This window comes from Rhinatrema bivittatum, chromosome 5 (assembly GCF_901001135.1).
Source record: "Rhinatrema bivittatum chromosome 5, aRhiBiv1.1, whole genome shotgun sequence".
Classification (NCBI taxonomy): domain Eukaryota; kingdom Metazoa; phylum Chordata; class Amphibia; order Gymnophiona; family Rhinatrematidae; genus Rhinatrema; species Rhinatrema bivittatum.
Window position 1 is genome coordinate 65,202,664 of NC_042619.1, and position 144,179 is coordinate 65,346,842.

Sequence of the window (144,179 nt, forward strand, 5' to 3'; positions counted from 1 at the left end):
CGCATTATGGCATTAACACATGCATTAACACAATATCTCATGCATTAACACCATACACATTTTGATGAATGACCCTATACGTTTTGTGATCTCCCTTCTTTACTCCTTATCATTCTAGGTAGAACAGCTTATAAATGTCTAACACTTGTGCACCTCTACTTCTTTACCAAATTTATCCCTAGCCCTGTCTCTCCCACTGGTTACTGTATCTTTCCCAAGCATGTTTAATATCAGAAAATAATTTGGTTCCCATCTCTTCCACTGCTAGGCTGCTCCAGGCAACTTGTCACCTTCTCTGCTAAAAAAGTATTTCCTCATCTTTTCTCTGCTTCCATCATCCAATTTTAAATCATGACCCTTTACCCTTGAAATTATTTTCCAATGGAATATTATATTTTATTTTACTTTTGTGAAACTGAATACTTTAATGCTTTTCTATGGTAACCCTTTGGCTCTAAACAATGTGGTAGATACCTACTTCTCTCCTTCGATATTCCCTGAATTGACATGCTCCAGCTCTAAAACTTGCCATCCTGTAAGTCCCTAAAGGATTCTTTTAGGGGAAGGGCAACTCATCTAAAATGAGGAAAACTGATGAGCCAGAGAAATCCATATATCTTCTGTGCTGATGCATAGCTTCAGGGAACCTGTTCAGTAAAATAAACCAAAAATGATCCATTGAAATTACAACTGCACCCCGAGGGACATGAAGTATCTAGAATGATTCTACTGGTTTTAATGAATGAATGTGCTTTGGAAGAGAGAAGACTTCTCAGGGTTGATAATAGCTCTCTAATTGCAATCTGATAATCTGTGAATCATTTGAATATTCCAGGAGAAGTTTACTTTGGTGTAATAACTGCAAGTGGTTAGCTGTTCCCTTAGGAGGTAATTTTCAAAACCATTTACACACTTAAAATTGAGCTTTACATGTGTAAAAGCACTTTACTCAAGTAAGTGAGCTTTTGAAAACTGCTACAATATATACCATTATTTGCCGTGTAAGTGCACTTCACATGCATAAATGGCTTTTGAAAATAGCTATGATAGTAATTACATTTGGACATGTAAATCCTTTTGAAAATTCACCAATTAATGTCTTCGCCTGTGAAACTTTACTGAATCTGGATGCCTTCAAAGGCTTGTCATCTCTGAAGATTAACTATAACAACCTACTAGGACTGTTTTCCGAAGAAATTTTCTCTGTTTTGAAATTTGCATTATATTTACCTATTGGAAGGTAGATTGTGAATGAGAAAATATATTCTTCAAGAGTTGTCTTCTCTTCTGGCTGTGCATAGACTCAGCTATTGTTTTGAAATGCCCTTCTGTGTCCATTTTGGATTAATGAAGATTGGGGCAAGCTGTGTAACTTTTAAACCCTGAGACATTTATTTTTCAAACATTTGCTACCTAAAGTCTAATCTAACCAGTGGTATCTCTAGACAGAAGTAGATTTTTGGGGAGGGGGAGAACAACAAGGAGGCAAGCTAAGTATGAAAGGAGGCAAGCCAAAGTTTATTTTCACATATCAAGTTAACCCCCCATAGCGGTAACATACTGATATCAGAAGGCCTGTATACAGAAAGGCACAATAATGTGGCATGGCTCCTTGACTGGAAACTGTTTAAACCCTGTATCACTGTACCAGAAAAACACTGGGATCACAACCCTTACAGAATTACAAAGAACAAAGAAGTTGTGATAACCTGGGGCATTCTCAGTTCAACTAAAAAAAAACAAAACAAAAACTCAATGCAAGAGAAACAGATACATTATAGTAGTAAAGGAGAAAAAAACAAGAATGGCATTGCTAATAGAAAAGCTAGTACCAAGCAACTTTTCTGTACAATATATGAAGAAAGAAAAAATATCCTTAAGTACCAAGAGAAGCAATCAGAGACCAAGAAAATGGGCAGAAACATATATAAACCATTACAATTTTATTGGGTGGCACTAACCATGATATGTTGCTTGTACATATTACATTCTGTGAGCTCCAGATGGAAGTTCTCTTTGGCACAATACAAATTTTAAGAAGAGCATGAGTAGTCAATTGAGAGATTGAGATTGTTTGTTTTTATATGTTTATTTGAATGATATAGCCACAAATACAATAACATATCCCATTTCTGATCATTATACAAGAAAGTAAAGAAAATGAGTGCAATTTTTATGTATATTAACATATTGGCATAAGCAGTAACCAATACACAAAGCAAACATTCTTACCAACATTCACACAACAACTGTTTGTTATGCCAGAACAACCCTCAAAGAAGTATTATGACAAGGAATTTTTATATTGTGTAGGCACAACATCATAGATGTTGTTATTTAGGAGAGTTGTGGGTGGATCCTTGGACCAGTGGCAGATGACCACGCCCCCGGGGGAAGATCCCGAGAGGGACCACCAGTCAGGCTCAGAGTTAGGAGACAGACACACACTAGTTCTTTTATTAGACAGTATATTGAACCACCAGAGGTGGCAGTAGTGAGCTGGAATGCCCGGCTGGGCTGTAGTCCCTCAGATACTGGAGGTTGAGCTGTAGAGAAACTGAAATATAGTGAGTAGGCAGGGTATACAGAGTTCATGTACCGAACCTGATGTCTCATAGAAGCCCAGGAGCTGGAATGTATATGCCCTCGAGGAGCGAGTACCTGGTTGCAGGGAAAGCTCTGAGAGAGCGATGGTAACTCACTGATTTGGTTGGCAGTGATGACTTCCAGGCAGAAGAGAATATGGAGCAAGTCTGGGAACGAGGGCCCTCGAGGAGCGAGTATCGGTTCCAGACTGTCACCTGAAAAACAAAGGAGAGAGTGAGACCCCTGAGGAGCAGGTACCCCTGGTAAGTCCGAGGAAGCAGAGTAGCTTAGGTAGAGTAACCCATTGCTAACTAGATCTGTTAGCAAATTCTAAGACCTTATATATCCATCACGGGTGACGTCATCTCAGGGGGATGCCCCTGAGGTTCACGCCATCACCAGTACTTCAGTCAGGGCCGCGCTGCAAGCGCGCCCCTAGGCCTCCAGGAAACATGGCAGGTTGCAGCGTCTAGCCAGTCCAGGGACGCTGGAGGACTTCGGCAGAAGGACGCTGTGGCAGCCAATCTTCCCGCGGGTGAAGAAGGAGGCGCCAAAGAGGTAAGGAGGGTGGAGAGAGGGCGTCGGGAACTGACGGACACAACAATAGAATATTGCCCATGCTCATTGGTAGTCTTTATTAGGATGTTTGTGAAACATTTTTGCATCTATGCTTTTCTAGTAGCATCAAATCTAACATTTGAGTTGTTTATTGCCATGGGGTGGGATGTTTGACACTGAGAAATTGGCAAAATAATATATGTGAACTTTATTCACACATAAGAACTAGCAGTAATATAACTCACAACAAACACGTCTCTAAAAATTATAGGCAATGGAATCAGCAATATAGCAACAAATCATTTAGATTATATCTTAGCCTAGAAAATAACTGAGTAAATGAAACAATACCATACGAAACAACATATATACAAGACCATATAAGAGAATGAGCTAAAAGAATATTTACAGTAGGCACTTCCCTGAATGATGACTCCCCCATTTCATCCTCAGCATCGTCTACTAAGAAGGGTCTTGGTGGGGGAGATGGCAGTGCACCGAGCACTGTTTGTCATTATGGATGGTCTTGGGTCAATTGTCCACCAAGTGCAAAGAGCTTCTTCTGGACCTCCCTCTTATATACATCTAATTATAGAACTAGTACTGGGCTGGCATCCAGGATGGGATGACAACCAGGTCTGGGCTTTAGTTCCTTGATCTTGCCATCACTCTATATGGGGTCCACAAGTTGTATGTTAGATTTTCTCAACTCTTATACAAAGATACTTTCTCATTCCTGAACTGTCTAAACTTGCTGTAGTTACTTCCTCTTTTAGATACCGCAAAATCTTTGTCACTGCAATATCTTCTTACTATCTCTTCTAGATAAAAGGAAAATATTCCAGTATCCTTTTATTGTAAGGGAAATATTTATCTCTTGTTAAACACTTGAAAGAAATTATTTAAAGTATAAAGTATGATTACAGAATGGTTTTGATCTTTTAACTACAGATATTATAAGCCAGTATATTTTAAGCTACAGAAAGTCTCTTCCTGCCTATCTAGGCATGTGTTCATCTGTAGATGAGAAGTTTCTCTTTTTGCAGCCTTAGCTGTTCTGGACAGAAGGCTAGTTCTGGGTGTACGGCCAAGGCTGATCTACTTCCCTAATCTAGATGGTCTATTTCTTTAATCTTGAAGAAGCAAAGGTATCTTCCTGAGACTAAATTTATTATCTTACAGAAGCAGATGCAATACTGTAAGCTTAGCTATCACTTGACTATCTGGTTCTAATGCCAAAGTGTCTCCTAAGAGTTCTGAGGTGGTAACAAAGATAGTGACAGACTTGTCTTTTCTGTCAGGCGAAAGTGCCCTCTAATATTCTTAAATCATTAATGCAATTTCATATGGCCAAAAATCCTATATAAATTCTAATGAAAGTGTTTCTTTCAGCAACTTGCAGTTTCTCACTAAATAAAACAATTACCAAAAATTTTGGGCCGGATTTTAAAAGGGTTATGTGTACCGGGCCTATTTTAAAAAGCTCAGCGATGCGTATAAAGCCCCGGAACACGTGTAAGTCCCAGGGCTTGCAAAAAGGGGCGGGGAGGGGGCAGTGCATGGGCAGGGTGGGGTGGACTGGGGCAGGGTAGGGGTGGGGTCAGGCTCCCGGCACAGGGCCATATTTGCCACTGTGCCGGAGATCACGCGCTGGCAGTCGGCTAGCGCGCGCAACTTACTTCAGTCCCAGGGCTGAAATAAGTTTTAAAACAAGACCAAAAAAAAACGTGGGGGGAAAGGATGGGGGAGGTAGGGGAAGAGAATGGAAGGTGGGGTGGGGGGGGTAGGGAATGGGGGAAGGCAGTGTGGCTCGGCGCGCACAAGGTGCACAATTGTGCACCCCCTTGCGCATGCCGACCCCCGATTTTATAAGTTGCGTGTGCAAGTTATAAAATTGGGCGTACATGTGCACACTCCTTTTAAAATCCAGCCCTTTATTGTGTTTAAGCAAGCAGTATATAAGTGTGTGGTCCTTGACAGTGATTCATTATTAATCATTTTACAGAGAGGCAACCTAAGCTTTTGTATCCTTTTTTCCCTAAATCCTAACCCCATAAGGTAGATTTTCTTTAACCCAAAATTTTTATATTCCAAATTTTGCTGGTAAAAGAGAAATTTGAGCAAACTTCAGTAAACTTTACAAAATTCTGAGGACCACTCTATGGAACCCAAAAGCAAGATTTTGCCAAGAAAGGGTGGTTTAATAGAAATCACCATTTCCACAAGTGACAGTATATCATCCCAATAGTCATACAATTTAAAATTAATACATAGCAGAAAATTATGAGTTAATGTTCCTTTCATAATATGATATTTAGTACATACATTGGAATCCATGAGTCCCATTTGAAAAATGCTAGCTATATCATAATAATTTCTATGTATAATTTTAAATTTGGAGTCAATGGAGATATCCATTACAGCACGCATCCTTACTAACTCCAGAAAACATGACCATATCACTCCAACTCTTATCGAGCTCCACTGGCTACCAATACAATCCCGAATCCTGTTTAAGGTTCTCTCCATCATACACAAAAGCATTAACAATGAAGATACCCACTGGATCAACCCTCCTCTGCTTCCTCGTACCTCTGCTAGACCAATTCGCTCTGCCCTCCAAGGAACACTCCGGACCCCCTCCATCAAATCCACTAAACTTACCTCCACAATGAACAGAGCCTTTTCCCTGGCCTGCCCGACCCTATGGAACTCCATGCCCCCAGACTTACGCACAGAAACCTCTACACCCAAATTAAAAAAAAAAACTAAAAACTTGGCTGTTCCTACAGGCATACCCATCACTCGTTAACCCCCGTCCGGATGACTCCCTCAGCTGTGTATAGTACTTTTCCTTGAAGAACCTTGTACAATCCGCTGCTACTTCCCCACTGTGCAAATACTTCGATTTGATGCTTATTCCACCCTACTCTCCCCCCTCCTGTTAACACCCCTTTTTGAAACCTATTTTTACCACCCTAATGTTTTTCTTCCTACATCCCGTAACTTTCCATTGTCTACCCTGCTCTCTACTCAGTTTATTGACTATATGCCACTGTACCTTGGAAATTGTAAATTCCCATCGAACCTGTAAATTATTACTCTTTTTCTGTATTAGTTGTAAGTTCTTGTATACATAGTTATTGTTCCCTGTAAAGGCATTGCCGGAAAGTTTTAAGTTACTTGTAAACCGATACGATGTGCAAACGGTTGTCGGTATATAAAAAAATTCTAAATAAATAAATAAATATTATAAAGGTTACTAAACAGAATCTCAAAATAGGAAAAGGAGAGAGAGAGAGAAATTCTTTATTAGGCTCTCTTATTAGTCAACTATTTATATCACTGTAGGAGGGTCAACTAGTAACTCGAGGTGAGATTTTGGTGGTGGTCTAGGGTTTGGAGGATGGTTTTACATGCACATTCAGAGGTATGAACAGCACAGTACACATCAGTGAACATTTGATATGATTTGTTATGAGGAAAGGTACACAAAGATGAGATTTCTATAATGTACTTTTGCCCTAGCTTTTTGCACGCTTTACCTAAGTGCTATCAAGCTAGGGTAGAGTACATTGTAGAAATCTCATCTTTGTGTACCTTTCCTCATTCCAAATCACATCAAATGTTCACTGGTGTGTACTATGCTGTTCGTACCTCTGTATGTGCATGTAAAACCAGATCCCAAACCCTAGACCACCACCAAAACCTCACCTCAAGTTACTAGTCGACCCTCCTACAGTGGTATAAATTGATGACAAATATGTATGCTACCAAGTGGTTCTTTCTTTCTTTCTCTCTCTCTTTTCTCGGGATTTGCAATATTTATCACAAATCCCATTTTGGACATAGCTTAATGCCAGGAAAACATGTGTAATTATTTCTGGTGATAACATGCATTATACTATCGCATGCAATGTTAAACACCCCATATTTTCATAAACCCTGCCCAAACTCCTCCCTTTTGACTAAATTTTCAAAATGTGCATACACATTGTGAGATACGAAAGAAAATGCATGCCATAATGCATTTTGATGAATGACCCTGTTAATTATTAAATTTGCTAAGGAATCAGATTAAAATAAATTAGAGCACTTCCCCCAAACATAATGCCTAATCTCTAGATAAGCATAAGAATGGGGACTAAAATTAAACAGGACTCATAGATTAGGAGGACAATGAGGAGTAGGTGAATGGGTTGAGGGTATGAATAGGAACGTGTTAGGTGGGTTATGGGATGTGACAAGATGCAAAATGTTTTGGGGGCAGTGAAGAACCTGGAGGAGCTGGGAATGGGTTGGGAGGCAGTGGAAAGGGATAGGGGACTATGGAGAGGGTGGGAGAAAGAGGAAAGGGACAGGTCTTTAACTCAGGAAGGGTGGGGAGAGCCATCAGTGATAGCTACAGCCACCACTTAGCTGGATAAATACCGATTTATCCGTCTATCTGGCAGTGGGAAGCAGCTGCCAAATAAGTCAGTACTTATCTGCTGCGGATGACACAACTTTGCAGCAGGCAGAGTAGGAGGGGGAGTAGAGAGGGGGTGGCGGGAGTCATGCTTAGTTGGGAAGTCACTGACATGACCATCAGAGTGCAGAATAGATAGAAATCAAATTGCCTCACACGATGAATCAGGATGAGCAGAAATGTGCCATCAGTGGTTCTAGGGTGTGACCACACATGGAGCAAAAAATGAAGAGGGTGGAAGGGTAACATTTTCAGAAATCGAAGGTCATCATAAATGATGAAAAGTCACAGAGCTGCAACCCACTGTGATCAAGTACACCGATTATGCAAGCCTTGCTCCACAATTATGCGAGCCTTTACTTAATAGCCACCTCAACTGTATAAAAACATACCAGTGGCAGACTGGGTGTTATGTATGGTGTGTCTACCATGTACATTATAGACTTTTATGTCTTCTGTAAACAAGCTTATTTTTCCTCTCAAGTTCCCTTTCTGATGTTGCTAATAAAGAAAATGAAAATAATGAGCAGAGCCCTGTGTCTATTATTTGCCATCAATTTAAGGAACCTTTAAGCTGAAAGGCACCTAAGTTTTGGCTGAATTTCCCTAAATTCAGGCCTGCAATTCATTTGCTTAGATTTAGGTGCAAAAGGGGGTTTATTTATTAACCTGTGATTCATGGTAATGCACATTAATGAACATTATGGCCCCTAGGGATGTGAATCGTTTTAGGACGATTAAAATTATCGTCCGATAATTTTAATATCGTCTTAAACCGTTATGGAACACAATACAATACAGATTCTAACGATTTATCGTTATAAATCGTTAGAATCGTGAGCCGGCACACTAAAACCCCCTAAAACCCACCCCCGACCCTTTAAATTAAATCCCCCACCCTCCCGAACCCCCCCCAAATAACTTAAATAACCTGCGGGTCCAGCGGCGGTCCGGAACGGCAGCGGTCCGGAACGGGCTCCTGCTCCTGCATCTTGTCGTCTTCGGCCGGCGCCATTTTCCAAAATGGCGCCGAAAAATGGCGGCGGCCATAGACGAAAAAGATTGGACGGCAGGAGGTCCTTCCGGACCCCCGCTGGACTTTTGGCAAGTCTCGTGGGGGTCAGGAGGCCCCCCACAAGCTGGCCAAAAGTTCCTGGAGGTCCAGCGGGGGTCAGGGAGCGATTTCCCGCCGCGAATCGTTTTCGTACGGAAAATGGCGCCGGCAGGAGATCGACTGCAGGAGGTCGTTCAGCGAGGGTTCCGGCGCCTCGCTGAACGACCTCCTGCAGTCGATCTCCTGCCGGCGCCATTTTCCGTACGAAAACGATTCGCGGCGGGAAATCGCTCCCTGACCCCCGCTGGACCTCCAGGAACTTTTGGCCAGCTTGTGGGGGGCCTCCTGACCCCCACGAGACTTGCCAAAAGTCCAGCGGGGGTCCGGAAGGACCTCCTGCCGTCCAATCTTTTTCGTCTATGGCCGCCGCCATTTTTCGGCGCCATTTTGGAAAATGGCGCCGGCCGAAGACGACAAGATGCAGGAGCAGGAGCCCGTTCCGGACCGCTGCCGTTCCGGACCGCCGCTGGACCCGCAGGTTATTTAAGTTATTTGGGGGGGGGGGGTCGGGAGGGTGGGGGATTTAATTTAAAGGGTCGGGGTGGGTTTTAGGGGGTTTTAATGTGCCGGTTTTTTCGATTTTTCGATTTTTTCGATTTTTTAACGATTTTTCACGATTTTTCACGATATTTTACCCCCCCAAACGGCAACAATACGATTCCCTCCCCCTCCCAGCCGAAATCGATCGTTAAGACGATCGAGGACACGATTCACATCCCTAATGGCCCCTATTATTTGTAATGGGACTATTTATTAATAATGCATATTAATGCATATTACCATGTGTCACAGGTTGATCGATAGGCCCCTAAGGGCCTGAGTCACTAAGGAATTTCTCCCATTCTGTGTCCATGGGAAAAAAGCATTGATGAATCGGGCCCTAAGTTAGGTGCCTAGCACTAAATATCAATACTAAATACCTAATTTTTGTTTACTTGCCTATTCTTAACTCCACCCCCATGACTGCCCACTTTTTAGACCCTTAAAATTAGGTAAAAAAGGTGAACCTAGTAGTAAAGAAAATAAATTATTAATAAATGATAAATATGAAAATCTATGATAGTGTAAAATCTTTAATATACAAGTTAAATAAAACAATGTGATCCACAATAGAAATATATCATTAAAATACATAGCCCATATATCATTAAAATACACAACCCAACATGGTCATGTTTTGGCAAAAATGCCTGCATGAACGGTAAATTAAATTACATTGAAACCAGAAATGTCATATGGAGTCTAGAAAGCTGGTACTCCTCAAAAGACATAAAACCAGAGAGTGTGGATGATAGTTCATGAACAGCTAGTCTAATTCAACTGTAAATAATCAGAAATCAATATACAAAGGGCTGTGGTCCCAAGCAAGCAGGATCAATCAGGCACCAACGCTAGCCTGCGGGTCTTATCTATATTAAAAGCATGATGCTTCTATGGTAATATAATGGAGAGCAGTCCCAGGAGGAGAACTCTGTACAAAGGGTCTGTAGCATTGAACCACCAGATTTACAGTTGAATTATACTAGCTATTCATGTACTATCATCCACATGCTGTTGAATTCAATAAAAATTATGAACAAAAATTCTCAATAGCTTATTTAATAAACCAGTGTGATACTTATTATGAGAAATACAAACAGCAAAATTATAAATAGGTAAATCTGCCTTAACCTAAGACTAAGATGCTAAAAAAGAAAACACTGTTATAAGATGCAAAGTGTAACTATTTCAGTGATTAGCAAGGTAAGAGGCTATGGAGGCCCCCATTGTTGTACTTGTGTTCTGTAGATAGAATTTTCCCTGAAAACCAAAATAGTTGTGACCTTATGCTAATTGTGCCAACTCTCTCACTAATTGGTTAAGACTCTATTAATTGAATATAAGAATTGTATACAAACTGGCAAGATTGATGCACCAGTGGTAACTCATTCCATTGAACATCATCTGTTTGAAGAGATCCGTTGGACTGTCATTGATCACATCAAACTAGATTGGTGTAGGGAGATCGTGAATGTCTATGGCACTTCAGAGAACAGTGGATTTTTTGCTTGAACAGCTTACATCCAAATGGTTTGAATACTGAACTTGACTGGAGTATTTTTCTTTAAAGAAAAAAGTGGTTGAGTGCATGTAAAGTGTAACTTCTGTAGTCCTGTGCAATTAATTTGTGATGATAGTTCATTAAATAATATAATAAGAAAAGTGGTGAATTAACCAATGTGATTAGGAGGCTGAAGGAAAGCAGGCAGTTGATTGGCTGACATGATTTTAAACTTCTTGCTGTTCTATGTTTCAATTCGCCTCGGAGAGCAAGACAAGTAGAGTTCAAATGAAATGGGGACAGTGAGAGCAAAGCACCCCCGAAGCATAATGTCATGTCGGTCTTCTATGGGAATTCTAAGGGAAGTGAATACTTTTCTTAAATAAAATGGCTTGCAATCTGATTTTATGTGTAAAATGATTGAAAATACTTAAAAAATGATTTTGAATTTACTTTTAGACCTATGATTAGACTGTAGAGCATGTAGCTGGTAACACAGAAATACCCTTATGCTCTTGGTATGAAGGTCCTTTAACAAATATGTGTTTGGTTTGCACTGCCAGTAAAAGAGAGCTGTATGACATTTCCAGTGAAGACTTTTTGATTATTGCATAGATTGTGCATTCCAGACTGACTTTCTAATTGAGGAATGAATATTCTGACCACAGTACTTTATTCATGAATACACTGAAAGACTGATTGTGATGCAAAGTTGGAAAAAGACTGCACAGATAGAATAATGTGTGTAAGACTATTTGCCCAGAAGCTTGACCAGAAGCACCCTAAAAACGAATAACTCTGAAGATAGTAGAAACTAATACCTAGTGTCTTCCAACATCCCCTCACAAACCAAAGCCAGGCATACTCAACAGAGTGGAAAAGAAAAGGTTAAAAGGCTAGAGAAAAGCACACAGACAGTATAACCACATTCATGTGCCTCAGATCTGAACTGAAGGAAACAAGGTTTCAGAAAGAAGTCATCTATGTCAGTCATTCCCACACCTACAACTGGACATGCTTGGAAGTTAGAAGGACCATCTGGTTAAATAGTATGCAATGAAAACCATAAGCCGCTTGGCTTCCCGAGCACCAGGAATGAAAATCATTCAGTGAAATTAATAAAAGGGCCACTAAACCTCTTTGTATTGGTAAACTATATCTTAGCTCCCATATTCCAGTTTTTCATATATAAGAACCTCCCTCCTAACCATTGTACAGCCCCCCCCCCCCACCCCCCGGATGGTCTGCCTTTGTCCATGACCAAGACATAATGTTTCTTGCCAATACCGATAAAGGAACGATCAATTTGTCATTTCAGGACCCTGCCTCCCCCCCCCAAGTCAGAAGCCCAGGCAAGAAAACTGTATTTAAGAGGAAATGAAGGGCAGCTTTTAAAGGGATTACTTGGGAGTAAATAATAATAGTTAAATTCTTGAGGTGAAATCTAGCCCCCTTTTCCCCGAATGGTTATATCCAGCTGCAAAGTTTCTCAACAGGGCTAGATTTATCCATATTAAAAGGGGGCACTCCTGGGGCCAAGGGGAGATCAGAGAGGGAAGATACAAGCAGGAATTTTATTTTTAAATCCCAGCATGCACTTTCCTGTGCAAAATCTGTCTGCAAAGCCTGCAGGTACTTTTGGGTCTATGGACCTTATCATAGATAACTTTTGAAGAAATACTACCTGGGTAGGTAGGATTCCTTTGAAAATTAGCTTAATGATCTGCAGTACTTATTTACTTCTCACCTACCCAACTTACTGAAAATTGCTCCCACTATTCTTAATGGAGTGAATTTAGGACATGACACCAAAGTCAGACCGATAAATTCACCCTGGAGTACTGCTTAAACCACATGAGAGACAACTTCATCCGTATAATATTCCCAGAAATAATTTAGGGTGGGTTTTTTTTTAAATCTGTATTTTACAGTACCGAATCCTAAAGTAGCAAGCTGTCAGATTTCCAAGTTCAACTACCCTGGTTTAGTTTAGTTTGATTTAGATTATTAGGTTCTACTATATAAAACCAGATTAGAAACAATGCGGCACAATTCGATCAGATCTGGGTCCCTTGCTGATCTTGTACAGACCTTCTCAGATTATTGTCTACTGGAGAAAAATGTATGCTACCAGCTAAAGTTATGCTCACATTCCACCAAGGTCCACTTGTGTCTGTACCAAGCATGCTTGAATTCTGTCATTGTTTGGACTTCTACCTCCTCCACCGGAAGCCTCTTCCAAGTGATTACCATGCTTTTACTGAAAAAGTATTTTTTTTCACATTCCCTTTCAGCCTCCTTCCTTTTGGCTTCATAAGGTGACCCTTTGTCTCTGAGTTCCTCATTCTATGGAAAATGTTACATATCTTAATATTTGTATCTCCACTTTCCCTCCTTTCTTCCGGAGGGTACATCTTTAGCTCCTAATGTTTCTCTACATGTGGTTTGTAGTGTAGATCATGCACCATTGTGGTGCTTCCCCTTTGCATTTTCTCCATCTTACCAATGCCTTTTTGTAGATGTTGTTTCCAGAAGTGGACATAGTATTCAAAGGTGGGGGTCTCACCAGAGATCTGTACAGAAGTAGTATTTTTTCTCTTTCTACTAGTGATGCTCCCAAGAAAACTCTTAGGGGTAGATGTTAAAAGCAGTGCGCACGGCGTACATGTGTGCGAACTACCCGGCATGCACACATATACGCCCGATTTTATAACATGTACTCACAGGCACGTGCATGTTATAAAATCCGGGGTCGGCACGCACAACAGGGTGCACAATTGTGCACCTTGTGCGCGTTAAGCCCGCTCTGAGCCGCGCTGCCTTCCCCCGTTCCCTTCCCCCCAATCCACCTTCCCTTCCCCTATCTCCCCTGCCCTTCCCCCTACCTTTTTTGATGTTTTATTTTTATTTCAAAACCCGGCACGCAATCCCCGGCACAGCAGTAACTATGGCCGCTGTGCCGGGAGCCTGGCCCCGCCCCTGCCCCACCCACACCCCACCCCCGGACCGCCCCTTTTTGCAAGCCCTGGGACTTACACACGTCCCAGGGATTTACGCACGTTGCCGGGCCTTTTTAAAATAGGCCCAGCGCGCGTAACCTTTTGAAAATCCAGCCCTAAGTGAGCAGAGTGAACCTGCAAAGTTTTTTTTATAGTCAGAGTCACCCATGAGTGTTCTTCAGCCATCCCTATCTTCTTTGGAAGTCACCAGATAGAATATGCAGCTTTTTAGTTGATGGAACTACAAAAGAAAATAGATTATATTCCACCCCCAGTTAACCCCAGACCTTTAAAACCCCTCAGGCATGGTTCGTTTTTTATTTTTTAAACTTATACCTCACCCCTAGCAGAGGTAAACTTACACAGCACTGCACCTGCTTGCATGCCCAGCTGCAAAATTATGTACGTGCACATCTCTTAGCCATGCCCATGCCCTGTCCCGAAATGCCCATGCCTCACCACTTTTTGAATTGGAGTGAGATGCGCGGGAGATATACACACATCTGGGTGGCTTTAGAAACAAGGCGGGCATGTGCTAGCCCCACTTGTGCGTGCATCTCCCGACTGTGGCACGCACCGAGCTTTTAAAATTCACCTTAAAACTAAGGTGAGGGCTTAGTGCTGTCTGTGGGCATCATTCACAACATTGTGACTCATAGCAGAAAAACGCTGCTCAAACCTTAAACAATTGACATATTATACTAAATAGTAAAACAAAATGATACAATTTTACCGCTCAGCACTGAGAATTTTAGAAACGCTACACCGGGGCATTCTAAATGCAGTCTAACTCTTTAGATCTTAAACCCCTTTGAACATTCTATGGAATCCTCTGCTTATAGGTGACATATTTATCAGTTGTTAGTTTCCAAAGGGCTGCTCGAAGAAGACAAATGAAGAAACAGCTGATTTGCGTTTCCTTGGCTTTGTCCATTACTTTCCTTTCTCAGTTTTCTGGGCGGGTCTTCGTGTTTATCTGCTGAAAGCAATGTCGCTTCAGCATCCAATCCAGGAACCGGATTTTACGACATGAACTACATCTTCTTTTTCAGTGTCATATTTGAAGGCTTTGGGACCGGAAAAGAAGTAAATGAAACCTGAAACAGAAAATAAAATATGGCTACAATTATTCAAACTTGCTTTAGCTTCATGCCTGGCACATCTGGCTTCTAATGTGACCGGAGAGAGCTGAAGCAGCCCATATAACGCTATTGCTGAAGATTGTTTGCTCTCTCATTGCAGATGTTGTAAAGTATCGGAAGATGTACTGATTGCATCTTTTTAAAGTATATTGGAGACAGGGAAATCCCTAGAGTACCTGAATGTAATCCCCTTTGAAGTGTCTGAAAAGCGGAATAGGAATCAAACAATAAATAAATAAATATATGAAACGCTTTGCTATAGAGCAAGCCTTCAGTAAGGAACAGGTGCGTTAGGCCTGCAAGGGTGTTGGGAAGAAAACAGTTCAAGGAGGGAATCTGGAGGAATTACAGATTATAAAGTTTACGAGCCGATACAGTAAAAATCGCGGGAGAGCGGCGGGCGCACAGGCCACTCTCCTGTGCGCGTGATTCAGTAAATTAATTTATTTAAATTAGGGCCCACAGTAAAAAGAGGCGAGTTTGACAGCCGACGCTCAATTTTGCCGGTGTCGGTTCTCAAACCCGCTGACAGCCACGGGTTCAGAAACCGGACGCCGGCAAAATTGAGCATCCGATTTTCAACCCATGAGCCGTGGGCCCATTTTAATTTTTTTTTTTTAATTTTTAACTATTTTGTAACTTTTGCGACCTCCGACTTAATATTGCCATGATATTAAGTCGGAGGCTGTACAGAAAAGCAGTTCTTACTGCTTTTCTGTACACTTTCCTGGTGCCAAGAGAAATTAACGCCTACCTTTGCGTAGGCGCTAATTTCTGAAAGTAAAATGTGCGGCTTGGCTGCACATTTTATTTTTTGAATCGTGCGGGCATAACTAATAGCGCCCGCAACATGCATTTGCATGTTGCGGGCGCTATTAGTTTCAGGGGGTTGGACGTGCATTTTTGGTGCACTATTACCCCTTACTGAATAAGGGATAAAGCTAGCACATCGAAAATGCGCATCCAAATGCCGGCTAACAGTGCGCTCTGCTGGAGCGCACTGTACTGTATCGGCCTGTTAATTAGCTAATTCAAGATGATTTAAAAGGGTTTTATCAGATACATTTCATGTGTACGTGATAGTTTCAATGAATGATTAATCAACTCACATTCTATTCTATTTTTAGTTTTATATACACCACCCTTTTCCAAGGACCCAAAGTGGCTTATAATTATAATAAAATACAATTACATCAACAAAATGTACCAATTATAGCAAAATAAAAATAATTTTCATCAGCATAACAATAAATGACATCATCATAACAGCAAAAATACAATATTTCCAATTTCAAAGTAACCCCCAGATCTCCTCAGACTTATCATTCCCCATAATAATACTTATTTCCTCCCTCCCAGTCTTTATTCCAATATCGAATGCCCTAAAGTCTCAAATGATCTCAAATGGCTCTTGAAGGGGCTCCATACCGTGGCGTAAATTCCATCCAAGCAGCCCCTGCAATATGTGAGTGGAGGAGTTGAGAAAGAGAAGGGTCTCAGTGGCCCACCATCCCAGAACAGCTGATTAGGGATGGCAGACAACTTCATGTGGCGGTACAGCAGCAGGAGGAAAAATCAGCAAATGTGCTGTCTCAAAAGTCCCGCACTGAGTTTTACTCCTCTTGCTGTTGCCACCACTACTGCAACCTGATGATCTGTGCTGATGCCATATCTGGGACTGGCCAAATGAGGGAAGCCAAAGTGAAGGAAGGGCTGGAGATGGGGGGGGGGGGGGGGGAGAAAGGGGCCATGGGAGATGGGCAGGAGGGACAGAAGCCAGGAAGGGGCCATACGTAAGGAAAGTAGGAGGAAGAGGACCAAGGAAGGAGTCACAGATGGGAGTGGAAGGGGTAGGGCCAGGGGCTTCACTAGGCATTGGCACACAAATGTTCTGACCTTGCACTAGCCTGCTAACTCCTGCTTCTGCTCTTAAAGATACAAGGACTCTTGGACTGGCTCCAAATGTCTCAGAAAAACTCCAGACATATGCAAGTACCTCCCTACCCACTCTTACACATCTGGAGGGCTGGAGAGCCTATGAATTTGAACTTAGACCACTGCTTGAAACTTTAATACTTGCTCAGAAGCAAATGTTTTCTCAAACTCATAAGCAGTAGAGATTCATTTTAGTGGCCTCTCTTACATATAAATGTAGCAAGTTATTGACACTAATCAAACTGACTTTTAAATACAACATCAGCCCTTAAAATTAGTTTGTACCACATTACCACTATTCAAAAGGCATTTGTTGCCATTGCATTGATTACAGAAAAAAAATAGAAGGGAAAAATTAAATTTAACCATTTTATTACAATAATTTTAGACACAACAAAATGTACAGTTACATAACAATGCCCTACGGTACATAGTAAAAGTTAAAACTTCCAAACACATTCATTCTCATAATCACAAATAAACCACAACACATACACACATTAGAAAATCACATTCAAAACCCAAAATACACATGCATACATCTTTATAATCTATAATTCCTTCAGGTTCCCTCCTTGAACTGTTTTCTTCCCAACACCCTTGCAGGCCTTACTCACCTGTACCCCACTGAAGGCTTGCTCTAGAGCAAAGCATTTCACATATTTATGTATTTCTTTATTATTTGATTTCTATTCAACATTTCAGACACTTCAAAGTGGAGTATCTGAAAGGGGGTCTCTCTGTTTTTGAAAGAAAAGGAAGAGGGTATCGGCCCCTACAGAACTTTCCTTTTTGGAAGATCGGACTAAGAGGGAGGGAAGAAGGGGGCATCAGCCCCTAGGGCAATTTTCTTTTTTAGAAGATCAGTCGGAAGGGAGTGAGGAGTGGGGAATTGGCCTGGGATGCTCTTTCTATTTTTTTTAAATCAAGTAGGGAGGAGAATGGGATCAGCACTCATTGGGGTGCTAAGTAACTGTATAGGGGGTAATTCTGAGATGGGATAAGGGAGGGAGGAAGGGATCCTTGGGTTGTTTTTATTTTTTAGCTGGTTAGTAACTGATTTTGGGCACTAACCAGCTCAGTTTAGCTGGAAAACCCAGCTGCCTTAAATCTAGCTGCTCAAATTCTGACCAGCTAAATTTAGGGAAATATTTAGCTAAAAACCTTGTTGGTTAGATTCAGCTGAATAATTGTTAAAGATAACTGACAAAATTTTGTTTGATATCTTAACCGATATCTACCTCTAAAAGATCAGGCAGACAAACCAGTAATGGAGTGGATGATGGAAGGGTTGGTGCATGGGTCCAGGGTAGGTTGGGGCAATTGAAGAAGAAGGGTAGAGAGAGAGGGTACTGGATGGGGGAGGGGGCAGGGGAAGGCAAATAGAAGAAGGAGGGCAATGATAATTAGTGTTCATTGTACCACTACTTTTTGACTCACCATCCTCCACTGCCAAATATGAAATGTTCTGTGTGAGGCAGTGACCCTAATGTTCCCCTATTTACCAGTGCAGGACCAGGCTAGACGCCTGGTCCACCTTAAATCCACTAAGGATAATTTGTTCTGGGGAGGGATCCTGTGGGGCAGGTGGGGCTAGAAGGCATAACCAGAGACTTGGGAATAAGAGCTGGGATTCAGGTGGCAATAACCAGACCAGGCCCCGGTCTCCAGGAGGAAGGAAGCTCCTGTAATGTAATACTGTCAAAAACACTGAGCTGAGATGAAATTGAACTGTGAGCAATAAAGTACACTGTTTTGAAGAGAAGACAGTCTACTGTTGTGTGATTGTGAATTTATAAAAAAGATAAGTGTTTTAAGAAAGACTGGAGTCAGACTAGTTTGTGCCTCCATACCTGTGGGAATCACCGTTCGTTCCCACATATGGTGTCCTGCATGGAATTCTTTTTTCTAAAACTTTGCATAGAAAAAAAAACCAGCCTCCAGGAAAGTGTCTGTTTGGAGTACAGAAAGAGTGAGAAGCCCCATGAAGGGGGCAGTGAAGAACCCTGAGAGTGGAGATGGCAAAACAGACTGCCCAGGAAGAGGCAATACCGAGAAGGTGGAAGTCAGCGCTATAGGAGGTCCCAAGGAAGACTCTGTAGGGTGCTCAAATACTACTGGGAGTCCAGAGACAACTCCTATGAGAAGCCCAGAGAGAGAGAGAGAGGGCATGGAAAGGCAAGTGAAAGATGATATTGTAGCACTGAGGAGAATCCAGTGAGTGAGGCTGCGGAGGAGCCAGCAACTGGCATTGGCAAGTGGCCAGAGTGTACAGAGGAGGAAACTATGGAGAGCCCAGAGGAAAGCACTGTGGAGGAGCAAAGAAGGGGCTTTACATCAGAGATTCCAGAAAGCAAGTGCAACTGATTATAGAAGAACCAGCACTGGTGGTTCTCCAGTTGGTCCATAAAGCTCCATCAGGGTGAAATTTGAACCCTGAGCCAGCAAATGACTTAGTTAAAGGACTAGTTATATATACTTTGAAAGCGGCACACTGGGTGGTGGTTATGACATTGTTAAGGGTAACCCTAAGAGATGGGGACTGAGCATGTACTAGGTCCTTGTTCCCAAGCGTAGCTGGTGGGAAGCCAGAGAAAGGCGAATGGGATGTCTTGGACTCTCCTGGATGGGATCCATGAGAGAATAAGGAAGCTTGGCCTGACAGGTCCAAGCTGAGGGGAGGAATATGTGAGGCAGTGCCACTAGCACTCCCCTATTTACCTCAGAGGGCTCAGAGGGCATAACCAGAGACTGAGGAATAAGATCTGGGATCCAGGTGTGGATAACCAGACCAGGCCCAGGTCTCCAGGAGGAAGGCAACTTCTATCCGTAAAACTGTTCAAACATTGAGCTGAGATGAAACTGAACTGTAATAAAGTACATTGTTGTGAAGAGAAGACAGTTTACTGTTGTGTGATTTTGAAGTTAAAATAAAGATAAGTGTTTTAAGAAAGGCTGGAGTGAGACTAGTTTATGTAGGAATCACCGCTCGTTTCCACATTCTGATACCTAAGAAACATTCTTTAATTTTTTATTTTTTTAATTAAAAAATATTATTGACTCAAATTCATCTGTGATATGTACTGCCAATAAAGAAAATACAGTAGACACTAGAAAAATACACATCAATCAATCAATTTCAGCTTCTTCTGGAAAATCCATCCTCTGTTTGTGGGACATACAATACTTGCTGACCTATAATTCTTTCAATTTTATCACAAGATTATTTGTATTGATTACTTAATATTTTCTGAAAGACAATAAAATGGTTTTCTAACCTTTGCTGTCTTTGGTTGAATTTTTTATTCTATTTCTCCATATTTTTTCTGTTTTAATTCTCTCTCTTGTTATTTTGTCTCTCTGGTATCTGTTCTCCATTGTTTTTATTTTTCATTTCAGGTCTGGCTCTTGTTACTTTGCCTCTTTCCTTCAGTGAATTATTCATTCCTTTTACTTTATCTTTTCTCCTGCCTTTATTCCCTCTTCTTGTTCTGTGACTCTTCTTTTTCTTCACTGTCTTCCCCACCATGTCTTCTCGTTCAACTCTCACCCCTTTGCCTTGCACTCTTTCTCTCTCTTTTCTCTTCTTCCTCCTGTGTCTTTCCCATCTCAGCTCTACAACAACTCTGATAGCCTATCAGGTCTTCACATTTAAGAATCTATCATGTGGACAAATAAACATTCCTTGACTTCCTTCATGTCTACACCTCTAACTGGACCCTGGGCTTGGTAGCATCAGCTCTGCACTGTTCTCAAGTTTTAGGGCATGAGGTTAAGTTCTCTCTGAAAAAGGAATACAGAGAATTTTCATGGACTGCTTTCCTGCTCTTTCTTCTGGGACCTTCTGAGTTAGTCACTGATATTGGGGTGGGGGAGAGAATGGTGTTTGCAGTAAGAACTCCCCCACCCCCTAGGTAACTCCCTTTCTTCATAACTCATATTCTCTAGCAGATAATAAAATAGTTTCCAACCAATGGTGTTTCTGGCTTGATTTTCTGGCTCAGCCTCTCTCTTTTCATTCTCTGCACTTGCCTCTCTATTTTTTGTTTTCTTTTTCTCTCTAGTATTCTCTCTCCTTTTCTATTCTGTTTTCATTTCTATCTCTTTCTTCCTTGTCTCTTTCCTTCAGCTGCAGATATTTTAATACTTTCTCTTCCTTTTTCTATCCTCTTCTCCTGTTTTTCCCCTTTTCCTCTTCTTATTCATCCTATCTTATCTCCTTTCACCATTTCACCTCCTTGTTCTCCCATGCTCGCTCTTCCATTTCTCTTACCCTTCCTCCTACATTATCTTCCTGGATCCCCCCAAACCAATCCAGGATCCTCTCCTCCTGCCATTCTTGTTTCTGTTTTTCCATTTTATCTTCCTCCTTCCATCCCCCTACCCTCTTGTTCTCATCTCTCTCCTTACCTTTGCTCATCCCTTTTCTCTTCTCATTTTTAATCTTACTCCCCTCCCCCCCACCAACTCTTGATTGCCCTTCTCTCACACACATACACTCTTGCTCCCTCCTTCTCTTGCTCCATCCTCTCACTGCCCTCACACAGTCAGTCACTCTCTCTTCTTCTTTACCCACTTGGCCAGCGTAGTTACTGTCAGGACTGAAGCAGCATGAGGGACAAGCATCGGAAGCCTTTTCTGAGTATAGCCCATGTTTCCCCCTCTTTCATTGCTAATTGGGTCCTTAGCTAGCCAGAGTCAAGCAGTCGGGAGAGGCAGAGATGTAGCCACAGGCTGAGAGGCTTCTCCCTACTGGCTTCCTGCCTGCCTTCTCTGTACCCTAGTGCTCGCCATTTCTTTACCTTGTGCTGAAAAAGGCAGTCAGGGGGAGCAGAGAGGGTGTTTAAGACCCAGAGATGAATCTCTAATCCCTGAGTCTCCAGGTCAAATCTGGAGAGTTCACAGGTGTGGGTATAGTAATGAAACTGAGGGGGTAATACCAGGTCAGGCCCGGCCTGTATGAAACTAGTATCAGACATTCTTGAGCACAGACAAACATAGTCTTAGTATTTCAGTGACAGGGATTAGTAAAGATTTCCAAGAGTGCCATGGTATTAGGAAACCCAAACAAGTTCTTGCCAGAGTATTGTACTGCCAAACCAAGGTAGTAAATCCAGACTGGATTTTTTATATTTGAGGCTTCTTAGAAAGTGTTTCAAAAGACTGAGTTACGAATACCTGTAGCAAGGTCACTGTTGCAAAACATGTATCTAAAATATGTTTATCAAGTAATGTATCTAGAAGAAATATTAAAGAAATGGTGAGTTTTGTTCAGCGATTTGCTCTTATGCATTTTACGAGGGGGTTGCATTTTGTTTCTAAAATATTTACTGTATTTATAAAGATAGCTCTTAAAATCTTTCTGGCTTCTTTCATATCAAATAGTTTTGTCTACAGGTTGAAATACGATACTTGGCTGAAAAACATAATGGAATTATTTTCTGAATCATGAAGGAAAGGTTAAAGTTAATCAGCACTACTGAATAACCAGCATTGGATTCAAGCTCAGACTTGATTCTCGGGTTATTGTGGCAACGTGGACTAAGCAAATGAAGAAACAAAGCTGGTGTTCATTGAGTGGAGCAAAAACATGCAAACATTTATGTGCTTAATAAGATAAAAGGTATGCTTCTTGGATCGTGACAGTTTTCCTGTTGCAATACTGCTGGATTATTTTAAATTCTTTGGTTTCCAAATGTGAATAATGTGTCTTATTAAAACACTGTCATGCATGCTGTGTATATCAACGGATAGCAATGGAAAAAAATGATCTTAAGAACATGGCATCTAGTTAATTAGTTAAAATACATAGGGGCAGATTTAAAAATACGCATGCACGGTTCCTGGCATGCGCACATGGACGCGGCTATTTTATATCATGCGCGTGTCGGCACACACATGTTATGAAATAGGATTCCTGTGCGCACATGCACACTGGACTTTAATATCCATGCACACATGTGTGGGTGGATGGCCTCTTCCGCACGCGGTTTTTTAATTTACGAGCAGCGACATGATTTCCGTTTTTCCAGTTCCCTCCCAGTCCGCTCCAATAAAGAAGCACACTGGGAGGGAATTTCCCTGTGTTGCATCCATCAGTCCTCGATGGCTTCGCCCCGTTTGCCTCACCTTATTCACGGCTCCTCCCGCTTTCCTGGGAAAGATGGCTACCACAGCATCATCAAGCCGACCTCTCTGGCGTCCCCAGAATGACTATGGTGCAGCCTCCCGCCATTGCTCCTCCCAGGTACCTACTAGGGTGCGCGCGCGCAACCCACATCTTTGTACCACCCTTGGCATGAACCTCGAGGGTGTTCCCTCATGCTGATGTCACACCATCAGGGTATATTACCTTCACTCATTTGCTAGCTCCCCGAATTAGCAAGGACTCAAATCCATTCCTGTCTACGCTACTCTGCTGCTTCCGTTCTGCCGCAGTAAGCTCTCCCTATCTGCCCTTCGGGATATATGCTAACCTGGGTACCCGCTCCTCAGGGGCCCTCTGCTTTATTTCAGGTGCCTTACAGGAAACAGGTACTCATTCCTTGAGGGCCTGCTCTCCCTGCCTTGGTGCCTGTACCTTCTACAACATACCTGGTGGAATCACATACCAACAGCTAACACCTAGTGAGTACTCTAACTCTCAGTCTATCTCATCCACAGTATCTCCTCGCTGGGAGACCTGCTGCAGAACCTCCTGACATCATCAAGGAGAGAAGGGCTCCCTCTGCCGAGGTCCCTGAGACTACAACTACAGACTGCCTCACTACAGCCACCTCTGGTGGAGATCTTCAACCTGTCTAAATAAAGATCTTTCCTGTGTTTTGTGCATATGAGTCTAGCCTAGTGCTGTGGCTCCTCACGGGGCTCCTCCCCGTGGGCATGGTCCTCTCCACAGCACCCAAGGATCCACAAAACACACGTTATCATAACAGATTGCTAACTCCATGGATCTGGCTCAACTCACTGTGTTGCAGGCCATTCCAGGCCTGGCTCAGCGGATCACCGAACAGCAGACTGCATTGGAAGGACCAACCGCTGCATTTAATCTACTGCACACACAGTTGAACTCACCTTCCACCTCAGGTAAAGAAGCTAAACCATCTGAGGTGACGGTCAAGACTACTGTGCCTTTAGCAGCTCCCACCCGCTTCTCGGGTGAAGTATGGAGATGCAGAGACTTCATTAGCCAGTGCTGCATGCACTTTGCATTAGGGATGTGCAGACAAAAAGTTTGCGTTGATAAGTTGATAAGTTGAAGTTGAGGGTCGATTTCGTTCAATATGGACATATGGAGAATTCCATAAGTTGAGGGTCTGTCCATACGTTCACCGGTTCCCTAAATAAAAATTTAAACCCCTCACCCTCCTTAATACCCCCCCAAGACTTACCAAAACTCCCTGGTGGTCCAGCGGGGAGTCAGGAAGCCATCGCTGTATTCCTTTGCGAGGAGCACGTGACGTCGGCGTCACGTCGGAGTGACGCGGACGTCACGTGTTTCTCTGCGCCTCCACTCCCGGACCCCCGTTGGACCCAACCGGAACTTTTGGCCAGCTTGGGGGGGCCTCCTGACCCCCCCAAGCTGGCCAAAAGTTCCGGTTGGGTCCAACGGGGCCTCCTGACCCCCCCAAGCTGGCCAAAAGTTCCGGTTGGGTCCAACGGGGGTCCCGGAGCGGAGGCGCGGAGAAACACGTGACGTCGGCGTCACTCCGACGTGACGCCGATGTCACGTGCTCCTCGCAAAGGAATACAGGAATGACTTCCTGACTCCCCTCTGGACCACCAGGGAGTTTTGGTAAGTCTTGGGGGGGTCAGGAGGGTGGGGGGTTTAAGTGTTTATTTAGGTTCAACGTATTCAACGTAGCTATGTTGAATAAGTTGAAAATCGCGATGCGTTGCGCATCATCACTTTTTTTAAGTTAAAAAAAAAAAAGTTGCGTTTTACATATGCGTTCAAAACGAATGCACACCCCTACTTTGCATTACAACCTGGCCACTTTCCCACGGCCTATGCCAAGACTACCTACATTCTGTCGTATCTAGATGGACGAGCATTGTCTTGGGCCTCTTCGCTGTGGGAGCGTGAGGATCCAATCCTTCATGACCTTGAAGGATTTCTCGAACTGTTTAAGTCAGTTTTCAATGATTCTGCCCGGTATACCATTGCAGGATCCTCTTTGGTTCACCTGAAGCAAGGGAACAAACCACTAGCTGACTTCACTATCGAATTCAAGACACTGGCGTCTGAATTATCCTGGGACCCGAGTTGCCTGAAGACCCTCTTCTTTGAAGGACTGAACTCTCATCTGAAAGATGAACTCGCCGCTCGTGACATGCCTGAGACCTTGGCTGAACTAGTGAAATTGGCAACAAGGATTGATCGCCGACTTCGCGACAAGGTTCAAGAGACCAAGACTCCCAGGAGACCCTTTCTGAGCGAAGTTCGAGTTAAATCCACACCCAGGCCTGCTCCTCCGGTCCCATCAGCCGGCAAAGAAGAACCTATGCAGTTAGGCTGCAGCCATCTGACTTCAAAAGAGAGAAGAATGCGGAAGAAATTAGGGCTGTGTATGTACTGTGGACAAGCCGGTCATGCTGTCCAAAATTGCCCTATATGTCCAGGAAACTGGCAGACCTAAGTCCTGTGGGAGGACTCTTCTTAGGTCTCACCACTCCTTCTCCTCCACTCTCTCTTCCTGTATCCTTGATCTGCGGACCTTTACATTACCAGACTCTTGCCCTAGTGGACTCTGGGGCAGGAGGTAATTTCATTCTACAATAATTAGTGGAGCACCTACGGATCCCCACTTCCACTGTGAAGCCTCTACTACTTCTTTCGTCCATCCATGGAGATCCCTTACCAGGTGAAGTAACACTATGCACCGAACCAGTATGTCTATGGACCGGTGCCCTCCATTCTGAGACCATCTCCTTCTTTGTTTTAGAGAAGGCATACACTCTATAGTACTGGGATTACCTTGGCTGCAGCAGCATATGCCTCATTTCAATTGGGCTACACTGGAACTGTCTAGATGGGGTCCAGACTGCCATGATAAATGCCTGATGGAGGTAACTCCGTTACCCTGTATGCCTACTACCCCAGTGATGCCGGGGTAGCTGCCTCAATATGCATCTTTCAAAATGTCTTTTCAAAAGAAGCTGCAGATGTGCTTCTGCCTCATAGACCTTATGACTGTGCTATTAATCTACAGCCTAATACGGAGCCACCCAAGGGTAGAGTGTACTCTCTGTCCGTGGCAGAAAATAAAGCCATGTCCAAATATATCCAGGAAAATCTCCAAAAAGGTTTTATAAGACCATTCAAGTCCCCTGCTGGCGCAGGCTTTTTCTTTGTGGGCAAAAAGGACGGTACATTACGTCCATGTATAGACTACAGGGGCTTCAATGAAATAACAATAAAGGATCGTTACCCCCTGCCTCTGATTTCAGAGCTATTCGACAGACTACAAGGAGCTCAAATCTTTTCCAAACTGGATCTGAAAGGAGCCTACAATTTACTTCGCATTTGAGATGGTGATCAGTGGAAGACAGCCTTCAACACTCGGGACGGTCACTTTGAGTATCTAGTGATGCCCTTCGGCCTGTGCAATGCCCCGGCTGTCTTTCAAAATTTAATGAACGACATTTTCCAGGACCTCCTCTATAAGTGTGTTGTTGTTTTCTTGGACGACATACTGATATTCTTGCAAGACATGACCATTCATCAGGAGGATGTTAAGAGAGTACTACAGAGACTCCGGGAGAACCATCTCTATGCCAAGCTATCCAAATGTGAATTTCACAAGGAGTCAGTGCCTTTCTTAGGCTACATCGTTTCCAATCAAGACTTCCAAATGGACCCACAGAAGCTGGAGAGTATCAAGAAATGGGTGCAACCCACCGGGTTAAAAGCTCTCAGATGCTTCTTAGGTTTCACTAACTACTACAGGACCTTCATCAAGAATTACTCTTCACTTACAGTACCGCTTACATCTATGACAAAGATAAGTGCCAATGTTGCTAATTGGTCTCCAGAGGCTATAGCTGCATTCCAGAAACTAAAAGATGCCTTTTCCAACAAGCCGTGTCTTCAACACCCAGACCCCTCCAAGCCTTTCATCATGAAGGTCGATGCCTCAGACGTTGGCGTATTAAGCCAGGCTGGTGATTCAAAAGGAGGGAACAACACTATTTGGGTAACCGAAGATCGGTTCTCGAAGATGGCTCATTTTGTGGCTCTCCCAGGTTTACCCACTACCATGGAGCTCGCCAAGCTATTCATTACGCACATCTTCCGCCTGCATGGCTTGCCTAAGCACATAGTCTCTGATCAAGGAGCCCAATTCACGACTAACTTCTGGAAGGCACTATGGAAGAAGTTAGATATTGCCCTCGACTTCACATCCACATACCATCCACAATCCAACAGACAAACAGAGAGGATGAACAGGACTCTCAAACAGTTCATTCATGCCTACGTGAACACTCACCAGAATGATTGGAGTGAACTGTTGCCCTGGGCAGAATTTGCCATTAATTCTCATCCAGCAACATCCTCTGGATCAACACCATTCGAAGTGGTCTATGGACGACTACCACTGCCACCACTGCCACTTCCATTATCAGTGTCGTCCCCGGCAGTTCAATCTACTGCCAAAGATATCCAACAACTTTGGACTCAGACAAAAGAGATGCTTACTAAAGCAGGACTTCGAGCAAAGAAAGGATACGATGCTCATCACTGCAAGGCTTCAGACTTCAAGCCTGGTGATAAAGTCTAGCTTTCCACGAAGCACTTAAGACTTAAACTGCCTTCAGCTCGATTCGCTCCTCGCTTCGTTGGACCATTTCCCATTCTCCAATGACTGGGCAATCTCACTTACAGTCTGAAGCTACCGTCTACTTTAAAGATCCACAATACATTCTGCGTCGCACTATTGAAGCCATTGATCCTTAGTGAGTTCTCCAACAAGGTACCAGAAGTATACACCTATTGATGCAGAAGAAGACATCGAATATAAAGTAGATGCAGTTCTTGAAGTGAGAAGATGAGGCAGAGTATGGGAATACCTCCTGTCATGGGAAGGGTATGGCCCTGAAGAAAACTCTTGGATACCAATGTCTAATATCCTGCATAAAGAGATGCTACAGGACTTTCATCACTTGCATCCTCAAAAACCAAGACCTGGTAGGAAACAGCGTGGACACCCTTTGAAGGGGGGTACTGTTACGTCTGTCGGTCCTCGACGGCTTCGCCCCGTTTGCCTCACCTTATTCACGGCTCCTCCCGCTTACCTGGGAAAGATGGCTACCACAGTGTTGTCAAGCCGACCTCTCTGGAATCCCCAGAATGGCTATGGTGCAGCCTCCCACCATTTCTCCTCCCAGGTACCTATTAGGGTGCGCGCTCGCAACCAATGTCTTTGTACCACCCTTGGCACGAACCTCGAGGGCATTCCATCATGCTGACATCACGCCATCTGAGTATATTACCCTCATTCATTTGCTAGCTCCCTGAGTTAGCAAGGACTTGAATCCGTTCCTGTCTACTCTGCTGTTTCCGTGCTGCTGCAGGAAGCTCTCTCTATCTGCCCTTCTGGGTATATGCTAACCTGGGTACCTGCTTCTCAGGGGCCCTCTGCTTTATTTCAGTTGCCTTACAGGGAACAGGTACTTGCTCCTCGAGGGCCTGCTCTCCCTGCCTTGGTGCCTGTACCTTCTACAACATACCTGGTGGAATCACATACCACAGCTAACACCTAGTGAGTACTCTAACTCTCAGTCTATCTCATCCACAGTATCTCCTCACTGGGAGACCTGCTGCAGAACCTCCTGACATCATCAAAGAGAGAAGGGCTCCCTCTGCCGAGGTCCCTGAGACTACAACTACAGACTGCCTCACTACTGCCACCTCTGGTAGAGATCTTCAAGCTGTCTAAATAAAGATCTTTCCTGTGTTTTGTGTGTGAACGAGTCTAGCCCAGTGCTGTGGCTCCTCATGGGGCTCCTCCCTGTGGGCACGATCATCTCCACAGCACCCAAGGATCCACAAAACACACGTTATCATAACACCCTAACCCTAAGCCTATCCTTTCTCCCTCTTCTCTCCTCCCTGACCCCTAAACTATCCCTACCTTTCCCCAATTGTTTTATTTTTCTACTTACTGCTCCTCTGGAGCAGAAGTATCGCTGGCTGGTGCGCTTCCCTGGGGCAGCGTCTAATAGCACTGTCCCAGCCCACTCCTTTCAGAGGGCCTGGTACTTTGGTGCGCATCAGGGGTTACATGCATGGCCGGGCCCTTTAGAACATGTGCGCGGCGCGCGAAACACCCGACTTTTACGCGTGCAGGGCTTTTAAAATTGTCCCGATAGTGTTTAGTTTATAAACATTTTGATTGACTGCAGTAATGAAATGTAATTATCTAGAGCAATGCCTGCTACCAACAACCAGAAATCTGCATGACAGACTCTTTTACTGGTAATCCCCAAATAACTACAAACAATTATTGTTTTATTTACAATAGTAATATTTCTCTCTGCGCCTCATGGAGTTAGCGATATTGTGAAGGGACATTCATTCTGAGATGGGTAATGTCGAAACTGCCAGTAGAATTGCAAGCTCATTTTCTGAAAGAAACTCCCCGGTAATGAAGCAGGTGAAGCGAGTCGCAGAAAGCGTGCACAATAATTTGAAAATGCAATCACTGCCTAACCCAACCTTTCTGACTTTTACCCACATAAAAAGTTTGGATTATTGTCCCCACCATATCTATTTATATAAGGACTCAATTCACTCAGCTTTGAGACTTAGGAAAAATTATGGCTGAAAAATATTCAGAAAGAGGACAAATTTCGAATCTATTTGTAGGAATAAATGGCTATTTGCATGGATTAATCAGCTGTCTGAGAAATGAGCTCACTCAGTCCAACTAAAAGTATGTGCAGGTTTCCATAACATGCACACTTGTAGCCACTTATGGCACTTATGGCAGCATGCTTTAAGTAGGATCAGAGAAGGATACACCTAGATTACATTTTCAAAACTGTATGCATTATTTTTCATAGAAATTTTAACTGCAGAAAAAGGTAATGCAAAAGTTTGCACTCTTCAGGTTTTTCACTCTTGTCAATTTTCAAAGGGAAAGTATGTACTTTCCCTTTAAAAATCAGGTACAAGGTCTGTGAATACAAAGGGTCCATGGACTTTGCACATTGACAGATGGTCTGAAAATTGTCCCTAAATGTGGAAAATAAAAATAACTACATCTTTTGTTAAAAAAATACACATTCCAGACACCTTGTATATCTTGTAAAAACACAAAAAACACCAACATTCGGAGTTTTAGACCTGGCCTTCCTGTATACACAGCCAGCGTCATTAGAATATGCATGAAACTCATCCCTTTTTGAATATGAAAAGTTGCTCCCCTGATGTCACCCCCATCTGCATTTGGACAAAGCAGCACACTAACGGGTATATTTTAAAAGGGCCACACGCAACAGATGTGCTATTTTATAAAGTATACATATAGGTTACAAAATAATTGAGTGAGAGTGTATGTGAGAGAGAGAGAGAGAGAACCTCTTTATGAGGCTAAAGAAGTTAGGGCTGTTCAGTTTGGAGAAAAGACAACTGAGGGGAGATACGATAGAAGTCTCAAAATCATGAAAGGACTTGAACAAGTTAATGTAAATCAGTTATTTACTCTCTCAGATAATAGAAGGACCAGGGGGCACTCCATAAAGTTAGCAAGTAGTTCATTTAACACAAATTGAAGAAAATTCTTTTTCACTCAGCGTATAGTTAAGCTCTGGAATTCATTGCCAGAGGATGTGGTAACAGCAATTAGTGTAACTGGGTTTAAAAAAAGTTTGGATAAGTTCCTAGAGGATAAATCAATCCATAGACTACTATGACGGTAATTAATAAGTGAAAGTAGCTTATGATCTATCTAATGTTTGGGTACTTGCCAAGTACTTGTGACTTGGATTGGCCACTGTTGGAAATAGGATCCTGAGCTTGATGGACCCTTGGTCTGACCCAGTATGGCATGTTCTTATGTTCTTTTGCACCAATGAAAGGGGGCACTATGATTCAGGGTGAGTTCTCAGAAGATGGGTTGGGGTTAGGGGGGGTGTTGTTACAGATACATTCAGGGGTATCCATTGTAAAATTGACATCATTAAAGAATTTTAGACCTTATAAGTGATGAAAATGCTAAAAAGTGGAGTTGATTTGTACACTGCAGTGTCTGCTGGTTGCATTGTATAAATCAACTCCTTTTCATCACTTATAAGGTCTAAAATTATTTAATGATGTCAATTTTACAATGGATACCTCTGAATGTGTCTGTAACAACACCCCCCTAACACCAACCCACCTCCCAAAAACTCACCCCAATAAAAGTGCCCCCTTACAACAGTCCATATATAGAGAATCAGACTGAGCCTCATAAAGAAGTTCTCTCTCTCTCTCTCTCTCTCTCCCTCCCTCCCTCCCACCCACCCACCCAATGCTCAATAGACTCTGACACCTGCTGAGGAAAATTAGAGGTTACACAGATCATTGCTGGCCTTGCCTCTGAAACACCTACACCCTGCTCCTTTTTCTGTATATACACCCTTCCCCAGCTATTTAAAATTCACATAGCTCCCATGCAACCCACTTACAGGCATACGTGGCCATTTTTGCACATGCAAAGCTTTTAAAATCTATTTCTAAGCCTTCTTCTACTGCAACATCAACGCAGATTAAGGGCAGGGATCCAGTTGCCTCATTTAAAGTGCTCCATAGCACCGTATATATGTCTTCCTGTTCAATGCCTCAAAACCACCTCATCATGCTGGCCCCGGGAGAAATAGCCTCAGTAACACCAGAAAGAGAACCTTCTCAGGGTCTGCCCTGACCCTTTAGAATTCTCTACTGCCTTGCATCAGATTCCCTCCAGATCTTCTATTCCACAGAAAACTACCGAATTCCTGGATCTTTGCTATAGCCTTCAATCTGCACTTGTAATATAAGCCCTAAGTCCAGGGCTTCCCAAACCTTTAGCTAGTGTGACCCCATTTTAGCACTTGAAAACTCACATGACCCCAGAGGATGCCTAAAACAAATTAGCCGAGGTGAGGTCCCCTTCTGAAAACTCTACTCTCACCCTCCCTGCATTCTCGCCCATTCCCTCTTTCAACCTTCACCCTCTCTTAGCCTCTTCCCCTCCAACTGACCTCCTCTCTCAACCTCATCACCTCTTACATCCCCCAGCTTTTCTCACCCCCTTATCCCATCCTTTCTTTCTCTGCCCATCCAGTCTTTTTCACACCATCCAATTGAGCCTCTCTCACCACCTCCAAGCCCTTCTTAGAACCCCAAATGACCCTTTGTCTTTCTATCCCTCACACCCATCCCCCATTCCAGCTTCACTCTCATCTTCATCCCCTCTCTCACCACCTCCCCTCTAATCCTTCTCTCACAGACCTCTACTTGATCCCCTCTCAAACCCAGCTTCTCTCTTACATACCCCAGTCAATCTTCTGTCATTTCCCTTCTCTCACCCTCCATAGCAAATACCTGTCCTCCTGTTTCAATCCTCAAACCCCTCCTGCATCTGATCCTTCCCTTCATATAGCCCTTCCTCCAAATATCCCCCTTGGTCAGGGTCAGCAGCAACATTTTCCTTTGAGCCCATAGCAAAAGCTGGCTGACAACTGGTAGGAAGAGAGGACAGGCTGGTACCAGGGGCAACATTTAGGTAGATTCAGTGGTGGATGAGGAGAAAGAAGTAATGCCAATCTCCTCTGGCTCATGCACACTTAGCCCTCCCCTCCACTCATGGTTGGTCCCTAACCTAATAGTGATTTGCAAGCAGTAACAGAATTAATAATGGAAGTCAGCATGGGCCTGTGAGTTAGTGCAAGCTCAAAGGTTCTGCTGCGGCCCTGGTCTTTTTTCACTCATGGCTTTTTGTTATCACAGAAAGTCCTGCAAGGGTAGTGCCAATACAGGGCCTGTGAGTGTGTGCTGGCTCACAGGTCCCACATTGACTTCCACTACTAATGCTGGTGCCTGAAGAGTCCTGCCATTTGAGGCACTTGTGACCCCAGCTGAAGGTTTTGTGAACCCATTTGGGTTCCTGAATCACAGTTTGGGAAACTCTGCCCTAGTCAGAACCCCTACAACCAGAAGCCTGCCATACTCTGATCCTCTCTCTCTCTCTCGTTCTCTCTCTCCCTCTCTCTCTATATATATATACTACTCCAAGCATACAAAAAACAAATCTCTACCTCAAATGGTACTACCACCTCCCTATACTTCACTCCTTGTCTGCACAGGTTTTGGGCATAGCTCTCTTGAACATACAGTCATTTGCCAAACTTCCCATATTGTGCTGCTTATTGTAGCATTGTCTTTTATAGTATTTATTTACTGTACCCTCAAACTATTTAGTTTCCCTATACAATAGACCTTAACCCACTGCAACATTATGCACCAGTGCACCATTTATATACTATAATTGAGTATTATATTATGTGCTATATAATTATATGGTATAGTGTAATTGACTCTTGATTTCCTATATGCTGCATTCACAACAAACCCAACCTATTGTAACACACTTTGAACTCTCTTGTTGGACAAGCATGATATACATATACATGCTTGTTCTTCTTGATCTTTCTGCTGCGTTTGACACGGTAAAACACACTACACTTATAGACCAACTAGCCAATATAGGGATCAAAGGCACAGCTCTCAGATGGTTTCAGTCCTTCTTAAGCAACAGATTCTACAAAGTCAGGATAAACAACAAAGAATCGCATCCCGTCCTTACAGATCAAGGAGTCCCGCAAGGATCCTCACTTTCACCCACCCTCTTCAACATCTACCTCCTCCCTCTCTGCCAACTACTCTCAAACCTCAAGCTTACCCATTACCTCTATGCAGACGACATACAAATCCTTCTCCCGATTACAGAATCCCTTCAAAAAACCATCACATACTGGAACGAATGCCTACAGCCTATTAAAAACTTACTCTCAAGCCTCAACTTAGTATTGAATGCCAATAAAACTGAAATGCTCATTATCTCCCAGGATCCCCTTACAATCTCATCTAGCCTCTCTCCACCAAACTCAAATAACTTGTTCTCACCTGACGTCAGAGACCTTGGAGCCTGGCTAGACAACCATCTAAACCTAAAAAAGTTCGTAAACACTACCACAAAGGACTGCTTTTACAGACTGCAAGTACTCAAAAAACTTAAACCCCTCCTTTACTTCTCTGACTTCAGGCTAGTACTGCAATCCATCATATTATCTAAGCTCGACTATTGCAACTCCCTTCTGCTAGGTCTACCCATCAACACCATCAAACCATTACAGATGGTACAGAATTCCGCTGCTAGAATCCTCACAAGCTCTAACAAAAAAGATCATATCACCCCAATCCTTCGGAACCTACATTGGCTTCCTATCAAACACAGGATACTCTATAAGGTACTCACAATCGTCCACAAAGCGACATACAAACTGGCTCCTATCATGCTAAACTCTCAACTTCAACCGCATACATCTTCCAGACCAATTAGAAGCGCATACAAAGGAACACTGCATGCCCCACAAGTAAAATCATCGTTGAGCAAACGAGCACTATCTTCAGCAGGCCCCCACCAGTGGAACGCGCTCCCCCCAGATCTAAGACTAGAACCCAGTCATCAAGAGTTCAAAAAAAGACTGAAGACATGGCTTTTCCAACAAGCCTTCCCAGACTCTCAATGCTACTTAGACGGGAGGACCTCCTAAATATGAGGTATCCCCAAATTACGGACACCTCACCAAGTCCTACTATCAGGACTCTGCAACTGTACAACAATCTTTGAGTCCAAAAGTTCATCATATTTTTATTGTATTTATATTGTAGCTTTAATATGTCATTATTTCTACGTTAAATAGTTAAACTGTATATAAAATATTTATTTATTACTATGTTAAATTGACATCCGGTTATATTGTTCCATCTGTTCTATGGTTCCATGTAAAGCCCCTTTCTCTTTTGGGCAGTTCATCGTTTTATGTAAACCGGAGTGATTTGTAGTTCTCACTAGAACTTCGATATATAAAAATTAAAAATAAATAAATAAATAAATACATAAATGATGATGACAGCAGCCCTACTCCAGAGGAATAAGAAAATTAGACAAATGCATTTGAAATCTTGGTAGCATAAATGAATAAGGTTCATGTGTGAGTGTTTGAGGTTGATCAAATGAAATTGAAAGAACAGGTAAAGATGTAAAGGTAAAGATAATAATGTTTAGATTAGGATAACAGAGATGTTATGAGGAGATTCTTGATGTTCAGATATGCCAAAAAACAGCTTTTGAAAGGCAAGTGCTGTGATCATCTGTGGGGAATGCAGCTCTTGCATGGAAAACTTGAGCTTATGTTTAAAATCAGTGTGAGGATGCAAATTGTTTTGGGAAGGTTAGTGTTACATGACAGAGGATTGTTGCAAATTGCTTTCCTAGTTTTCTCAAGCATAAAACTGTTTAACATTTCTCAAAACTGCTCCCATAAAAAGAAATGGAAACTGCAAGCCTGCATCAGCACCAGCCTTTAGCAGGAGCAAATCTATTGTTCTGGGATGAATAAAAGGTGTGCATGAATTTGGTGTATATGGGCATTTGTGCGGGTAGAGAGGCGGGTATACCAATGGAGTATCTATGCTGTTTCTCTTGCATTTACTTTTAGGCAATGACAAGCATCTTTTTTGTTTGTCAAATCTCTCCATATCTCGTGAAATTCTCCTTTTAAGCTAAATACTGTTCAGTAAAACCCAAACGTTTCCTGCTTTCCTGCGTCCAGAGATCAGAATGAATTTGGATGAAATGAGTCTTAACTGCCCAGAAGACGCCAGCTTCCTAGGCAGTCCTGGGTGATATCATTTATGTCAAGCCAAATCTTGATATGGGGAAGAAACCAGAACACCTGCCCCAAATAAGGACATCAAACAGCAAAAAATAGGAACGATAACTTTTAAACAGGCGCACGGGCAAACATGTGCATGCATTCATCATCCCGTGCCCAGGGACGCGGTCATTTTCTGACATATGCATGTATATGCATGCATGTAACAAAATAACCTGAATGCACGCACTTTTGTGTGCAATTTTAAGTGGAATCACACCTATGTGCACAAATGCCGCTTCTACCGCGTAAGTGAGGGGGATTATAAAACCCTCGCACGCCGATGCCATTACCAGTTCTAATAGCCTCCCTTCTTCCCTGTTAGCCCCGACCCATAAAACCCGCCGATCTAGCCATTCATCTTTATTTTCTGTCTTATATATTCTCCATAGCAGAAGAAAAGTTAGGCGGGAGGGGACCCAGCGCACTTGTATACGTATTTAGAAGCTAATTTGAAATGGAAATCCAGAAACGTCCATGCTCCGCCCTGACCACGCGTGTATTTGCCAGCCCACGTATGCAAACTACTATATAATTATCACCTGAATTAACATTTTATTTTATTTCTTTATTTAAATATTATTATTCCCCTTCCCATTCCTGAGGGTCGCCGAAGGCAGTGTACAAAGTAAAATTATACAGATCAAATAAAATACAAATGAAACTCACGTATCAATAACACAAACCTTTATATATACAAATACATTTTTAAAACATTATACTCTCCCAAACACTTGGATTCATTCTTGAAGAGCAAGGAAATGGTCTAGCTAGTGTTTGAATCACCAGTCCAACAAACTCTGGTATCTTAGTGGGGAAGAATTTAATTGCAATGAAAACAAATTGTTAAAAAAAAAAAAAAGCTGTCTTTCTTTCCTTTTCTGTTTAATATAAAATCTCTCTCTCTCTCTCTTTTTTTTTTTTTTATCATCTTGGGCCTCCTATTTGAGGACTTATAGATGCTAATGTGTTATTAGTTTATATTCTGTCTTTGTCTAATTTAGTAAATGTGTTGTTGATCATCATTATGTCTTCATGCAATGGAATATGCTGCATTTACATTTTCTTTATAGTTTGTTAAAACCTCCCCCATAACACCTCCCCCCACTCGTGCGCACTCACACTGTAATACTTACCATTCACTTCTACTGCTGCATCGATTCTGTCTCCTATTCCTGAGAATTCTTCCTCAATGGTCTTTGGGTAGTCTTTTTCCATCTTTCTTTGAGATTCATCATAGCTTGGAAAAAAAACCATTGTTATTGGAATTTTACAAGAACAGCCCAGAAAAAAGGAGATAGAGCAAATGTTTCATTGTGTTAACTTTAATCTTTCATTATTACTTTTCAAAATATTATGGAAAAGCACTTATGCGGTGAATCAATCAGTCCATCTAGAGGAGTAATAACGTTCCTCAGAGTAGTCATAATCAGTGTCAGGGTCCAACTTGGCGAGAAGGTCAACTATGGGCTTGAAATTTATCCTATTGAATTGTTTGTTGATCTCCCCCTCCTCTCCCTCCCCTTTCTCCCCCCTTAAACTTCTGCTCCATTGGTTCATTTTTGTAATGCTGTTGTACTGTTTTATTTTGTTCATTTTGTTTTTTTATTCTTTTTGGTTAGTAATATTATATTATATTGTTTATAATGTTATATTGTTATTTTGCTATATTGTTTTACTGTATCTCATCTGAGTTCTTTGTAAACCGGCATGATGTGCTTCACAATGTCGGTAAATAAAAAGTTAATAAATAAATAAATAAATACTATTAATGTAAGCTACTTTAAATTTATTGTAATCCCCTTTGAGGTTATTCATGATAAACAGTAGAATATCAAATAGCAGTAAATAAATAATGATGAGGATGAGGTAATTTTCAACAGGATTATGTTGGAAAGTTTGCAAAATTCATAGATATGCATAATTTTCACTTCCTTCCTCACATTGGGGTCGATTTTAAGACCCATGTATGCACATCCATGCGTGTGCGGTTCCCGGCACGTACACATGGACGCACAGATTTTATAACATGCACGCGTCACTCACATGCGCGGGAGGCATTTTCCAATTACGCGCAGTGACGCAATCGGCCTTTTACCCGGTTCCCTCCCAGTCCGCTCCAATTAAGGAGCAACTTTCCTAAACTTCCTCCCTTTTTCCCTTTCCACCCCGACCTAGGTACCTAGGTACCTCAAAGTTTTTTCTTTCTATACTTACTGCTCTTTGGGAGCAGACGTAAACTTCACACGCCGTCTGGCTGCGAGCACGCACTTCTCTGGGACAGCGTTTAATGGCAATGTCCTGCACCCGCCCCCAGCCCCGCCCAGACAAAGCTCCCCGGCTTGCCCCTTTTACTTGGCCCGGCACTTCTGCACGTAAAAGGGGTTACGCATGCAGCTAGGCCCTTTGTAAAATGCATGTGGTTCGCACAGGGCCGGGCCGCATGTGTAACCCCTGTTTTTTATGTGTGTGGGCCTTCTAAAATCAGGCCTACTGTCTTTGAGAGAAATAGCCTAGTGGCTAGCATAATGAGGAATAAGGGAATCTAGAGTTCAAATCCCACTTACTCTACTGATATTTCTTTTCACCTTGGGTGGCACTTTATCTCCCAATACCTCAAGTATCTACACAGATTATACGCGCTTTGGGGGAGGGACTTAATGCCTCTGGATTTTAATAATGGTGTACACCACCCTGAGAATCATTTAGAAAGGTGAGATAGCAATCATTATTATTTTTAAAGAAATAAGAATTTAGGGGTAGATTTTATAATATGCGCGCGCACATGTACACCCGATTTTATAACTTGCATGCGCAGGCGAGCGCAAGTTATAAAATCAGGGGTCGGCGCGCGCAAGGGGGTGCACAATTGTGCACCTTGCGTGCACCGAGCCACGCTGCCTTCCCCCTAACCTGACCTTCCCACCCCTTCCCCTAACCTTTCTCCCCCCTAGCCCTACTCTAACTCCCCTCAAAAAATTTGTTTTACCTTTTGCGCCTGCCTCTGGGCAAGCGCAAGTTGCATGTGTCAGCTGACTGCCGGCACGAGATCCCCGGCACAGCGGCAAATATGGCCGCTGTGCTGGGAGTCTGGTAAGAGTGCTTAGATACAAAATTAATAGCACACTACTGATCTCATCCATCCATCCATTCAATACTGTGAAGCATGAATGAACCTCCTCTGACCTTCTTTGAATTTATTTTGGATCTGTAAATATTTGACTCTAATTTACTCAGAAAGAGGTTTGTTCCTGTCTCTTTGTATTTTTTCAGATTCATGGAAATGTTTACCAATCAAACTATTCAAAACATCTGAAGATATATTTATTAGAGGTATCCAAAGGTTCATGCTATCTATGAATCTACCAATACTCTTATTTTGAAGAAAGGGCCCAAACTGGGAGAATATGAAGATTTGAGTTGAGCAGAAAATAGTCAGAATTCATCAAACATCTGTGGTGAAGAATTCCGATTTAGCTGAACAATCCAGTGTAAATATATAATTTAACAGTTGTGTAACAATATATCAATCTCTAATTTGCTAAGGAGCTTTCCTTCAAAACACATTTCAACATGCATTTAACTGGGTAGCAAAATACATACCTCTGCTTGCATGTTAAATGATGTAAAACAATGCTTGAGTTATTATTTTAGATACTTTTATTATTATTTATTTCCTGAGAGATTAACATAACAGTCGTGATGTTTTTTTAACCAATATGATGCCAGTTTGGAAATTGCATTCCTTCATTTACTCCTGAAAAATCAGTGACAGTTATCAAACAGCCTTCATTGTCATACGCCTTTATAATTAAAGACTTTTGATTGACTCTTAAGAAGTCAATAATAGTTTCATAATTCTAATAACTCAAAGGCCCACTGTTCCAATAATATTTCTGTAATTGAACAGATTATTCTAATATCAATCAGAAACTACTTTTTCATTTAAAAATAACCTTCAATGTATACCCTGGTAATAAGGCTATTTTTAAGAAATATGATATCTTTGGGTTTTGCACAATATCTGTTGCTTTCCTATGATTTTCTAGGCAGCTGTCTAGGATCGATTCAATTTACTGGTTACAAACCACATCTTAAATGTTCAGCAGCAGTGCTTTAAAAATGAATTAAATGCATTTTTAATTGGCCATAGTAACACTTTAAGGGTAGTTGTCCTTAAGCTTTTAAGTCTTATTCCCTCTATGTGCTTGAGATATGTCGTAAAGATTAAGTAAAAGATTTCTTTATCAATTCTTCAGGCTTAAATAGAAAAATGACTCACTATATTTATTTGTAAAAAGATGTAACAAAACCATTGTGCAAAATGTTTAATCCTTGACAAAATCTGTAGAGGGCAATATTCATACTGGCCACAAAGCTGCAGAGCCCGTGAGTGCTTTTTACCTGTGGTTTTTGCATCAATTTTCAGATGGAAAAATATCTCTTTGAAAAATTGCCTAAGAAGAAAAATACCCAAGCAAATCTTCACTAAACATATGCATAAATATTTGAACATATGCATAAATATTTGAAAATACAAATAAACACACATACCCCTAAACTCTGTCTCTAATCCATCCACAGGATTGTTTCCCCCTAATGCAGGTAAACTTATGTGTGTAGTGGAACTACATGTTTACGTTTATCCATGTATTGGCTTGGCAAAAAGCCCATTTATGTGCATATTGCATAGTTTTACCCATATTCATGATTTTAATTTTGTCCTTGTAATAACCGGGCAACACACAAAGAGCATATTTAGGCCTGGCTTCATCATTCTTCGCAGAATGATGAGTCCTGCGAAAACGGGGGAGCAGGGGCAAAGGGGGGGTGGGCCTGCGAAAGCCCGCAGCCTTCGCACTGAATAGCGCCACCATGAAAGGTGGTGGTATTTGCGCGCTACTGCCGACGATAATGTTAGTAACATTATCGTCGTCAGCAAAGACACCACCGACTCTGCCCCCTCCCCTCCCTAACTCCTCCCCTTCCCCTAATTTTCATTCTGTCACATACAAAAAGGCCCTTTTCGCATGCGATAAGCCTTTGATAAATGACCCCCTTAATTAGCGGTGTTATTTTTCACTTTTGGATTATAATTTGAAGACCCAGTAAAAGAAAGAAGCTTTAAATCCTTGAGAACAATTTCCTAAGACATTTATATGGTTAAAATTGCCCTTTCCCCCAAATGCAACTAAAATTATATATGCTGTTTCACAAAATGTGTATTTTTAATTGCATTTAGGGGATCCATTCTCAGGGGATTATTTGAGTGACCCTGAAAAGTAACACCCTAGGGAATACATTTTCAAAGGGAGTTATGTGCGTAAAAATAGTATATATTTATTTATTTATTTATTTATTTAGAAACTTTTATATACCGGTATTAGTGGGGACATCATACCGGTTTACATTTGAACAAAAAGGCTTGAAAATGCATGTTAACAGGGGAAGCGAACTGGGAGGGGAATAACAAGGAGCAGCGTGGAAAGAGAGATTAACATAACAGGAACAAGCATAAGTTAACAGGATAATTAGTTCCTTAATATAAGGAGGTTGTGATCACCATAAAGCGGTGCAGGGATGGGGTAGAGGGTATATATGCAGATAAGTAGTCTGCATTTGCAAATATGGTATTTTATAAGCATCAAATGTATGCGTGTAGTTTTGGTTTGGCGCACACATTTACCTGTGCAAAAAAGAATGGGGCCAAGAGGCAGACTCAGAAATTGCTATTTATAAAATGTTTACATGAATATATTAGACAACTCATTCATGCAATTTTACACCTGCTAATTATCTAATGCCATTAATAGCACTCATTTTTTGTCTGGTACTTTTGGCTGGGAGGTCAAGGTGAACTCGGGGGTGTTCAGAGTGAAGTACTAGGAGGGTCTTGGTGAACTGGAGACAGACTGGGTGACGTGGCAGAGATATCAGCAAACTGGTGATTACAGGTACCTGCACATATTTTAAAATCTACCTGCATGCACATAACAATCTGGGTTTTATGCAAACAAGTTCCACTTTTTTTCTTGTGTAAAATATACGCACATATGTTTATAAAAAAGGTAGAGAAAGTATGTGCTTTCAATGCAATACAAATATTCACATGCACTGAAACATGCACATGTACTTTCCGAGCTAAACTATTTATAAAATATAATGATAAATCTCTGCGCATCAATTTACACGCAAATTCCAGTAACGCAAATAGGTCTGAAAGTTACCCTCTATGATTGTATTTTCAAATCTATATGCATTATTTTCCACAAAAATGTTGTCTGTACAAAAAGCAGGTGCACAGGCCATGGTTAATTTGTACCTATGGTAATTTTCAAAAGGAAAGTTTATACTTATATTACATTAGAAAATGAGATGCAAGGGACCTTACACAGGCAAGTTCATTGAAAATTGCCCTTTATGACAATAACTGTCAAAGAGGTACGTGTGTGCATATTTGCACACGTACGTTGGCCCACGCTCAAAAACACGGCTATTTTATAACATACACGTGCATGTGTGTGCATGTTATAAAATAGTCTGCTCGCGCACACATGTGCATCAAATTTTGAGTGGACACGTGCATGTGCGCGCAAACCCTGCTTCAACTGCATATATCAGGGGATTTTAAAAGGGGTGTGCACTGACACTATTTCCAGTTTTTCCGGTTTATTCCCAGTTCTCCAAGTTAAGAGAGAGATTTACATATTTATTTGTTTATCTATTTATTTACTTATTGAAATGCTTCTATTCGGCCTATAATAACAGTTGTTAAACTAAGCAGATTACAGCAAAGAAAATATAAAACAATATTAAACAAAAGTAACAAACAATAAATAAAATTCACATCAAAGAAAAGGCCTCACTGAACAATGCTGCTTTTACAAGTTTATGAAACATTGCATAATCTGACAGCTCTCAAAGGGAACCAGGTAAATGCATGAGCCCAACTTATGACTGATGCGTGCTCCGGGCTTTTAAAATTCAACTTTATGTGCTTTGGCACATTATTAGGTCATCTCTAAATAATATGTTTGAGATCTGAAACATTAAGGGCCCAATTTACTATGTTTTTTTCCATAATGGGAAAAAAAATCATGGTATATCTTGCCCTAAATTATCCTTTTTCTCTTGTTTTATTCCTGTAAGAACATAAGAAATGCCTTGCTAGGTCAGACCGATGGTTCATCGAGCCCAGCATCCTGTCTCCGACAGTGGCCAATCTGAGTTGCTTGGAAGAAATACTCAAGAGTTTGGGGAAATTCATTCCCTACTGTTCACTTCCATCTCCTGGTATTAATCTCTACACCTCCCTTGATAATTGTCGTTAATGGACCTGTGCTCCAGAAACTTGTCTAAACCTTTTTTAAATCCAGCTATATTATTGTCCTTATCAACATCTTCAAGCAACAAATTCTACAGCTAAATTGTGTGTTGACTAAAAGAATATATATTTTCTTTATTTTATTTTAAATCTATTACCAGCTAGGCTCATGAAGTGTCCTCTAGTTCTAGTAACATTTGAAAAGGTAAATAGTCATTCCCTTTTACCGTAACTTGTTTCACATCACTCAACGTTTTATAAATTTCTATCATATCCCTATGAAACATCTCTTTTCTAAGATGAAGAACCCTAACCTGAATTGTCCTTACATAACATGTTTTATGATAGCAAAAAAAAAAAAAAAAGCAAAACAGACCAACTGGCCCATCCAGAATTCACAGTTTTGTTTTCTATTCCTTTTGTGATTACCGTTGCACACTAAGCTGAGGATTTCATATGTATTATCCACCATGACTCCAAAGTTCTTCTCTTGAATAGTAACTCCTGATGTGGAACTCAGCATTATGTACAAATAGTGTAGGGGCCTATTTACTCACCTGTGATACACATCAACATGTGTTGTAAGCTCGTTATCGCGCTATTTCTAATGGGGTCTATTCACTAAAAATGCATGATAACGCACGTTAACGCATGTGCACCTTAGTAAATAGACCCCATGGTTATGAATCATTTTCCTCAGGTGCCTCACTTTGCGCTTGTCCACAGTTCATTTCATCTGTCATTCAGATGTCCAGTTGCCCAGTCTCAAAAGGTCCTTCTGCTATTCCTAGCAAGCAGCTTGTGCTTTAACTACTTTGAATACTTTAGTGTCATCTGTACATTTGTAACACATTCTGAGCGTCTTCGATATGACGGGTAGAATATTTCAATAAATAAATACATAAAAATTCTTTTGTCAATATCTTTTTAAATTAATATCATTTCTTTTCTTTTCTTTTTTTTTAATGGAATCAGAGTTCTAACATGCAAGCAAGACTGACTTGGCTGGCTATTGAATATGCAAAGGACCCTACGGTCATGTTACCAGTAATCTCTGGGGAGGCACCATTCTCTACAGCCTCTTCCTTTGAGGGGGTTGCAATGACCCATACCCTTTGAGTGGCTTTTCTAAGTAGCCCTTTCCTGAGAGCTCTGGGGGCAGTGGTGGGGGGGGGGGGGGGGGGGGGGAGTTGTTATAGGAGGGGAGGAGGAATGTTTCCTGGGTTTGGATTTTTGGCCTGCTCTTAGGACTCCAGAAAAAAAACCCTGCTGCAAATCTGTGAGTTAGGCCAGGGATCTGCCCTGCCTGTCCACTCCCTGCTGGGTAGGCTTGCATCCAGGGAATATTTTGGGGGCTTGGAAAAGACTTTAAGGTACAGGGAGCCCTGTGAAGGGGGCTGCCCAGGTTAGGGAAGACCTATCCCTCTACATCCTCCACGAGGACAGAGGAAGGAGATGACCTGGTGCCAGGACCTTCCCGGTGTTTACCTCTGTTTGGGGGGAAAGAAAAATGCTTCAGGAATATCTGGGAGGAAGTTTTAGCTGCCCCTCTTCCTGACTACTTGAAGGAACATCTGAAGCTGCTTGTTGCTGTGTACATCCCTCCCATCAGGGATCCACGTGAGAGAGGAAAGAGATTAAAGAAAGATCCTACTGAATGTGAGTAAGAGACAAGTGAGATCCTTCAGGTTTGAACTCTTTGTGCAGAGACTGTGAGTTACATTTTTACCAGTTGGGAGGGGTTCCCTACCAAACTTAAGGATATCTAGCCCTCCTGGGCGCTCTGCTTAGCCAAGACCTGCAGGGTGGATGTTGCCCTTGCCCTGGCAGCCGGATAGAGGGAAGAAACTGTGAACAAAGAGAGACTTGTGGCGCTGAGGATTACATTTATTGTGCCATACTGCAGCAAAGCTTTCAAGAGTAGAACTATTAATTTTGGACACTAACCCAGTAGCACCAGTGTTTTATTTGGCACACACAGCACACAACAGGACAGATTTTCAAAAATACGTGTGTGCATACATGTGCATAACATGCGCGCGCAGGTGCGCACATATTATAAAATCAGGGGTCGGCGCGCGCAAGGGGCGCAGAATTGTGCACCCTACGCGTGCTGACATCCAAGCGCTTCCCCCGTTCCCTCCCCCTAAACTAACCTTCCCACCCCTTCCCCTAACCTCCCCCCCCAGCCCTACTCTAAGCCCCCCAAATTTCTATTCTACCTTTTGCGCCTGTCTGGAGGCAGGCACAGGTTGCGCGCACCAGCAGCCTGCCGGTACGCGATCCTCCAACACAGTGGCAAATGGCCGCTGTGCCGGAGGCCTCTGGCCCCGCCCCCGGACCGCCCTTTTTGTAAATCCCCGGGACTTAGACGCGTCGCCGGGGTTTCGTGTGTCGCCGGGCCTTTATAAAGTAGGCCCGGCGCGCGTAGGGCTTTGAAAATCAGCCCCATTGTGAAAGAAAAGTATTCCTCTTCCAGGTACAAGAATGAAAATACAAAGGATCACCCTAGCACTCTGGGCCTTGGAAGTAAACTCCCCCTTCCCCCCCCACCAGCAAAGGATCCAGCCCTTGGGGAAATGAGAAACATGTTTGAGCTAGTCTGGAGTGATTCCAGCCCCGAAAAGACTAGTACATCTTTTATTGGAGCATAGTGCACTCCAGAAGGTGGGGATTGTCATGAAATCTGACAAGGTGGTTGAGATGACAGTTCTATTATATAGGGGTAACTGCAATGTCCTGGTTCTTAAAGGGTATTAGCGGTTAGTATAGCGAATGGAGTACATCACTAATATTTACTGTACATAAAATTAAACAATGTCAATAAATGTTGGCTTGTCCAATAGTACCCAGCATTGTTGCTTTAGCAGTAAAATCAAGGAATTCTGCTGAAACTTCAACAGTGTCTTTCAAAGAATAATTGCAATCAATGTACCTGTAATATTCATTCCCCACAAAGAAAAGTGTCTTTTTAGAATCCTTTAGGTAGACAGCTGCATCTATTCTTTGCACCTTACTTGGAAACCCAAAGTCAGAGATAGTCCGAGGGGAGCCTTGCATTTGAAATCCTCTAGTTGCCCAGTAATGAGGGCCTGAAAAAGAGGAAATGTGATATATACTATAGTAAGATAGAATACGATCCTTGCCTACTTTGTTCAGGATTGTTTCACACAGTGCCCTTCAGCTCCCAAGAACCTGGGCTGCATTTCAGCTAAATTAGCATTTTCTTCCTGCTTGAATGAATATGAGCTGTTTTCCCGATGCGTATGCTCTCTCAGCAGGTGTGGCCATTTTTTTGTCAGGTTAAGGGTTAAATTTAGCCATTAATTATTTCTGCTAAACTCCTTAGACATGGATTTTCAAATACCTTTGAAAAAGTATGCTGTTCCTTTCTCTGTAACCTCATAAGCAGCATCGACATTTGACATGAGCTGTGGGAATGAACTTGTAATGGAGCTTGGTCTAACATCCTTCAGCTGAGCCTGTCTTCTCCAAAATGACCTAATCAATGAGAAAGGAGGACCAAAACAAATAAGAACATAAGAACATAAGAAATTGCCATGCTGGGTCAGACCAAGGGTCCATCAAGCCCAGCATCCTGTTTCCAACAGAGGCCAAAACCAGGCCACAAGAACCTGGCAAGTACCCAAACACTAAGAAGATCCCATGCTACTGATGCAATTAATAGCAGTGGCTATTCCCTAAGTATAATTGATTAATAGCAGTTAATGGACTTCTCCTCCAAGAACTTATCCAAACCTTTTTTGAACCCATCTACACTAACTGCACTAACCACATCCTCTGGCAACAAATTCCAGAGCTTTATTGTGCGTTGAGTGAAAAAGAATTTTCTCCGATTAGTCTTAAATGTGTTGCTTGCTAACTTCATGGAATGCCCCCTAGTCCTTCTATTATTCGAAAGTGTAAATAACTGAGTCATATCTACTCGTTCAAGACCTCTCATGATCTTAAAGACCTCTATCATATCCCCCCTCAGCCGTCTCTTCTCCAAGCTGAACAGCCCTAACCTCTTCAGCCTTTCCTCATAGGGGAGCTGTTCCATTCTCCTTATCATTTTGGTTGCCCTTCTCTGTACCTTCTCCATCGCAACTATATCTTTTTTGAGATGCGGCGACCAGAATTGTACACAGTATTCAAGGTGCGGTCTCACCATGGAGCACAATTTATTATATGTAACAAAGTAAGCTTGGAGAAATTACATATGCTTATAATTATGTATTTTGAACCTCTCTAATTTCAGTAAGATTGCTAGGTAGGATTGGAAAACTTAACCTGCCCAGCGAAGTTTCAAAGTTAATGGTATTTGGATCCATCCCAGTGCAGCATGCACATATAGTCTGATATTTTACAGGTCAAAAAACAAAACAAGTTGTAGGTAATATATGTTTATTAGTATATAAGAAAGTATCACCTACAGTTTGATTTCTGGCTTTTATTTCTACGTGAATTAACATGGCTGCCACATTGCTTTTTCATATTTTACAGGAAACTTGGGGCTATAAGTACCATGATGCATTGGGATGGATCCAAATAGCTGAATTCAAAAGCAATAACTGTTTCAACCTCATTCATGACTTGTGAGAACTTGCAAAATGTTTAAAATGAATTAAATGTTCAGGGGGTAATATTCAGCCACTGGCAAGGTAGAAGGACAAACTTATCCGTCTAACTTTGGCCAGATATTCAGTGGTGCAGGTGCAACCATTGAATAGACTAAAGTTAGCCGGATAAGTTTGCCTGGCTATTGCATGATGAGAGTTAGCTGGCTAAGTTATCTGGCTATCTCTGAATGTCAGAGTTAGCCACACAACTATCTGACTAACCCAATTTTGTCCCAGAAAACCCCCAGAGCGCTCTTCCATTATCTGGCTACATTTTTGGCAACAATATCCAAAAGTCGGCATTTACTCACAATTTATCCAGCTAAATGCCGCTTAATATGGACTCCATGGCTAGTATCATATAGCCCTATTAGTTCCCTGAATGTGATCACGGAGTAGTAAAACAGGCTCTAAATTATGGACCAATATTTAACATGGAAAGGCAAATGAGCATATACTCTGTACCCAGTGATATTATTTCATCTGAAAGTGCAGAGGACTTGGAACACCCAGACTAGATTCCCTTGTAAGACCTTTTTCCCCCCCCCCTAAACTCCTCGGCTCTTTAGGGCTTTGCTAAGCTGTACTCATCTCAGTCACACCATGCTCAACAATCTTTCTTTCATCTCCTTTCCCCTCCACTCCTCTTCCCTTGACCTCAGGGTTAGATCTTCTGAACGTACTTTGTTCCACGGGGAAGCATGAAGAGACACATTAATGTAGGTGGAGGGGTGGATAGTCAATACCCTAGATACCGTTATCCCCAACATTTTTTTTTTTTTAAATAAAGAGAAAACCAGGAAAGCTATACAGATTTCCCCAGATCTCTGGACCTAATAGCTTACTTCAACCATCATTCTGGTTGACACACCATGATCTTCATGTCTTCACTCACTTTAGAAAACTGTTTACCACTAAATTGTAAGATTATCAGTTTTATGGGGCATTGCTGAAAAACTTGAACAAAGAGCATTATTCTTTTGCTCATTTTATATGCTTCATCAAAAATAAGAAGCCTGCTGTGAAGGGGTCTAAACACATTAGAATCAGTACATAAATCTATTATCTTCCAGTTTTAATATGGGATGCATGACACTAATGAGTTGAAGAACCTGGCGATTTTAAAATGGCTTCGGCAAAGAGCGTGAGGTGATGGTGACACTTCCCTGTTCCACAGTTCAGGTTTCTCTCTCCTAAGCAGCCCTAAGTGGTTAGTGAAGGGATCCCCCTACCCACATGCCAAAAGAAGTGACCACCAGTTCTAAACCTCCAGTCCCTCCCTAGGTTGAGCTGGCAGGAAAGCTTAGGCTCCTGCCTCCAAATGGCAATGCAATGGCAATGCCGCATGTTGAATTGCACATCGCTCAACATATGGTTCACATTTCAATATGCCGGTATGAGGTGCCCTATGAAGGTGGGAGGCTAAGGCAGTAGAAAGTAAGGCGCTCTCCCCCCAGGTTGGCTGGGTGGATAGGTCCAGAATTCAGGATTCTGCTCTGCCTTTGGGGCATGGAAGATTGCTTTTAACCTCTGGAGGTGGCCCATAAGACCCATATTAGCACGACTCACCAAAACAGCAAAAGTTAACTATCCCTCCTGGGGTTTAGCTAACTGTTCCAGAATTAGTAGGCCACATTAAGTCTTTTACGTATCAACACTGGATACTATGTCCAGTGTCCATAGCTAATGACATAATTTAAATATTTGTTGGGATTAATTTGCTTGTGCGCTAGCACTACTAGCAGTTTCTTGGTGATAACACTAACACACATGCAAATAGCACATGTAAACACTTGTAAAACATAGGCATTAGATAACTTCTGCAGTAACCCTCATTTAACATGTTCTCTAACGTTCATTAGTATGTAGGCTGCATAGTGATTCTTTCTTTCATTTAACCATACTTTTTTGTTTTTTTCAATCTTATGCAATATTGTGGTTTTTATGCTAGGTTTTACATTTTCCAATTTCTTTTTTATGGATTCTATACAATACAACTTCCTCCAGTGTTCCCTTCATATATTTATAGCTCGCAACAGAACGTTTAAACAATTTCATGGTTTTCTTTTTCATAGCCGTGTGGTGCTGCCATGTAGTGACTGAAACCGTACCTGTCTTTGAAGAACAGGAGCTCTTTTCCTAGCACTGTGACTGCATCGAATGATAAGTTAGAGTCACATTGGTCTGAATTGGGTTGTTTTTGTGGGATGTATGGAGGACGGTTTGACACAACAGGCCTTTCTTTTCCACCTTGGCGAAATCCTAGAAATACCAAAAAGTCTTTTAATAGAAAGCATGACATGTTAGATATGCTACATAAGTAATGCTTCCCATGGTGAAGGACTCATAATTAGATCATTACTCAAGACCTAAGTTAGAATATGCTGAGCCATACTTAACAGTATTTAAACAAATAAAGGTCAATCTTTGGTATTGAAGACCTCTACCAAAAGAATACAACGTTTAGAAAATAAAGTTTTTTTTAAAAAAGCCTAGCTTTTAATTTTTTGTTTGCTACTGTAGTCGTGAAGATCCAATACACTTTTCTTGTCAGCGAGAGCCCTTTGGAACTTTAGTTGGTTGATTTACATTTTCTTATCATTCATTGCTTTATTTCCACTTGTGCTTGGTTTTTTGTTTTTTTTTCTGTACTCCATTCCTTTATGCAGATCTTCCAAACTGTATATTCAATGGCTTTCTGAATATCTGGAAGAATAATGTAGTGGGCCGGAGCGGTTCCCGCACCCCCTGAAATTTTCTTTGAAAAGGTTGCAGGCGGTAGCAGCCCGATCCCCCTGCTCCCCCTTAAATTTGAAAAAAAAAAAAAAAGGTGGCATGCCAGCAGCTCATTCTTGCATTCCCTTTCTTTAAAAAAGTGGGGTATGCTCCCCACCCACCACCCTGCCTCCCAAACCCTCACTAGCCTCCCAGTATCTCAGCAGGGGCAGAAGCTCTCATCTCCTCCCTCGGGGAGAATATCTGAGTGCCAGTACAGCTGACAGGTCAGTGAAGGGCCCAGACCCCGCTGAGAACTGAGTGCCGGTCAGCTGTCATGAAAGCAACCAATCCTGACTCCAGAGAATATCTAAGGCCTGGTCCCTGGAAAGCCTTTGGGCATTTTGAGGGTGGGGAGTGGCATTCTATTTTTTAAGGAGACTGGGGGGAATGGGCTGCTGGCCGGCAACCTTTGGTTTTAAACTTGCAGGAGAGCATTGGTAAGTAACAAGTCACTACAGTTTGCAACCTTCTTTTTTTAAATTTGGGGGAATGGCAGGGAGCAGCAGGATAAAGCATTTTTTTTTTTTTTTTACTTACCCAGCCAGCTTTAGGTCTGTGCTTTTTCTGATCAGCGTTAGCTGGTTAAAGTTTATCTGACTAGTGCTAAATATCAGCGCTAGTTGGACACATTTTGGCCGTACCCACAGAATGCCCTGCCCTCCCTCTTTTCTATCCAGCTATAACTTAACCTATTTGACAAGGCAGGAAATTTAAAAATTGGGGTTTGTCTCAAACTCAGCGAGACAAACGCTTTTGAATATTGATTTCTGTGTGGACAGATACCACTGCATAGAACCCTAGGTTGCTTAAACTTAGATGAGGTCCATATTGAGTAGGCCGGTTAGTGGACAAGTTAGCCGGATAACTTGGGTGGCATCCCTCTGGGTTAGCCATTAGATGTCCCTAGCAACCAGCTAGAAAGTAGTATACCACAGTTCAGCACCTCCTCCAGAGAATGCCGGAGTGGGTAGATCTTTATTATACGTAGGGACTAAGACAGAAAGAGGTGTGGCATTTGAGTTCAGCTTTTGAGGAGTGAGGAGCTTTATCTGAGAACAAGGCCTATTCCCCACACGGCTCTATATTTTTTAGAGGCTATTCCTTCCTAGGTACTACCTGCCTGTCTGGAGCTTGTTCTCATTTTAGAAGAAGATATTTTGTTAAGATTTTTGTTATTTTTTGAGAGAAGTTACTGGAGTGGAAGCCTGATCCTTTTGGTGACTGCAGCTCCCCTGATCCGGATGCCAGGACACTGAAGGCCTGACAGAATCCTGTCTAGGAGAGAGACAGTGATTCCGCTTCAGAGAAGCGTTTTTGGGCTGTGAGAGACTTATTCTATTTTTGGTTTGGCAGGAGGGTTTTTTTTTTGTTTACCCCTCCTTGCGTGGAGCTGGGCTTGAAGGCACAGTTCTGAACTTTGCCATCAGATCCCTCCTTCAGAGAGGTCCAATAACTATAAGGAAGAAGGAGAAGAAATCTGAAGGGCCTCAACCTGATCTTTAACCCCCCAAGGACACAGGCACAGGCTGGGTAAAAGGATTAAACATCCGTGGGCACAGGAAGGACTTTTCTATGTTCCAAGGGGACCCCCGCACAGAGCAGGATTTCCCCCATTACTGGACTCATACCCTCAGTGGTAAGGAACCGGAGCCGCACTTACACCTCAGAAAGACAGTCAGCTGTAATTTCATTTATTCAGAATTGGATATTGATTTAATTTTTGGAAGAATCAGTAAGCTATTATTTGAACACCCAGTTCTGTGCCCTGTGCATTTTGTCCCTGCAGCACTACAGCAGCACAGGTTACAGAGGGAATTACACACAAGGTGTTAGGGAAAAGCACATCACCACCTGGGCCATAAACATCAGCTTCTCCCCACAGAAAGGACCCACACCTCGGGGATAAAGGAGGGGAGTGAAGAAAACCAGTGTACACGGCCCCTGAATTATAAATTACCTTGCGTGTACTTCAAAGAAAAGGATTACCCTTGTCACATGCATTCAGTGGGATAAACCTCCCGCTGAATATACTTGGCTAAAGTTATCCGGCTACTGCTAGCCATTTAACTGTAAGCCTAACTGGCCAGCTTTTCAGTATTGCTGGTTAGGTCTAAAGTTAACCAGCCTAGTGTGGCCAGATAATTCCCGAATTACCCGGGTATCTTTAAAACATACCCGGGTAAGTAGCGCTGTCAGAGGAGAAACAGAAAATAAATAAAGGGGCCAGTGTCTCGAGTCTTCCCCTCCCGATCCCCAGATTACATATATTGGGCCTCTTGGGCTGTGCACCCCCTACACCCAAACCACTCCTTAAATTTGTAATACTCCTGATAGTAGGCAGGTCGCTGGCTCCCTCCCCCCCGCCCCCCATTCCCAGTAACATAGATCTGAATGTGGTTCCCTTCCCTCCCACCTACCCACAGTGTATGTGCACCCCCCGGCCACATCCCTCCAGAGCCCCCCATCTCACCCACTTACCCCCCCAAAAAAACCCCTGCCGGGAGCGAGGTATCAACTCACCTGCTCCCAGTGATCCAGCGCTGCTTCTGTCTTCTCCTATACTTTAAGCTAGTGGGGGTGGCTGGGTGCCCAGCGAATTGTTTTGTGGACTCCTTATAACAGCTTACAGACTGCTAAGCTAAGGCTTTTGTGTTTTTAACATCACCGTTCGATCATATGAATGTTAATGAAGTAAACGGATGTATGGAATTTGTTTGAAACAGAAATATTTAGCAAGGACACTGAAAATGCACAGTATATTACGTGCACCAATTTGTTTGGACCAATGAGTACAATTTTGCAAGGTCTCGCTGTTTAATCTGTTTGCAGTGCTGTGCCAGGTATGAAGGTCCTCTCACTAATTTATAATGAATTTGAGGTATGAGATGGATGTTTGATTTGGTTATTTATTTTCTATCTTTTTGTGGTGACATTTGCATTACTGCTATATATATATATTTTTATTTATTTCTTCCCTTGCCTACTCTCAGAAGTCTCTGGATGGTGCGGTTTACAAACAGCATAAAACTACAGAACTACAATAATCTTCAGATGAAAATAACTATCAAAATAAAATAAATTAAAATAAAAGATGAAAGGGAAATTTCTGTCCACAGGTGTGCAGACCAACATACAACAGTGACTCACTGAAACAGCTCCCAGAATATGAACTGTTGCATACTAGTTGTTACAGTGTAAGGTCTTTTACAAAACAAGTTTCTTCTAAATCAGTATAGTCTTTCTGGAAAGCAACAGGTTAGAATTACAGTATAGGTAGGTAGTAGGTATTTGCTTCATTGCAACAAATTCGGAGGCTTTCCAGGTAAAAGAAAATGATTTACCTCTCATATACCAATAAAATGCATTAATTAGAAAAAAATCCTGATTACTTTAGACTTCTCAGAAGAGAGCAATGAGGTTGTGTGCCTTCTTCCTTCCTATGTTTAATTGCCATACTTTTGTGTTGTTGACCACTAAAGTAATAGATGCTTCTTGACTCATCTCATAATTGTTCTTAATTATTAACCAAGATACACTTAATTTATGTAAAAGTTACTCTTGTACTATTATCAATTAAGATATTATGAGGCAATCTGATTGTTTGGAACACAGGATACTAGAAATTTCCTACTTCACTGATTCGTCTGTTTAGACTATTCCTGTCAATTGTTCACTTTTGAAAAATATAATGGAAAACAAGATCCTAAAATAAATACAATTTAAATTATAACAATAATCCACATGGCCAGGGCATTTGCCGTCTGTTACTACACCATCTTGGTTGCAGGTCATTGACTTTATCTAATGCCTACTGGCCTCATTTGGAGCTCAGTAGTTGGGGCAGTTGTGAAGTAAGCTATACCTCCACCTTGTGACGACAGTGGTAGTTGAGCAGGGGAGTTCAGGTGTTCTAGATGCTAATTGGGCAGAAGGGGATAGTGGGGGAAGCAGTGGGGTTCTGGGTAGTAGGGAGCTTGCTCAAGGTTCAGGGACATCAGGATCTTGATCAGGGTGGGGAGGGGATCAGAAGCTGGATTGGGGAAAAGGGTGACAGGAACATGATCGAGGATTGGGGAGCATGATTGTGATTTGTAGGTTGGGAAGAAGGGTTTTCCCTGGCTAGATTTAATTTTGCTATTCCTGTCCGCAGGGATATCTGCAGAGTTTAGGCAGCTGGTACTGAAAATTAGTGCCAATTGGCTAAGTTTTCCCCTCTCCTGTTCCCAATCAAATTATGCCTCTAGAAATGTCCGCACTTTGGGGGTAATTTTCAAAAGGAGTTATGCGCATAAATGTAACTACTATTGTAGCAATTTTCAAATGCTATTTACTCACGTAAAGTGCATTTATGTGAGTAAATCCTATGGACAATTCAATGGCATATATTGTAGCAATTTTCAAAAACCCACTTACTCGAGTAAAGTGCATTTACTCAAATAAAGCCCAGTTTTACTCAAGTAAATGCTTTTAAAAATCAGGCCCTTTGAATGGCAAAATGAAGCCCATTGGAAGTCAATATTAAAAAGATTTGTCCAAGTAACTTCAAGAGTTACCTGGACAAATCATTTTTTTTAATTCCCCACTGCTCAGTGGGTACATTTTGTCTGGAAAAATCAATAAGAAAAGGCAGGGCTGGAAGTACTCCAGGGGCACAGCAAAACTTTAACCAGACAGTGCTGAATTGAGTGCTGTTCAGCCAAAGATATCCAGACAAGTCTGACTGGCGTGAAGGGCAGGCCTAATGTTAGCCAGATATTCAATGGCACAGTAAGCAGCAAAGTTAGCCAGATAATTTTATACATTCAGTGGCACTTTTACCCAGATAAGTGCCACTGACTATCTGAGTAAAATTAAGTTAACAGGAAAAAGTTATTTGGTTAACTTTGCTTCTTGTTGAGTCATTGAATATCAGGCTTTTAGTGATACTGGCAACTTTGATCTACATAACTTCATAGTTAGGTGGATAGATTGTTTTTAATTTCTAGCTCACTGTTGATCAGACCCATCCTGGTAATCTAAATTTATTGTAGTCAATACAAATCTTAAATAGTATATTCCATATACCATACAAAGTCTGGATGCCTTTTACATCATCCTTTGGAAGATGGAACCCATAGGGATGCTGGTATCTGTAGGTTGGGTACATCAAAGCAGTTGGATCAGTAGAATGTGCAAGGCCAAGTGCATGTCCGAACTCATGAGCAGCAACAGTAAATAGGTTAAACCCTAGAAGGCAAATATATACATTTTAAACATTATATTTTCATTACTTCACTCTTGATCTTTCTCAGATAAATATGTTTACTTTATTCTCAAAACATTATGTCATGGTCTATAGAAATGGTTCCAGGAACAGACCTTGCATTTCTACCTTGGTACACAGGTAATCATTATTATTAAATCAGATCTGGTACCATCCGGTACAGGTGAAGCTGTTTGTAGAGGTACTGAGAAGAGGAAGAGGAGGGAAAGCTAAGCAATGACTGCAGTGGTAGCATTGTTGTAGGGAGAAAAAGAGGTGGAATGAAAGACCAGTTGATTCTAATGTTATAGTGTGGAACCCCTGGGCTAGTGTCCCATGGCAGGACCACAAAGATCACACTTCAAACAAAGGTTTAGTTGGTAGAAGCATAGAAACATGATGGCAGAAAAAGACCAAATGTCCCATCTAGTCTGCTCTTCTGTCCAACTTATATAGCCCTTACAATTCCCATCACTCCCTCAGAGATCCCCTTTATTTATCCCATGCTTTATTTAATTCAGATATTGTTTTTGCCTCCACCAATTCCACTGAGAGACCGTTCCATGCATCACCACCCTCTCTGTAAAAATATATTTCCTAAGACTACTCCTAAGCCTATTCCCATTCCATCCTCATTCCATGACCCCTTGTTCTAAAGCGTCCTTTCCACTGAAAGAGACTAGCGCCCTGTGCATGGAAACCTTATAAGGTATTTAAATGTCTCTATCCTATCTCCCTTATCTCACCTTTCGTCTAGCGTATGCATGTTTAGATCTTTTAAGTCTAATCCCATATGCTTTGGAATGAAGACCACTATCATTTTAGTAGCCACCCTCTGGACCGACTCCAACCAGTTTATTTGCTTTTGAAGGTGCAGTCTTCAGAATGAGGTCTCACCAGGGACCTATACCGGGCAAAGCTGAACTTCACGAAAAGTGTCAGTTTTATAGTACAAATTATATAGATTGCAATTCCTGCAGTACCACAGAAAATCTTCTGTGGCATACGCCCTCATAATATTGTTCTGCTCTACATACATTCTGAAAGTCCAGAATTACCTGTTGGGGGGAAGGGGAGATTATTTCCTAAGCCCTGAGTGTGGTTCAATATTCAGATCCAGTATTAAAGTCTCTTGTATTCAACACTAATCATCACATGGGGTAACAGCAGTAATAATCACACCAGAAGCAATATATAGTTTCTAATTTCATTTTTACTGATTAAAGATAGAAAGTCAACAGAAATGTTCAGTTATAAGTTCTTATTCTTTATAGATCATTTACAGCTTTAATTCTCTTACTAAATCTGTGACTATAAGCTTTCAATCAATGTATGATGTTTCTGAAGTCAACTGATTCTTTTATTCCCGACCTTGTCCATTTAAGGGTAAAGTGACTTGCCCAAAATAGCAAGGAGCAGTAGTTTGGAGCTTCTTCCCAGAATTTGGTGAATAGGATGATAACCCAATTTAAATGCACTTAAGTACAGTCCCAATTTTCATAACTTAGTTCAGTTCAGTCATTCTTCTTACTTCCCTGTTGGTACTTGAAGGTACCTCCATGTTCCTCTCCTCAACATCTCAATGATTTAAGTGTAATAAACACTGGATGGATGCAACAGATCTTCCTCTCCTTCTCCTCCCCAGGAATGAACCCAGATCCATTTGTCCACAGGACTTCCAATAGTCCATCCATACTCTCTGCGAGAGAGACTTCACTCCTCTTCCCTGAACCACACTGAGCCCCTGGACCCTAGGGTACTCAGGCAGGTTGTAAAAAGAAAAAGCTTTGAAAAAGGAAACCAAAAACAGCGAAAGGAAGGTTGGATAACTTTCTTCTCCAAAAAGTACAAGGTTCCCAAGGAGATATCTTAAGGTTAGACAAAGGCACCCTTTCCACTTTAGTAAACAGAGGACTCATCCCTAGAGAAAATCAGTTTCAAAAAAGGAACAGCATAGGTGCATGCTGCCCCTGCAAGGAATAACTCAAAAGTCCACACCCTAAAATGAGGCATGGGTTTATGTACTCTAAGGACACCACTAATTTAGTCTCCTACATGGGGGAGCAAAAACCCAACAATATTACTACTCCTATCCCCCTTTTAGTAGAGATCCTTTAGACTCTCTCTCTCTCTCTCTCTCTTTATTTATATATATTTATATGATCAAGAAACTCTAGTTCTAGTTGGTGAAATTTCTCTCATGTCTGACCATGGGTTGACTATTAGATCTTTAGTAGCTCAACTCACTTGATCACTGTAATAATCCTACAAAAAGACCTGACAGCAAAATCACACAATATATTTACATCTGTGCAAGTGTGCTTAGTACTATGAAAATGAAACTCCATTTGGAGTAGTGTTTACTATGCAGAAGAATTTGTTTTATAGCAGTGATTTGCTTCTATCTATTTGTACAATATAGACTGTCCTAATGAGCTATTAGTGCGAAGTTCAGTTTCACTCATAGAGAAAGCTTCTAAACGGCTGTGAGCAATGGACAATTACAACCTGATTGCAAGAATACTGTAATCCAATCATTAACCAAAGCACACTTGATATTTGTAGCAATGATTTATTTACTATTATAAGTTAAACAGAATGTTGAGTTTAATTCATGGCAAACTGGTTAGGCAACTCAGTTTCTCTGATCACTGTGAGAGTGGTTCGTTTTTACCCTCTTTGTTCAATGTTTGCCTATCTCACACTGTTAGCTTCAGAATGATATAATGAGTTATATGCTATTAAAAGATTCCTAAGAAGTTTTTCCTCATGACCTTTTCTCACCAGTTATTCATAAATCCAATGCCCAACTTATAAGTCACTAGGATCCTGGTTTCCCTAGTGGCAATTATAGCATGCATTGCTTCTCTACTCCTCTAAGCTATCCAGATCTAAGCCAAGATATCTGCCTCATTAGTAATGAAATGCTGCTTCTAGCTACAGCTTGACAAAGAAAACCTGCAATAGCTTCATACCTGCGAATCAAATCTGTGGTTTAAATAGTAACATAATAAAGGAGAGCAGAAAAAGGCCAACTGGCCTAAGCCAACTGCCTAATTATTCTAGTCCACATTGCCATGGAACCAGCCCCAGAAGCTGGACTGATTGTAGGACACTGTTTCTTAACCAAGTCAACTATTGTTGTTTTCTACTATTCCATGCAGCTGGGTATAGAAGTCTAAACACCCAATGCAAAACCCATCAGCCCTCGCCATCTCACCCCTAAACCCTGAAACATTCCAATCAATTCAGTTTAGGAAATTCTATTTTGCCTTCACAGAGTAAGGATCCAATCAAGGCAGATTACATCACATTATAAAACAATAAATAACGTTGAAAAAATAAACAATACAGTTAAAAAGATATTACACATAACTAAAAATAACGCATCCTTAAATCACAAAAGACTTAAATCAGCCACTAAAGCTAGTTGGAGCACAATCCAAACATCCAGATGCCTATGTCCTCTTGAACTGGCTGTACAGTACCCAACCACTAACCTGCTATCACCAATCCAGTTGGTTTTTGGGGAGTTCTGGTCTGCTAATAGCAGTCCAGTTTTCCCATGGTCTACTGTGTCACCAGATTTATTTAGTCTCTCAATCCAGTTTCATCTACTTCTTTCCATATCTGACCCAAGCATGGTTACTTCAGGCTTTGTTGTCTTCCTCTTTCATTCATACAGTTCCATACTTAATTCAATATTTAGACCCTCATCCATTTCTTCTCAATCATGAGTGCCCGTTTAACGCTTGCCAATATTGCATCGGCCTGCTGGTCTCTCCCTCCTCATTGGTGTTTTGGTTTTAACTATGGTCTCTCCTTGTAGATTATCCCAGCCTTCTTGGAAGCCTTCTTGGAAGCCTGCTGTTAGGTTTGCAACTGCCGCTCCATGCACGTTATCCCAAGGAAGTTATAGTTTAACAATAGAAGCCCAGTACAACCCTATCATTACTATTAGGATTTAACCAAGCCTGTTGCAGTTGAACCTCCACTCTAACCACTGGCCTGTGTTTTCCCATTTTTGGCCTTCCAGATTCCATATGCTTGAGCAAACATACAAGCTGCCTCTTTCATTTCTTTCATTTCTTCCATTTATCACCTCCATCCTTATTGCTTGCTACCTTCTTTTACTTCTGCACTCTCAGGTTGATATTCAAAGACATTTATCCATATAACTCAAAAGTTATCTGGATAAATGCTGCGTTTTGAATATTTCTAACCAGAGAAACAATGAGCAAGGAATCCTTCACAAAAATCAACTATCACATATCAAAGAAGGAGACCAAAATTATTGAGAACTTCAACGTATCCTTACAAGAGTGGTATCAACTATACATTTGTGCTCAAATTTAAATCTACAATCTTGTGCAATAGGCTTTAGACTGGATCATAAAGGACATCTGGAGATCAATCATCTACCACCTGGTCAAATCTAACCAGGTTAAATCAAATCCTATACTAAAATAAAAATTTATATGAAAAATCAATGCTTCAAAATAACTGCTCAGCAGTTATAGTTCATAATACTCTAGCATTTAAAATATTTAATATCATCATATTATAGCTCAGGACTAGTCCCTAAAATTGAGGGACTAATAGAGTTAAGAAAAGTCATAACTGACTAGGTTCATAGAATGTATGTGTTACTATTAAATTTAATAAGGCATTTGCAAATAAAATTTAAAAACAATAATGCACCAAAAGATAGTGCCTTCTGACACAAAACTATTCATTTTTTCTTTCTTTCTTGCATAGCTCTTGAAAAATTGGGATAAATCTATATTCTAGCCCTATAGAAATTAACATCTGTTTCCAAAGAAACATCACTAGATCCAGTTGTGATCTTGTTCAAAAGTGAATATGACCAACAGATTTGCCCTACTAGTCTCCTCACTAGAAGTTGTTTATAGGGCCTTGTCAAAATCTAAGGAATTCACTCGATCTGCTCTCCCTCAAAGAGTGTATCCTGTAATCTCTCTATAATCTGGAAGGAAAGTAATAAGCTTTAACTATTTGGGAGAGGAACCAGCCTCAGCAAGAATCTTGAGGACGTCTTCAAAGTAATTTTTTAAGTAAGTGTAGAAAGAATAATCTTGGGGAAATTAAGAATCCTGAAGTTCAAATGTCTTGCTTGGATCTCCAAGATCTTCAATATATGGTGCACAACTACTTTGTCCTGCTTGCACAATTCTGACGTCTGGCAATTGACAAGCAGGGAAAATATTTCATCCATACATTTAGTTACAGATCCCTGTTGTATGGCCAACATATTCCACAGCATATCCACAGCTATAACAGCTGGATTTACAGCAACCTCTCTTAGTACTTGACCAAGGGGATATAGAGTCTCCACAGCTGCAGCACATAGCACCAATGAATCTTCCTCTCTACCCACTCAACTTGTCAATGCAATATTCAAGTATTCAAGATGAGAATCCCAGTCCTGCCACAGAGAAGCCAGTCTTCGAGGACATTCTCACCCCTTTCACTATGGTTGGTGCAGCAGGTGACAATGGTGATTCATTCCCTTTGAGTGATGCACCAGTCGCAGTGCTTTCAAGAGTAGGTGGCACACCCAGTGCTGTAGAAATAGAATCTGGATGGTGGAGATATCGCTTAGTTGTCTCTCTCTTTCTCTCTCTATCTTTCATTCTCTCCCTCTCCTGCATGTCTTCTCTGTCATTCTGATGCCCTATGAAGTCTCTTCTGTATGTTTGGAAGAGGGAAGGACTGAGGAGGACCCACTGGCTAGTCACATGTCTCTGCGGGAGTCCGCCTGCATGGAACGCCCACTGCTTTTGTGATTAGCCAGGAAATGTGGTTCAGCCTCCAATAAAAAAAAAGCCTGATGGGCAGGTATTTAAATGCTAGCAGCATAAGGGCTAAGATAGGATTTATCCTCCAGCTCTCCACCCATTCCCCCCCCCCCCTCCCTCCATGGATAAGCCAGCTACCTCTTCAAGCATCTATGGATGTATGTGGTTTGTGAGCCAAGCATTGTTCCTTTCTCTTCCTAACCATGCCGTCTGACACTGCTCTTTAAAGATCCTTACTGATAAATAAGATATAGGATTCTAAATACACAGTCATGTCAGTTTTTTGCTTTCCTGGAACTCTTTGATCTCTTTTGGCCTCCTCACTTGAAGTTTATTAGCTTTTCTACTTCTTCCTTCTGCAATGATAAGCAACTCCCATGTACAGGCTTAGTTGTACACCCCTTAGAAGCTAGCAGGAAGAACCAAAAGGAAAAGAGAACTGAGCATGCTCAGTTTTGAGGGCTCATGCTATTTAGCTTGTACTTGGTATTAACAGGCTTTCATTAAGTTAATACCAGCTCAAAGTAGGTATTAAACAGCAAATATTAACTGAGAACTTGCAAATTAATGTGGACCATGAGCATACATTTTCAAAGAGTTCAGAAATCTCTCATTTGAATATGATATTCATTCATTTGCATGCATGGTCATGCAAATGTTAGCATGCTCACTCTAGCAACTTTTCAGATCCCTTTAATGTGCATAGTAAGGCCTTCCTGCATAGCATATTACTTTTAACATGCATAACAGGGCCTTACCGTGCACATGAAAGTTTATAGCATAGGCCACAAAATGAAAGCAATGACCTGAGAAAAATTACAGTAACTACAGGAGAAAATAAAAGCTTTCACTTGACAAAGACAGAAATGTGATTTGAATGTAGTAATCAAAATCCATCAAATCCACTGTTGTGGCTGAAATTAGTGCAAATAGTCATATGCTTGGGTACTGTATTTTAACATTACCAGAAGTTGACATGTTCCTGTAATCATCATCTTTTATTTTTACCACTAGAACGTTATAAGATACAATGTATTGACTGAAATTGCCATGAATCTGAATAAATATTCTGTTCTAATAAATGATTATGTACCATTCACGCCCATAGTCCACTTTTCCGCATTGTCGAAGTGAGTGTCTCCTCCTAGTCCTTCACCTGGAGCAAAAGCATGAGCTAATGTTCCCCGTGGACCATCGAATGGGTAGGAATCTCCATGATCTGAGAATCAAAGAACATGTCATTAAGACTTACTCTGAAGAGACATTGCCATCTAACGTGATGTAGGTTATATGATGCAGTTTAAGCAGTGTACCTCCAGTTTCAAAAGATATCACAATATCAGCCTCTCCTCTATCCAATCTGACAAAATTCAATGGGGTGGCATCACTCCATGCTTTTAAACCCATCTCCACAGCTTTATCCACTTCAGTATGGCTCAAACTGGAAGTATACTTTGCAACTCTGGGAAAAAATAAGCACATCAACAGACAGATCTTCTTATTCTTTTTAAAAAATACTGGTTTTCATATACATTTAAATTGAATACAGTTTTACACACTTATTGACAAGAACGACAAAGAATGGGGTTTGTTGTCTTCTGATTAAATGCATGTTCGGTGGACATACCATGCAAATCTCTGATGACTTGGGTTATGAAAAAATTACAGTTTGAATAGAATCTTGGTACCCAAAGTTGAGCAAGTTCTGAGATCTTATTGTTTACCTCAAAACTGAAAAATCATAGGCCTTATTATGGACAATGTACGCTATATTTAATTTGGGGAATCTTCTGGCGATGGGAAGTTCAGGAAGTGTTAGCTTGTAGTGTGAGTGATAGGTGGGTTCTTCTCCCAAACGGGATGGACAAAGTGATTTGATATATAAAAGGGCTTTCCATGAAGCACTAGAGGAGGAGTCTGATATGAGGAGTAAAAGATAGAGGTCTTGTTGTTATATCTGGGAGCAGGGTGGCTCAAGGCAATCTGCCGCTTGAGGCGAGGGATGAGAGGGTGCCCCCTGTCGCCCCACTCCCTGCCCCCCTCTTGCCCTATCCCCTGCCCCCCTCTTCAGCCACTGCAAGCCTGGCCTCCAGTAGCGGCAGCCTGCAGCAGCTCCCCGCCAGTCTTCAGCCACAGCCAGCCTGGCCTCCAGCAGTGGCGGCCAACAGCAGTATCCCTCCTGTCCGGTCCGCAGCAGCCCGTAGAGTCCCTCAGCCGTGGTAGGGGCAGTCAGTGTGAGGCAGATGCCACAGCAGTGTTCAGAAAGAGGTATTTTTTTGCCCCCTTAAATTTTTACCTTCTGAAGCAGCCATCTCACCCTGCCTCATTAAAGAACCGCCCCTGTCTGGGAGCCAGGTCGGGCAGCAAGCAGCTGTGTTAATGTCCTGGGGTTCCAGCAGTGGATTGCGGAAGAGGAAGAACTCTTCTGCAAAAGGTTAAGTGGACCCAGGGACCTCCAAGCCCTGAAAGCAAGTGGAAAGATTTTGTCTTGGGATCATCCTGCTGTTTGGGAGTACCTTGAGGAATTTCAAGAAGGCCTTTATACTTTTCCTCTGAGGCTCAGAAGTGAAAAGCTGGAATGTTGGTGTGCCTTGGAACTATTGAGACTTAGGAAGCGTAAGAATTATGCCTGCACCAGTGTGTTTTTGGATTATTAAATTAACTGTGAACTATTTTTTTCTGACTTTTTTGTACTATTTGGACCTTGCTTTGTATCTCCTGAGACTTTGCCATTTTTTTCATAAACTTTGCCTTTGTTTGGAGCATTTCTTTTGGAGTGGACTGTTTTTTTGCGCCCTGTGAAACTCTTGGTGGCCTTGCAGGAGCGTTCCTCCCTCCATTTTATGAAATCCAACTTTGTCTTCCTTTTCCCCTCCATCAGGCTGATGCAATAGTGGCGCGCAGAAAACGGGCACTCATGATTGAGCGGCCGCTCTCCAAACACGCACCGATTGACCTCTCCGGGCTGCCCGATGCAATATGCAAATGGGCTGCCGTGGTAAAAAAGAGGCACATGGGGAAATTGTGTGTCCCTAGCGCCTCCTCGGCAGTGGGCACCCAGGTGAGGTGGCTGTCAGCGGGTTAGGAAAATGGACGTTCAATTTTACGAGATCCATTTTCCTAACCTGTGCACAGCCCCCTTGATGCGCAGCAAGACTTTAAGTCTGCTCTGGGGCAGGCATAAAATGTGATAGGTTAAAAAGTATGCCTTGGGCGCACGGGGATTTTTTGCATTGCGGGGTAATAGCTAATAGCCTCATCTACATGGCATTTACATGTGATAAGCGCTATTAGCTACGTCTTTGTATGGATGTGCATTTTGGAGGTGCTGATCCCCTTATGGCATCGGGGGTTATGGATGCACATCCAAAACGTGTGTCCAATCACTCGTTAACCTGTGTGGTAGGCTGGGTGCATTTTATTGCATTGGCCTCCAAGACTCACAAAACTCCCCACGACTCTTCAGTCAATCAATTCTCAAACAAATGGTAATGAAACCGATGAGAGGGGGTGTAATACTCGATCTGGTGCTCACTACTGGTGATAATGTCTCTAATGTTCGGGTAGGGGCTCATCTGAGCACTAGTGATCAGGCAGTATGGTTCAATTTTGTGAATAGGACACAGAGAAGTCACAAAAAGACCCGAGTTTTGAATTTCAAAAATGGGGATGTACCTGGAGGTACCTGGAGGTACATTCCCAATTTAAAAGGAACTATTACAAAGGCAACAAATTATATGCTAGAAAAGTAAACAAGAGTTAAAAGAAAAAGAAACCGATCTGGTTTTCTAAGGAGGTGGTTGAAAAAATAAAGGCAAAAAGAATAGCATTCAAGAAGTATGAAGGATCCCAAAAAAGGAACATGGGGAAGAATATCTGTTAAAACTGAGGAAGACAAAGAAAGACGAAGAAAGAAATAAAGAAAGACGAAGAAAGAAATAAAGAAAGACGAAGAAAGAAATAAGAAAAGCAAAAGGTCAAGCAGAAGAAAGAATGGCCAAAGAGGTAAAATGAGGAGACAAAATATTTTTCAGATATATCAGTGAAAGAAGGGAGGTCATAAGTGGTATAGTGAAACTGAAAAGCGAGAAGGAGCAATGTGTAGAGAGTAACAAGAAAGAGCAGAAATATTAAACAAATACTTCAGTTTGATATTTACTAAAGAAGACCCTAGAGAAGGACCGTTGCTGGTTAACAAGACAGTAGATGGGGATGGAGTAGACAAAACTCAGTTTATAGAAGAGAATGTATGGAAGGAGTTAGGCAAACTGAAAGTGGACAAGACCATGGGGCTGGATGAGGTACATCCCAGGATACTGAGAGAGCTCAGAGATGTGCTGGTGGTCCACTGAAGGACCTGTTCAATAGATCCCTGGAAACAGGAGTGGTGCTGCAAGATTGAAGAGCAGTGGTGATCCTGCTTCACAAGCATTGTAGTAGAACGGAGGCCAGAAGCTACAGGCCGGTTAGCCTCACCTCAATGGTGGGAAAATTAATGGAGACTCTGCTGAAGGAAAGGATAGTGAACCATCTACAGTCTACTGGGTTGCTTGACTCAAGGCAGCATGGATTCACCAGGAGACAAATATGATTGAAGTTTTGGTTGGGTGACTAGAGAATTGGATTGAGAAAGAGTGCTCGATGTGATCTATTTGGATTTCAGCAAAGCTTTTGATAAGGGTCTTGCATAGGAGGCTTGTGAATATAATGAGGAGCTTGGGAGTGAGTGCCAAGGTGGTGGTATGGATTACAAACTGGTTGCCTGATAGAAGACACAATGTAATGGTAAATGGAACCTACTCTGAAGAAAAAACCGTGTTAAGTGGAATGCCACAGGGTTCTGTTCAATAGCTTTGTAAGCGACATTGCAGAAGAGATAGAAGGTAACATTTGTCTATTTGCAGATGATACTAATATCTGCAATAGAGTCGATATGCCTGAAGGAGGAGAGAGAATAAAAGGGATTTAAGAAAGCTGGAAGAGTGGTTGAAGATATGGCAGCTGGGATTCAATGCCAAGAAGTGCAAAGTCAGGCATCTGAGGTGCGGTAATCCAAAAGAGCTGTATGTGATGGGGGATGAAAAATTGTTGTGCACGGATCAAGAGAGGGATCCTGGGGTAATAGTGTCTGGAGATCTGAATATGGCGAAGCAATGTGACAAGGCGATAGCTAAAGCCAGAACAATATTGGGCTGCATAGGGAGAGGAATAAACAGTAAGAAAAAGGAGGTGATAATGCCCTTTACAGGTCTTTGGTGAGGCCGCACTTGGAGAACTACGTTCAGTTCTGAAGTCCATATCTCAAAAGGGACAAAGTCAGGTTGGAGGCAGTCCAGAGGAGAGTGACTAAAATGGTGTGGGGTCTCTATGATAAGATCTATGGGAAGAGGCTGAAGGATCTGAATTTGTATACCCTGGAAGAGAGGAGGTGCAGGGGAGATATGATACAGACTTTCAGATACTTGAAAGTTTTAATGATGCACATTCAACAACCTTTTATGTTGGAAAGAAATCATTAGAACTAGGGGGTCACAAAATGAAACTCCAGGTAGGACGACTCCTAATCAACGTCAGGAAATATCTCTTCACGGAGAAGGTAGTTGATGCCTGGAATGCCCTTCCAGAGGGAAGTGGTGAAAATGAAAACAGTGAAAGAATTCAAAGGGGCATGGGATAACACTGTGGATCCCTAAATACTAGAGGAAGGAAATGAAGAAAAGAATGCAAGAGGGTAACTTGCTGGTGCAGCAGTTACTACCCTAAAACAATAAGCCTTCATACTCTTGATGCAACTCCATCATGGCTTTCTGCTTCAATGTCAGTGGGAAAGGGGAAATTGGATTTGAACAGCAACCAACGAAGGCCCTGACATTTTCGGTCTAGGGAAACAAGTATGGGGGTAACTTGCTGATGCGGCAATTATTATCTTTAACCATTAAGTCTGATACTTTGATGCAACTCCAACATTGCTCTCTGCTTCAACAGCAAGGCATAATGGGGAATTGGATTCAAACAGTAACCAATGAGGTCCCTGACTTTTACGGTCTGGGAACCTGATAAGCATGGGGGTAACCTGCACATAGAGCCAGTGCAAGTGTATTAGGCACCCTAGGTGAACCTTCTGCATTTTGCCCGCAGCCCGTTCCAGGCCCTGGCTCCGACCATGACCTCAATCACTCAGACAGGTCCCCCTCTCTTACACACACTTAGGTTCCTTGCTCATTCATACACGCACCCTTACACAGGCTCCCTCCCTCTCTTTCGTACACACAAAATCTCTCTCACTCACATACACAAACAGAAGTGCTCCACTCATGGCCTGCCGAGTCTCTACTCCTCTTGGCCGTGAGTGGGATGGGCTCTGCTCGCAGCCCCATATGGCTGCTCTTTGTTGCCTCCTAATGGCTGGCACTCTAGGTGAACTGCATAGATCACCTATTGGGATGCGCGGGCCCTGCCTGCATGACGCAGCAGATACTACCATCAGCTTGCTGGGCAGACTGGATGGACCATTTGATCCTTTTCTGCCATCATTTCTATGTTTCTATATTTCAAGCATTTGGACCTTGTGGGAAGCATTTTTTATACCACCCAGTATTCCATCTCCTTGGTGACGAACTTCCTTCTCACTCAAGTAAAGTACACACATACCCACTGAACTCCTATTGAACCTCCTTTGCCAGAAAATTTCCCATTTTAAGAGATAGTTCACACTTTAGGCACACCTCTGTCCTTTTAGTGAACCCTCTTAGCCAGAAGCTCCTCCATTTTTGAAGATAGGACATCCTTCAGAATTCCTCTGCCCCTTATTTGAACCCTTCAAGCTAAAAGATTGCTTGCATTAACACATAGATTACACTCTACTACCATCTAGTGGCCAAACAGGATCCATACATATATAACAAAGAGGCCATTGTACTAGCCCATGGATTTTGTTTTGTGGAAATGGGCCATTTTTGTGAGTTATTTTTCTTGTGAAAATGACCCATAAAAATAATATGTAAATCAGTTCACTTGAAATCACAGACTTTATAACAAAAAAACTAAACTTCACCTACCCAAGGTATAGTCAAGATTTGCAAAAACACTGATTTTTCTAAAATTTTCTATGCACAATGTTATCTGTGCAATCATAGCTAATAAGCTGCTTTGCTTATTTATTTATTTATTTATTTATTTAAATGATTTATATACCGGAGGTTCCTGTATAGTATACATATCACCCCGGTTTACAAAGAACAGTAACTATCGCTAAAAAATATAGCGGTTTACATAGAACATAGAACATAATAAAAGAAGTTTTTACATTGAACAAATCTAAGTAAGCAAAGTTTTTACATTGAATAAATTAATTGAAGCAAATAGTGTATGATATTTAACCGTTAATAAACAAGCAGTTAATAAATCAATGAATAACATGGAAAAATGTGAAGTCAATATGAGTATATGTATGTAGTATGTATGAATTCAGCATGTGTAAATTTCTGATTGAATAAAATAATAGATCTGAATAAAACGTTGTGGGCTTGAAAATACTTTTCTTCGTGTTCTTGGCTCTAGGGGAAAGCTTGTTTGAACAGCCAAGTCTTAAGTTTCTTTTTAAATGTAGGGTGGCATGTTTCCAAACGAAGGTCTGGAGGGAGCGAGTTCCAAAGTGATGGGCCAGCTGTGGATAATGCACGTTTCCTCAAAATGGATTTCGCCGGTTGTGTGATTAGTCTGTTTTGATAGGCGCTTCTGGTTGGTTTCACGGATGTGTGTAATCGAATTTGAAATGTTAGGTTGAGAGGTGCGATGTTGTGTAAGGCCTTATGAATCATCATTAAAGATTTGAACTGGATCCTGTATTTAATCGGAAGCCAGTGGAGATGGTGGAGAATAGGGGTGATATGATCTCTTTTTTTGGCATTTGAAAGAATTCTTGCAGAGGCATTCAGGACCATCTGAAGTGGTTTGATGGTACATGCTGGAAGGCCTAGGAGGAGGGAGTTACAGTAATCAAGCTTTGGGAGAATGATGGCTTGTAAGACCATGCGGAAGTCTCTGTAAAGGAGGAGAGGTTTAAGTTTCTTTAATGTTTGAAGTTTAAAGAAACATTCTTTTGTTGTGTTGTTGACGAATTTGTTGAGGCAGAGTTTGCTGTCTAAGATGACTCCCAGGTCTCTAACTTGTTGCGAGGTGGAGAGCCCTGCGGTGTCCGGATGTTGGTTAGTGGTAGAAAGTGAGGAGAGGGTATAGTTTTCCGGTGAAATGATGAGGATTTCAGTTTTGTTTTTGTTTAGAACCAAGTTGATGCTGGTGAGTAGATTGTTGATAGCTAACAGACATTTATTCCAGAATGATATGGCTTTTTGTAGGGAATCTTCTATAGGGATGAGGATTTGAATATCATCCGCGTATAGGTAATGTCTTAGCTTAAGGTTAGTAAGAAGTTGACAGAGTGGGAGCAGATAAATATTGAAAAGGGTCGGGGAGAGGGATGATCCTTGTGGTACCCCCCTTTTGGATTCGATGGTGTGGGACTCTTTGTTATTTATCTTGACCTTGTATGATCTGTTCTCCAAAAATGATTTGAACCAGTTAAAAGCTATTCCTGTAATACCGATGTCTATTAGGCGTTGCAAGAGGCATGAGTGGTTAACAGTATCAAACGCTGATGAGAGATCCAGGAGAGCGAGGAGGCAAGGTTGGCCCTTTTCTAGGTTGAAAATGATAGTGTCTGATAATGATGTTAATAATGATTCGGTATTCATAGTCTTACGAAAGCCAAATTGGTTTGAGGTGAGGATATTGTTTTCGTCAAGATATTCTGTAAGTTGTTTGTTAACAACTTTCTCCATAACTTTGGCAATCAAAGGGAGGTTTGCTATGGGTCTAAAGTTAGCTGGGTCTGAGGTGGGTAAGTTGGGTTTTTTGAGGAGCGGCTTGAGCATGGCTAACTTGAGTTGGTTCGGGACATGTCCTTGGTTGAAAGAGCAGTTAATAATGTCTGCTAAAGGTTTGGCTATGGTGTTGGTGATAAGACTAAGTTTGTTGGATGGAATATGGTCTGATGGATGGGAGGATGGTTTTATCTTCTTGAGAATGTTCTCTATTTCTAGAGTGGATGTGAGCTCAAAAGTGTTGAGCACTGTTAGTGAAGTGTTGTGTTGATTGACATTTGGGTGCGATGGTTGTTGATCTGTTGGGAGTGGAGGTTGTTGAGTGGTTGAGAGTGGTGTTTGTTGAGCGGGTGAACTCGAAGATTGAGGGGTGAGGTTGATTACGTGTTTTGGATGTGTAGATGGTCCCTTGAGGGGGGCTAGGAGTGAGGTGATTTTGTTGTCGAAGAAGTCTGCCAGTTCGTTTGCTTTATTGAGTGCTTGATCGTCTGGAATGATGGGTGCCGGGGGTTTTGTGAGGGTTGATACATAGGAGAAAAGAGCTCTTGAATCAAAAATGAGGTGGTGGATTTTTTTGGAGAAGAATAGTCTCTTTGTTGTGTTGATGTTGTTTCTGTAAGAGTTAAGGCATGATTTGTAGGTGAGGAGGGTGGTTGAAGATGGGTTTTTTCGCCAATTTTGTTCCTTGCATCTCAGTTCGTGTTTAAGATTTTTTAGCTCCTGTGTGAACCAGGGTCTCCTGTTGTCTTTATTTGGATTTATAGATTTAATTGTCATGGGGCAAATTTGATCTGCAACCTTTTTAGTGATGTTGGTCCATGATGAAGTTGCTGAGTTTATGTCGGATAGGTCAAGGTGCTCAAGTTCCTTGGCCAAGTGTTCACTGAGTTGGTCTCCAGAGCACTGTTTCCTAAATGATATAGTTATTGGTAGTATGGATTGTGGTGGAAGATCTTTAATTTTTAAAACTGATGATATAATTCTATGGTCTGACCAAGGTATTGGAGTGCAAGTTGGAGTGGTGTGGGTTGTGATACCTTCATTTATGAAGATAAGGTCCAGTGTATGGCCTGCTTTGTGTGTTGGTTCAGTCACTATTTGTCTGAAACCCATATTGTTGAGAGAGGAGAGAAGAGTTTTACAGTTGGTAGAATGAGGTTGAATATCTACGTGCAGATTAAAATCTCCCATGAGGATGGTAGGTTTTCTGGAATTTAGGTGTTTTGCTGTAAGTTCTATGATGGGGGATGGGTCAGCTTCCAGTATTCCGGGGGGAGCATAGATTAGGCCGATCGTCAGATGTTTTGAGTTGAATAGGGCAAATTCAATCTTTGATATGTTATTGGAAGTCTGCAAAGTCAGACCCAGTGTTTTTTTGGCTGCGAGAAGAAGTCCACCTCCTCTTTTTTTGGGTCTGGGAATAGAGAGAACATCGTAATCCTGTATGGGTAGTTGATTGATTAGCGCTGTGTCGGAAGGTTTTAACCAGGTTTCTGTGATAGCACAAATGTCAGGTTTTGTATCGAATAGGTAGTCGTTGAATATATGACTTTTCTTAGCGATTGATTGCGCATTAATCAATGTGAGTGAGAATAGAGTTAGTCCAAGGAATTGAGTGGCTGGTGTCAGCAAAATGGGCCTAAGCCTCTGTTGACGATTGTGATGTGGGGGGGAAGGGGGCTTTGGTGTTCTCCATTTGGAATTGAGGATGATGGGAATTGAGAGGGGGTGCATGTTGGGATGTAAGAGGCTGAAGTGGAAGACTGTAGGAATCGTTATGGTCAGAAAGGAGTGCTAGGTGAATGCTGTCTGAAGAGTGCTGGACGAATGTGGTTTGAAGAGTGCTAGATGGATAATGTTAGAAGAGTGCTGTATGTATGAAGGATGTATGTTGGGCGAGTGCAGTCCGGAGAGTGATGGGCGAGTGCAGTCCGGAGAGTGATGGGCGAGTGCAGTCCGGAGAGTGATGGGCGAGTGCAGTCCAGAGAGTGATGGGCGAGTGCAGTCCGGAGAGTGATGGGCGAATGTTAAGCGGAAGCAGACCTGGTGCTATTGGGTGGACGAGTAATGAGATGTTTAAGGTTCCTCTGAGGAGTCTGCTGGCAAGTCTGGTAAAGTCCACGAGCTATCGTTGTGCAATTGGTTTGGATTGTGCAGATCTGAGGCTTGGAGTCTCGGGTGCCACTGTCTGTAAGTGGTTTAGTTAGTCAGATCTTTTGGAAGTAGCTGGGGCATGAAGATTAAAGCTGTTATTAAGTGATGTTTGTGCTTTGATTTGTTGGTGCTGATGTTATGTTGTATGAGCTGGACGGTGGGCAGAACAAAGATGGTATGTAATTATAGTATCGGACAAAAGACCAGGATGTAGACTCGGGGCTTCCTCGGGGCTGCGACGAAGGGGCGAGACAAAGGGGCATGCCCCTTTGTCGTGCTCCTTCGTCGCGCGACGTTTGGCGCGCGACGCCTAGCAGAGGGCTGTTTAAATCCCAGCGGGGCTGGCTCTGATTGGTGGCCGCTGGGTGGTGGGCGGGCCTCGGCGCGGTTTCTCTTTTTTTTATTTTGCTTTTAGGTTTCTCTGATCAGCCTGAGCCGGTGCGGTTGCGCGATCGGGGCTGAGTCCGTCCGGGTGGGAGTTTAATTCACTGACCTTCCCCCGACGGGGCTTGGCGCCGATCGCGCAGGCCTACCCCCGATGCAGCGATCAACGTGGATCCAGCGAGGTTTGATGAGCCGAAGAGGAGGAATGGCGCCCGCAGAGCCCTGTTTAAATCCCAGCGGGGCTGGCTCTGATTGGTGGCCGCTGGGTGGTGGGCGGGCCTCGGCGCGGTTTCTCTTTTTTTTATTTTGCTTTTAGGTTTCTCTGATCAGCCTGAGCCGGTGCGGTTGCGCGATCGGGGCTGAGTCCGTCCGGGTGGGAGTTTTTTGTGGCCATTTTTGTGGCCATTTTTGTGAGTTATTTTTCTTGTGAAAATGACCCATAAAAATAATATGTAAATCAGTTCACTTGAAATCACAGACTTTATAACAAAAAAACTAAACTTCACCTACCCAAGGTATAGTCAAGATTTGCAAAAACACTGATTTTTCTAAAATTTTCTATGCACAATGTTATCTGTGCAATCATAGCTAATAAGCTGCTTTGCTTATTAGGAAACTCATTAGGATTTTTGCATAGATTTTGTGTTGCAGTTCACAAAAGCTAAATTTTGCATGAAAAAAAATTTGCGTGCACTATTTTTTGCAAATGTCATTTTGTACATTATTTGCTCTTTTTTGTGCAAAAACACATTTGTGATTTGCAGTGCAGTTTAGTTCATTGGTCCTAAAGGTTGACGGAGAAAGGATACGGCAGCCAAACACGATATGTTGCGAAGGTCATCATTTTAATAGCACATAACCATTTCTCTAGTATGCTATTGTCATTACAGACCCATCAAGACCCATCTCCTAGTTTTTTTTTAAAACATAAAATGAACAAAATTAAATGTAAAGAAGCATTCATTTCAGATACTCTGTATGGTGGCAGAATTTAGGAACTGACTACTTAACAAATCATTTGGTTTCAAGCTTACATTATTTGTACAGTTTTGGAATGGCTGATGGGGAGTAGGAGCTGCAGCAATGAAAAAAAAAATGGCTGACAGGGATCCCAAGGCCACACGAGCTGATGACCAGAAGAACTGGAGTCTTTTGAGTGTGGCCCTTACACTGCTGCAGCCATCATCACCTGCTCCGACTTCTCTCCCTTGCCTGTCAGCTGCACTATCTGCTCTACCTGTGGCAGCAGGAAGATAGGTATGGATGCAAGCATGGAGGAAGGGAGGCGAGAGAAGAGAGGCAGAGGAGAAAGTAAGACTTGAGGGGAGGAAGAAAGTGTGGGAGAAGAAGGGAAGAGGAGTGGAGTCAGGCATATAGGGAAAGAAGGGAGAAAGCATGTGAGAGCATGAGGGAATAGAGAAGGGAAAAGGCAGAGGAGAAGGGAGAGAGCATGGGGAGTGGAGGAGAGAGGATAAGAGGATTGATGAGGTAGAAGGAGAGATTGGGGGCGAAGCGAAGAGTATGCAAGAGAGAATGTAGGACCTAAAATAACACTCCTTCCTCTTTTCCACTGTGCGCTCGCGCGTGTGCACACACACACACGTACAACTATAACACCACAACTTATCCATTCCTACCAACACACACACTATCACCCCTCACACATTCCTCACCCACACCTCCCCACATACAGACTCTCTCACTTCACCCACATACCCCTCCCCTTCCCAATTCCCACCATACACTGCTTATTCACACACACACACACACTTCTATTACTGCAAAGTTCTGATTCCAGACTTTAGTGAAAATATGTAATATACACTTTACTAATATTGCAACAGTAAATTGATTTCTGAATTAAAGCTGCAAACACCTAATTGTTGTTTGTTTTAGAAATATATAAACAGTAAAACTGACGGCAGTTCATTAGGATCATGAAGTTTTCTCATTTTTCATAACCAGCTGCAAAACTGTAGAATTCACCAGTGACAGATTTTGTCTTTTGCCACCTTAGATGCTATCAATGTGAGTGCCATGCCTGCCTCTCCCCCCTACAGACATCTTGTTTCCTCATCCCTTGCCTCCATAGACTGTCTCCTGCAAACCTCTGTTTTTCATCCCCACCCTCCTAATATTCCTATCTGATTTGATTTCCATCCCTCCAGCCAGGCCTCTGATTCTTGCCCTGCCACCACTCCTTCTGGCTCCGGCTGTGTTGTTATCACAAGGCAGGATGCATAGAGAATGACTGAGCCTGTGATCTCACAGTCACATTGACCACAGTGTCCCACCCCTGCAAAAGATGGGATCTTTCAGCACGGGGCCGCAGGATTACTTAGTCCCTACTCACAATGCCTTGTGTTAATAGCACTACTAGATTTGGAGCTCGGAAGTCAGAGTGTGGGTGAGCTGGGAATCAGAGGACTGGACAAAGGGAAGGGTTAGGAATCGAATCAGATTAGAGGTACATAGAGGAAGGAATGGAGGACAGGACTGGATGTCTCAGGTTGGCAATAGGCAGGAACTTTGCCATCTCCAGAATTTTGCTGTCTTGAAACTCGGCCTAGTAGGCCTGGGCAGAAATTCAAGCCTGACCCTTACTCGATCTCTTTCTTTACCCTTATTTTCTCACCAATAAAGATCCTCTCTGTGCTTGTCCCCTGTACCTGCCTTACAAAGTATTGTTAACTTGTCTCCACAACAGGAACTAACTATAAACTATTTGCTTTACTAGGAATAAAGAATTCTTAATTTTATACTAAAAATTCCCTTATAGGGTATTGCCCGGTGGCTGAGGGGCAAATACTGTTCATAGCTATGCAGAAGGTCCTGATTTGATCCCCAAGTCAAGTCTTCCAGACCCCAGGTCATCTGGGGCTGGGGATGCTGCAGAGGTAGCATTCTCTGCTCCGGGGGGTGCGTCATTAAGGATAACATCTAGTGACCAAATTTAAGGTTCATGATACAGGCTGCTGGAAGGAACACTCATGCATGGCTCCCAGCCTCAGGCCCATTCCTTCAATGATCAGACTAGGAAGATGGATCTATTAAAATAGGACAAAAAACTATCCCCGGATAGTTGTGAATGAAAGCTCAGTGTGTTAGAATCCTAGCAATGACTCTGATTGAAGTAAAAGAAAAAGAGTAAAGGAGGAACTAACAGGCCCCAAAATAATCCCCCCTTAAGGGACTACAACATTATTTAACAGTATCCTAAGTGTATTAATACTTTCAAATCTATTAAAGCAGATCAATATTATTTATTTATTTGTTTGTTCACTTTTATATACTGGTATTCAAAGGAAAGTATCATATCGGTGTACATAGTAAACATACACATTCAGCATAAAATATTTAAACAAACATTATCAAAGCATTCTAAAACTAATACAAAAATAATCAATTAAAACCTAAAAAGCATAATATTCCTACCCTAAAACTTCCTGTTAGGACTAGTACATAAATAATCAATAAATACCTAAAATATCACAAAAATAATCCTACAATAAGATTACCTGTTAGGACTAACACTAATGGGGACAGAAGGGTAAGGGATAAGGGGGTACTCTTAGTTAACAAAAGGCCTGCTCAAATAACCAAGTTTTTAATTTTTTCTTAAATGCATTCGGCTGTGATTTCAGTCTTATCTCTGTTGGTAAAGCATTCCATATCTTAGGGCCCGCCAATGACAATGCTCGGTCCCTAACTGAGTTCAAATGAGCCAATCTGGGTGATGGTATCGATAATAATCCGTGATCACCCACAGTCATGCTCCTGTTGCCCTTCTGGTTTAGTTATTAATTTTGGTTTACCCTCCTTCCCCCTTCCCAACTATATTTATCTTATACCTGTTTCCAGTTATTATGTTCTCATGTTATATGTAAAGCCTGTTACTACATTATGTTTCATTGTGAGCCGAGGTGATGTTCTAAACATGCCGCGGTATATAAACTCACTTAACTAAACAAACAAATAAATAAATAATAGGGCCTTGCCTGCTGAACGTAAATTAAGCTGTGGAGTGTGCATGTGTAACGCTGAATTTAACCACTTAGTGGTTAGAGTAATGGGCTGGGAATCAGACTTTAAGACCTGCTTTTCCCCCTGACAATTGTGACCCACACCAGAGCTCATTATCCTTCTTTAGACATGCCAAATCATTCTCTTGATATCAGTAGCATCTGAAATTAGATTAGGAAGTGCATGGAGGCTGCTCCTAGGTTTGCTTCTGGGCAGTCCTGATTTCTGTAGTTTTCAGCCAATTATGTTCTCCCCGATCCACTTAGGGGCCAGTGTATTAAAGCGTGTTAACAGGCCTTTAACACACATTAACAGAGCTGTTAAAGTTTACTAGCTAGCATTAACATTAATGCAAAATCTATGGTAATGCAGTAATGAGCTGCAAACATGCTAAATAGATCCTTTCCTATTAGTGCAGTGAAAAAAACACATGCAAAATATAATGGGGTGTGGTTAGGGTAATTTTTGAGATACTGCAATGCATGCTAAATTTAGCACACCTGCAATATTTTCACAATTTGGACGCTCTCATATCAAACTAGATCGAGAGTACAATGTACAAATCTCATCTTTGTGTACCTTTCATCCCTCCAAATCACATCCAATCTTCACTGATGTGTACTGTGATGTTTGTACCTCTGACTGTGCATGTAAAAGTGCCCCCGAAAACCTAGGCCACCACCAGAACCTCACCCTGTGTTACTGGTTGCCCCTCCTACAGAGGTATAAAAAGTTGAATAATAGATGTGCTTTCATAGAGGCTCTCCCTCTCCCTCTTCTCTCTCCCTCCCTCCCTCTCCCCTCCCCCTCTCCTGCCCAAACAGGATTTGCAATTTTTAATGCAAATCCCATTTTGGGCATAACGCACAGCATAACTCCAGGAAAAAAAGGTGTAGTTATTTCCGGCATTAAAACCCATGATAACGTGCGTAACGCTATTGCATGCAACACTAAGCACCCCTCGTTTCAATTTACTCCGCCCAAACTCCTCCCATTTGGGAAAAATTCTATAATTTGCATTTGCATCTCACAATGTGTTATTTATTGCAGGAGTTATGGTGTTATTGCGGGCATTAGGGCCGTAACGTGATTTGATAAATGACCCTGTTATTTTGTAAGTGCCCACGTTTAAGCGCACACTTTAATGCATTTAAATCATAGTTCATAAGGACTGACCCATGCTTTCATAGCCTCCTGTTTAGATTATTGCATTGCCCTAAATGCTGGTTTACCAAGTAAGATCTTAAGGTATTAGCAGCTAATACAAATGGCTGCCACCCATCTCCTATTCAATTGTAATATGGAGAGCACATAGCACAACATTTAAAAGAACTTCATTATCTGCCTATAAGCTGTCGGGCCAAATTTAAATTGCATTGTGTTTAAAAGCTTGAATAGCTTGGGTCTCAGTTATCTCCAGAATGGACTCCCATCTTACATTTCTAGGCACTCCTTGTGACTTCAATATCATAGCTACTGACAGGTACTGGGCATGATGGACCCTCGGTCTGAACCAGTATGACAACTTCTTATGTTCTTATAGTTGATAGCTGATCAATATCATGTATTACTGTATGATGGCTTTTACCATATTTTATGTCATGCTTTCTGTCATTTACTTAATAGTTTTTGATATCTTGTTGTCTTGGAACCACTATACTAAGTTGACAGTTGTTGAGGACTTTTAGTTTGATGGAATTATATTTAGTTATATATTGTTTTGTTGCCCTTTCGTTCTCATCTTACCACTAATTTATTATAACCATATTTATTGTTGCTTATGTCCAAATATTCTTTGGTTTTCCTTTTGGTTTATTTGGATGTTTTGCTTTACTGAATTATTTTTAATTTTTTTTTTTTTTTTAACAAAATTGTTATTGTTTGTGTTGTGTTAGTGGACCCTTGGGCCGAGTGGGATTGGCACAATCTGCAGGGAAGAGCTCTGCAGGTTCCCACTGTCGGCAGGCAGACCCGGACGAAGCAGAGACCTTAATGGAGCTTCACCTATACCAGCCCTCATTCCTCTTGGGTTGAGCCTTTTGAGTGCCAGGGCTGGCAGGTCTTAGGTGGGGGACTTTGCTGATGATGGAGGTGGTCATCCTTGGATCGAAGCAGAGAGAGATCAGATGTCCAAGGTCCAAGCGCTGGTCAGGTCAGGGCAGTCTGGCATGTCCGGTAACAGGCAGTGGTCAGTAGCAGGCTGCAGTCAGGGGAATCCAAGATCAAGCTGAGGTCAAACCAGGTATCCATCCAAAAGGGACAGATAGGCAAAGCAGGTAGGCAAGGAGAAGCACAGGCAAGCAAGGAACATGGAAGACAAGGCTTGACTGAAGACAAGATGCTGAAGACAAGGCTAGGACTGAAGATAAGATGCTGAGGCAACATGCTCTACTGCTAGAGTAGTGAGACTTGTTGCTGAGGCAATGAGAAGGGAGCAGATGAGCTCTTTTATAGGGCTTTAGTGGTGACATCATCATCTGGTGCCGCGGGGCCTTTCCCAACACTGGCCCTTTAAATCAAGGGAGATTAGGTGCATGCACACCTAGGAAGAAATGCGTCAGCTGGGACTGGCAGCATTGGGGCACGTGAGGAGTTGGCGGCACTGGGCCACTTGAGGTGTCGGCAGTGCTGGGTCACATGCAGAGTTGGCAATGCTGGGCCATATGAGGGGTCAGCGGCATCTTGCCACATCAGAGTACAGCAGACCATAGCATGGAGCTCGGGAGCAAGCAGGATAGGCCCAGCCAAGGGGGAGAGTGTGGCGGTCCATGGGAGTAGCCTGTGGACTGCCAAACAACAGTCTGATTTTTATTTCATGTATTTTATCAGGGGCGGTGCTCTAATGAGGCAGGGTGAGGCGGCCGCTTTAGGCGGCATGATTTTGAGGCGACAAAATTGACCCCTGAAACCTTCCTGCCACAGCCGCCTTACCCTTCATTCTGTCATCAGGAAAACCTGCAGTGCTGATGGCGTGAAGCAGTGACCTGCTGGCGGGGTTTCTGTAGCTAGTGTATGGCCGACATCCACTGTGTTCTCATAGTGTGGCTGAAAAGCCGCTTCCCCTCTTCTCAATACAGCTCTTTCTCTTGCAGACCAGAGCTCTGCCTCCCAAGGGAAGAACTGATGCACTGGCTCCTCACGTCCCCCTAGCCCACAGGGCCATCCATAAAGGCGGAAGTGGGATGGGGGAAGCTGAATCGGGACAGCACTGCTACTTAGCTCAGAGTCAGTGTGCACAGGCACTTGTTTTCTCAGCTGTGAGGAGCAGTGAGCAGTGAGGCCTGCGGGACAGCACAAATTGTCATCTGCCTTCTTAGTCCAATTGAAGCAGGATGAGCAACGCGGTGCTCAGGCCACAAAAAGAAGCACTGGCTCCCCCATCCCCCTGTCAGTCAGGTAAAGGAGAAAGTGCAGCCCACAGAGTAGCAAAAAGATGCATCAGCTCCCCTCCCCCGAAAGTCAGGAACAGGAGGAGCAGCGTGACTCGCGGTGACGCTAGAAGTATCAATAACCTCCTCCTGCCCCCATCGGGAACAAGAAGAGCAGTGCGCTGCATGGGTCACAAAATGAAGCATCGTCCTCCCCCTGGCAGTCAGGAACAGGAGGAGCAGCGTGGCTCGCGGTGATGCTAGAAGTATCAATAACCTCCTCCTGCCCCCATCGGGAACAGGAAGAGCAGCGAGCTGCACAGGTCACAAAATGAGGCATCGTCCTCCCCCTGGCAGTCAGGAGCAGGAGGAGAAGCGTGGCCTGCTAGCAGAAAGACGTGCCATCAGTCTAACCTCCCTATACTCAGGAGCAGCAGCAGCAGGATCCCCAGGCTAAAAGATAAAGGAAAAGTCTGATGGGCCAAAGGAGAAGGATTCTGCTGCTGATCTTGTGCATCCAGAGAAGCGGAAATAAATGAGAAAGCAAGTGTGTGTGAGTTTATGTGTGATTGAGCATGTGACAGTAGGTATGTGTGAGACTGAGCTTATAAAAGGGAGCATATGCCATGTAAGTGTGTGTGTGTATGTATGTGTATACTTGAGAAGGTGTGTGTTTATGTGTATATATGAGAGGATGTTTAAGTATGTATATGAGAGGATGGTGGGGTGGGGCGTGTGAGAGGGTGGTGGGGGTGTGTGTATGAGAGGGTGATGGGTTTGTGTGTGTATATATGAGAGGATGTATATGTGTGTGTGTGTGTGTGTATAAGGGAGGGTGTGCATGTGTGTGTATATATGAGAGAGTATGTATGTGTGTATGTATGTATGTATGTATGTATGTGTATATATGAAAGGGTTTTTGTGTGTATATGTGTATCTATAAGAGAGAGTACCTGCGCACATGTGTGTGCATGTATGAGAGTATCTGTATATATATGTGTGTGTGAGAGAGGTTAAAGTTTGTGCACCCTCCTCCAATCTAGAACAATCTCAGGAGGACTGGAAATCTAAAGTTCCCAGGGATGGAGAGTGGGAGATTTTTTTTTTTATCTTTGTTAGTTTTAATTATTGAATGTGATGAATCTGCTGTTTTGAAATATTTTATTAGTGTTTGATAATATTTTAAACATTTTTATACATGTTTTTAATTGGCTGAAATTATCAGCAGATTTGACATTCTTTTTATTTTTATGTTTAATGTTTTATATTTCTTGATTGTGTTTGCATTGTTTACAGAGTTTGGCTTCTTGTGATTTCCAGTTCAGTTTTTGTCTGCACGTTTCAATTTATATTTTATGATCTCTTTATTCTGTATTTGGTGAGAGTCTATCTGTGTTCTGCTTGTGTGACTGAGGTTAGGTATTCTGCTAGCATGTTGTTTCTGTGTAGGGATTTACAATAACCTGGCTTTAATCTGTTTTGAAAGTGTTTTTTTGCAGTGTATGTCTATATAATATATATGTTGTTGTAAGTGATATTTTTACTTCAGAAAATTGTACTTTGAATGTCTATTTTCCATGTGCAGTCTGCCTTTTTAGGTTGGGGAAGTTAATACATTTTAAAATGGAAAATAATTTATCAGTTTTAATTATGTGGGGAGGGGAGGGAAAGGGGAAGGAAAGGCTGTAAGGTTTGTCTAGGGCACAGAATATCCTTGTATCAGCTCTAAGAGAGAGTGTATCTCACACACACAGAGTCCCACCATTCATCAAACTTTCACACCGCCAGGAGGTAGTTCCTGGAGGTGGGAGGCAGGCAAGAGGGAATGGAGGAGTCCTATTTCTAGACTCAGGGGATAGGGTGGCCAAAGGCCGCCCTACCCCATTAAACATTTCTCCAGCACCCCCTAGCGCAGATGCCGAAGACTGAGAACAAAAAAATAAGAGGCCCAAAAACTGAGCAGTTAGAGCAGTGTGCTACAAACAAAGGAAGCCAGGGTTCAAATCCTATTGCCACTCCTTGTGACCTTGGGCAAGTCACTTCATCCTCCATTGCCTTCCCCCTGCCCTGCCCTTTGGTGATTGCACCGGGCCATGGGGGGGGGGGGCGCCATTTCATCCTTCGCCTCAGGCAGCAGATTGCCTTGAGCTGCCCCGGTATTTTCTTGTGGATTCTTGATTGTGACTCTGTTTGCTGACTGCAACTCACTTTGAGCATTCTAATGACTAACATGTATTTTAAATACATTTCTTAATGTCTACCTCATTTGCAGTTCATTGACATTGGCCATTAACACATGTCAAACACGGCATTAGCATGCTTTGACAATGTTAACGTACTTCAGTACTTTGGCCACTTACGGGCCAATACAGTACAGTGCGCTCCAGTGGGTTTGGCCGCGCGTTTTCGACGCGCTAGCTTTAGCCTTTATACAGTAAGGGGTAATAGCGCGTCAAAAATGCGCGGCCAACCCCCCCAAAACTAATAGCGCCCGCAACATGCAAATGCATGTTGATGGCCCTGTTAATTATTCCCGTGCGAGCCAGAAAGCAGAATGTGCAGTGAAGCCGCACATTTTACTTTAAAAAATTAACGCCTGCCCAAAGGCTTGGCATTAATTTCTGCCGGCGCCGGGGAAGTGTACAGAAAAGCAGAAAAAACTGCTTTTCTGTACATCCTCCGACTTAATATCATAGTGATATTAAGTTGGAGGCCCCAAAAGTAAAAAAAAAAGTAAAAATTAAAAAAAAAAATTAAAAATCTGCCCACGGCCCACGGGTCAGAAGACAGATGCTCAATTATGCTGTCGTCCATTTTCCGAACCCGTAGCTGTCAGCGGGTTTGAGAACCGACACTGGCAAAATTGAGCATCGGCTGTCAAACACGCTGACAGCCGCCGCTCCTGTCAAAAAGGAGGCGCTAGGGACGCGCTAGTGTCCTTAGCGCCTCCTTTTACCACGGGCCCTAATTTGCATAGGCCACCCTCCTGAATCGCACCCAGGAGAGTGGCCTGTGTGCATGCCGGGAGACCGGGTGCTCACCGGCTCTCCCGCGTGTTTTTCTGTATCGGCCTGTATGATTGTAAGTGTTTGTTTCAAGGATTTGATATTCCTGTGTGTAATTTGTTGTAGAATACTATATAAATAAAAATAAATTATTGTATCATTATTTTATAGTTCAAAATGCTCATGGCTTTACTTTACAATAAAGTTTTACAAATGGTTATTATGAAAAATGGAAAAAATTGATCTAGTTACCTGTAAGTCAAAGTACTTTTTGACCATTTGGGCTCTCCTGGAAATAGACGGTAGTTTGCTACATCAGGGACACCGCAGCGAGGCCTCTTCATTACTTCCATTGTTGAATAATCCAGTTTTCCAGTAACCTGAAGACCAAAGAATGCCTGCATTTCTTTGATCTTACCTGCCATAGGTCTGCTATCAGCGACCATTTCACCAATCTGCAGTCTTCTTTTCTTGGTATAATATTTGTCAAGGTAATCCTGTGAGTTGAAAAATGATAGCAGACTACATTTACTTTGGCATGTCTCTTCATGCATAGAGTTTTATTAAAATAATAAAAATGTATGTGAGTATGCACATTGAATATATACTTTATATATATATATATATATATATATGAGGCCGGATATGGAGAGAGCTGGGAGAAACAAAGGGGAGTATTTCTTCACAGAAAGGGTGGCAGATACATGGGACCACGTCCCAGTGGAGGTGATAAGGACAAAAAGTGTATTTGGGAATGAAGCAAGTACAAAGAATTATAGAACAATAAAATATGACAGCAGGCAAGGACCATTATTCCCTTTACCCAATTTCATTTATGCAGTGCCATAGATCCCAGCTGATCTCTGGCATTTCCCTTACATTTTTGCAACAAGGGATCATCTGTGTTTATCCCAAACTTTATTCCATTCTGTTCCTATTTTTGGCTTCACCACCTCTTCTGGGGTGGGAGTGGGGGGCATTCCATACATCTATCACCGTTCAGTGAAGAAATATTTTCTGACATTGCTCCTGAGTCTAATCCCTTGGATCCTCATGCAGTCGCCTCTTATACTAGCGCATTGTCTCTTCTGTTTCTTGGGGTTTTTTTCTCCCTTATTTATACATTTGAGGTATTTGGATGTCTTTGTCATATCATTTCTGTCTCACTTAGAGAATAGCCACTGCCATTAGCAATAGGTTACATGGAATAGACTTAGTTTTTGGGTACTTGCCAGGTTCTTATGGCCTGGATTGGCCACTGTTGGAAACAGGATGCTGGGCTTGATGGACCCTTGGTCTGACCCAGTATGGCATTTTCTTATGTTCTTATGTTCTCATATTGGGTTTACATATCTAGGTTTTCAAATCTCATTTCCTAGGGCTTTTGATCTACATTCAGACCAATTCTGGTAGCCTTTCTCTGAATCATCTCTAGCCTGTTTATATTCTTTCAGAGGTGCAGCCCCTAGAATCAGACACAATATTCCAGATGAGGTCGCACCAAAAACCAGTATAATAGAAAATAATGGGGTAGATTTTGCACTTTGCGCGCGTGCTTCCCGGCGCGTGCACATGGACCCGCCAATTTTCTACCATGCGCGTGCTGGAAAATCCACGGGCCACGCGCACATGCGCACCAGATTTTATAATCCGCACACATATGTGCGGGCAGCGTCACAAGGGGGGGGGGGTGTGCATCTGCAATTTCCGTGCAGCGATGCATTCTGGCCTTCCCCAGTTCTCTACCCCCCTACCTAACCTCCCTTCCCTTTCCTCTCTCCTCCTCACCCCCTAAACCCTACCTTTTTCTTTTTTTCTTCTTTGTTCCACAACTTCCCGAGCTGAAGGTGTACAGGAAATTGTACAGATAACATTTTCATGTCAGTTTCTAATGATAAGTAGAATCAACATCATTAATGCTATCTAATTATAGCATCAAAACACAAGAGAAGTACGGCAAGACTGCCCACAGTCACACAGACAGCGCCTCCTTATCAGTCCCTTATCAAACCAATAAGGATCTGCAGAGGTATGCTAGCATTAAGAGTAGTTGGGGGAGATTATTTTATTTTATATCCTGGAACTAATTGCTCTAACAGCAGCTTTCGACACAGTTCACCATACCCTGCTATGCCACCAGCTGAGAGAAATTGGAATAGATGGAAAAGTTAACAAATGCTTCTCTTCCTTCTTAAAAGATAGGACATTCCAAGTCAAATTGGGTAATCAACTTTCTGACACCTTCCAAATCAATACAGGTGTCCCCCAAGGTTCAGCAGTCTCAGACATACTATTCAACATCTATTTGCTGCCTCTATGTGCACTACTAGCAAATCTAGAAATCAACTTCTTCCTATATGTAGACGACACACAATTCTACATCCCTTTCGACAAAACATTTGAAATAACTGTCGTCTCTATCAACATATTTGAAGGCAATACAACTAAAACTTTCTGAACCGAAACTAACTCTAAACCCCCCCAAAACTGAAATAGTATGGTTAAGGAGAGATACCATGAAAATCAAACTGCCAACCCTAGAACTAGGAGATTTTAATATTACTCCCTCACACCAAGTAAGGGATCTTGGAATACCAGTCGATAAGAACTTCACTAGGAAAAAGCATATAATCAAATTAATCAAAACAGGATACTCCAAGCTGAGAATATTACATCAGCTGAAACCTTTACTAACAATACAGGACAACGGCACTGTCTTAAAAACTACAATTTTTTCAAACTTAGACTATTGCAACTCCCTACTATTAAGGCCTTCCCTCAGGACTATTAGAACCACTACAGTTACTTCAAAATGTCTCTGCTAGACTATTACTAGGGACAAGAAAATTTGACCACATTACATCCTCACTGATAGCACTGCATTGGCTTCTTGTACAATCAAGAATTCATTATAAAGTGTTAACTCTAATTTTCAGTATCATCAACAATATTAACCCATGCTTATTAGGAGTGACACTATGACATTATATACCTCAGAGAACCTTAAGATCACAAAACAATGGACTTCTATAGGTATCATCTTTTCAGAACACATACCAAACGCAAATAAGAGAACAAATGTTTTCCATAGCGGGATCCAAATTACGGAATTGTCTGCCAGAGTCATTATGTCAATTAACAGAAATAAAAGGTTTGAAGCGTGAATTATAAACATGGCTCTTTAGAAAAACATACGATTAATGTAAACTACCAATATGCTGAGAACTTCAATGTCAATACCAGTGACAATGTTAATGGAGTGAGCAATAAGGACCGAACGGTGTAAATTTAATTATATTGTTAGTAGAATTAGAATTTGTATTTGCTGCTGTGTCGACCTAGAAAATGTATGAATATGTACTAGATTACATATTTGCTGATGTGTTGACATGTAGACCTAGAATATGTATGAGTATGAACCAGAGTATGCATATGCTGTAATGTTGACTTTGAATAGGAATGTTGACAAAGTATGTTAATGTCGACTAAGAACTTTAGTGCTGATTTTGTAAACCATTGTGATCTTCTTTTGGAACGACAGTATTTAAAATACCTAAGTAAATAAATAACTACATTAAATAATTTAATTGTACATTGATTTGCTATGTTTTTATGTAACTTGACTATAATCAACTTTGAGCTAAAGGCGGAATTTAAAATGTAAATAAATAAATAAATGGTGCCCTTCATGACCTTACTGGTCTAGTAAGGGATAGGGGTAGAGATCTTTGTTGTTACACTAATTCACAGTTTCTTTTCCTTTCCTATGTATACCACCAAGGGCATCATCAGCAAAAATATGGTAAAATCAGATGAGTAGTTGATGGTTTGTCCAGTTTTATCTGGAGAATTTCATAAAGTTTAATTAAAAAGAACAAACCAGAATTAAAGTTTTGAAAACATATCTGTTATTTTCTAAAATGTTTACAGTTTAGACTTTGGAACTGCTGATATAATTAACATTGCCACTTCAATCATTGAGAAAGATACATGGGCTGGGCACTATTTAGTTCATATTCAATCATGCAATTAGCCTGGCTCCAAAGAATTTGTACTCAGCATCCATTTACTGAATCCTTTAATCTATACAAAGTTGTTTTTCAAGAGTCTGAGGCAATTTTACTAGTTCTTTAAAATGCTAATAACTACTACAGTGCCCATAGACTAGAAAACATGGCAAGCTAAGCACCTTTTAATGTGCATGTATCTTCTAAAAAAGATGACATCATGGCAGGAACACCAAAAAATTGTATGCTGTATAATCTAAAACAATCTGAGATGTTTATTCTCATTACAGTACCTACAGTAAATGAATGTAATTTGCTTTGAAGTGTCTAAAAGGTGAAAAATAAAATCAGGATCCCAGAGGCAGACCGAGTTCCGGAGTCTCAATGCATGGACGAGAATATGGTGCAGAGAAGAGGGTTTTAGTTTGTTAGAACCTGGGGAAGGGAGAGCCTATTCCAAATGAATCAGTTCCACCTTACCGAGAGAGTTAGCAGGCTGCTGACACTAACCTTTAAAACAGAGACAAAACAGCTTTTAAACTAGATGATGGGGGAAGCCAACAGTCACTTAGAAGCACATGGTTAGGAATGATGAATCTATGAAAGATACTAACAAAACAGGGAAATCAGGGCATCTCAATAGAGAGGTTGCAAAAATGCGAAAGTACCCAGGTGCCTTTAAGTAAAGAGCAGACAGAGAAAATCGATTCTAAATTACCCCTATCAAATGATAAGGAAATTGCAACCATGGCAATTCAGGGGAGGAGGGCACAAGAGGAGCTAGGAGCCTGTCCTATGGTGGAGGAAAGAGGGGAAGGGAAGGGGAGGGAGGGAGGGCTTTGCCTAGGCAGGTATGATAGAGGATGGGGCAAGACATGTAAGGATAGGGGGAGGGACAGAGAGGGGAAGAAGAATTAGCCATCAGACCATCACATAATGGAGTGCAGTGAGCTAGGCAGCCCCTTTGCTCTCTCAGGCTGGAAACAAGTTCCCTTCTACCCACCCCTACATTGGCTTAGATAAGAAATAGACATAGGCCAGTTGCAAACCATCAAACCCAAGGCAGCCTCATGATGATGTAAATGTGGCAGATGTGGTCAGGACATAGCGTATGCCCCCCACCATGGCTTCTACAGCTAGTGGGTGCCAGAAGGTTAGGTGAGTGAACACTCAATAGCTTAGACTTTGACAGAATGAGATGCTTGAGCAACTGGAGTCTGTAGCACAGATGTAATGCCATTGGCTGAGTAGTAGCAGCATAAAGGTACAATTGAGAAGGCCTGTCACTGTCACTGGTCACCCACTGTTTTGGTTCAAAGGTTTTGGCATATCACATTCTGATTAAAAGATAGTTGGTTATTGTTACACACTGTATGCTGGTTTTCCATGTAAATATAATTAGTTATGATTGTACTCATACCGTGTTATGGCTATATTTACATCCACATATAGATCTTTAACTTTAACCCTTGTCTATGTGAATGGGTACAGAAACAAGTGTTCGAGAAAGGAAGGAACCTCTGCCTGCCCTGTTGAGTAGGTTGTTAATACAAGCAAAAAACATACTTTGAAATATCTGTATACAAATGCTAGAAGTCTAAAAAATAAGCTGAAAGAGAATATATAACACTATATGAAGAGCTAGGTATAATTGGCATCTTAGAGACCTGGTAGAAGGAGAATAAACAATGGGACATGTGATACCAGGCTACAAATCATATCACAATGATAGGATGGATCAAATTGGTGGAGGGGTGCCACTGTTTGTTAAAGTCAGCATATAGTCAAACAGGATAAAAGTTCTGTTAAGGCCTTAAATAGGAGAAAATAGTTTGGTTTTTTTACTCCATGCATAATTAAACTCTGGAATTCATTGCTGGAAGATGTGGTTGGGTGTTGGTGTAGCTGAATTTAAAAAAGGTTTGGACAAATTCCTGGAAGAAAAGTCCATAAATCATTATTAAGATGTACTTGGGGAAATCCATTGCTTATTCCTCAGATAAATAGCATGGAATCTATCAATCGTTTGGGATCCTCCCAGGTTCTTGTGGTCTGATATGGCCACTTAGGATCATGGGCTTGATGGACCTTTGGTATTACCCAGTACGGCATATCTTATATTCTTATATTCTAAATCTTAGCTTAGCTTGACTTTGGGCTCCAAACACATGACAGCAGCTGTTAGTAGATGCCCTACCAATTGTGATTATTGGTTTATTAAAATATATCCAAGGTCTTCTACCTTTATCTTTATTTCATTTCAGATCTTTGTAAAGCATATGCAGAATATGGGTGGGTGGGAGCTATTTTTACACTTCCATCAATATGGTTGTTGTTCTGCCTCTAAGAACATAAGAAATTGCCATGCTGGGTCAGACCAAGGGTCCATCAAGCCCAGCATTCTGTTTCCAACAGAGGCCAAACCAGGCCACAAGAACCTGACAATTACTCAAACACTAAGAAGACCCCATGCTACTGATGCAATTAATAGCAGTGGTTATTCCATAAGTAAACTTGATTAATAGCAGTTAATGGTAGGGATATGAATCGTTTTTTGACGATTTAAAATATCGTCTGATATTTTTTAAATCGTCATTAATCATTAAAGAGAGCGATACAATAGAAATTCCACCGATTTATCATGGAAAAATCGTTAATCGGGTTAGTGCACACTAACGGGGGTTAGGACACAACCTAAAAACCCACCCCGACCCTTTAAAACCGCTCTCTTAGCCTCCACCACCCTCCCGACCCCCCCAAAACATTTTAAAATTACCTGGTGGTCCAGTGGGCCCCGGGCTCTTGGGCCGTCGGCTGCCACTAATAAAAATGGCGCCGATGGCCCTTTGCCCTTACCATGTGACAGGGTAACCGTGCCATTGGCTGGACCCTGTCACATGGTAGGAGCACTGGATGGCTGGCGCCATTTTTAAAGATGGCGCCGGCCATCCAGTGCTCCTACCATGTGACAGCGGCTGGCCAATGGCATAGTTACCCTGTCACATGGTAAGGGCAAAGGGCCATCGGCACCATTTTTATTAGTGGCAGCCGACGGTCCAAGAGCGGGAGATCGCTCCTGGGGCCCACTAGACAACCAGGTAATTTTAAAACATTTTGGGGGGGGGTCGGGAGGGTGGTGGAGGCTAAGGGAGTGGTTTTTAAGGGTCGGGGTGGGTTTTTTGTTTATCGGATCAGGCGCAGCCGATAAAAAAAAAAAACGATTGGGCTGGACGAAAAAAAAATGCACGATTTGAATCGGAACCAGAACCGAACTGATTCCGGTTCCGATTCACATCTCTAGTTAATGGACTTCTCCTCCAAGAACTTATCCAAATCTTTTTTGAACCCAGCTACACTAACTGCACTAGCCACATCCTCTGGCAACAAATTCCAGAGCTTTATTGTGCGTTGAGTGAAAAAGAATTTTCTCCGATTAGTCTTAAATGTGCTACTTGCTAACTTCATGGATTGCTCCTTAATCCTTCTATTATTCAAAAGTGTAAATGACCGATTCACATCTACTCATTCAAGACCTCTCATGATCTTAAAGACCTCTATCATATCCCCCCTCAGCCGTCTCTTCTCCAAGCTGAACAACCCTAGCCTCTTCAGCCTTTCCTCATAAGGGAGCTGTTCCATCCCCTTTATCATTTTGGTTTCCCTTCTCTGTACCTTCTTCGTCGCAACTATATCTTTTTTGAGATGCGGCGACCAGAATTGTACACAGAATTCAAGGTGCGGTCTCACCATAGAGCGATATAGAGGCATTATGACATTTTCCATTTTATTAACCATTCCCTTCCTAATAATTCCTAACATTCTGTTTGCTTTTTTGACTGCTGCAGCACACTGAGCCGACAATTTTAAAGTATTATTAATACTTTAATTTAAAGGTTATTACCCCATTGTTTACTGTAAACCGGCTTGATGTGATGTTATCACGAATGCCGGTATAGAAAAAATCAAAATAAAATAAAATAAATTATCCACTATGATGCCTAGATATTTTTCCTGGGTGGTAGCTCCTAATATGGAACCTAACATCGTGTAACTACAGCAAGGGTTATTTTTCCCTATATGCAACACCTTGCACTTGTCCACATTAAATTTCATCTGCCATTTGGATGCCCAATCTTCCAGTCTTGCAAGGTCCTCCTGTAATATATCACAATCTGCTTGTGATTTAACTACTCTGAATAATTTTGTGTCATCCGCAAATTTGATAACTTAACTCGTCGTACTCTGCAGCATATTTAAATGTATATGTATATGTTTCTTTATTACACTGCCTCCTGCATCAATTCATGTTTTTGCTTAGCTTAGGTTCTCTACATGTTGTAGAACTAACCTTCCTCTTTGGTTCACTGGTAAAGAAATTTCTGGGAACATTTTGTTTCCTCCACAGCCTTTGGTGAAACAAGTAGAATTTAACAAGCTGAACACAAATATACATTTATTATGTCTGTATCACATACCGTTTGCCAGGAAAGTGAGATATACATTAAGCATTGTTACATGTCTGTAATGGCATAAGCTGTAATGACAACAAACAAAACAAAACTAAAAATGTTTTGCCGCAGATTTTTGTTTGTAATCACTGTCCAACGCTTTGCGGATGAGAATCCAACAATAGTTGCCCAGCATAAAGGGGTTCCACTTGCTTCGATACCGTTTCTCCATTTTGACAATGTCTTGATGAAACCTTTCATCATGTTCATCACTCACAGCGCCAAGGTTATCTGGTAAGAAGTTCAAGTGGGAATGAAGAAAATGTATCTTCAATGACATGTTGTACTTCATCAATTTGTATGCCTGAAGCAGATTTTCAACCTGTTCGACATAGTCTGCTGCCTTATAGTTGCCTAGAAAGTTACAAATGACATTCTTGAAGGCTGTCCACACAACACGTTTTGTACCTTGCAGAAGACCATGAAAGTGGCTGTCCTTCATCACAGCTTGGATTTGTGGGCCAACGAAAACACCTTCTTTTATCTTGGTGTCACTTATGCGTGGAAACATTTGCCGTAAATAATCAAAGGCTTTACTTTGCTTGTTCATTGCCTTAACAAAGTTTTTCATCAGCCCAAGTTTGATGTGCAAAGGTGGAAGAAATATCATACTTGGATCCACCAATGGGTCATGCACATCATTCTTCTGCCCTGGAACCAACTTCTTGAGGATAGGACAGACTTTTCTGATGAAATGCAAATCTCTTGCTCGACTGGCCCACTCACAAAGGAAGAAACAATTAGAGATGTGAATCGTGTCCTCGATCGTCTTAACGATCGATTTCGGCTGGGAGGGGGAGGGAATCGTATTGTTGCCGTTTGGGTGTTTAAAATATCGTGAAAATCGTTAAAATCGTGAGCCAGCACACTAAAACCCCCTAAAACCCACCCCCGACCCATTAAATTAAATCCCCCACCCCAAATGCCTTAATACTTCATCAACTTTGGGAGGGAAGTACTTACTTGCCCTAAACCAATGGCAGGAAAACCAGCACACTAAAACCCCCTAAAACCCACCCCCGACCCTTTAAATTAAATCCCCCACCCTCCCGAACCCCCCCCCCAAATGCCTTAAATTACCTGGGGGTCCAGCGGTGGTCCGGAATGGGCTCCTGCAATTGAATTGTGTTGTCTTCAGCCGGCGCCATTTTGCAAAATGGCGGCCGCAAAATGGCGGCGGCCATAGACCAACACGATTCGACTGCAGGAGGTCGTTCCGGACCCCCGCTGGATTTTGGCAAGTCTTGTGGGGGTCAGGAGGCCCCCCAAGCTGGCCAAAAGTCTCTGGGGGTCCGGAAAATGATCTCCTGCCGCAAATCGTTTTCCGTACGGAAAATGGCGCCGGCAGGAGATCGACTGCAGGAGGTCGTTCAGCGGGGGTTCCGAGATCGTTTTCCGGACCCCCGCTGGACCCCCAGAGACTTTTGGCCAGCTTGGGGGGGCCTCCTGACCCCCACAAGACTTGCCAAAAGTCCAGCGGGGGTCCGGAACGACCTCCTGCAGTCGAATCGTGTTGGTCTATGGCCGCCGCCATTTTGCGGCCGCCATTTTGCAAAATGGCGCCGGCTGAAGACAACACAATTCAATTGCAGGAGCCCGTTCCGGACCGCCGCTGGACCCCCAGGTAATTTAAGGCATTTGGGGGGGGGGGTTCGGGAGGGTGGGGGATTTAATTTAAAGGGTCGGGGTGGGTTTTAGGGGGTTTTAGTGTGCCGGTTTTCCTGCCATTGGTTTAGGGCAAGTAAGTAAGTTCCTGCCCTCCCCCTTCCCCCGATTTACGATTTTTTAATGATAAATCGGGGGAATTGGTATTGTATCGTGGCCCTAACGATTTTTGACGATTTAAAATATATCGGACGATATTTTAAATCGTCAAAAAACGATTCACATCCCTAGAAACAATACTTGGTGTAACCAAGCTGCAGACCCAGTAAATTGCAACTACCTTGAGATCACCTCACAAATTCCAGTTGTACCTCGAGTACTCAATGTGGTTCAGCAGTAGCTGCATGTTTTCATACATTTCTTTCATATGAATGGCATGTCCGACAGGTATTGATGGGTAGATATTGCTGTTGAGCAGCAAAACAGCCTTCAAACTTAAGATTGATGAATCAATAAATAGTCGCCATTCTGTTGGGTCGTGGCCACATCCGAGAGCACAAAACAATCCATTGATGTCACAGCAAAAAATCAGACTGTCTACTTGGTTGAAATATGTTGTCAAATCTTCATGACGGCTGCGAAATACTGAAATTTTCGTATCAAATGACAAAAGATTCCATCCTTGCAGCCTTGACCCAAGCAGCTCTGCCTGACTCTTCGATAAAGCCAAATCTCTGACCAGATCATTCAGCTCTGACTGAGATATTAAATGAGGATTGCTGGATATTGATGGCACAAAGTCAGGAACAGCTGCAGCTTCCATCTTTGATGGCTCACCATCATTGCCTACCTCCTCATCCTCATCATCAAGTGTCCACACCTCTGGCGGTTTTGGAACAGGAAGACTTTCATCATGCGGCACTGGTCTCATTGCCGATGCAAGGTTAGAATGCTCAGTAAACTTCCTGTTCTTTGATGAGTATCCTGACCCATTCGTCTTGCAGACGTAACAGTCAGTTATATGATCTTTCTGTTCCCTCCATATAATTGGGATGACAAACGACATGGATGGTCACACACCTTTCAGCCAAGCTTGCAGACTACTGGTGCAAGATGCGCAACATATATGAGGAACCCATGCTCTGTTCTGCACACCAATTTTGCACTTGAAGTATAATTCGTATGCCTTCTTAATGAGTGCAGTCATACTCCTTTCCTGGGCTTTCAGAGTAAACTCACCACGGATGTAACAAAACGTGTCACGGCTATTACGACATTGGCGTGACATTTCATAAAGTATATGAAATTAAATCCACAAGCTTTAAACTCAACAGTTTTAGCAATACGATTTGCTCTTTCACACAGACGTTGCATAGGAGACTACTCATTGCTGCTGCTTATATAAGGCTGCGTCATCATGGAAACAAGTTGGAATCTTGCAGCTGAGCTGGGGCTTGCCTGAGCAAGTTCTGGCATGAGCAAGCTGAGTTTCTTGGTGTGTTTTAAAAAAGTTAGTCTCTGTTACATGTTACGTTGCTTATGGCCATCAAAAATATGACATGAATTTTAAAAATCATAAAAACTATTGTCCAGCAAGAAAATATATGTACATGAGATTATGTTTTAAAATTTCACAATTATTGTAACACAAAATTGGCCATTTCTCAAAAACCTTACATGATGTGTTGCGGTCTCAGTCGCCACGGTGGCGCCCGAGGCCTTACCTCCTCTTCGGGTCCCGGAGCCTTACCGCGTTCCGCGGACTCGGGACTCCGGCCGCAGCTCCCTCCTTCCGCTCCGACCCCGCGCGGGCCTGCAGGGCCTTCAGGCGCCATGCGCCGGCTCCCTCTTCGCCGCCGGCGTCCTCCCGCGGCTAGCCCCGCCCCTAGGCACGCGCGTGCGGCTGAGCCCTGGTTTTAAAGGGCCCAGCGCGGGAAAACACGGCTCCTCCCTTTCCTGACGTCAGACGCTGCAGGGCTTAAATAGCCTAGCCTTCCTTGCCTTGCAACGAGGTTCCTTCACCCGAAGAGCTAGTTGCCATCGTTCCTGACTCCTGTTTGTCTTCAGCCTGCCTTGACTCCGGTCCGTGACTTCGACTCCTGTTTGTCTTCAGCCTGCCTTGACTCCGGGCCGTGACTTCGACTCCTGTTTGTCTTCAGCCTGCCTTGACTCCGGTCCGTGACTTCGACTCCTGTTTGTCTTCAGCCTGCCTCGACTCCGGTTCGTGACCCCGACTCCTGCTTGCTCGCCGCCTGCCAAGACTCCGGTCCGTATTCCACTCCTGGGTTTCATCGTCCTCGCCTAAGTCCCAGCGGTCCGGGTCCCTACGGGCTCCTCCTGGGGGGACCTCGGACTTCCAGGGCGAAGACTCCTAAGTCCTAGCGACCCGGGCTCCCACAGCTCCTCTGGAGGAGTCACGGGTTTCCAGGTGAAGCTCCAATTGCCCAGTGGGAGTTCTGCCTACCGACTGTTCCCTCGGGTCGGTCGGCCTAAGGATCCACATCCGGATTTCCTCCATCACAACAGTAACATGATGTACACATTTTGAAGTAATATCTGTGATCAGCATCAAAAAATCTATTTGGAACACCAAAAAGCCTGAAGGAAACAAAAACTTTGTTTACTAATAAAATTAAACCTTCCAAAGTCAGAGAGAACTCAGTTCTTAATCCCAAAACATTTAGGGGTAGATTTTAAAAGAATGGATGCCCGATTTTATAGCATGCGCGTGCAGGTGCACGCATTTTATAAAATCAGGGGTTGATGCGCACAAGGGGGAGCACACTTGTGCATCCTGCGTGTGCCGATGCCCTCAGCCTTTCTCGGTTCCCTACCCCCTACACAAATCTCCCTTCTCCTTCCCCTAACCTACCCGCCCCTTAGCCCTAATCTAGCCACCCCCCAAATCATTATTTTACCTTTTGCGCTGGCCTTGGAGCAGGTGTAGGTTGCGCACGCCGGCAGCCTGCCAGCATGCGATCCCCCGGCACAGCGACAAATGGCCGCTGTGCCATGGCCTCTAGCCCAACCCCACCCTGCCCCTGCCCCCTCTCCACCACTTTCCCTAGGCCCCAGGACTTATGCACATGACTGGGCCTTTGAATATTGGCCCGGCGCGCGTAAGGCCAGTCGTGCATAAATCCCCGTGATTTACACACGTAACTCTTTGAAAATCTACCCCTTATTCAATGATAAACAGTTTGATACTCATTGCAAATGATATGGTATTGAAGATAGTTGCACAGAAGAGGACCTGATAAAGCTGTGCTAAGAAACTCTGAGAGCTCAATCAAAGGCAAACAACTGCAGCCGAAAAGGAAGCTGTAACGACTGGTAAATAGCAAAAGCTAGCAGTGGTGGGCAAGGAACTAAAGTGAATGGAGTGATGCTTCCAAGAACCTGCAGAGGAATTCAGGAGAGTTGCAGGCTTGTCAAGAGCCAGTTCCAAACTGAACTTTCAGAGAAAGTGAGCTCTCCCAGGGATTCTAATAAAAGAGGCAAGAGAACACAGACAGAGGGGGGAGCAAACAAGAACAGATCCAACCAGAAGTTCAGCAACATTTAAACATCGGAGAAAGTTATTTTTCACTCAATGCACAATTAAAATCTGGAATTTGTTGCCAGGGGATGTGGTTAGTGCAGTTAGTGTAGTTGGGTTTAAAAAAGGATTGAATAAGTTCTTGAAGGAGAAGTCCATTGCCTGCTATTAATTAAGTTGACTTAGAAAATAGCCACTGCTATTACTGGCATCAGTAGCATGGGATAGACTTAGTTTTTGGGTACTTGCCAGGTTCTTATGGCCTGGATTGGCCACTGTTGGAAACAGGATGCTGGGCTTGATGGACCCTTGGTCTGACCCAGTATAGCAATTTCTTATGTTCTTATATATGCATAGAGATTTTGCTGGTATAATTTACACTCATTTACCGCTATTAAGTTTGGTTTTATGTGTCTAGGTTAGGAGATTTTCTAACATGCGTGCAGCAATGAAATTACCAGTTTTACCAATAAGTCTATCAGTTGGCCTAGTCCATCTGTAGGTCATTAAGACCTTTCTGGTTCTTCGACCTCAACTCCCCACATTTTACCCAGACCCTCCACCCAGTAAGTATTTCACTTTTAAGACATTTACGATCACTTGCTCCAGGTATAGAGCAGATGTAAATATATGTGAGCAAACTGCCAAATCTACATGTGTAAATTGCTTATGAAATAGCAACTTACATGCATAAGTTGGCCCTGCCCCAGAATGCCCCTGGCTCGCCTCTTTTTTACATGAGGAAATTTACTTATGGACACTTGCTGGTGGATTTTAAAAGCGCTATGCATGCCAAAGTCAAGAGATATGTGCGTGACTGGGCCTGGTGCGCACTGCGCAGATTATAAAAACCATGCGAGTGCGTGCGTATCTCTTGGTATGCACACAAATCAAAACCTTCAAATAAAGGATGGGGCATTGATGGGGTCTGAGCAGGGCATGGGTGGGCCGAGTCTGTAACATGAAATCTGTGCATAAGTATTTATGTGCACAACTACATGCCGGGGTCCCCTATGTGTAAGTAATAAAATAACAAAACTAGGCAAGTAGTGGAGTTTTAAGAGTCAGATCTAATAGGGCAAAAGGGAAGCAAGTTAGCTAGGAGGTTTAGGAAACCCTCTCCTTTACTGGGGCAAACTGGGAATGAACTGGAGAAATAGGTAATTGCGTCAGCGCATGTATCTACTAAAATCCCCTCAACTTCCGTGATCAAGGCGGCATTTACATGCATATGTGCGCGTCAATATAAAGTTGCGCGCACAAGTACACGTTGTGTAAGTGATTTTATAAAAGGCATTCATATAGGAGCATATACACATGTATGTTATAAAATCGCCTCGTGCATGTGCGTGAGCTGGCAAACCGGAACCCATATGGGCACACACATGGGTCTTAAAATTCACCTTTTACTTATGCATATATTTTGAAGTTTATAAAATAGCATATACGTGAGTATATGCTATTTGCACGCGTATATGTTGATTTTTATGTGCACAATTTTTGAAAATTTGGGTTTTTGGGGGAAGGACGGGGGAGCGCTCACTTGAGGATCATATTTTGTTTGTCAGCTTTGCTATGTGTTTATATTCCTATTACATTGTATGTACTGAGCCCTGACTTTCAATAAAAAATTATTAATTGAATAAAAAATGCTTATTCATGATTCAATCACAGCTAGGCCTCATTTAGTTAGATTCTGAAATATTTATGTATCGTGACACTATAAGATTTAATGAGAGATAGATTTCAACCAGACATCTGTAGAAAATGCCTTGCTAGAGTCCATAAAACACCCATAACTGTTTAACTGAGCACTAAGAGTCAGAAACTGCTGGCATAAAAAGTCAGTATTTGTAAAACCTTTATAGGAAATCTTTTCCCATCTATGCCATCTATTTGCTCTATCTTTGGATGACAGCTGTCCTCTACATTTACATAAAACTTTGATACTTCACCATTCATATCATCTCTCCCTTATACAGACCATTCAAAATTCAACTTCTACACTGCTTTTACTGGCTATCATCTTACAGCAGCAGTGAACCTATCAACATAAGAGAGTACAATTAGTGGCAGTGAGAAATGAAGTCTCACCAGACTGACACAAGGGTCTGCAGGACCGTACAAGGCATCTCCAGTAGACATGTGCTTACACACTCCCACCAGGACTCCAGGAGTTTGGCTACCACATTCATCATCTGTGTTAGGAAAGTGACCTATATGAAGGGAAGGCCTACTCATTATCAGGACAATGCAATATTGGTGCGCATTAAAGGGGCGCTCATGATTGAGCTCCTGCCCCCTTAACACATGCCGATCCACATGTCCAGGGAGCCCAATGCAAAATTCAAATGGGCTGCCGAGGTAAAAAGACGCTATGGGAACTTGCACGCCCCTAGCACCTCCTCGGCAGCAGGCGCCCGGGACAGGTGGCTGTCAGCCACTTAGGAAAACCGTCACTCAATTTTAGAGCATCCCTTTTCCTTACCTGTACACGTCCTATTATTATTTATTTATTTATTTATTTGTATTCTGCTTTTCAAGACTTCAAAGCAGATTACATTCAGGTACCCTTATTATAAAATACGTTTTTTTAAGGGGGAAATATATGGCAGAATGTCTTCCTACAGTATGAAGTTTGCTATAGTAGTACCAATATGCATATATTAAAATTTAAGAGCCATATGCTACAGATCATGGCCCGACTGGCCAGTGGAAATGGCTATTCAGCCACCTGAATCTGAAGCACAAACAGCCATTCTTTTTGCAGGTCACCCTCCTGGATGTGTGTACTGGAATCTCAGTGACCTGCTGTGGACAGTTACCCTTCCCACTCTGGTAATATGAAATCTTTTTTTAAGTAGAAAACGTTGTTACTATACCTTTAGGCACTCACGTATCGTTGATGTGTTGTGTGTGATAGGAGGTTGAGAGTGAGTAGTAATAGAATATTACTTAGCCAGGCCTCCATCCATAATGTGTTTCTCTGTGCGTGCCTTTCAGACTGACCAGGGTCTTTCTAACGCCATATTTCTTAACTGTGGTTCAGAGTAAGACACCCTTTCTGTACACTATGGGGTAGATTTTTAAACACACGCGCGGGCGTCCAATGTATGCGTGGTTCCCGGAGCGCGCACATGGATGCGCCAATTTTATAACTTACAGACGTCGCTGCGCACATATTATAAAATACAATTACCCTCGTGTACATCCGCGTGCCGATTTTATATTGGCAGGCACATGTGCGGGCTGGTGGCAACTGGCATGCGCATGGGGGGGGAATTTATTTTAAAAAGCATGGCGACGCGAGAAGACCTTTCCCCAGTTCCCTCCCAGTCCACTCCAATAAAGGCAACTGGGAGGGAACTTCCCTAACCCCTACCTATCCTTCCTCCCTTTTCCCCTCTCCGCCCAACTCCTAACCCCACCTAACTAATCAAATTTTTCTTGCTTTGTAACTTACTCCTGCTCAAGAACTGAAGTAAGTTGTGCGCGCCAGCCGACTGCCAGCGTGTGCTTCCCCAGGACAGTGCCTAATGGCGCTCTCCCAGCCAGCCCCCTGCTCCGCCCAGACCCATCCCCAGCTTGCCCCTTCTCGAAGACCCGGCACTTCCACACGTGAAGGGAAATACGCATGTAGTCGGGCCACTATGAAAATGCACTCGGTATGCACTTGGCCTGACCACGCGTGCATCTCCGTGATTTTACGTGCTCCAGGGTTTTAAAATTTATCCGCATATTTTAGAAGGAGATTGTGGGGTCCAAGATGCCTCATTTGGAGGAAGATCTCTCGGGATCATATGGACTGGGATGCAAGGCCTCTTGGCTGGGTAGTGCTCATTCAGTCTGTGAGTATTTCTCTTTGCATGTTTCTTGTTATATTCCATAGCAGCTGTGTGGAACTGAAAGTATGTTTTCATATGGCATCTGTATGTGTCCTACATACAAATGTGACAGACTTACTATGTTGCAGTTGGGCATGTGTGCCACAGGTTGAGTTGCTACACTCGTCATTTGTATGTGCGCATGTGTGCGCATTCTCATTCTGTCCTTTGGGCATGGTTGGCTGTTTCTAGCAAAGGAAAAGCACATACTGCTTGTGTGCAGAATTAGTGCTATTTTGGATGTGTCCTGTGCCTTGTTACATTGTCTTTTCTTTGTATGAACACTTTCCATTTCCATTATTCCTACTTTATGCTGTCATTTTTCTCCCTATTGTTCTATTTGTTCTATGTGTAGACAGAAAATGCAGCTGCCTGTTAGGATTCGTTGGTTTCGTGGACCCTTGGCCCGAGGTGAGGGTTGTTACCACCTGTGGGGAGGAGCCCCACAGGTCCTCACAGTTGGAGGCGAGGTCAAGTGCAGCAGGAGCTCGTGGAGAGAAGTCTGTGGGGAGGTCCCGAGGAGCAGGGTGAGAGACTCAATACGGAGGGATCCCACAGTTTACAGGTTGGACTGGAGAGCAGTACCTGAGCAGAGGCCTCCGAGAGAGTGGCGTTAGGCAGGACCGAGGAGCGGGGAGCGCAAGACAGGAATTGCAGGAGGAATGGTGTTAGGCAGGACCGAGGGGCGGAGCTGCGTAGCGAGGAAGGTACTGAGGCTATGACATAGGCTATCCCGCGGAGCGGGGAAGCCCTAGTCGAGTCTCCAGGTAATGGCGTAAACAACCCCGAGGAGCGGGGCTGCACACAGTGAAACCTCTGCTAGAGGAAAGGAGACACCACCCCGAGAAGCGGGGAGTTGTGAGTACAGTCACAGATGTAGAATGAAGGCGGTGCCCCGAGGAGCGGGAAACTCAGGCAATCACCAGTGAGGAACGTAGGCACTGCCCCGAGGAGCGGGAAAGCACAGACAGTCACCGGTGTGGAAAGTAGGCACTGCCCCGAGGAGCGGGAAAGCACAGACAGTCACCGGTGTGGAATGTAGGCACTGCCCTGAGGAGCGGGGAAGCACAGACAGTCTCTGGTGTAGAAAGCAGGCACTGCCCCAGTGCAGGGAAGCACAGGCAGTCACCGGTGTGGAACGTAGGCACTTGCCCTGAGGAACCGGGAAGCACAGAGATGAATCTCCAAGTAGTGAGGCAGTTCCCAGAGGCAACCCCGAGGAGCAGGGAGGCTGGCGGGTAGAACCCCTGGAAGGTGCAGGGCTAGCCCGAGGAGCAGGGGAAGCCAGAAGACCAGGTCTCCGAAAGAAGCGCAAGCAGGCCCCCCGAGGAGCGAGTACCTGAGCCAGGTCCAGAATCCAAGATAGTTCTGTGACAACCACCACAGATCCGAGGAGACAGAAGCAAGCACAGTAGCGATGGAACTCGATGCCAAGTCAGCTAGCAAAGGGGCGAAGGCGGTGCTTAAGAACCCTGACCAAGTGATGTCATCAGTTGGGGGCACCTCTGAGGTTCCCGCCGTAGCGTCTTCAAAGGAGGACCCGGTGGCGCACGCTCGCCCCTAGGAAGGCCCGGAGTCGGCATGGATGCTGGCGGCGTCCCGGTCACCACGAGGAACCTTGAGGTAAACGGCGGTAGAAGCTAGCCCCCACCACGAGCAGGCCCGGAGAGGGGAGAAGGGCAGCACAAGACGAAAGTAGACGCGGTCACAGCCGTCTGTGACCGACAGTCATAACACTGCCTTTCTAAAAGGACTTGATTCCTTCTGTCCATCAGTGGAATCACATATGCAGGTGTGCCCTGGATTTCATGCTGGCGTAGAAGGGCTGCTTCTTTTAGCTGTAGAGCAATATAGTTTTCCACGGCCTGTGTTCTTTTCCTTCTGTGTGGAGAATCTTCTATTTTTTTTTCTATGATATAATGGTTTTCTAATGAACATACCAAGCAGAGGGGGGAGAAGACACCTGAGAGGAGAAGTGTCCTGTTCCTGCCCCCCCCCCCCCCCCCCCCCCCCATTAACAAACAACAGCAAGGACCCAGCACTTCAGCTCTGGTGAGTACTCACATCAGAAAGAACATATAAACAAAATATAGTTTAAAAATATTTTCCAATAAAGCATACTGCACTACCTGCTCCTACTCTGTACATGTGCACCCATATTTCAGCATAAATCATGGTCACACAAAATATGCACAGAGTAGAGCAGGTACTGTAGTATGTGAGAGAAGATACGCAGATGCATATATGAATGAAAATGAGGGGTATGCGTGATTAGTGAGTGGGTTTGGCCGAAAGAAGATGAGTTCCATGCTTTTTCTTTGAAAGTTGTGAGAAAAGTTGCTGAAAAAGTGCCTTTTGAGATCTCTTGTCAGGACCCTATTTTATATTCCAGACTGATGGATTATGAAAAAGTAAAATGACAGTAGGTGGCACAACCCAATTCCTATGGTTTACATAAGAAAACAACTAAATTTGATACATTTTTTTTTTCATATGAGTTCATGAAAACTGAGCAGAGAAAGCTTGCTCAGACTTACTCCTGCCTTGGCCAGGACTAAATGTTTTTGAGGGTGAGGTTTCTGTGAGGTGTGTAAAAGCTGCATAATAAAAGCTGGGGAAAAACCCTTTGTAGACTGCATGGAAGGCTTTAACAGAGCATCTGAGGGCTTTGCCCAGCACACCCCAGATATCTTTTCTCATCTGCCTCAGAAGCCTGCTGAATAGACCCCTTTATGAAAGTAGCTGTTTGTCAAAACCCGAATATCTAGCACTATGTGCCAAAACGGTGGGGGTGAATAATCTCCAGTGGAACTGAACGTGTTAATTTGAAAAGCCTTTCCCTTGTAAATTGCTTAGAGATTTCACTTGTGGGCTTCCTGTGGATGTCATTCGTTTTAGTTCCTTTCATATGCTTAATCCTAAAATGTAAAGTAACCGTGCATTCAAATACCACACTAATCTATTACTTTAAAAAGCATAAATCCATCAATTACTGTTATACAAATAGTTCAAAACTAGTTCCCCATAACCACAGCCAAGCACGGCATTAAAAATAACTTCTAAAAGTTCATAAAAAGTGAAAACTTCAATTGGATAGTCTACAGTCCAACCTAATGAATCTCTTCTGGTCCTCTTGGTGGTTACTTTCTGGTAGAATTTAAGTATTATGTGCTAAAATCCAGGCATTCATATTATAATCTGAATTACCTAGATTGTTGTCATGTGAAAAAAAGAGGTGCTATTATGCCATGTTGGATTACATTTCTCTGTTCATGATTTCTGGCTTGTTAGCAGTCTACCTGTTTTACCAGTTTATGTTCACATGGGCGCTAAAAAGAATGACTCACATGAAACGACTTCCACGATTTGGAAAAAAAAAGTCTTCAGCTGACATTTTAAATTATCAATCGGTTTTCCAAACTCTGTAAATTTTTATTGAAACAGTATTTCTGGCAATGCCCCAGCCTCTGAATTGTTTCTGTTTACTTGCACCCAGCAGTGTGGCTTGCTGACATTTACTAATATTTCCAGGGCCTGTATATGCTGACTACATTGTTTTCTGGCACCCACCCAGGCTTTGCTCCTAAAACATTCCAATTTTGTACCTTTTCTGTTTGAACCAAATGAGTTGGCACATTAAGGTCACTGCAATTGTAAAGGAGTAAAAGCTTGTGTTAGATAAGAAGAACATATGAAGGGGCATTTAGAAAGAAGGTTAAGCACATGTAGCTAAACTCTGGGGTTCAAGGTGGCAATAATAAGACGGATACAAGGATGTGGGTAAATAACCCTTTCTGGACTGGTCTATGGGTGGGGCAGAGGCCATTAATGGACCATTTGTGGTAATTCCTACCTCCTGAGCCCTCCAAATTTCTTTTTAAAGCCATGCCAAATATATATTTTGTTCATCTCATATTTCCTTCTTTTATAACAATAATATTTGCTATAAAACCATCAAATTTCCCGTATTCACATACTGGAGCCCATAAAGACTCAAGCCGAGTCAATGCCTATGTTACCTCATTTCTGTACATTGTGCAGCATACCCATTACTAACAGGGATGTGCATTCATTTTAAAATAAATGGTAATCTGAACCAAACTGGGTATGTTTGTTTCGATTTGTTTTACACCAAAACAAATGCACCATCACCCTGAAAATCCCCAAAATGTGTAGGTTCGTAGCACACATTAGGGTAGATTTTCAAAAAGCTTTGCGTGTAAAAAACGAAGGAAAAAAAACCTCACAAAATGAAAAAAACAAAAAAAATGATCCAAAAGCAAATATAACTAACTGACCTGAAAAAGAAAATCCCTGCACATCTCTAATTACTAATGCCAGTCATGTTCTTCATATGCTACAATGTTACTCTAGAAGTGACTGCATGAATGCTTCTGAAGCATGCTGTATTCCTTCTTGAGTGGAACATGTGATATAAATTATTATTATTATTCACTAGAAAACTGTCCCATAACTGGTAAAAATAAATATAGGTGATGGAACTAATATAATGAGCTATTAGCTCTGAAAAACTGGAAGTGTTATTACACAGTTCAGCAGCACACCATTCCACCCGATGGTTTGAATACTGTGCATTGGAGCCTATTAATTCTGTCATTTCACTGGATCACACTTTGCTATTGTTAATGGAGAAATGGTACAGCTCCACAGGTCCCAAAATTATCCAATTGGCAATGGAGGATGCCAAGGTCCCTGTATAAATATAAAGGCTCCTAAAAAGCAAGCTTCACTGTAGCTCAAGCCTCATGATCCCATCTAAAAATGATATCAGTATATGTACAGACAAGACAAGCAGATATCAAATGATTCCTGGCCAAGCAAATGTTAATAAATCCAAGGGTAGGCACTAATGACTTGGCATTTAATAAAGTGACAGCTGACCCTCATGTATACTCTCATACATACTTTCTTTTCATTCATAACTTCTCCTAGGTTATTTACTCCCTCCCCCATCTTATCCTTATTGAATGGTGAAGCCTTTACCAACCTGTGCAGTGTAGAAATCATTCCAGCTTGTTGTTCTTGCAATTGCAAACATCGCTGGTGCTCCTGAACAAAACTTCAAGGCAGGGACCAAAAGAAGAGAAAGCCAAAAAGCATGAAGCAACTTCATTTCTCCTCCAAAAAAAAATATAAAATACTATATAGGTAAAGCCAGCTGGAATGATGGCAGGTATGAAGGGACTTTGAGGCTGCTCTTCATTTTATAGAGCAAAGCATGTCTATGAAGTGGGAGCCAAGATGATTCATGTCTCAAAATGTAATTATACAGCTGAATTTGTTGATGAAGGGTTAAGACAATGGTGTATAGAAATTTTAGGAAAAGTTGAATTCATTTTTACTCAGAAAAGCTACTGCACACTAAAAGAGCGAGGGAGATGCACAACAGTGTTAATACAACCGAATAATTAATAGTGGTTGTAGTTTAGACATTCACACAATCTTCCAAAAGAGCTAGCAACCCATAATATAGGAAGCCGCAAACTTGAACAGTGTATTTCACATCTGCTGTATCATTTATGCCTGTAGGCTGTACCCTAGGGCAGGAGATAAGCTTGTAGCCATACGGCATGCTGTAGCAGAGGAACCCCAGGAGGAGGGCAATATTCAAAGCCCTTTACCTACATAAAATTAATTGGCCTGGCTGAATATTGCCCTCCTCTGTCCAAATAAAATTGCACGGGGCTTGCGTAGCGTGCATTCTTTCAGCCAGGTGCTCCTGGGGTTGTGTTTAGATCAGGGGGAGTAAAACAGCACATGTTGCTTCTTTTCAAAGGGAAACTAGCTGGTGATTTCAATTTGAAAATTGGCTGCCCGGTAGACAGGGAAAAAGTGCCACCATGTATTGCAAATAATGTTGGTTAATCAAAATTGCCTCTTAAATAGTTTTCAAAAGCTTTAGGGCTCTGATAACCTATACTTTGCCCTCTCCTCAGCAGCCAAATCTAGCTGCTGAGTTTTACAAGATTTAGCCTTGAGGTAAAAGGGCAATTCCTGGAAGTGGGGGTGTGGGGGGGGGGGGTGTCAGTGGACAGATATTATATATGGGGATTGATATTCAGATCTTTTTCATTCTTCCTTATGTGTACCCTGCCTGCAGGTCAATCAACCACAAAATGCACGGTTGCTTTTGTACCCACAGACCATACTGAAGTGAATTTTCATGGGAAAACAGCATGTATAGTTTCCCTTTAAAAATTAGTTTTCGGGGTCCTTAGGCACAAAACTACCAATAAACCCTGAAACTCAAACTCCATATAAACACTGAAAATTGTCCCCTAAAAGACTCTGGGTTTTGTAATTTTTTGTTTGACAAAATCCCTCATGAGAGACTTTTAAGAAAACTAAAAAGTCATGGGATAGGAGGCTATGTCCTTTTGTGGATTACAAACTGGTTAAAAGACAGAAAGCAGAGAATAGGATTAAATGGTCAATTTTCTCAGTGGAAAAGGGTAAACAGTGGAGTGCCTCAGGGATCTGTACTTGGGCTGGTGCTTTTCAATATTTATAAATGATCTGGAAAGGGATATGACATGTGAGGTGATCAAATTTGCAGATGGCACAAAATTATTCAGAGTACTTAAATCACATATGGATTGTGATAAATTGCAGGAGGACCTTGCAAGACTGGAAAATTGGGCATCCAAATGGCAGATGAAATTTAATGTGGACAAGTGCAAGGTGTTGCATATAGGGAAAAATAATACTTGCTGTAGTTACACGATGTTAGGTTCCATATTAGGAGCTACCACCCAGGAAAAAGATTTAAGCGTCAGTGGATAATACAATGAAATTGTCGGCTCATTGTGCTGCGGCAGTCAAAAAAAGCAAACAGAATGTTAGGAATTATTAGAAAGGAAATGGTGAATTAAATGGAAAATGTCATAATGCTTCTAAGGCTCCTTGGTGAGGCTGCACCTTGAGGTACAACTTTGGTCACCGCATCTCAAAAAAGATATAGTTGCACTGGAGAAATACAGAGAAGGGTGACCAAAATGATAATGGTGATGGAACAGATCTCCTATGAGGAAAGGCTAAAGAGGTTAGGGCTGTTCAGCTTGGAGAAGAGATGGCTGAGGGGGGATATGATAGAGGTCTATAAAATCATGAGAGGTCTAGAACAGATAAATGTGAATCAGGTATTTACTTTTTTGGAAAATAGAAGGAATAGGGGCACTCCATGAAGTTAGCATGTAGCACATTTAAATCAAATTAGAGAAAATTCTTTTTCACTCAAGGACGGATTTTAAAAGGGTTACGCGCGTAATATATGCGTGTAACCCTTTAAAACCATTCCTGCGTACGCCGAGCCTATTTTCCATAGGCCCGGCGATGCACACAAGCCCGGGGACGCGAGTATGTCCCGGGGCTTGAAAAAGGAGGTGGGGTGGTCTGGGGGCAGGGCGGGGCCGGATCCTTCAGGCACAGCGGCCATTTGCCGCTGTGCCCGGGATCGTGGGCCGGCTGTTGGCTGGCACGCACAACCTACGCCTTCCCGGAGGCAGGCGCAACTTCTAAGTTAAAGGTAAGGGAAGTTTAGGTAGGGCTGGGGGGTGGGTTAGGTAGGGGAAGGGAGGGGAAGGAGGGGGGGTGAAGGGAATGGAAGAAGGCTGAGCGGCTCAGCGCGCGCAAGGTGCACAAGTGTGCACCCCCTTGCACAAACCAACCCCGGATTTTATAACATGCTTGCGGCTGTGCGCGTATGTTATAAAATTGGACGTAGATTTGTGCGCGCTGGGTTGCGTGCACAAATCTACGCCCGCGCCTAAATCTTAAAATCCGGCCCGCAATGCACAATTACCTTATATACTCATGTATAGGTCAACCTCATGTATAAGTCGATGGGTGATTTTGAGACCAAAACTCATTGAAATCCATTGGCCCATGTATAAATCAAGGTTTAAAATGAGTGATCAGGGAGATAAGGATTAAAAAAAAAATCACCTCAAAACTCACCCCAGTCCTTCAAATTTCATTAAATATACAAACATAGAATTGTGCACTGTTTTGTTTTGTTTTTTTGTGCCCCGTTTCATTTTCAGATGTGGTGGGCCATTTTGGTCCACCCCCAGATCGGAATTTTTTTTTCATCAAAATTTGATTTAAAAAAACACACCACAAAATGGTGTGGAGGCATTCGGAGCCCCAGCCGAGCTCCGAAGAGAGGGCCCGAAAGTCTATGGCGTATTCTGCCAATGTCCTCGAGCCTTGACGTAACTGTAGCAGTCTCAGACCTGCCGAAACGTCTTGAGTCGGATCCCCGAAGTTTATCCAGAACAACTCCCAAAACTCCCTGAGTTTCCTTAGAACGGGATCATCCCGTTCCCACAGAGGGGAAGCCCACTCTAGGGCCTTCCCTTCAAGAAGAGCCAGGATAAAGGTAGTCTTATTTATTTATTTATTTATTTATTTATAACTTTTATATACCGGCATTCGTAAAAACATCATGTCGTTTTACATTTAACTGAGAAAGGAAATTACAATGATAGGTGGAGGAAAGATGGATAGTTAAAAGGTAAGTTAACTTTACTGTGAAGCCAACGTGTGTCACAGTTAAAACGAGATTACATATAATAAACCATATTAGACTCTTGGTGGCGCCATCTGGAAAGAAGGCGGCCTGCAGGCGGAAGTGCATGTTGCACTGGTCATGAAACCCCTACAGGCCCGAGGTTCACCGGAGAACCGTGGCGGTGTGGGCAGGCGGATTACCGGCCGAACCCCAGAAGCCATAGGCAGAGAGGGCAGCGTAGGATTCATGGGACCCAACGCATTGAAACGCTGGTTTAAGCTCTGCAATGAGGAAACCAGGGCGTCCAGGGCTTTTTGCTGGTCCACCAGGCGCTGGGCCATTCCCGGAATGGCCTGGCGGACGGATGCCTCTGCCGGGTTCATGGACTTGGCAATCTGTTATGCTCAGGCTTGTGAACCCTTGGCCGATGGGAGGATGGTATACCTTTCGGAAGATCCGTAGGTTCTCTCGTCGGTGGTGAGGCAGAGCGGAAGACGGGACCAGCTGACCGTCGGCACTGGAGACTGAGGCGACTGCGGAGGCGGATGAAGAGACGAGAAGAGGAGCTGTGTCTTCACCACTAGAGGTCTGTGGTCCCCCCAGGAGGAGCCCGTAGGGACCCAGACTGCTGGGGCTTAGGTGGACGTTTGAGAGGTCAAGGTATCGGTGCAAGGGCTGACTGGAGCTTCGCCCTGGAAGCCCACAGTCCCCCCAGGAGGAGGCCGTAGGGACCCGGACTGCTGGGACTTAGGTTGGCCCTTGGAGACGGTAGCTAGAAGGAGTCCTAGGTCGAGTGCCAGAGGGTCGTCGTTTACCAGTCCGAAGTCACACACCGAGGGATCACCACTTGCTAGTCTGAAGTCACACACCAGAGAATCACCGCTTGCCAATCCAAAGTCGCATACCAGAGAATCACCGTAAGCCAATCCAAAGTCAGGAACTGGAAACACCAAGACGAAACAGGAACAGGATCCAAAGCTCAAGGAACTCACCGAAGCAAGCAGACTAGACAGCGCTGGAGGACGTTGCCAAGTCACTGAATGAGCAGAGGAAGCTTCCCTATATACTTCCCCTGCTCAGGCTGATCAAGAGCAGGTGAAGCTAGTTAAAGGGATTAGGTCCCTTTAAATCTGCACAGGAGGCACGGCCTCGTGCCTAAGGATGGCAGCGGCCATCTTTGATTTTCCCCCACGTAGGAGAGATGCTGCTGGACGCCGTGAGGGGGGAGCAGGACGGCTCCCCCTGTAGCGAGCAGCACCGGGGGCCGTGCAGGAGTGACGGTCTGAGTCAGAGCCCTCCCCTGGGGCTCCCGCAGCGAAGGAATGCCGCGGACAAGGTAGGGGGCCACGGTCATAGTCTGCCACGGCCGCGGAACACAACAGTACCCAAGTTCCAACTTCAGACTGGCAACCCTGGTGCTGCCTTGGTGGAAGAAGGTCTAGGATCGGAGAGCATCAACCTGGTGCAGCAGGAAAGGATCCTGTAGCAAGGACCTGCTCTCCAGGTTGTTCATTGTCCTCTCACACCGAGGATGTGTCTCCCAGGGCTACTGCCCAGGAGGGAAGGGTTAGGTCGGCCGTCATAGTTGGTGATTCAATTATTAAGAATGTAGACAGCCATGTGGCTGGTGGGCGTGAGGCTTGCCTGGTAACATGCCTACCTGCTGCAAAGGTGGCAGACTTCACATGTCACCTAGATAGGATTTTAGACAGTGCTGGGGAGGAGCTGGCTGTCGTGGTACATGTGGGCACCAACGACATAGAAAAATGTGGGAGGAGGTTCTAGAAGCCAAATTTAGGCTCTTAGATAGAAAGCTGAAATCCAGAACCTCCAGGTTAGCATTCTCTGAAATGCTCCCTGTTCCATGCGCAGGTCCCCAGAGGAAAGTAGAGCTCCGGAGTCTCAATGAGTAGATGAGACAATGGAGCAAGGAAGAGGGATTCGGTTTTGTAAGGAACTTGGGAACCTTTTGGAAAAGGGGGAGTTTTTTCCAAAGGGATGGGCGCCACCTTAACCAGGGTGGAACCAGACTGCTGGTGCTAACCTTTAAAAAGGAGATAGAGCAGCTTTTAAACTAGAACAAAGGGGAAAGCTGACAGTCGCTCAGCAGCACATGGTTCGGAGGAATGCATTTTCAAAGGATACTAATGACGCATTAGAATTAGGGCATCCCGACAGTGAGGTTCCAATAATAAGAAAAGTAGTCCAAGTGCCTGTAACTAAAAACTCACCTGAGCTAAAAAAAATCCAATTTATCTCTATTAATTAAAAAGCAGAATGAAAATACAAACATACAACACACTTTGAAATGTTTGTTTGCTAATGCCCGAAGTCTAAGAAGTAAGATGGGAGAATTAGAATGTATAGCAGTGAATGATGACATGGGCTTAATTGGCATCCAGAGACATGGTGGAAGGAGGATAACGAATGGGACAGTGTTATACCGGGGTACAAATTGTATCGCAATGACAGAGAGGAGTATCTGGGAGGTGGGATGGCGCTTTATGTCCAGGATGGCATAGAGCCCAACAGGATAAAGATCCTGCATGAGACTAAATGCACATTCAGATCTTTATGGGTAGAAATCACTTGTGTGTTGGGTAAGAGTATAGTGATAGGAGTATACTACCGTCCACCAGGCCAAGATGGTGAGATGGACAGTGAAATGATAAGATAAATTAGGGAATCTAACCAAACTGGTAGTGCAGTAATAATGGGAGATTTCAATTACCACATCATACGAGAAGTGCAGGGAGATTGTCAATCCTGACAGAAGACTCCAATCGGATCTCAAAAGTGCAATAAGTTTTTATTGATTCATTAGGCAGCTCCACTGATTTAAATCACAGGTAACTTTACGGCGTCCCCCGACACGGTCCCGTGTTTCGCTTACGGCTGCATCGGGAGGGCTCGCCAGCAGGAATTCACATATGAAATACTAAAATTAAATAATTAAAAGGTCAGGATGCTATATAGGACTTACAGCCGAACAACAATACAAACAATATAAGCACCACTCTTACCTGACAGCTGGTGTGTTCAATTTTGACAGGGAGCGCTCTTGCTCTGAACGCTGTCAGGTATTTAAAGAATGGAAAATGGCGCCAAAAACTACAGGTGAACCAATGACGCGGAGCTGATAGCCCCGTTCATTGGTTCCCATTCCTGTAGCTCGTCATAGCAGCATTGAATGTGACCAAGCTTAACTGTGAGATCTAGGTGAAAAGGAACCATTCTGTCAGGATTGACAATCTCCCTGCACTTCTCGTATGATGTGATATTTCCTTAAAGTGCAGTTTGCTCTAGCATGTACTTTTGGTCCTAGATTTCAATTACCCCAATATTGACTGGCTAAATGTAACATAGGGACATGCTAGAGAGATAAAGTTCCTGGATGGAATAAATGACAGTTTTATGAAGCAATTGATTCAGGAACTGACGAGAGAGGGAGCAATTTTAGATCTAACTCTCAGTGGGTCACAGGAGTTGGTGAGAGAGGTAACGGTTGTGGGGCCGCTTGGCAATAGTGATCATAATATTATCAAATTTGAATTAATGACTGGAAGGGGGTCAGTAAGCAAATCCACAGCTCTCATGCTAAACTTTCAAAAGGGAAACTTTGATAAAATGAGAAAAATTGTTAGAAAAAAACTGAAAGGAGCAGCTACAAAGGTAAAAAGTGTGCAAGAGGCGTGGTCATTGTTAAAAAATACCATCCTAGAAGCACAGCCCAGATGTATTCCACAAATTAAAAAAGGTGGAAAGAAGGCAAAACGATTACCGGCATGGTAAAAGGGGAGGTAAAAGAAGCTATTTTAGCCAAAAGATCTTCATTCAAAAAATGGAAGAAGGATCCAACAGAAGAAAATAAGAAACATAGAAACAAAGAAATGACGGCAGAAGAAGACCAAACGGCCCATCCAGTCTGCCCAGCAAGTTTCACACTCTCTTTTTTTCATGCTTATCTGTTTCTCTTGGCTCATAGTAACCTTTTGGTTCTATTACCCTTCCACCCCCACCTTTAATGTAGAGAGCGGTGTTGGAGCTGCATCTAAATGAAATATCTAGCTTAATTAGTTAGGGGTAGTAACCGCCGCAATAAGCAAGCTACACCCATGCTTGTTTACCCCGACTATGTAATTCAATTCTTGTTGGTTGTCTGTATATAGATCCACTTTTCTTCATTCCCCCTGCCGTTGAAGCAGAGAGTTATGCTGGATATGCATTGAAAGTGAAGTGTCAGTCTTTCTCCCCTGCCATTGAAGCAGAGAGCTATGCTGGAAATGCTTGAAGTGTCAGTCCTTCTCCCCTGCCGTTGAAGCAGAGAGCTATGCTGGAAATGCTTGAAGTGTCAGTCCTTCTCCCCTGCCGTTGAAGCAGAGAGCTATGCTGGAAATGCTTGAAGTGTCAGTCTTTCTCCCCTGCCGTTGAAGCAGAGAGCTATGCTGGAAATGCTTGAAGTGTCAGTCTTTCTCCCCTGCTGTTGAAGCAGAGAGCTATGCTGGAAATGCTTGAAGTGTCAGTCTTTCTCCCCTGCCGTTGAAGCAGAGAGCTATGCTGGAAATGCTTGAAGTGTCAGTCTTTCTCCCCTGCCATTGAAGCAGAGAGCTATGCTGGATATGCTTGAAGTGTCAGTCTTTCTCCCCTGCCGCTGAAGCAGAGAGCTATGCTGGATATGCTTGAAGTGTCAGTCTTTCTCCCCTGCCGTTGAAGCAGAGAGCTATGCTGGAAATGCTTGAAGTGTCAGTCTTTCTCCCCTGCCGTTGAAGCAGAGAGCTATGCTGGAAATGCTTGAAGTGTCAGTCTTTCTCCCCTGCTGTTGAAGCAGAGAGCTATGCTGGAAATGCTTGAAGTGTCAGTCTTTCTCCCCTGCCGTTGAAGCAGAGAGCTATGCTGGAAATGCTTGAAGTGTCAGTCTTTCTCCCCTGCCATTGAAGCAGAGAGCTATGCTGGATATGCTTGAAGTGTCAGTCTTTCTCCCCTGCCGCTGAAGCAGAGAGCTATGCTGGATATGCTTGAAGTGTCAGTCTTTCTCCCCTGCCGTTGAAGCAGAGAGCTATGCTGGATATGCTTGAAGACTTTCTCCCCTGCCGTTGAAGCAGAGAGCTATGCTGGATATGCTTGACGTATCAGACTTCCTCCCCTGATAAAGCATAAGCGTTGGCAAGTTAAATGTAAGACATTGATAAGACAGGCTAAGAGAGAATTTGAAAAGAAGTTGACCGTAGAGGCAAAAACTCACAGTAAAAACGTTTTAAAATATATCTGAAGCAGAAAGCCTGTGAGGGAGTCAGTTGGACCGCTAGATGATCGAGGGGTTAAAGGGGCAATTAGAAAAGATGAGGCCATCGTGGAAAGATTAAATGATTTTTTTGCTTCAGTGTTTACTGAAGAGGATATTGGGGAGATACCCGTATCAGAGAAAGGTTTCATGGGTATTGATTTAGATGGACCAAAACAAATCATGGTAAACCTAGAAGATGTGGTAGGCATGATTGACAAACTGAAGATCAAAATCACAGAACATATAGCAAGACATGTTTTAATGGAGCAAAGTCAGCATGGCTTTACCCAAGGCAAGTCTTGCCTCACAAATCTGCTTCACTTTTTTGAAGAGGTTAATAAACATGTGGATAAATGTGAACCGGTAGATGTAGTGTACTTGGATTTTCAGAAGGCATTTGAAAACGTTCCTCATGAGAGGCTTCTAAGAAAAGTAAAAAGTCACATGCTAGAGTTTGTTTGATTACAAACTGGTTAAAAGACAGGAAACAGAGAGTAGGATTAAATGGACAATTTTCTCAGTGGAAGGGGGTGGGTGGTGGAGTGCCTCAGGAATCTGTACTAAGACCTGTGCTTTTCTATATATTTATAAATGATCTAGAAAGGAATATGAGTGAGGTACTCAAATTTGCAGATGATACAAAATTATTCAGAGTAGTTAAATCACAAGCAGATTGTAATAAATTGAAGGAGGATGTTGTGAGACTGGAAAATTGGTCATCCAAATGGCAGATGAAATTTAATGTGGAGAAGTGCAAGGTGATGCATATAGGGAAAAATAACCCTTGCTGTAGTTACACGATGACAATGTTAGGTTCCATATTAGAGCTACCACCCAGGAAAGAGATCTAGGCATTATAGTGGATAATACATTGAAATCGTCAGCTCGATGTGCTGTGGCAGTCAAAAAAGCAAACAGAATGTTAGTAATTATTAGGAAGGGAATGGTGAATAAAACGGAAAATGTCATAATGTCTCTATATCGCTCCATGGTAAGACCGCACCTTGAATAGTGTGTACAATTCTGGTCACCGCATCTCAAAAAAGATATAGTTGTGATTGAGAAGGTACAGAGAAGGGTGACCAAAATGATAAATGGGATGAAACAGCTCCCCTAAGAAGAAAGACTAAAGAGGTTAGGGCTGTTCAGCTTGAAGAAGAGACGGCTGAGGGGGGATATGATAGAGGTGTTTAAAATAATGAGAGATCTAGAATGGGTAAATGTGAATCGGTTATTTACTCTTTCGGAAAATAGAAGGACTGGGGGAACTCCATGAAGTTAACATGTGGCACATTTAAAACTAATCGGAGAAAGTTATTTTTCACTCAACGCACAATTAGACTCTGGAATTTATTGCCAGGGGATGTGGTTAGTGCAGTTAGTGTAGCTGTGTTTAAAAAAGGATTGAATAAGTTCTTGGAAAAGTCCATTACCTGCTATTAATCAAGTTGACTAAGAAAATAGCCACTGCTATTAATTGCATCAGCAGCATGGGATATACTTAGTTTTTTTGTACTTGCCAGGCTTGTAGCCTGGCTTGGCCACTGTTGGAAACAGGATGCTGGGCTTGATGGACCCTTGGTCTGACCCAGTATAGCATGTTATTATGCTCTTATGTTCTTAGATATGATACAGACCTTCAGATACCCGAAAGGTTTTAATGATGCATATTTGACAAACCTTCTCCATTGGAAAATAAATCAGTAGAACTAGGGATCATGAAATGAAACTCCAGAGAAGATGACTCTAAACCAATGTCACAAAATATTTCTTCACAGAGAGGATGGTGGATGTTTGGAATGCCGTTCTGGAGAAGGTGCTGAAAACAAAAAAGCATTTGATATATTCACATTTTCTTCTGGCATGCAAAATTTGTTTAATTTCCATCCTTCTTTTGGAAAGTTATTGTGCCTACAGAGTGAGACAGAGAGATATTGATCTCTTCCCCCATTCCCTCACCCCAAGCAACACCCAATAGTCTCATAGTCTTCTTACAAACAGGCCGATACAGAACAGTGCGCTCCGCCGGAGCAGGACAGAAACAAGACCAGTATATTTTCTCAAACGAGAGATGCGACCCTTGTGGAACTGCTTGGAAGAAACTTGGGAGGTCCACCATGGTCAGCATTATATGTTATAGAAAGTACCCAGGGACGGTAACTTTTAAACAGCCGTGCGGGCGCGCATGTTCATGCATGTGCTGGCTCATGCCAAAGGACGCAGGCATTTTATAACATATGTGCATATGGTATAAATAATATAGGCTGTACGCGCATTCATGTGCACACAATTGTATATGGACGCGTGCATATATGCACAAATGCCGCCTTTACTGCATAAGTGGGGGGATTTTAGTAGACACGTGTGCTGATACAATTTCCTGTTTCCCAAGCTCATTCCCAGTTGTCCCAGGTAAAGGATAGGACTTCCTAACCCCCTTAATTGATTAGCCTTCCTTTTACCCTGTTAGTCCTGTCCCTTAAAACTCCGCTGACTAGCCTAGTTTTTTTTATTTTAGGACTTACACGCCATGCATTGCAGAAGTAATGTTACATGATAGGGGACCCCAGAGCATTGGTTTCCTTCATAAATCCTGGAATACCCATGCCCTGCCCAGATCAAGCCGCTGACCGCCCCTTTTTCATTAAAATAGTTTGTGCGTGTACCAGGAGATATGCGCGAATGCGGGTGCCTTTTAAGAACATAAGAACATGTCATACTGGGTCAGACCAAGGGTCTATCAAGCCCAGCATCCTGTTTCCAACAGTGGCCAATCCAGGCCATAAGAACCTGGCAAGTGCCCAAAAACTAAGTCTTTTCCATGTTACTGTTGCTAGTAATAGCAGTGGTTATTAAAATCCATGTGCCGTGCACCAGCCTGACGTCTGCGGGTATCTCCCAACTTTGGCATACGCCGGGCTTTTAAAATTCACCCTAACGTGCTCAGATAAAGAAAAATATATAAACAGAGGGTAGTCTTATAATTTTAAACTGGGTCCCCAGTGCTTAGTGTAAAATCCTGTAGCTCTGAGACTCTTTTAAGAAGGCAAATCTTCAGCATATGTACTTCAGCGTTTTAAAACTCAAAAGGTTGTAATGCTATTCTATCACTATCAATTATGCTGAGTGCAAGTTAGTTTACTATAATGTATACTGTATTTTGGAAGTGAGAGAGAGATTTTTTACAATTACAGTGTGTTGTGCGTATAGGACTTCAAAAGCGCACAAAGCACATTCCAACCAAATGGCAGACTGTCAAAATGTTGTTATAGAAAGACTATTTACCAAATGATAGGGTGATTTAAAGTTATGAATCAGCATTTTTGGCTGAAGCTATCTTCTGTGGTGTCTTTCTTTTTCAAGCTGCACTTGTGTCATGTTCTGACAAAAATTATTCGGCGTAATTGATGACGTTGCATCCGTTGGACATTTATGCTGAGGTCCTCAACAAACAAGGCTTTGCATGAAAAGCAGCGGTAGGAAATTTTGCAGTGAAGGCCTGCTGGGGAATACTCCTAAAATGAACATAAAATAAGCCTTTGTAAATGGGAGAAATATTTTTTTTTCATGATGATTTTTTTTTACAATTCTATCTAGTCATAAATATTGGAAAAAATTCTATTGGAAAGTTTAGTTTGAAAACAATTGAACCTGTTTTACAGATTCAGTGTAATTTAACAAGGCTCCATCCGTGTTTTCACTGACCTCAGTTCTGTAAAACTCCTGATTCACATACAGGAGAATATCTGCCAGTCTTTCCGCTAACAACCATTTTATGAATGCTTTCAAAAGATAAGAGGATTTTGCTCAGAAAATATCCCGTCCTTTGCTGCAGGCATTCATTCCTGTGCATAATTTTTTTTCAATCACTTTTTAAGATTCACAAATTCATGAAATATTTGCCATATTAGATAGAAAAGTAACTTTCAAGTTTGTGCATCAGTTCACTTGCACAACTAGGAACTGTACCTTTAAAACACAGACAAGGATGGAATTAATACAAGTTTGAAAATTATGAGCAGTGGCATCAATCGCCAAGGCTTCAACCCTATCTACTAATCGTTTGCTCCTCTTTCATAAGCATTCATAAATCCATTTCTTAAACAAAGGGCAAAATAAAATTGATCAAAAATAAAAGAAATCTATAACACATGCTACATGGATCAATAGGAGGAGGGGGAAAAGGTGGAAGAGTGTTGGCACCATGAGTGAGGGAAGTGGAGAAAGGAGAACTCTCTCCTTCAGAACCTAAAATGTGTACCACCCATGAGGAGCAGTTTTGCTATTTGTTTATTTCCTGAGCATGACGGTTTTTACTAGACATGGTGATGGAGTACTACAGTGAGTACAATTGTTTGTAAGAAACAATCAAATGAAGACTGAGCCCAATAAACATAAATCTCTTTTAAGTTTATAATTTACAAGTGAAAATGAAATTTGAACTTTATGATAATTAAAATATTGAGAACTACCAGTTCAATCTTCATGCCATAAAAGTATTTTCTTGAAAAATGGTGCAAATTCACGGCAGTGATTTACTAAGTGATACCATTTACCATTAGGGACACTGATTTATTCAGTTCTAGCAATGTAACTGGCAATTTTGGCCTTTGGAAATACAACCGTATCCTGTCAAGATACAAATTCATCTCCTCCAAGGAGCACTTGCTTCTGATCAATTACAACTCCAAGATATGGAAAAGAAAGGGGTACATTTTAAAAGAAACGTGCGGACGTCCATGTGCGCACGCTACCCTGCGCGCACACATGGACGCCTGATTTTATAACATGCGCGCGCAGGTGCGCGCAAGTTATAAAATTGGGGGTCAGCGTGCACTCCCTTGTGCGTACCGACGCCCGCGGCCTTCACCCGTTACATAAGAACATAAGAACATAAGAAATTGCCATGCTGGGTCAGACCAAGGGTCCATCAAGCCCAGCATCCTGTTTCCAACAGAGGCCAAACCAGGCCACAAGAACCTGGCAATTACCCAAACACCTAGAAGTTCCCATGCTACTGATGCAATTAATAGCAGTGGCTATTCCCTAAGTAAACTTGATTAATAGCAGTTAATGGACTTCTCTTCCAAGAACTTATCCAAACCTTTTTTGAACCCAGCTACACTAACTGCACTAACCACATCCTCTGGCAACAAATTCCAGAGATTTATTGTGCGTTGAGTGAAAAAGAATTTTCTCCGATTAGTCTTAAATGTGCTACTTGCTAACTTCATGGAATGCCCCCTAGTCCTTCTATTATTCGAAAGTGTAAATAACCGAGTCACATCTACTCGTTCAAGACCTCTCATGATCTTAAAGACCTCTATGATATCCCCCCTCAGCCGTCTCTTCTCCAAGCTGAACAGCCCTAACCTCTTCAGCCTTTCCTCATAGGGGAGCTGTTCCATCCCCTTTATCATTTGGTTGCCCTTCTCTGTACCTTCTCCATTGCAACTATATCTTTTTTGAGATACGGCGACCAGAATTGTACACAGTATTCAAGGTGTGGTCTCACCATGGAGCGATATAGAGGCATTATGACATTTTCCGTTTTATTAACCATTCCCTTCCTAATAATTCCTAACATTTTATTTGCTTTTTTGACTGCTGCAGCACACTGAGCTGACGATTTCAATGTATTATCTACTATGACGCCTAGATCTCTTTCTTGGGTGGTAGCTCCTAATATGGAACCTAACATCGTGTAACTACAGCTAGGGTTATTTTTCCCTATATGCAACACCTTGCACTTGTCCACATTAAATTTCATCTGCCATTTGGATGCCCAATCTTCCAGTCTTGCAAGGTCCTCCTGTAATGTATCACAGTCTGCTTGTGATTTAACTACTCTGAATAATTTTGTATCATCCGCAAATTTGATAACGTCACTCATCGTATTCCTTTCCAGATCATTGATATATATATTGAAAAGCACCGGTCCAAGTACAGATCCCTGAGGCACTCCACTGTTTACCCTTTTCCACTGAGAAAATTGACCATTTAGTCCTACTCTCTGTTTCCTGTCTTTTAACCAGTTTGTAATCCACGAAAGGACATCGCCTCCTATCCCATGACTTTTTAGTTTTCGTAGAAGCCTCTCATGAGGGACTTTGTCAAACGCCTTCTGAAAATCCAAATACACTACATCTACCGGTTCACCTTTATCCACATGTTTATTAACCCCTTCAAAAAAATGAAGCAGGTTTGTTAGGCAAGACTTCCCTTGGGTAAATCCATGTTGACTGTGTCCCATTAAATCATGTCTTTCTATATGCTCTACAATTTTGATCTTGAGGATAGTTTCCACTATTTTTCCCAGCACTGAAGTTAGGCTCACTGGTCTATAGTTACCCGGATCACCCCTGGAGCCTTTTTTAAATATTGGGGTTACATTGGCCACCCTCCAGTCTTCAGGTACAATGGATGATTTTAATGATAGGTTACAAATTTTAACTAATAGGTCAGAAATTTCATTTTTGAGTTCCTTTAGTACCCTGGGATGCATACCATCCGGTCCAGGTGCCTTGCCACTCCAATTTAGGGCAGCCTGTGAGGGAACTTCCCTTTCCCCTACTCTATCCTTCCTACCCCTTCCCCTAACCTGCCCACCCCCTATCCCTATTCTAACCCTCCCTCCCCATTTCTTTAACTTACCTCTTGCGCCTGCCTGGGCAACACAGGCAGCACGCGATCCTGCAACACAGCGGCAAATAAATGCTGTGCCGGAGGCCTCTGGCTCCGCCCTGCCCCCTCCCCATCCCTTTTTCGAAGCCCCAAGACTTAGACGCGTCCCGGGGCTTTACGCGCAACACCGGGCCTTTATAAAATAGGCCCGTCGCACATAGGGCTTTGAAAATCCATCCCAAAGAATTCATTCATTTCTGATAGCAAGTGAGAGATACCCATGATGTTAGTCTAGAAACACTTTTTCCACAACATTTTCACTAACTACAAGCCCACGTTGTTTCCATATTCAAGAAATCTCTACTCTGCATAATGTGAAAACTTTTCTATTTGAAAACTGTGTAATTCCTTCAGCTGTTCTCTGCACCTTTGAAGGGATCTTTATACCAACCTGTATAACTTGCTGTATGTTATATTTCCAAAAGCTGGATATGTCTTTTCATTCATCTCATCTTCTCCATCCTAGATTTGTTTTTTCAAGAAACTAGTAAACCTGATAGGGCTGGATTTTAAGACATATGCGCGGGCGAACATTTGTGCACGCAACCCAGCGCGCACAAATGTACACCCGATTTTATAACATGCACGCGCAGCTGTGCACCCTGGTCAGGACCCTTGCAGCATCGTCCTGTAGAACTTGAAGAGGTCTTGTTGTACTGTGTAGGAGACCAAGTAACAGGGCATTACAATAGTCAATGCTGGAGAATAACAGGGACTGTAGAACAGTGCTGAAATATTTGGTTCCAATAACGGTTTCAGTCTTCTCAAGGTTAGGAGTTTAAAATAGCCGTCTTTCAATTTTAAAGCAATGTGCTTTTTAAAATCTAGCTCAGTGTCCACTGTAACTCCTAAATCCCTTGCAACTAGTGATGGCTTTATCTTGGTGTTGTTATCAAATGATGGGGGGGGGGGGGGAGATTTCATTTTTCAAGCATTTTCGTTCTAATAAGAGTATCTCTGTTTTCTCTATATTTAAAACTAGTTTCATGTGTTTTAACAATTGTTTAATAGCGTTTAAATAAACTACTATAGTTTTAAAGGACTGCTCTATTGAAATATCAATGGGTACAAGAAACTGTATGTCATCAGCATAGATGTAAAAATTTAATCCTAGACCTGAAAGAAAGTGGCAAACTGGTAAAAGATATATATTAAAAAGTGTGGCCGAACGTGTGAACCCCTGAGGTACACCAGTTTCAAGCGGTTGTTTGTTGGATACTGAATTCTTTATCTTAACGTGAAAAGAACGATTATTAAGAAAAGATGTGAACCAATTCAGGACAGTGTCATTAATTCCAATTTCTTTTAGATGAGAAAGTAAAATAGCATGGTCAACGGTATCAAAGGCCGCAGATAGATCTAAAAGGACTAATAAATAACTCTAGCCTGAGTCAAAACTTCTTAAAATCATGTCAGTCATAGAAATTAATAATGATTCAGTATTAAAATGTTTTCTAAAACCGAATTGATTAGGAAATAAAATGTTTTTGGATTCTAGATAGTTGTCTAACTGCTTTTGGATAATCTTTTCAATCAGTTTGGCAAATAAAGGATAAGTTTGAAATGGGTCTAAAATTATTTGGTTCTGAGACATCAAGCTTGGTTTATTTAAGAATGGGTTTAAAGACAGCACTTTTTAAAATGTCAGGGAAAACGCCTTCTTTTAGTGAGAGGTTGATTATTGTGGAAATAGGGTTAGCAATTGTATTAGCAATAGTTTTCAGGGTGGAAATTGGGATAGCGTCAATTGGATGTTTAGTGGGTTTTAGGTTTTTTATTAATGCCTCAATCTCTAATGCTAAGGTAGTTTCAAATGTATTCCAGTTCATACCTATTTTTGGTGTCATTTTAAATTCCTGGTGATTTGTAGTGGAGAAAGTGGCAATTAATGAGTCTATTTTGTTTTGAAGAGCAGTGCCATCTCATCTGTTTTATCCTCTGATAGTGCATTGTTACTCTGAGCAGTAGATTTAGTTAGGTTATTGACTATTGAAAATAGTATCCTGGGGTTGTGATAGAATTTCTCAATTTTATTTTTAATATACTATTTTTTGCTTTGTCTGTACTTTTTTTTAATAATGATTCAGTGCAGCATTTGCCTAATGCTAACTTATCTTTATTATGTTTCCACGTTAGTTCAATCTTCTTGAGTGCTATTTTTTTCATCTTAAGTTTTTTAGAAAACCATGGGTTTTGCACACTGATTGGTTTGATTTTTTTTTGTTTTAAAGGGGCATAGTTTATCAGCTATAGTCTGAGACTCTTGCAACCAAGAAAGTGTAGCCTTGGTGCAAGTTTGATTTTTGATCTTATCATTTATGTTATTAAATTCTATTATTAAGTCTTCTGGTTTGGGTAATGGTTGATATGATATATAGATGGATTTATTATTGAATTGTGTGGGTGGAAGATTAAGTTCAGTTTCTGCATAGAGAAGAAAATGATCAGACCAAAGTACATGTGTTATTGAAACAGTTGTGTTTTTACAAAGGTTTGCGTTTGTAAAGATCAAGTCTAATGTGTGGCCATCTTTATGGATGTTATAGTCACACAAGGGTCAACACAAAAAAAGAACCTCTTCACCACAGTACTACACAACATACATCAGAAGAGGAATACAAGAAATTGCATCAATATTTTATTTGCATTTTATAAGCCTGTCTAACATTAAAAACTATCTAACACACTCATACTATACCCATGCACTCACATCTAAAAACAAACATCTTCAAAAAACATGAAAATCGGAAATGTTATCAAATAATTCAATTATAATAGAAAGTGCAAATGCTCACATCATATTTTAAACATTGTACAGTAAATAAATCAATAGAGTCAGTCCTCAAAATGTCCAACAAAGATCCTCGTTTCGCCAAGCTTATCTTAATGGCTTCATCAGGGATAGGACTGGTTTAGATGAATAACAGCTATCGTCTCAAAATGTTAATGGGTGACACAACTATATAAGTTCGTAGCTTCAATGCTTAACGAGCCTTCCAACAGGCGATCTACAATCAAAATTACATCATTTATCACATATCCCGAATGGGGACTCTATAATAATCAACAACTAAAAATAAAACATAAATCCAAAACCAAATTAATTTATTTTAACGGAAGGACCGCAATATAAATGCACTACTCACACATTATTAAAGTAATTGCCACGAGTATATATTATACATTTCTACCATTCTAAAAACCGCAACAGTAAATTACAAAACCAATCCCCACTGTCTTACACACAATGACACAGAAAGTTAACTTAAAAATACCCACCAATACTTCCAAATGTGTTCGGCGTGAAATCCCTTCAAGGAGGATTCAAAAATCATTCATATCTCAACCCACTCTAAAGTTCAACCCGTTCTAATATACAAAAATGAAAAAGAAGAAGAAAACTCATATCGTGAAAACAGTTATCTTAATGAATCTCAACATTAATTCCATATTGAAGTAAAAACGGATAGAAAAACTCATACCTTTAACGGGGGCACTTCCAAGTAGCACTTAAATTTAATGTGTCACCATTAATAAACTTCTCAGAAACTGCAAAACAAAAACAAAAGAAAACGAAAAAGGAAAAGAAAATGAAAAAGTGGACTCCCGTTCAGCAATACACAGCAACGCGTTCTCTTAACTGACACCTACCCGGAAATGACGTCTATTCCATGTTTGAAAGAGAATGGGGAACACTAGTGTGTTCTTCCTTTATACCAGTGCACTCGTCTCGATTTAAAGGGACCCACAAAATCACCAAAACGCACTCCACTCAACCGGTCCATTAAGACCGTGAGGGCTCGTGGTCTTCCATTTGAAAATGAAACTTTGTTCGGCACGCAACAACGCAGCAGATAGATCTCCACCATTTTTTAAAGACACTTGTTTAATAACAAAAAATTTAATGTCTTCCCAAGAATGTTCAGCTTCCCGCCAATGATCAACCAAAGGAGCATGTTCCCTTAGGACCTTGATACGGCTACGGTGTTCAATAATACGGGTGCGTACCGATCTGCAAGTTTGTCCCACATACATTAAACCGCAAGGGCATTGGATAATGTACACTACCCCACTACTATCACACGAGAATAACCCAGGTAAAGTGTATCTGTAATCAGTATTAGGAGGAGAGAAACTTTTACAATGAATCACATGCTGACAAACAGAACAGGATCCACAAGAGATCTGGCCTTGCAACCGATTATTTGCAATAGTCTTGATGGGGCAGCCCTTCAATCTATCACGCAAAGATTGTCGCTTCTTGATAGCGAAAACAGGGGGTTGGTCAAAAATCTGTAGTGGAGATAAGATGTGCCAATGCCTCAGAATAGAATTTTTGATTGCAGAGGTTTTAATGGAGTAAGGGACAGTACATATAACCCTAGAGGGCCCATCTTTGTTGCTCGGAAGAAAAAGATTCTCACGATTGGCGTACAACGCACGTTTGTATGCCTTCTTTATGCAAGAGTTAGAATAACCCCTCGCCCGAAAACGATCCCATAATTTTGAAGATTGAATTTTAAAATCCATTGTCGAACTACATAACCTCCTGTAACGTAAGAACTGACCCACCGGAATATTATTTTTTAACCGTTTAGGGTGAAAACTTTCATAATGTAACAGAGTATTTTTATCGGTCTTTTTTCTATACACTGATGTGACTAATCGCCCACCATGTTTAAAAATCTGAACATCAAGAAAAGTAACGGTATCCGTATGTATGGAAGTAGTGAATTTTAAATGCTCATCACTTGAGTTCAACATCAATAAAAATTGATTCAACTCCTCTCTCGAACCACACCATACAAAAAATAAATCGTCGATGTATCGTTTCCAACACAAAATTTGTGTAAACCATTCCGAGGGGTAAATGTATTTCTGTTCAAAATGAGAAACGTATAAACATGCCACACTAGGTGCCATGGGGGATCCCATAGGAATCCCCCTGACTTGATGGTACAACTGATTACAGTAACTAAAGACATTGGAGGTGAGAGTGATTTCAGCGATGGTCAAAAGAAATTGTAAGCGACCCATAGTCAAATAATTTTTCTTCAATTCAATTTCTACCACCTCTAAAGCCTCTCTCTGCGGTATGCTCGTATATAGTGCCGTAATGTCGGCCGTGACCAACAACCAATTGCTATCTATTTCAGAAAGATGGGATAACTGTATCAAAAAATCAGATGTGTCACGAACATAGGAGGCAATATCAAGAACATTAGACTGTAAATTATAATCCAATAGTTTTGCTAAAGGTTCCAGAATAGTACCAATTCCAGAGACGATTGGTCTACCTGGAGGTTTCTCCAACGTTTTATGTACTTTGGGAAGAATGTAAAAATAAGCTGTGGTAGGATGAATCACAGATAAAAATTTAAATTCTTGATCATTAATGATTTTATTCTTAAGCGCCTGATCTAAGACAGTGTTAACTTTAACACAAATTTCATCTAAAGGATTCATATCCAAAGGTACATAAAATTGGACATCATCTAATTGTCTTAATGCTTCCTCATGATAATCCTGTTGGTTCATAACCACAATCCTCCCTCCTTTGTCTGCAGAGACAATACATATTGTCGGATCTTGGCGCAACTGATCAATCGCTTTCCATTCCTCTTTAGTGAGGTTGAAGGATAAATATTCATATTCACTTTCAATCTGCCCTACGTCAGTTAGAACAAGCGTCTGAAACGCCTGTAAAAGCGGACTAGGAGCAGTAGGCGGAACCCACTTAGAAGGTTTATACAATTTGGTCGAAATAGTTAAGCACGCCTTATCTCCAAAAAATTCTCTCAAATGTAAACGGCGAAAAAAATTTTGCAATTCGACCCGAGTTAACAATGGATCATGCCGGGATGTGGGTACAAATGAAAAGCCTTTATTTAAAAGGCTTATCATAGGGGGGGTTAGCTCTTTAGAGGATAAATTAAATACAGCACAAGCTGACTCTACCGTCGTAGATTGTAATTGTTCGTAGTGTTCCGACCCCGTTGAGATTTGGAAGTCCGACTGTTCGAATTGTTCTTCCCACCCCTGGGATGTTCTAAAAAATCAGAGTGAAATGTACTTGAGTCTTGACCCTGTCCCTTGTTCTCCTTAAATCTAACATGTCTATTGTCTTTCTGTCCCTTTGGGGCACCTGAGTCCCCTTCATCTGAGTCCTCTGAGGAAGAAAAGTAACCTCTTCTCTTATTGAATGGTTTTTTGACCTGCATCCAATGATAAACATAACCAGTGGTGTAGTCACCCTCATCCCTTTTAAACTTACTAAGTTTAATGGTTTTAGTTTCTTGTTTGAACTCATCCAACTGGTCCTGTAATTCCTTAATTTGATCATTTAATTTGTCAACCGGCAATTCCTCTTTAATTTTGACAAATTCAAGATCAATTTCTTTCTTGATCTCTATAATTTTTTCTTTAGTATTTTCAATAATTAACAACATAAGGTCATGTGAACACTTGTTAAGGATGGCGTTCCATTTCTGGATAAATACATCATCCTCAACAAATAAAGAAGGTGCTTTATTAATCCTCAGTCCCCGAGGAATGCGCTTGACATAACAATACTCGGCTAAAGTCGAAGCGTGTAATTCCATTCTTAAAATCTTTTTTCGATTCTTTGCATAAGAATCCCAATTCCCAATGCTAATATCACTTTCAGAGTCGAACAGATGGAACCCAGCTAAAATATTCTGTGCGGCTTGTTCAGTATAAGAGTGCATATTATCGGTACCTTCCATATTATACCCAAATAATGGAAACCAATGGTATAGTCACACAAGGGTCAACACAAAAAAAGAACCTCTTCACCACAGTACTACACAACATACATCAGAAGAGGAATACAAGAAATTGCATCAATATTTTATTTGCATTTTATAAGCCTGTCTAACATTAAAAACTATCTAACACACTCATACTATACCCATGCACTCACATCTAAAAACAAACAAATCTTTATGGATGGACATGAAGGAGGAGAGATCATATCCTAGAGCAGCTAAAGATTCAAGTAAGATAGAACACGTATTATTCAGTGGGCTAATATCCATGTGTAAGTTAAAATCACCAAGAATGATTGACGGCTTATTGGGATTTAATGAAATAGTGAGTAACTCAATGAGAGGGGAGATATTATGTTCGAGTAGTCTAGGTGGACAGTCTATCAAACAGAGTTGTAAATCCTCGGATTCAAATAAGGTCACTTCATAAGGTTGGCAAATATCGATGGGCGATATTTTAACTGTTTTAACTGATTCTTTGCTATTAACATTAGCCCCCCCCCTTCATTGAAAGCGAGGGGTTGAGAAAATATTGTAATTAGAGTCAGTTAACTGATTGATTAATACATTGCAGGTTTTAACCATGTTTCGGTTATTGCAAAAAAGTCATTTTTTTATCATGAATCAAATCCGAGATTAAGGCCAATTTTTTTTGAAATAGCTTGAATATTAATGAGAAAGAATGTGAGAAATAAACAGTTATTGAGGGTTTGTTCATGCAAGCAATATTAATCAATGTACGGTTGATGAAAATCCATTCAGGTTTTTTGTTCCTACGTTCCTGAAACTTAGTCGAAGGAGGTTTTCTATTTTTTCCATTGTTGATACAAACTGGAATGTTTTATGAGGCAGAGTTTAATCTAAGAAACATTGTTATTGTCAAGTGGATTGATTGCAGGGGGAAAATCCGGTTTGCTTATTAATCAGAGTTTGTACAAAAAGTAGATGCGATATCTTGGTCGGGGCAAACAGAGGGGCGCACGAAGGGGCGCTCAAAGGGCCTAGGCACGTCGCCAGTGCTTTATGGCTACCCCCCCCCCCCCCCCCCCCGGTGCTTCCAAAAATGTACCCGATGGGTGGAGCTGACCTGTGGGGGGGGGGGGGGTGTAACGAGCACAACTTGCTATGGGTCTTGGCAGAGCAGGAAGATGGAATTCAGTTCCCTTCTCTTTCTTGTCACCTCTGGTGAAAGTTGAGGCAGAATGGCAGATAGCAACAGCAGGCAAGTATAGAGAGAAGTGCATCGGACACTGAAAAGACCTGTCTAACCATGGCAGGAAGTCCAGTCTTCACTCATGGTCATATGCGGGAAAGAAAACTCTCCAATTATGTACATTCATTTCCTATAAAATTTGTTCTGCCCAGTATTAGACACAACATTATATAGTTAAATGAATAGAGGGAATATTTCAAGGCAAAAAAGCATTCTCCAGAATCAGGAAGTGAATTATTTATAATGGTGAAGAAGAATGCCTTATGTATAAAATTCATACCTTTCTACCCTTCAAGTTAAAGAAAGTACACCTGGCCTATCACTCACATGACTTATCTTCTGAAGCATGGAGATCTGATACTCTGATTCTTTCCAAACTTAAAGATTCTCCTTTGTTTGTCTGCCCAGTTTATAGTCTATGATTCTGTATAATAAAAAAAAAAATACTAAACAGTTTTTTTAAAAAAGTATTTTCAGAGAAAATGAAGAACAAATGTAGGGCCTGTTTTATTAAGGTTTTGTCCCATAGAAACAACGTGGGAAATAAATAAAGCAGGCCCTTTGTCTTTCTAAAGGCAAGTCTGAATCCAACCCTTTCTTCTCACACTCATGTCCAGTAATTTTAGAAAGGGATCGACTTCTAAAGACAACAGATAGAATCCATGCTCAGCTGAAACTAAGGGCCCTGTGTACTACAGCTTAATGTGATTACTACGGCCAATTATTACACAAAAAGTTCTTTGCTTCTTACAAAATAAGTAATTTTCAAATGCATTTCCATGTATTTTACCCAGAGAAATGGCCACTTACATAATATGTGGGTAAACCCACCCATCTATGGGTGGGTTTACCCACATATTTACCCCATCATGCATACATTTACCCAGACTGAGTGGAGGCATTCCTTGGGGATGGGTGAGGTTTGCGCTTAAGTGCATACTTTTCTGTTTTCAAAAGTGTGTATGTAAAATGTCCCCAAATTTTTATGGGCAGGTAATAGCAGCCATAATTCTATGTGGATACATTTGCCGGCAAATTTTCAAAGCAAATTTATTCATGCAAGTCTGCCTTGAAAATTTTGTAACTTGCATGTGTTTTTGCTACCTATTTTAAGTGGGCTGTTTGTCAATTATCCTACATTTCCTAGAGTTCCGGTCCCAATAAATTTTAGCTGGTAAGTGCTAAGATTAGCTGTACCCACATGTAAATTAGCTTGTATTGTATGCAAATGACTCTTTTATAAGCATGTGCAAAATAGCATAGTATGCTATCCTCCTTTGACTATTTTATCTGTGCTTGCTAAAGCCTAAAAGTTACATTGGCCTCAGAGTAGATGTCAACTTATTAGTGTGCATGCAGAGACTCAGCATACTCTATATTAGCAGACCTGATGTGAAAGAGTAAATGAGCATAGGTAATTTCATCCCCTCATCCCCAGAACAAGAGCATATCATCCAACAAGGCTGGACCCCACAACATGGCACAGCAATTACCCCTTCAAGTAAGCCCCCACACCCCCTTCAAGCCCCCAACCCCAGATCAAACCCACCCCAAGCAAGGGCCCACACCTTTAAGACCCACCCTCCTGCAGACTGATCCAGATCTTCCTATATTGAAGAAATCCCCTTGAAAATGACTCTGACCACCCCATCAAGGAAGACCCCCTAAGGAGAGAACTTCGACCCCTGATCATCCTACTACCCTCCCGAATGAGTGCCTGTCATTTCAAAAGATCTCAGTCTTCATGGCAGGGGAACATGAGAGCACTCTTACCAGTACTGATGCAGCCATTGAATGCCATTTAGAAGCATTTTTGGTGAAGTGCAGCAGTGACTGCAATGGTTCTGGCAAGAAGGTTTTCATGTTCTTCCTGTTGGCAAATATCAGGACCCTTCAGAATAGTAAATATTCATTCCAGAGGGATGGAAAGAGGATCTGACCCATAAGGTGACTTTCATTAAGACAGGGTCAGGATAAGACTCGGGGGGAAGGGGGGATAGAGGGGAGGTTTATCATTGGCTGGGTTCCAGATTAGACTGGTGGAGTCTTCCTTTGGGGTGGTTCTTCCTTGAGGGGAGATCAGGTTTGGATCGGAGGATGCAGGGCTTGCTCAGGAGGGTTACCCTTTCATATTGGAGAATGGATATGGCCTTGCTCAGAGGTTCTTGGGGGTGAAGAAATCTCCCTATTTAATCAGCCCTTTCACTTCTGGATAAATAGAAGCATTGGAGATTTTAATGTGCATGTTTAATTTTTACTGTATTCAAAGCAACCTAAAAAATTTGTTACCATGAGTTTTAGTTCATAGGCCCCTATGACTCGAGACATTCTTCAGATTCAAAGTTCATATTTCAAATTTTGTCATAATCACCTGTGAAATTCAAGAATGTCTCTTTGGTCTTTGTCAAATAAATCTAAATTACTTTTGTGATAAAGCAGGGGTGGCCAACGCCAGTCCTCGAGATCCACACATAGGCCAGGTTTTCAGGATATCCACAATGAATATATATGAGATAGATCTGCAATGGAGGCAGTGCATGCAAATCTATCTCATGCAGATTCATTGTGGATATCCTGAAAACCAAGCATGTTTGTGGTGCTCGAGGACTGGAGATGGACAGCCCTTTTATAGTGAATGATTGCTGTCATTTTTGTTTCAATAATTTCCTTGATACATACTTTGTGAAAATGTATATGTAAGGGGTCACAAGAACATAAGAAATTGCCATACTGGTCAGACCAAGGGTCCATCAAACCCAGCATCCTGTTTCCAACATTGGCCAGTCTAGGCTACAAGTACCTGGCAAGTACCCAAACATTAAGAAGATCCCATGCTACTAATGATAGTAATAACAGTGGCTATTTCCTAAGTTAACTTGATTAATATCAGATAATGACTTCTCCTCCAAGAACTTATCTAAACCTTTTTTAAATCTAATTACACTAAATGCATTAACCACATCCTCTGACAGCAAATTCCAGAGCTTAATTGTGCATTGAGTAAAAAAGAATTTCTCCGATTTGTTTTAAATGTGCTACATGCTAACTTCATTTAGTGCCCCCTAGTCCTTCTATTATCCGAAAAAGTAAATAACTGATTAATATTTACCCATTCTAGCCTCTCAAGATTTTAAAGACCTCTATCATATCCCCCCTCAGCCATCTCTTCTCCAAGCTGAACAGTCCTAACCTCTTCAGCCTTTCCTCTTGGGGAGCTGTTCCATCCCCTTTATCATTTTGGTTGCCCATCTCTGTACCTTCTCTTTTTCTGAGATGCGGCGACCAGAATTGAACACAGTATTCAAGGTGCGGTCTCACCATGGAGCGATACAGAGGCATTATGACATTTTCCGTTGTGTTAACCATTCGCTTCCTAATAATTCCTAACATTCTGTTTGCTTTTTTGACTGCTGCAGCACACTGAGCCGACGATTTCATTGTATTATCCACTATGATGCCTAGATCTTTTCCTGGGCAGTAGCTCCTAATGTGGAGCCTAACATCGTGTAACCACAGCAAGGGTTATTTTTGCCTATATGCAACACCTTGCACTTGTCCACATTGGCCCACACTACCGTTCCCTCCTGGAATTAGTTGGATCATTCTTTCTGGTAGAGATCCATTTAGAACTCTACATTTGGATCCCAGGATATGGGTTCTATGAGGAAGAAGCCTTGTAAGACAGGCTAAGAGATTGGCAACAGTTCCACTTTGAGGGAAAGCAGTTAAAGGGTCACAGAAGGCAAAACAAGTGTTTTCTTTTCTTTTCCCTGTCCTGCAGCATAATGCACCCTTTTGCCCTCTGAGTCTGATCCTATCGCACATTCAATCCAACCATTTTTTAGGAACTCACAGTCCACAGACAACCCCAGCATCAAGATTACATACACTTGGATAATGAGCTACATAATTATATAAACCAGCTTATTACATATGAACACATAGTTAAATATCATGCATGAAAACATGCAAATGTAACCATACAGTCATTACTGAAAGAAATTAAAATGCATTTCAAGTTAAGCATTTTTGTGTTAATGTTAGCATTAATGCGCTAATTTTAGAATGTGATATTTAATGCAAAACTGATTTACAAGATAATGAACGTGCAATAACAGTCCATATTATCACAATTTAGTACATTGGCCTCTAAGAATGGACATCTGCTTGTCTGTGTGACTAGTGAGTGAGGGCCATTACAAAAGACCAGAGTGTTCTCACTGTAGCAAAATCACCTCCACTCCTTCCTCTAGTCTAATCCCTTCTCTCTATTCTTCCTCACCCTTTCCTCTAATCTCTTCTCCCTCCATTCTCGTCTCCCACTTTCTTCTAGTGACTTTGCACCATCTCTCTGCTCACACTGTCTACTTTGAGTCATGTATGCTGGAGAAGCTGGGGTGTTAGGGGAGGCAACAGCGACATCTCTGGGTTAAAGGGAGGCAAGCAGCGGAAAATAGTAGTGCGGGGCGCAGGTGGGAAGCATAAAGGAATGCCAGTAGGGGCCCAAGCAGGATGGGAGACAGCAGTGCTGGTGAGGGCCAGCACTGGCCTGAGCATGAAGGGAGACAGCGGCTTCGGTGGGAGCCAACGTAGACCCCAGTGGGAGAAGGCACTACAGCTGGTAGATGACAAAGCAGACAGGTGGGGAGGAGGCAACAGTGAGGTGCTAATAGGGGGATCCGGGCAGGAAGTTCATTGCCATTCCACAGCAAGAGCACTAATTTTGCTAGTGACTGCAGCCACAGAATCACCTCAAGTGAGGAGCTCCGGCTTTCCCACACACAAGTATCATGAAATGGATAACTGAAAGTAGCGCTATAATCTGACTCTGAATATGCTTAGTTTTGTCTTTTAAGACTCAAATGCTTACTTTTTTTTTTATATCCACCATAATTTGCAGCTTTAGGATTATAAGGATTTAAAGTACAAGATGGAGCAGTAAAACTCTTGCAGCAGATCATTTCAGATCGCGTAATTACACCTTAGGATGTGTTTGTTTTCTCAGCTCAAGTCTAGTCATGCCTCATGTATCAGGAAATCACAACCAGTTTTTAAAGGCTCTGTATTATTTTTCCTTAGCATTTGCCTTCTCATGCAGTTGATCTTATGCCGCAGCAGTAAGTTAGCGTCTTGAAGCTAAACTAATATACGACCTGAATGGAGCAGACTATTACATAGGTGATGACGTCATAATTTATTTCCTTCAATGTTTTCCATAAATTCAGCCAATGATTTTATCAACATGCGAGTTTACTATTTCCAGGAAGTTTGGGTGGGGGATGATGGGGGTTACAAGGGGACTGGGGGGTTGGCAATGGATGGTATAACTCTAGTGTTATTTTCAATATTAAAACATGATTTTATGACAGAATTGGTGGAGGAGGAAGAGTAGTAGTCAGAAATAAATCCAAGATAAAAAGCATGACAGTCTTTAAGGTTAAAAACATCTTCATTATGCTTTATTAAAATAATAGGACAAGATAATTTGCTATAGCTATTGTTGAGATTTGCTTTTCTGAATGCTACTGATTCTTAGTGCTGCATAACATCAATATATTGTGTGGATCAGAAAGACTTAGCATCCATTAAGACTGGTGGCGCAATACTGGGTTTCTGTTTCTAAAGAGACCACATCCTTTATCAGCCATCATGCACAAAAACTACCCAGTCATCCGAGGGGGGTTACTCAGTGTTGCTGCATAGTGGAAAGCAGTTTAATGTAAGGAGATAGAAAGAAACACTGCCATCTCTTGACACACCACATAGCAGCCTGGGAATTAATGAGCTGCTAGATAAAGATCTTTTGGGATTCATAGATCAATAGTTAGAGACTCGGAGATTCAAATTTAAACAAGCAAATGAGATAAGCAGAAAGGCATCCCCACACTCTACCAGATGCCTAGTTAGCACTGAGAGAAAAAAAGAAGAGCTAGAATATGAAGGAACCCCCCCTGGGGGGGGGGGATTAGAGACCAGACCAGTGAGTCTAAGGGATTCTTACTTTGCTCTGGCCTTTCTTAGGCCATGTGTTAAATTGTGCTTTTTCTCTTGTATTTTGTAGACTCACCTTAGACTAGTCACTATCGTAGTTCTGGTATGAGAGGGATAGCTGGACAAGCTATCTTCTGGATACTAACAGGGTGAGTTTGTTGCTTCCAGAATGCCTACTGCTTGAAGGGCCTCAAGGGGTATGAAGCCCCTGGAGGAGAGCTGTGATAGATAATTTATGACCACCTAGGAGTATTTTTATTTGCAAGGCTCTCCTTTTGGCATGGTGTCTATTGTGTGTAGCTGTAAGCTTTTATTTGTCACTTACTCTCTCTGTCTTGCTGGTGTGGCAGATGTGGTTTAGCATTTTTATTGTGTACCACACTTTTGCTTCATTCACACTGAATGCCTGGTGCTCATGCTTCTGTCCTTTATACTTATGAATTTGCTTTTTGTCTTACTTTTGACCCTGCTAGGTGAATGTCAGTTGTCAGATTACTACAGTCTGTTCTGTCTATTGTTACATAGTCTATCTTTTGTCTTCTGTGCATTCTACAATTTATACTTCTATGTAAATGTATATGTTACTATTTTCAGCTCTTTTCTGCAGTGTAAATTGGCCATGTAGTTTACTCTCTAAACATCTGACTCCTCCAGTTAAAGTTTTACAGCAGTATATGAAAGTGTGCACTACTGTACAAGCTGAAGTAGAATTACCGGCCCTTTGGATGCATATAATCTTACTTTCCATTTTCTTCATAATTTAATTTAAATCAATGTAAACCCCCTTCACCAGGGGTTACATTCAGAGGCTGCTGACTTGTTGCAGCCTCTGAAAACCTGAATGGATTCACCTGTGGGACCCAAGGGATCATCAAACAAAAGCAGTCCCCCCCCCCCCCCACAATCGTGTTCCAAAACATAAGAAAGAATTAAAATAAGCAAATAGTCCCAAGTACACAATAGCAGGAAAAACAGCGTCTTAGACAGTTTACAATACTCAAAGTGGTACTCACTCTTCTCTCATGCAGCTTGAATCACCAAACAGAAGACTTTTTCCACATATCACCCCCAGAACAATTTCTTCCTCAGGCCCCAGCGTCAGATAGGACACCTCTTCTTTTTTATGCAAAACACTGGCTTCAGACTTTCTCTCATAGAAATGGTGTCCCTGTAGCTTAGGGGTCCCACCCACCTCATATGACCTGTTGGTACCCTATGGTACCCTGTTACAGACTCCATCAAGCTAGGGTGAGAGAACATTGCAGAAATCTCATCTTTGTGAGACTTTCCTCACTCCAAATTTATTTATTTATTTATTTATTTAAGGGTTTTTTATATACCGAGGCACGTTTGCAAAACATCACCTCGGTTCACAATGTAACATAACTTAGCAACAAGCTTTACAATGATATCATTTTTAACAGGAAGTTAAATGACATTAAATCTTCACCTCGGTGTATTGTGTGTTCATACGTCTCACTCTGCATCTAAAACTGGCCACTAAACCCTAAATCACCTCAGCCTAAGCTATTAGCTGGCCCTCCTATAATTGTTAAATTACCATAAATACGTGCCTTTTTCTTACCGCAGGTGTTATCCATGCATTATTATAGCATTTTGATGAATCTAGGGGTAAGTTGCTAGAACATTGGGGGTAGATTTTAAAAAAGGGCGCCTTCGCGTACTTTTGTAGGCGCATCAGGCACAAACAAAGGTACGCTGGATTTTAGTAGATACGCGTGTAGCCGCGCGTATCTGCTAAAATCCTGGACCGGCATGCGCAAGGCTGCCGATTTCGTGTAGCCGGCGCCCGCCGAGCCGCGCAGCCTACCTCCGTTCCCTCCGAGGCCGCTCCGATTTCGGAGCGGCCTCGGAGGGAATTCGCTTTCGCCCTTTTACATTGTCACTCAAGTCTGTTGAGGATTATTTTATTTTTAATTTTTTAAAACTTTTAAGCTGTATCATGACATGCTGGTTCTCTGGTTGGAAGATCGGCTGGCGCAGGGTCCAGAGACATATTCACTCCTTCTCTTGCCATGTTTAAATCCCATCTAACAACCCATGTTTTTGAAACTGCTTTTAAATCTTATGCCTAATTGTCTGTTTTTAGTCTTGACTAACATTCTTTTCTTTTAACTGAGTCTCTTGTCCTGTATTATATTGTCTTATTAGATTGTAAACTTATCAGATTGTCTTATTAGATTGTAAGCTTTATTGAGCAGGGACTGCCTTTTTGTATGTTTGCACAGCACTGCATATGTCGTGTAGTGCTATAGAAAGGTGTAGTAGTAGTAGTAGTAGTAATAGTGGTAGTAGTAGTAGTAGTAGTAAGTAGGCCCTCAAACTCTCCAGAAAACTTCCAGTAGTTTTCTGGAGAGTAGCTTCCAGTAGTGGTTTACAACACCTCAACTGAGGAGACAAACATAAAAATGTCTGATATATTTTAAAAATAAATATATTTGCAACATTCTTTATATTTTACAGAACAATTTTTATATTTACGTATAGTGTGGAGAATGAGAAGTGATTTACGAAAACTTGAAGAGTGGTTGAAGATTTGGCAGCTGGGATTCAAAACCAAGAAATGCAGAGTCATGCATCTGGGATGTGGTAATCCAAAAGAGCTTTATGTGATGGGGGGAGGAGAGAAGGCTGATGTGCATGGACCAAGAGCAGGATCTTGGGGTGATAGCTAGTCTCTGGCAATGTGAAGATGGGGAAGCAATGTGCCAAGGTGATAGCTAAAGCCAGAAGAATGCTGGGCTGCATAGAGAGAGGAATAACCAGTAAGAAAATGGAAGTAGTGATGCCCTTTTACAGGTCCTTGGTGAAGCCTCACCTGGAATATTGTGTTCAGTTCTGGAGCCCTTATCTCAAAAGAGATAGAGACATGATGAAGGCAGTCTAGAGAAGGGCTACCAAAATGCTGAGGGGTCAGTATCAGAAAACCAATGAGGAGAGACTGAAGGATATGAATATGTATACTCTGGAAGAGAGGAAGCATAGGGGTGATATGATAGAGACCTTCAGATATCTGAAATGCTTTAATGATGTACAAACATCAAACCTTTTCCATTGGAAATAAATCAGCAGAACTAGGGGTCACAAAATGAAACTCCAGGGAGGATAAGTGCAAGGTGATGCATATACCTAGGGAAAAATAACCCATGCTTTAGTTACACAATGTTAGGTTCCATATTAGAAGCTACCACCCAAAAAAGAGATCTAGGCGTCATAGTGGATAACACATTGAAATCATCAGTTCAGTGTGCTGCGGCAGTCAAAAAAGCAAACATAATGTTGGGAATTATTAGGAAGGGAATGGTGAATAAAACGGAAATTGTCATAATGCCTCTGTATCACTCCATGGTGAGACCACACCTTGAGTGCTGTGTACAACTCTGGTCGCCGCATCTCAAAAAAGATATAATTACACTGGAGAAGGTACAGAGAAGGGCAACCAAAATGATAAAGGGGATGGAACAGCTCCCCTATGAGGAAAGGCTAAAGAGGTTAGGGCTGTTCATCTTGAAGAAGAGACAGCTGAGGGGGAATATGATAAAGTTCTTTAAAATCTTGAGAGCTCTAGAATGAGTAAATATAAATCAGTTATTTACTCTTTCAATAATAGAAAGACTAGGGGCACTCCATTAAGTTAGCAAGTAGCACATTTAAAACTAATTGGAGAAAATTCTTTTTCACTCAATGCACAGTTAAGCTTTGGAATTTGCTGCCAGTGGATGTGGTTAGTGAAGTTAGTGTAGTTGGGTTTAAAAAAAGGTTTGCATACATTCTTGGAGAAGTCCATTAGCTGCTATTAATCAAGATGACTTAGGGAATAGCCACTGCTTATTCTCCTTACTAACACATTTGGTCACAGTGAAAATGGTAAAAATTACAAATATGTATTTATTATTCTACTATTTAATTTATAAGTAAAAACTTTATGCATTTTGCATGTTAGCAAGTTTCGAGTCTTTTTCCATTAGTAAGGAGAATAAGTCGTCCCAGTTAACCTATGTAGAAGGGTTTTCTTTTGCCGTTGTGGTGTGCAATACATTTCGAGAGGTCCTGCTCTTACAGGCATACAAAGGAAGAATGTCTCTGCAGTTTGCGGTTTGCATTACTTTGTGATTTGTCCCGCGAGTGGTATATAGGAACAGGTAGTTTTCTGTTGAACATGTGGCTTTGTTGAGCAAGTGTACAGCACCTCTCACATTTAAGCATTGCATTAACCTCTAGTTTTTAATGGTAAAAAAGTGTATTTCAATAATTGTGTAGTATACGTAGTTAAGAGACATTGTCTAGGAGTAAGTAGATTAAAATAGTTTTGACATGGCCAAAGAGAATACTTCATGTATTATGCACAATACTGAGCTTCGAGTCACTTGCTGTCAGCACACACAATAGCAAGAGGTCGTCCCTATTGCCAAAAAGAACTTGACTTCATACAGTAGTTTGTATTCATGTGGCTTTTTGCATCATCATTGTCTGCTAAGCTTCGCTAGTGAAATACATTGACGGGAAGCTATTTGATTTGCATATGACTTGGGTTATGAATAAGCGGCACCTCTCACATTGAAGCAATGCATTATTATACATATATAAAAAAAAGTTCTCTTAAATTTTTACAACCCATTCAATTCCTTTTATGTTAAACATTTTCATTTATATCACTTTTAGCTTCACAAAAATTGGTTAGCACTATAAATCTAAACACCAAAATTAACAAAAAAGTTTTTTTAAGTAGCTATTTGGCATTGACATATTTTCCTTAAGTCACACTTTCTTTTAGACAGGAATGATTTACATAATTAAAGGCTGGTACTTGTTTCATTATCACTTATGATATTATTGAACAATTTACATAAGGTTTGATTGGACAATATTACAACAATGATGAGGCAAGACAGTTTTGGGAATACAACGTTGTAGCCTGTATCATATACGAGATACTTGTTAATCCCAATTCATTAGCACGTAAATTGGTTCATACAAATTATGAAATTTTACAGATATGCATCCACTGTGGATACTTCATCTGCCAGAAATGTACTTCAGATAAGACTGCTTAACAAACAATTTATGTTCGAGTTCTGAACCACAAGGTAATTATAACATTTTATTTGTAAATCAATAACAAACACTAGTTGATGTTAGGGAATGTCAGTTTAGTGGACCCTTGGGCCGACCTGCAGGAGACTGGGAAAGGTATTCAAAAGTCTCTAGTATACCACAGGCCGGGAGGCAGATGTTCAGGCAGGACGTAGAGGTGCTCTTCACCCTGGAAGCTGGTGCTCCCCCGGGAGGAGCCCGTAGGAGCCCAACTGCTGGGACATAGGTGGCTTCACCCTTGGAAGCCAGAGCCCCCCCCGGGAGGAGTCCATAGGGGCCCGGCCGCTGAGACATAGGCGGTAGTGGATCAGGACTGGGAACTGGAACCAGACTAGGACAGTAGGTCAGTACTGTAACAAGGCTCGGGTTCTGGAACCAGGCAGCAACTGTAGCAAGACTCGGGTACTGGAACCAGGCGGGAACTGTAGCAAGACTCGGGTACTGGAACCAGGCGGGAACTGTACCAAGACTCGGGTACTGGAACCAGGCGGGAACTGTAGCTGGCAAGCAGGAACCAAGCAGGCTCTGTAGCTGGCAGGCAGGAACCAAGCAGGCTCTATAACTGGCAAGCAGGAACCACGCAGGTACTGTAGCAGGCAAGCAGGAACCACGTAAGTACTATAGCAGGCAAGCAGGAACGGAGCGATTGCAAAGCAGGACGCTCCGGGGCACAGCGCAACAGGGATCTGGTAGTAAGCCCGTTGCAAGGCAAAGACTGGGTGACCGCGGCCGGCTTATCAAGGCCGTGGCTTCTGACGTCAGGATTTGGGCGGAGTCACCGCTGGCGGAAACGGCCTAGAAAAGCGCCCAAGTGGCGCGCACCTAGAGACAGGGCGTTCATGGAAGGCTTCCCGGCAGCGCGGCCCTCACCAGGACGCCACCAAACAGGACAGGAACTAGGCCGGTGAAAGCGGGAACAGGTCCAGAAACATGGAGGTAAGGGTCTGGTCGCGGTGCTCGCTGCCAGAACTGCAACAGTACCTCCCCTCTTACGCCCCCTCTTAGCCGGTCCGGGTTTACTCGGGTGGTCCAGATGGAACTGCCGTAATAAGACCTTGTCAAGGATGTTACGGGCCGGTTCCCAAGGATTATCCTCGGGTCCTCAACCCTCCCAGGCAAGCAGGTACTCCCATCGGTGTTGGTGAAACCAGACATCCAAGACCTCACGTACTTGATACGTAACCTCGTCCGGTACTAAAGGGTCTGAAGTTTCAGGAGCCCGAGAGTGATACCTGGATAGAACAAGAGGCTTCAGCAATGACACATGGAACACGTCGTGTATGCGCATGGAGGAGGGTAGGCGTAGTCGGTACGAGACTGCTTCCACTCGTTCGGTGACTCGAAAAGGCCCACAGAATCTTGGAGCTAGTCTTCAAGACGGAATACGAAGCTGAAGAATTTTGGTACTTAGCCAGACATGGTCTCCTGGGAGGAAGATAGGTGCTGGCTGACGATGTCTATCCGCCCATTTCTTGGCGGACTGGGCGGCTTTACGGATCTTTCCCTGGATAGACGTCCACAAGGAAAGAAGCTGGCGGGCTGAAAGTTGCACTGCCGGGAGTGCACTAGATTCAGGTGAAGGCAAGGGCGGTCGAAGTTGCTTCCCATAGATGACCAGGAAAGGCAAACTTCCTGTAGCAGCATGCGTGTGATTATTGTATGAGAACTGCGCCCATGGGAGTAGCTTGGCCCAATTATCTTGGCGTTCGTTCACGAACGAACGGAGAAAAGTCTTCAGGGTTCAGTTAGTTCATTCCATTTGTCCATTACTTTGAGGATGGGATGCAGACGAAAGACTAAGTTGCACATTGAAGTGTTTGCAAAGTGCCTTCCAATAAGGAGCAGTAAACTGTGGTCCTTGGTCGAAGACTATATCCTGTGGGAGACCGTGAAGTCTGAAGATATACTAGGTGAAAAGGTTAGCTAGGTCAGGTGCAGAAGGCAACTTTGGCAGGGGGACAAAGTGCGCCATCTTGGAGAATCGGTCCACGGTTACCCAAATGACCGAATTACCTGCTGAGATGGGAAGATCCACGATGAAGTCGGTGGAGATGTGTGTCCAAGGCTCCACCGGGATGGGCAATGGTTGCACCAGGCCTCTAGGCTTCCCAATGAGCAGCTTCTGCACGGCGTAGGTCGGGCACAAGCTCACAAAAGCTTGGTCATCCTGTCTCACCGCCGGCCACCAGTAGAATCTGTTCAACAAGTCTAAGGTTCCTTTACAGCCAGCATGGCCCTCCGTGAGGGAGTCATGGGCCCAAGTGAGAACTGCTCTCCGGGAGCGATGTGGAACGACGGTCCTTCCTTGTGAGGACTGACTGACCTTCACAGGATCCAAAATAAACTGAGGCATGTCAGGGGTCTCTTCGACCTCAGAAGAGCGCGAGAGCGCATCAGCTCGAAACTTCTTAGAGCCGGGTCGATAGCGTAAGGTAAAGTCGAACCGATCAAGAAACAGCGACCACCGGGCTTGTCTTGGGTTCAGGTGTTGGGCTTGCTTCAAGAATGCTAGGCTTTTGTGATTGATGTAAATCATAACCGGATGGTTGGCTCCTTCCAACCACCATCTCCATTCCTCCAGGGCAAGTTTCACGGCTAGCAATCCCTTATCTCCAACACAGTAGTTGCTCTCTGCCGGAGAGAATTTCTTCGAGAAATATGAATAGGGTAGCAATTGTCCAGAATCTGAGTACTGACTCAGTACGGTCCCCACAGCCACATTGGAGGCATCCACTTCCACCACAAAGGGCCGGCTGGGATCCAGATGACGAAGGCAGGTGTCTAACAAGAAGGCTTCCTTAAGAGTCTCGAAGGCTTGGCAGGCGGAAACAGGCCAATCCACCGCGTTGGCCCCCTTTCGGGTGAGGGCAGTCAGCGGGGCCACAATACGAGAGTAATTAGGAATAAAGTGATGATAGAAATTAGAAAAACCGAGGAAGCGTTGCAACGATTTACGGCCCTTAGGACGGGGCCAGTTCTTAATTGCTGCCACTTTCTCAGGATCCATTCGCAAGCCAGTTGCAGAGACTATGTAACCCAGGAACGGCAGGGACGTCTTCTCACAGCTACATTTTTCCAGTTTTGCATACAGGCCATGCTCCCTAAGTATTTGGAGCACCTGACGGACATGCTGACGGTGAGAAGGCAGGTCCTGGGAGTAGATTAACACATCGTCGAGGTGAACGATTACGCAAGTATTCAGAAGATCCCGAAACACCTCACTCGCAAGGTGCGGGGACTCCGCCGGAACATTACGTAAGTCCATCCTTGTGAAAATCTTCGCTCCCAGGAGCCAATCGAGGAGCTCCGAGATTAATGGGAGCGGGTATCGGTCCCACTTAGCAAAGAAATGTAGGCCTCGATAGTCTAAGCATGGTCTCAGCGAGACGTCCTGCTCGCTAACATAGAAGGAGCTTGCCCCTGCAGGTGACTTGGACGGGCGAGACTGCGGAAGGGCCTCCGCCTGGGTATGGGAAAATATGTCTGTAAAGTCCTCATAAGGTGCAGGAGGACCCAAGGCAGAGTGCATCAACGGAAGTGCGGGAATCTTTGGCACGTTCATATAATTAGCTAAGCAAAAAGGACTCCACTGGACAATTTGTAACGTATCCCACTGAATCGT

At 42.3% G+C, this 144,179-nt stretch overlaps 1 protein-coding gene across 1 annotated transcript; it reads right to left on the reverse strand.

Annotated features, from left to right (window-relative positions):
- Nucleotides 1-14,349: 14,349 nt before the first annotated feature.
- Nucleotides 14,350-109,823, reverse strand: LOC115092350 (matrix metalloproteinase-20-like). The gene is made up of 11 exons (XM_029603151.1): nucleotides 109,649-109,823; nucleotides 99,160-99,281; nucleotides 83,660-83,904; nucleotides 62,905-63,053; nucleotides 62,685-62,810; nucleotides 55,595-55,756; nucleotides 49,864-50,014; nucleotides 46,498-46,631; nucleotides 46,066-46,222; nucleotides 36,943-37,046; nucleotides 14,350-14,863 (listed from the first exon to the last, which is right to left on the reverse strand). The coding sequence occupies exons 1-11, from the start codon at nucleotides 109,821-109,823 to the stop codon at nucleotides 14,763-14,765; spliced, it is 1,626 nt and encodes a 541-aa protein (XP_029459011.1). The 3' UTR covers nucleotides 14,350-14,762.
- Nucleotides 109,824-144,179: the final 34,356 nt, after the last annotated feature.

What these genes read in the sequence shown, in the direction of transcription:
- LOC115092350 (XM_029603151.1), bottom strand. Translation starts at nt 109,823, where the DNA reads ATGGCCCAGCGCCTGGTGGACCAGCAAAAAGCCCTGGACGCCCTGGTT. An exon ending in CTCCTGTTCTTCAAAGACAG is followed by an intron (nt 46,632 to 49,863) that starts GTACGGTTTCAG and finishes CTCATTGATTAG; the next exon opens with GTCATTTTGGAGAAGACAGG. An exon ending in TGCAGCAGTAGAAGTGAATG is followed by an intron (nt 14,864 to 36,942) that starts GTAAGTATTACA and finishes TTTCTGTTTCAG; the next exon opens with GTTTCATTTACTTCTTTTCC.